General features: G+C 33.9%; 6 protein-coding genes and 3 long non-coding RNA genes across 9 annotated transcripts; 4 read left to right on the top strand and 5 right to left on the bottom strand.

The window, feature by feature from the left end:
- Window positions 1–1,554: 1,554 nt before the first annotated feature.
- On the bottom strand, window positions 1,555–2,986 carry LOC133188320 (soma ferritin-like). The gene is made up of 4 exons (XM_061323698.1): window positions 2,761–2,986; window positions 2,375–2,521; window positions 1,976–2,101; window positions 1,555–1,886 (listed from the first exon to the last, which is right to left on the bottom strand). Exons 1-4 carry the CDS (start codon window positions 2,863–2,865, stop codon window positions 1,749–1,751), a joined length of 516 nt encoding a protein of 171 aa, XP_061179682.1. The 5' UTR covers window positions 2,866–2,986; the 3' UTR covers window positions 1,555–1,748.
- A 10,460-nt stretch (window positions 2,987–13,446) lies between these two features.
- LOC133188788 (uncharacterized) lies at window positions 13,447–14,058 on the top strand. The gene is made up of 3 exons (XR_009721314.1): window positions 13,447–13,561; window positions 13,747–13,851; window positions 14,009–14,058. It is a non-coding gene; the product is annotated as an uncharacterized LOC133188788 (long non-coding RNA).
- A 110-nt stretch (window positions 14,059–14,168) lies between these two features.
- LOC133188786 (uncharacterized) lies at window positions 14,169–15,128 on the top strand. The gene is made up of 3 exons (XR_009721313.1): window positions 14,169–14,226; window positions 14,733–14,834; window positions 15,057–15,128. It is a non-coding gene; the product is annotated as an uncharacterized LOC133188786 (long non-coding RNA).
- A 6,047-nt stretch (window positions 15,129–21,175) lies between these two features.
- Window positions 21,176–26,296, top strand: LOC133188658 (sodium/nucleoside cotransporter 2-like). Its single transcript, XM_061324165.1, has 11 exons — window positions 21,176–21,203; window positions 22,261–22,564; window positions 23,166–23,307; window positions 23,553–23,744; window positions 24,029–24,190; window positions 24,297–24,422; window positions 24,633–24,766; window positions 25,161–25,332; window positions 25,526–25,684; window positions 25,925–26,105; window positions 26,181–26,296. Exons 1-11 carry the CDS (start codon window positions 21,176–21,178, stop codon window positions 26,294–26,296), a joined length of 1,716 nt encoding a protein of 571 aa, XP_061180149.1.
- A 1,367-nt stretch (window positions 26,297–27,663) lies between these two features.
- Window positions 27,664–51,713, bottom strand: LOC133188317 (GAS2-like protein 2A). Its single transcript, XM_061323689.1, has 6 exons — window positions 51,381–51,713; window positions 50,286–51,074; window positions 37,179–37,286; window positions 36,869–36,965; window positions 33,470–34,079; window positions 27,664–31,689 (listed from the first exon to the last, which is right to left on the bottom strand). The coding sequence occupies exons 2-6, from the start codon at window positions 50,895–50,897 to the stop codon at window positions 28,344–28,346; spliced, it is 4,773 nt and encodes a 1,590-aa protein (XP_061179673.1). The 5' UTR covers window positions 50,898–51,074; window positions 51,381–51,713; the 3' UTR covers window positions 27,664–28,343.
- A 5,796-nt stretch (window positions 51,714–57,509) lies between these two features.
- LOC133188785 (BTB/POZ domain-containing protein 6-like) lies at window positions 57,510–63,862 on the bottom strand. Its single transcript, XM_061324272.1, has 2 exons — window positions 63,533–63,862; window positions 57,510–58,743 (listed from the first exon to the last, which is right to left on the bottom strand). The coding sequence occupies exons 1-2, from the start codon at window positions 63,844–63,846 to the stop codon at window positions 57,648–57,650; spliced, it is 1,410 nt and encodes a 469-aa protein (XP_061180256.1). The 5' UTR covers window positions 63,847–63,862; the 3' UTR covers window positions 57,510–57,647.
- A 3,547-nt stretch (window positions 63,863–67,409) lies between these two features.
- On the top strand, window positions 67,410–73,554 carry LOC133188323 (uncharacterized). The gene is made up of 2 exons (XR_009721281.1): window positions 67,410–67,502; window positions 72,639–73,554. It is a non-coding gene; the product is annotated as an uncharacterized LOC133188323 (long non-coding RNA).
- A 4,110-nt stretch (window positions 73,555–77,664) lies between these two features.
- Window positions 77,665–83,690, bottom strand: LOC133188319 (glycosyltransferase 1 domain-containing protein 1-like). Its single transcript, XM_061323697.1, has 11 exons — window positions 83,569–83,690; window positions 82,626–82,780; window positions 81,940–82,042; window positions 81,317–81,368; window positions 81,190–81,229; window positions 80,646–80,801; window positions 79,656–79,705; window positions 79,501–79,544; window positions 79,176–79,296; window positions 78,798–78,896; window positions 77,665–78,145 (listed from the first exon to the last, which is right to left on the bottom strand). The coding sequence occupies exons 1-11, from the start codon at window positions 83,640–83,642 to the stop codon at window positions 77,996–77,998; spliced, it is 1,044 nt and encodes a 347-aa protein (XP_061179681.1). The 5' UTR covers window positions 83,643–83,690; the 3' UTR covers window positions 77,665–77,995.
- A 28,568-nt stretch (window positions 83,691–112,258) lies between these two features.
- On the bottom strand, window positions 112,259–116,020 carry LOC133188312 (noelin-3-like). Its single transcript, XM_061323683.1, has 2 exons — window positions 114,904–116,020; window positions 112,259–114,166 (listed from the first exon to the last, which is right to left on the bottom strand). The coding sequence occupies exons 1-2, from the start codon at window positions 115,571–115,573 to the stop codon at window positions 113,373–113,375; spliced, it is 1,464 nt and encodes a 487-aa protein (XP_061179667.1). The 5' UTR covers window positions 115,574–116,020; the 3' UTR covers window positions 112,259–113,372.
- Between the last annotated feature and the right edge of the window lie 6,260 nt (window positions 116,021–122,280).

Genomic DNA, 122,280 nt, shown 5'->3' with positions numbered 1-122,280 from the left:
GAATGCTTTGTACCAGCTTTGGTTAAAATTGGCCCAGTGGTTCTTGAAAAGAAGTTGAAAATGTGAAAAGTCTACAGACGGACGGACAGCTAGACAGACGGATGCCGGATACGGTGTGATCAGAAGAGCTTACTTGAGCTTTCAGCTCAGGTGAGCTTAAAAAGATAAATATAAACTATTAAAGGGGCCTAGTCACAGTTACATTGTTTACATTTTAAAATTCCACTTTTATCCAAAAAATAAAACCAGTTAAATGATTGAACTTACGTGAATATTCTTAGAATTCAGTAACAACGACATTCTTCTTTACATCACGTCAATCATTTGTTTTTGAATCAGGGCACGTGCTCCTTTATTGTTAATGTCTACGTTTTACCTTGTGTGTTTAATTTGTTAAACTCTGCACACATCACTGAGCACGGACTGGCTATAATTGTGAATTTGTTTTGCTTTCTCACATTTCTACTATGAATTTCGCGATTATAGTTTTAAAAAATTTCATTAATACACAACACAATTTTTACTTATCTTAAGTATTAAGGATAAAATCCAATTTATGACAGTGCAAGGATTTGTATCAATCAAACACGTCCCAAAATTCGTATAGTTTTGATTATATCCAGAAAAAAGAAGTTCCTGAATACGTTTTTATTATATTTCCGTGTGAGTTGCTCTAGCAACATACAAGTCATGATATTATATAGAAAATTTGAGAAAATATTAACATTAACTTCAAATTTGTGTCTAAGCCCCTTTAAGTCTATAATAAGAACCAGGGGCCTAGAAACGTTCCTCAGGTAAATTGTAGAACAAGCAAAAAATCAGAAGTACCCTTGTACTACATTACATTCAAAGGTGCAAGTTATGTATCAAAGTTAGTATGTATCAAAGACATCTATCTAAAAAAAAATGAAAAAGTAAAATTCCAGATATTCAACACAATTACAACAACATTTAAAGCCAATTTAACCATAGAAATATCAGCTTTTCCAGTTCAAAATCGGTGAGAGTTTTAATTTCAGCGTATATAACAAATATCATTATATACACTCAATTTCGTATTATTATTTTAATTATAATAGCTCTGATACGCTATATATGGCTTTAAAAAGTTTGATAATTCTAGGCTTCATATATAAATATCGCTGCAGATTTACAAAAGTATATCGCAATGGCCTATTTTTGGAATTGTTTGCACCCTTAGGCCGCAGATGCAGTAACTTTCAAGATTTGATGATCCTAGTCCTCCTGTCTAATGGGCAAAACATCGAAGTTTAAACAAAGTATTATATTTAGTCAGTTTTAAAGTGCAAGTGAAATCGATTTTTTAAAAAATATTTGCACTTGTCATATAAAAGGTATTAGTGTGCAAGGCCCTGAAGCTGGAACATACGACGTAAAACACCTGCTGCAATCTATTTATCAAGTTTCAATAATTATATAGGTAACCGCAACTGTATGAGAGTGTTGATGTGTATTTTTGCTTTAAGTATTGACTATTTAGAACAGAACATCACATTTTCTGTGCTATATATAAAATAATGAAGCACAAAGTAAATTTTTACAATTTTTATTTGTTTTTTTTTTCAAACATTTTTTACACCCATATTCTTATATTTTCTTTTTTCCACTAATCTATTAAAAAATAACAAAATTGTTTACATTTTCCAGCTTTCAATGTCCCCAAAAAGTTTTTTTTTTTAAATTTTCAAGGGTGTATAACTGAGTGTCCTTTTGAACTTTGACCTTTAAGAGTCAAGACGGCGGTCGTATTCATACTCTCCCAATCCACTTCCGACTCTCTTCAGCTGCGTGATGTGGTCTGAAATCTCTTTGATGGCGTCCACTTGCTCCTCCAAGTAATGCGTTTCGATGAAGTCAGTCATCTGTAATTCATCGGATTTATGTTTAAAAGCAATGTAAACTTTTAAAAGCTATTACATTGTCAAGCGTGTAAACTACGTATTTATTTTACCTGTGCATCCTTGTGGGAGTCGGCGACCTTGTGAAGGTCAAGAAGAGACTGGTTCACAGTCTTCTCCAGCTGAAGCGCCACCTGCATGGCATCCAGGCCAGTACCCCACTCATCACGGTCGGGTTTCTATAAAGCATCACAGAAAAAAATTAAAACACTATACTAGTATCAATTTTTGGCTTAGCTGCAGATATGTTGCTCGCTGGTATGAAAAAACTGGATCTGGTCGTCCATCACATTTTTTTTCAGACCACGAGCTAGAAATCTGCAGCTATTTTCGGCTACAATGCCAATCTATATTTTCGTAAATATTCCTTGATTGTATACTGTGATACAATGCACGTTCTGTGTCCCACTTTATAAATTTCATTTGACTTTGAGTATACCCGTACCACTGACCTTGATGTCCTGGAGGACGATGCGTCCCCCTCTCTTATTCTGGTACTTCATCAGCCTCTCGGCGTGTTCTCGCTCCTCGTCAGAAGCTTTCTTGAAGAACTTGCTGAATCCAGGGAGAGCCACATCATCACGATCGAAGTAGAAGGACTACAACAAGCAGACGACAAATTTTTAAATCGTAATTTGGACGGTGATATGAGAGGAGATAAAAAAAAAACCTATATACGTTATCTAAAGTTGTGTTGATTCCTTGAGTGGAATTCCTACATTTTTACAAACTAGATTTCTACGTCAATAGAAAATTCAAAACATTTTCTTGAACTTTCAAGTTAAAAAAAAGCAAAAATGAGTATTTGAAATCAGGTTATTGAAGCAGATAGACTTACCATGGATTGGTAGGTATAGGAGGCATACAGCTCCATGTTGATCTGGCGGTTGATGCCAGCTTCGCTCTCTTGGTGGAAATTTTGACGACACTGTGCCTCTGCCATTGTTGGTGTTAATTTCCTTTTGTTGATGGTAAAATAAAAATATCTTGTATTAAGATGGATTTAAGAATTTTTGGTTTGTCCGTACGTTCACTGACGCAGCAAGACAAGGTATGGCGTGAATATGTCTGTCGTCTGCTTTTATAGCATTCGGAGTCACCTTTCAAGGGCTCAAAGTTCAAAGATTAACCTTCAATTGTCAATGCGTACTTTAAGCAGAGCGCGATCACGTTGCAAAATTATACAATTCGACAGGTATCTGTTGATTTCTTGAATGTTTTGTAAACAATACACACTGGATATCAGCAATAAGTTTGTTCATAAAGATTCAGATGACCTAAATAAGGTGCACAACGATAAATATTATTGTATACTTTTTGATTACAATGGCTTACTATCAAATTCTATGAGATTTAAGTTCAGTCACTGTCTCTGTGAGGTTACAATTTAGATTTAAATTGAGAACATGGTTACGCAAAAATGAAGGCCCTTTAAAAATATAATGGTGGAATCTAAGGTAAAGAAAACAGAGACGCTAATTGCTGTCAAGTGACATTAACATCAATTCTCACTGAATCATCAAGTTAAAAAAAAACAACAACACACACACATAAAATGACTTCCACTCTTTACAATGCTTATGCTTCATAAATATAAGTAAAAATGTGCTGTGACCTCATCGTTCACAAAACCCTCTCTATATACATTTACTTCAATTTTGAGGTATTGTCGTATTGGAATTTCAGTGTCCTCTGTACTTTATAATAAATAACATAAAATCTGAAAAATCGACAATGATAAAAAAAAAATGCGTAGGCATATGTAAGACTCATAAAACTTAATTTCCAAATAATTTAATGTTTAAAATCAAACAATATTAATTCGTCTTGATAGAAAGGGGAAAGGCTTGCAGTTTCAAAATAGAATTATTATCATAATGTTAAATTATTAATTAATTCGGCTAAATAATTAAGGTTCATTGACCCACTGATAAGAAGAGATAACTCTTACGGGGGATAAATAAAATGCGAGTTAGTGAGCATATATTTAAGACGAAACATGGAGATAACCATGTTTAAAAAAACGTAATACACCTATATACATAAATTCTACAATGAGAAGAAAACTGTCACCCACTTCAGCACCTATTTCTGGACTCTCTGGACCCCCCTTCCCCCCCCCCCCCGGTTCCTACGGCCATGTATAATCAAAAGGATTGGACACAAGTTTTACCAACTTAGAATTGTCCTCTCCAACACAAACAAAATGACATATACATATACACGTGATGTACAACAAACAAATTTACAATACAAAAAAAGTGCAGGGAAATAAGAAAAGGGGGGTGCAAAGAAAGAAAGGAAAGGGGTTGTAATAGACACAGAATTGTTACGCTGGTTATTCATAAAAATCTTTTCGATTTTTTTAATATATTTGTGTACCTCTTTAACATTGTTCATATTATTTTGTTGTCCCAAGTTTGGGTCCCCAAATAGAATTGTGTCAAGGTCTATTGTTTCTTTGTTATTTCTTATAGTGTGAAATAGTTCTGCTCTTATTTCAGCATAATTTTTACAATACAAAAAAAAGTGTTCAGTGTGTTCATTGGTATATCCACAAGAACACTGAGTGTTATCTGAAAGCCTAACCTTAAATAAATCTGACTTAAGGATGCTTACATTGTGTCTCATTCTAGTTAAAATTGAGTTTGTTTTTTTATCACCATAAGAAAAATAATTTGGGGGAGATTCACATTTAAGAAGTCTTATTTTTGAAAGCATTTACAGTTTCAAAGTTTCTGATTTCAGAAGGCAAGGCGTTCCATAATGATATTGAAGATGGAAAGAAGGAGTTTTTTTAATAAGTTCGTTCTACGTTTGGGTATAACAATATTATTACAATTTCGTAAATCATACTGGGTTGTTTGTGAGACTTCAGGAGGTAATAGATTCGAAAAATACTCTGAGGCGAGACCATGTTTTATTTTAAAGATTAAACATAACTTTTTCTTTTCTCGTCTATAAGCAAGTGTTTCCCATCCTGTTTCATAATATAAAGAGTTACGGGGAGAGCAGTCTGATTAAACCCCCCCCTTCTCTTTCACTCGTCAGGCGAGTGAAAGGAGAAGGGGGGCTGGTTTTAATCAGACTACGGGGAGAGTAAATAGGAAGTCCAGTTACAATACGTGCAGCTTCTCATTAAATTTTCTCTAGCCTTTCACAGTCAGCTACGGAAATATCATCCCATACTTCTGATGCATATTCAAATAAGGGCTTAATAAATGTAATATACGTCTTTGTTTAAAAAAAATCACGATTTAATGATAATTTCAATTTTCTAAGAACTGCAATTTCTTTTGAAGCCTTTTTAATAATATTATCAATGTGGTTTGTCCATTTCCCAGAATTCGAAAACGCAAGTTCAACATGACAGTGAGTAGAAGATGGAATGATTTCTTGACTGTCAAACTTATAGCTTAGTTTGGATACTTCATCTTCACTACAGCCAAATATTAATATTTTGGGAGTTTTTTTCAGAAATAAATTTTACAAGCCAGTTTTTTGACCATTGATTAATTTTTCCTAGATCATGGTTAGTAAGTTTTTCTAAATCCTTCAAGTTTTTAGAGGTGTTTGACATAGATGATCATGTGTCTTTTGCAGATAGTCTAGAGAGACCTGAGAGTCCACATGGTAGGTCATTTATATATACTAAAAAAAGTAAAGACCCAAGAACAGAACCTTGGGGAACAATACTGTTTAATTTTCACAAAATCGCTGGTGTTTTCTATACTAATAAAAACATCTATAACTGGTGCCTCATCCATGCAGTAATGAATATTCCATGTGCAAGTCTAACTACACCTGTACCTTAGACCTAATAAATATTCTGGGGAAAATTCCTTAATTCTGGGAAATATATTTCCCAACAGGTAATAAACCAGTAAACTTGAGAATCTATTTAAACCAGTATTATACTTGTAAATAGACATAATTCAATCTCTGAATAAAGTTTTCCCCTACACCACTTAATATTATCAAACTTAACCCAAAAGAACTAAATTAAACACACCTTGATACAGTGGTGTAGTCTACTATTCAACTGCTGCAAGTCCGCGTTCTTACTACAGATACTATGAAATGACACAAAATAAGCTAACCAATCAGATACATCGCCCACTGATCATCAACCAATCACAGGCGATACACGATAGAGGTACCCCAAATCCCACGGCAAAAAAAAAAAAAAAAAAAAATTGTGCCAATGTTTCACAAGAAAATATAAACAAGTAAAACAACATAATGAAATAATTAAAGAAATATTGGCATACAATTTAAATAAATCGCCGCTTACAACTTTTCACATCTTAAAAAATTGCATTATGGGAAATCACACTTCCGGAAAAACAACCATGTGGCGAAAAGATGCCAGGCCAGGTAACAATTTAATAGATAAATATTCAGAGTTTTAATTATATGATCATGTATACATGCACCAAAGTAAACTATCGGTAACAGTTAGTTTAACATTATAACAACACTAAAGTCTTAAACAGCGAAGAAAATAACTTGTATACGGCACTAAACATCGTCTTACAACAATCGGGGACCATATCAAAGCACAAATTTATTAAAAAAAAATGTATTAAAGAAACATTGTGATTATACTAGCACTGTCGCTACATTTATCACACTGACTTTAAATGAGACTGTTGATATTCTTGTTTCATAAACTTGTTTGTCAATAGCTTGCCTCATTTTAAAAATTGTTCATACGTAGAGCATGCTCTTGTGTATCGAATCAACTGAGAGACATAAACCCCATATGCAGGTGATTGCTGCGTAAGTAAGGGAAGTTGACGGTTGAAAAGTTGAAGTCATCACCTTGGTTGTTTGGTTACCATTAACGTCTTTTTCTAGTTAAATATCCAAATATGAAACAGATGGGTCAGACTCTGTGGTATTTTTTTTTTATTTCAAGCTAACTGGGATATATCGAATCGACATAATATGACATATTATGAATGGAAGTAAAATGCATTTTCTTGAAAAAAAAATTACGATGGGCTACAAAGAACAAAGATACAAGCAATGTGATAATCCCTCCTCGGACTAAAAAACTCAAGATTTCATTCTGTATACTATCGTCAGAATAAAAACTACACCAGTCTGTGAAAAAGTGTTAATTTTGTTCTATTTGTAAGGCATTCATTTAGATGGACTTGGATTAAATAATCATTTTTGTTTGTTGTTTGTTTTTTTTGTTTTTGTTTTTTTTGTTTTGTTTTGTTTTTTTTTTAAATCATTTTTTAACAAGGCATATGTATATTTTGTATTATCTCATTTTTTTTTATATGATTCGACTTGTCATGTTTTCGACAAGCTGACATTCATATTCGCATGATTGATTATTTTCTGTGAATCTTTAAAAATAACAACTGAACATAAATTAGCATATTCCTTATACAATCTGATACGTAAATGTGAATTTTTTGTCGAAAAAATTTAAAACTTAAATCTTCTCTAAATAAAATACTTCCTTATTTGCTGATCAAGTCTGCTATTTATTTTTTCTTTATCGACAACTACTATTGGAGACAGTCACGTGCACATGTCACATTTTCTGTTGTTGTTGTTGTTTTTTTTTTTTTTTTTTTGTGAAGATGTGTTTGTTATACCTCGTAAGTAGTGAACGTTAGCGTATCTGTCCATCATGTGCTTACTGCTGGTAACCATGACAAAGTCGTAGATCACTGCTGTGTCTTTCACTATTAAACAATTTTCAATTGCCAACGAGTACATGACTAATTAGTCATGTACTCATTGGCAATTGAAAATTGTTAATTAGTGAAAGACAGTTGTATATGATGTCTAGGCAATCTTTTGAGGCCTCCGCAGAAAACTAAACAATTAATGTAATTTTGTTTTCAATTCATTTTGGTATAACACGGAGGCATAAATAACAGAATATAGATATCTCTGGTATAATATCTGGTATAAATTAAGTCCTGGGTTTAACTGGCCTAATATCACAGATTTCATATTTCCGAGCATTGCTTTCAATAAATCTCTCAAAAAATTCCTCTAAAATGGTACAAGTAGATTGTTTTCATTATTGTTTAACGAGTTAATATGTGAAATGAAGTTCAATCTACTTACTATTACATGTGTGTTTATCATTTCATAAAATACTAAGATATTGCATGCATGCATCTTAATTAAAACCGTTTACACCAGGATATAAAGAGGAGGATCTAATTCCAGGTTTCTAAGTTAAGTAGATAATTACAATTTCCGAGGAAAGATACACTGTACTGTTTGTTTTGGTTCATTCATTCGTCATTCAGTTCTCCTCTGTGTTACATATGCCTTACATTTGTAAAAAAAAACAAAAAAAAACAAAAAAAAAAACACTGTTTTATATATCATTACAAAAAAGGGGGGGGGGCAACAACAACAAAATGTTTAACATCTCGCTCTCAGAGAGAGAGAGAGAGAGAGTTTGAATTTCAGTTGTGATTAATTTTCTTCCTAGCCATAGGTATTTAGGAATTTGAAATGAATAACAAATTTATTTATCCATGCAGACTAAAACAGCTTAAAAAGTATCGATAAAGCAGAGTTATATCCATAAAGCATTGACAAACCTTTTGCAACAAACCAAAGAATTCGTATTTATCTTCTTGATCTTGGAAATATTTTCCATATCAATTGTTGCAATATTACATCTCAGATATTACACGGATAGTAATTAATTCGACGCCCAAGTGAAATCTCAGTGGTTTGATCACAGCGATGCCGTGGGCATGTTGGTAAATTTTCATTCTAAAAACTTTTTGATATCTAATGACTATTCATTAATGAGTTTTTTTTCTTCTGGTCTATAAAAAATCTGGTCTCTCAGATACAACAATAATGTTGAGCGCTAAAAGAATTTCATGTATAGAAATTGCTACTTTGTGAGAAAACGATATATTAGAGTGGGAAATTCGAATACTTGAAAAGCAGATCCAGCAATCCCCTGCCACCCTAAATGCATTTTCTTTAATATTAGTTTTTATACAAGTATGTACAGTGTAAATGCGATACTGTACTGTTTAGCGATACATGTTTTGCATTCTACATACGCAAACTTCTAAATTATTCAGATGACATCTTGTAAATATTTATGAAGATTATGGCAAATTTTCAGAACAAACCTTTTCTCGTAATGATTTTCGTGTAGTAGATCCGCATACTACATATACATACCTTAAAGAGTTGAGAGGTTTTCAATTTTTACGAAAACAAAATATTGGAGCTTGAAACCTTTCTTTTTATTGGCTTGCGTTTCTCCATTATGACGTCATCGTGACTTTAGAATCGTGTTTTTGTTGTTGGTAACGGCTCATTTCTAGCGGACAACTAGAAGCGATCGGACGTGTTTCACGATAACTCGAAAACTTCTGCATTAGCTACTAACTGAACTGACTATCAAGTCAAGGAAATGCCTGAAAGTGAAAATAAGATGGTAAATCACACTTTATAGACTTTTTAGGAATTCCGATTAATTCAGTTCTTTCTAAAACAAGAAGTTTGTTCTGATTTAGAACGACTGAAAAGTCAAATGAAATGGTTTAAAGTTGGTGGGTCTGATTAATTTTTTAAATATCTCTAGGTATATTCGGATGAAGGTTATGTAGTAATGGCCTTTCCATACACAAATGAGAAAATATATAAATAAATAAATTAGGGGGGGAAAAAAACGGTGCAGCAAGAGTATAGCCTATTTCTTTTTCCTGTCAATGTCGGAAAAATCCGCCAAAGTATCCACTTTCAATATTCTTATTAAGTCATAATATACACACAAAATAAACATTGATCAACAGTCATTTTTAAAGTGTCAGTAAGTATTCGGACTTCTTTTTCAATAATTTCTCTTTTCCAAATGAACAAACATTCAGTATAGCAACCTATTTTTAGATCTTGATTTTTTATTGGTTGATTGGTTGATGACGTCGCTGTTGCTTAGCTCAATATAGTTACGTTATAATTACGCTTCATTCCTTGTTAGAAAGGCGAAGTAAGCAGATGTGCTTATCTTGCTCCTAACAAATTTTGGAAACAAGTGTTTTCTGAACAACCTAAACAGAAAAAGCGATGCATGAAATCATGGATAAGACGGTAAAGCATCGATTAACAATTTTAAATTTTAGGCAATGTTTGTATGTAGGCGTTCAGAAAGATAAACTGTTCCGTCAATCAAAACCTAAGATGTCTGTAGACATATTATTACGTTTAGCTGTAAACATTATATCAAGAATAAAGAGAATGTAAATTTATTTGAAAACTGGAATATGAGATTCCTATGACTCAAAATAAAATAAAATGAAGGGTGGGTTGGGGGTGTAATGCATATATACTGATTATACTAAAACTACTGAACACACTGTCAAAAATAATTTTGCTTTTAAAGACTTACTTTTTACATGTGCACTAAAAGTCGATGAACATGTTATTTATCAAATTATACACTTATATCGCTTATACGACTTCAACAATCCCTGTCTCCGTATTCATGTCCCAAAAGCTGCAGATCTGTAGCTCACTGATCTACATATGTAAGAAACTGGGATGGACGTCCATCTCATTTGTGTGTGTGTGTGTGTGTTTTGGTAGTATACATGTATTTGGGGAAAACATTTATGATTTAGCTTTGAAATGTAAATCACGTCCTCATGGAGTCAACTAAAAAGTGTATAGTGAGTATCCCATCTACCATCTTCAAATCGTCAGGGTTCCAGAGTCCACACGTCCAAGAGCCTTGATTTGGACTCGGGACCTCAGAAGTTGCGAGGATGTCCGTCCATCCATTTTTGGATCTTATTGTCATTATCTAAAATTTTTAAATACTAGAAATAATAGATTTAGATTTTGATATGCCGTTTTATATGAATGTTTATAAAGTTGCTGATTCTTAAAGTTCATAATTTCAGGATGCAAGCATTTTCACAGATCTTGAGCGCCAGATTTCTTCCTTTCTCAGGACTGAGAAGGAATACGTAAGTAATTCAGTAGGGTATGTGGGAGGTATGGTCAAAATTGACATCTATATTCTAGTCTGAAAACATCCCCCTTCGTCTATTAAATGTTTGTTCAAATTCTTAAAGTTTATTATCAGTTATTATGAAAATTTCTTTACAGTCAATCGTACTAGAATCTTTAGAATCGTTGACTACACAACCCACCGACCCTAAAGCCACCCCCGGGAAGGACTGTCCTCGGCACCCAAAGAAGCAATTCTGTGCTAGGTGGAACGCTGTAGAGGTAATGTGACATTTACTTATTTGTTTTATTAACTTCCCTTATTTAAAGCCTCATTCACATACCCTCATTTATTATTATGGGTGTAAATTTTACATGCTCTTGGTGTGTGTACACGTAATTATTGCGATGCGTTCACATGCATTCTCAAACTGTATGTAAATTAGTATTAAGTTGTCAATTTCAAAATATTTTGTAAATACTTGTTTGGGCTTTCTAGTTGCTCCTCGACTCAATATTTCTCCCATGTACAAAGAAGAACATTGCCATTTCTTGATTAAATGCTACTTAAAATAATAACTGTTCTTAATAATACAATAGAAGGTCAATGTTTACTCTACTGTTACATTAAAAGTTTAAATCTTAAGTTTAAACTTATCTATTACTATCTAGATAGTTTCTATAACTAATAGGTAAGTTTAAACTTTAGATTTAAACTATTATGAAAAAGATGCATTTTTTAACGAAATCGATGATGCTAAATTTTATAGACAATTTCAATATTTCTAGCCTTGTTTTAATTTTGCTATGCGTTGCATGTCTGGAAATACACCAGAAGTAAATTTACTCGTATGTAAAAGATAATTTGCACCTGGTCTGGTTTAATATGTAAATTTTGCATTAGGAGTAAAAATACATCATGTGCAAATCTTGATTACCCCTCGTTCATAGCACTAAAATACACCCAGGTGAAAATTTGCATATGCGTATAAAAATTTGCTCACCGCGTGTAAATAGGCATATGACTTGTTTTTCCGAGCTTACCGGAAAGGCACAAGGAGATGCGATTTTGTTAGATATAGATAAGTTTAAATTAAGATTTAAACTTTAAATAAATGTAATATACTTCTCTCATATGCTAGCACTATTCAAAGCTTAGAAAAAGTGACTAAATGTATTTAAACATAGATATTTTTTAATATTAGGACGTGAACACCAAGGCCGGGTCCAGAAAGGCGAAGTCGTCTGTTCTGGGGGTGAGTATGATAGAGATAGGAAATGTTGCCTCATTGACTCCCCTTTGTAAAGATGACTAGATTTGTGAAATTATTTTTCCTTGTCTTAGGAAAGGCACAGAAGATCTGGACCATACAAGACTTACAGTGTCAGGAATCCATCTGCTTCTACCGACTTGGTGAGCATCAGTTAATTGTAGGTTAATTATACCTTAGTTGAAGTACTAGTTATATTAGTACCCATATAGTTTGCAAGTATTAGGTATATGTAAATATGCCCGTGTTCTTGCGGAACTGAACGTCCATTTCAAGCCCGTAGCAACTGTTCAAAAAGCACAAGCAAAAAAAAAAAAAAACCTAATTACCCCTTCAAATCCTGGAATTCAACCCTTCAGCACCCTCCCCCCTCCAGCGTTCTACGGCCCTGCATTCTTTCCTGGCTGAACTATTTTTGTTCATCCTTGAGAAACTGAAAATATACATTTTAATTAAAAGCACCTAAAAAAGGATTAAATTGAACTTTCCTGATCGATATGTGTTATACAGTATGAGTTTCTTATATTTGAAGCAAGTCCTTAAAAGTTGAAGTTTTAGTTCCTAGTGTTAGATTTTTTATAAGCGAGATTTCCCTATCTCTGAGTCACTTATAAGCTGGTTTTACTGTAGATTTTCTGTAACAGTACCTCTCCTCTAACTTTTCACAGATTCCACAAAATAAATCTTTTCCAAAACTATTTGATTGAACGCAAATTTGAAAGTAGATTTAAGCCATTCAAGTTTATCAAAATCACAACTCCAGAAGTTGGGGGTTGCGGGGGGGGGGGGGGGGTCAAGGTGGTCAAACTTTTAGATAAAAAAAAATGCATAGTAAAAATAAACGTTTAAACTCTTCTCAAACATAAGAAAGCCACAATTACTTTAATAGCACTTTAGGCTAAATATTAAAAGAATGAATACCAGAACGAGGGTTGGGTCGCAATGGGGGAAGTGGGGGGGGGGTCAAGAATAAAACCACTTGGCTACCATGGGAAACACGAACACGCCTCCTTGAGTAGATATGTTCACATCATGGAAATGTGATGATCGAATTAGGTTTTTGATTTTTTATCACGTAATTACATTTAAACATCTTTTTTCTAGAAATATTAATGTTGAAATTGTTTATATGTTATTATCTTTATCTTTCGAATATTCGTTGCCATCCCTACTTTAGGGACATATGGGTCGCACATTAATGGTTTTTATATGTTATTATGGGCCCCACATTAATGGTTAAATCCATAGTTTTCATTTGGGCCAATGACTTATTTCTCATTTCAGACTAGTAATCAAGATTTCTCCAACCGTGAGGGGGTTGCTCCCAATCATGATGCCTCAGTCAAATACCAGAGACACGAGGACACGGATTCTGACCGAGAACCTAAGCCTGTCTGTGTGTCTGTATGTATTGTGCTCGTATTTATTTATTTATTTTTTTTACAATTAATTGAAGATTTGTTTGAAAGAAGGAACTCTAGGGATTTTTTTTTTGCAGAGCGAACTTGAGGGTTACACCCTAAAGTCTTATAATGTTTCTTGTGTTCTTCTTGGGTTTCTTATAGTCAACCTTTCTCGGTTCTTTTCAGTCCTTGACTCCGGCAGAAAGTACCCCTAAAGAAACCTCCGGGAAGGCCTTCCCTCGCCCTCGACACCTGAAGAAGGAGTTATGCCAAAGGTGGAAAGCTGTCGAGGTAGGATTTATATTTAGATTTGTTGTTTGATTAAGGTTCTTTAGAATATTTCACTCATACTGGCCCTCCAACTATTGCAGATGTAGATCAGTGCTATTGACACTTACAGGACATTGGTATATATTTTTAAAAACATAAATATTTTTTTTTATGTTAGGACGTGAACACCAAGAACGGATCAAGGAAAGCAAAGTCGTCTGTTCTGGGGGTGAGTACTAGCACGATAAAGAGAGAGGAAATGTTGCATCAGTGACCCCCTTTTGTGAGGATGTCTACATTTGTGAAATAATTATATTTCCTTAGGATGGTCACAAAAGAAGAGGACCGTATGAAGCCAGCAGTGTCAGAAAGAACCCTTTGGTCACTACTGACTTGGTGAGCATCAGTTAATTGCAGCTTAGTTATGATTAATTTTCAATCCAGTTTGTACTGTGCTTGTATCTTATAATTATTGCTCTAGATCTGAATAAATGATCGAATCAGAAACTCCAAGGAAAAGTGCAGCGGGATAGCAAAGATTTTCTTCATTTCAATTAAAACCAAATTTAAACTACTTCTTTAAAAAGCTCCCATTTGTTAAAATGAATTGTTCTATAATATTTAAACGAATCATGAAATATTTACATGTATTTGATTAGATTATAGTTATCACTGTCCATGTCTAAAACTTTAAAGAAAACATTAAAAATAGCTTTTTTTTTTTTTTTTTTTTTTTTTTTTTTTTTTTTATACAATATCATGGATGTTTCAATAATTGTTTGTAATTAATTTTTAATAAGATGTTTAATACAACTGAGATGATGATTTAAGATTTCTCACACATGAATGTTGACGTTATGGTAAAAAGAAGAAGACTTTTATAATTGATATTTTTTTTAAAGCACTCGACACAGAGAAAAGAAGAAACAAGTGGTTCACTCAACAGCCCCCCAAAACAGAAAGGATCAGAGACGGACGAAAAGACAAAGCCTGTCTGTGTGTCTGTGAGTAATCTCTTCTTTATGTCTTTTGACCGAAGTATGAAGTACTGCCCACTCGGCCTTAAACAATAAACAATCAATTTACCGTATGACTTTAAATTTTTGACTTTTATTTTTAAATAAAATCATACTAGAAAAAGAAATCGAACGACCTTTTCTATAAAGTATGTAATCACAAATTGCTTGTTTATATGTCTATATTGATTTCATTTATTTAATTTTCAGGACTATGATGAGATGAAGGGTACCAAAAGAAGCAGGCCGATTTCTCCATTTAGGCCAAACAAGAAGTGGAAGCCATCAAAGGATGTAAGTGTGGATCATATATTCATCATCTGCTTAAGATTTTTCCTTCTCTCTCTCTCTCTCTCTTGGCTTTTGGTTTAGTCTTTGTGAGGTGTGTTGTTTCGTTCAATTTTTGTTTCTATAAGAAAAGTTCAATTTTCATTTCAGTATTGCCGATATGAGAGGAAAGTGAAAAGATTGATCAGATGTTTTAGGAAATTCAGCATTGATGGGTAACCAGCGCTGCGTGTGATCTTGTGCATTTTTATGCTGTGACTGGGATTTTTGTTGTGTTTTTTTTTTTTTTCATTCTCCTTGGATATTTTCATTTTCTTCCATGTTTGTGGAAGGTGTATATTTCTGGATTAACCGGAAGAATTTCTGCATGTTATTTACTGACCATCTGTTTACATTTTATTTACTGAGATAATAGAGAGGTTAAGCAGATGACCGTGTACGTCTACGTGTACGTGTAGCTAGGGAAATCCCCTAATTTACTGTGATTTACGTCATCAGTTTTGCATAGCGCGTAAATATACAAGTTGTACACAACGTGTAGATTCATATGTACACGTAGGAAAGAACGTGTAGCTTCTTAAACTCAAATTATAGAATGTATATTTTTCAGGCGGTTTTTGTTGTGATGATGAGAGTTTATTACGTACATCTCTGTATCTTTTTTAATCAAAGTCATAGAATTATTTGATACAAATGGATTGTAAAGTGACTTGTTGAATTGAAGTTTTACACGTACCGCTACACGTACAGATTGTTAAACAGAACACGATGTTAATTACGTGTACTTGAAAAAAACACTTCTAAGTTTACACGTACACGTAGACGCACACGGTCAAATGCTTAACCTCTCTATTATTTTTTGTAAGATTTTTTTTGTTGTTTTTGTTAGTTATATATTTTCCTTTATCCATTGGCCTTTACACAAAGACTTTTCAAGCGAAATGATTGGTGCATTTATTTTATGTTGTTTTGTTGAATTAATGAAAATTGTTGCATCCTTTTATTTGAATGGTATTTATTGAAAGTTTTGGTTTATTTTTTTCTCTTGTTGTTTTTATTTTATCTGCTAGTTTATGTAATTTTTTTCGAGGTGATAAAGGCATTTATATTTTTTCCAAATGTGTATTTATATATTTTTTATTTTGGTGAAGTTTTTTTTTTTTTAAATCCTTTTTGGGCAAGTATATTTTTAGATTAGTTATAAGTAGATTTTATTTTTTAATAAAGTGCTTGAGAACTGTAAAGTCTGCGTCTCGTTGTTTGTTATTTTTAATATCAATAGGTTGTATACTTTAGTGGTACATGTACAGATGAATTTGTTAAAGATATTAGTGTATGACCATCATATACTTATTCTAGGACCGTAGGAACCGTAAAAGGGGATAGGCGCACCCCTTCTATATTTCTGCCAGTTTATACTTTACAATAGACAACGAAGATTCATGTAATACGGTTGCGCTGCTCAAAAATAACGTCTGATGGCCTTTTTTCTTCTTTTAGCTCGTCAAGAATTTCTGTATATTTACCCCCCCCCCCCCCCCATGAAATTGCTTCGTAAGGATCTCTAAGAAAAATTGTTATGAAACTGTATATCCATAGCAAATACTATCACCAGTCTTGCGTCACTAGCAAACAGTGCACACACCTATGCTTGCAAGACCAAATAGCCTAGGTCTACATACGTGTGATCAGAAATCTGTGCAGGTGATGTATATTCATAATATTTATGTTGAAAAATACTTTAATGTAATGCAGAGGTGAACAGTTTGGGTTTGGTCATGAAAAGGATACACAAAATACAACACAAATATTGCAGTATCATAAATGCTAGAGAAAATGCAAAATTAGATATTATATATCATTGAGAAAAATGAAAAATGCAAATGCAGCCGGAAGAATTAGGTTGTGTGGTGTAATGGCGTCTACAAGATAAGATTTCTGCCTGTGTAATGTGAAGATAAAGATCAGAGAACATACTCAAATATCCAGTGAAAATTTTCTATACAAATTATGAGCAGCGCCAACAGAGGTGGGATCAGCTGCCATGGAGGAGTAAGCATCTCCTGTCGACCGGTCACACCCGCCGTGTGTTTCTTGTCATGATCGGGTAAACAGGCAAATCCGTTCTGTGTGAAAATAATGGCCTTACAATTTGTATGAAAAAATCATGATCCCAGAGGTTAGGTTGGGGTCACCATGGGCAAACAAAGTTTTACACAGGAATATATTGGAAAAATCTTTAAAAGTCTTCTTTACAAGAACAACAAAGCCATGATTAATTATATTTATTTGGAAGCATCTTCAGGTAGTGTACATTCAAGTTTGTTCAAATCATGACCCCCCCCCCCCCCCCCCCCGAGATAGGGAGCGGCCACAATGGGTGATCAAAGTTTTATATGGGAATAAAAAGGATAAATCTTTAAAAATTTTCTTCTCAAGAACCACAAAACCATGATTAGTCATATTTATATGGAAACATCCTCAGGTAGTGTTGATTCAGATTTCTTCAAATCATGACCCCTGGGGATAGGGTGGGGCCACGATGAGCAATAAAACTTTTATATAGGAGTTTATAAGGAAATTCTTCTTCTCAAGAACAGTAAAGCCATATTAGTTATATGAAAGCATCCTCAGGTATGGCGTTGATCAAATTTATTCAAATCATGACCCCACGGGGTAGGTGAGGCCACAATGGGCAAAGTTTGACATTGGGATATATAGGAAAATCTTTAAAAAAAAACTTCTTCCCAAGAACAGTAAATCCGTGATTAGTCATATTAATCCAGAAGCATCCCAAGGTAGTGTAGGTCAAGTCTGTTCAAATCATGTTCCCCGGGGGAAGGGCGGAGCCACAATTAAAAAAAATCAATCATTTAGAAAAAAAAATCTTGAAAAATCTTCTAAAGCCATGATTAGTCAAAAAAAAATGTGAAAGCATACCCAGTTAGTGTAGATTCAAGTGTGAACAAATCATGCCCCGCTTTCCACTCGGGAGGGGGGGGGGGGGACTTGCAATCACATACATTTAATCTTTTCAATACTGAACTGAATTTTACTTTTTCCTATAGCCAATCTGCTCAGGTGAGCGATGTGGTCCATGAGCCTCTTGTTTTACAGATTTTTCCTACATGTACATATATATCCCCAGGTAAAACTTTGATACCCTACTTTGAACCCATCCTACCCTCGGGGTCTATGACTTTAAAAAAATGAATAAACTTGAATCTACACTACCCGAGGATACATGTTCATGTATATATTTAAGAAATGAATTGAATTTTTGAAGATTCATGAGGACATGAACTACGACGCTTCACGCCGGCATATTTCATGAAGCGCGTTAGCGCTTCATGATAAATATGCCGGCGTGAAGCGTTGTAGTTCATGTACCTCATGAATTTTCAAAAATTCAATTCATTTCTTATATTTACATTATTTTTCTGATGAGTTGCCACAATTTAACTGCCATTTTTAAAGCAAAACAGATTGCACTATAGTTTTGACGTCAAGTACGGTATTATGACGTAACAATAGAGATATTCATGCTCATCAATGGTAGTTCATGAGAAAATGAACATTTTTCTAATTTGCAAAGAATCTTAAGGAAAATATTTGGAAATGTAAATATATATTAAATAAATCATATCCCTGCTATTAAAAAGATGATTTTTAAACGATTTTTTCAATACATAATCACAAGTGAAAATTTGATTCTGTAAAGGAGAAAGGCCGAAAACTGTCCATTCTGTGAGAGAAAGAACTAATCGAGGGCCGTAGGCCCGAGATTAGTTCTTTCTCTCACAGAATGGACAGTTTTCAGCCTTTCTCCTACTTAAAACATGATTTCCTTTGTTCTGAAAATTAAATAAAAAATGTACAAAATGACAGGTAGCACACATACAATGACAAATTCATTGTTTACGGAATGGACAGTCACAGGTAAGCTAGGGATGCAGAGCAATTTGAATAGGCATTGTGTTTCCAGATGCAAATAACAAAAGGTCTTTGTCTTAAGAATGGACAGTTACAGGTGGATTTTGTGGGATACTAGTATTTATACAAGTATGTGATGCTTCAAAATCAGTTTACAGTTTGCGTTATAGAGGCATACATGTTTTCCTGTGATGGAGAAAGTATATGACAGAATCAAAACCTACTAAACCAAAATATGCACAAAATTAGTGATATTTGGATCTGGAAACAGAAAAGTAAGAGTAAAAGAAACATTAGCCAAATTTTGACCCCAAAATGAAGTTCGACAACAGATACAGATGATCAAATTCAAATCAAACCTGGAAATGTTTTATTTGAATTCTATTTTTGAGGATATATTAACTGCAGCAGTGTAATGGTGAGATGCAAATTGTGTTCAGTGTTGGATTAGCCATGAACCAATCTTCGACCTGAAATGTTTTTCAAATCACATCTGGAAATGTTTCATTTTTATTTATTTTCTACCGAAATATTAACTGCAGCAGTGTAGTGTTCATGGTGCAAACTGTTTTCTGGGTGGAGGATTTAATATTAGACGTACTTCTATCTGAAAATGAATTCTCCTCAAGGGAATGATTTTTCCGAAATTTAAATCAAATGTGAATTTGTGTCAATTGAATTCAAGTTTTTTGAAAATTAAGTTTTGAGTATTGAAATAATGTGCAACATTTGTGGATTTAAAAGAGTAAAATCGAGTGGATGCTGTGCAGACATTGTGTTCTGGATTAACTTTGATCTCCCCGTTCTTTTTGTTATTTAGATGTAAATTAAAAAGTATTTAATGTATTTGTTTTTGTTTCCCTCTTGAACACATTCCAAAGTTTACCTGTAACTCTCCATTCTGTTTGTTTTAACTGTCCATTCTTTTTGAAAAAACTGTCCATTCTTAAAAGAATGGACAGTTTTCCAAAAAGAATGGACACTTACAGGTAACTTAATGGATTGTTTGGGGAGTTAGCTCAACAATAAGCTATAGAATTGACAACATGAACAAAAGGTTTACGTCACAATCATGTTTTAACTGTTGTGGGCCATCCTATCCCCGGAGCAATGATTTAAACACACTTGGATCTACACTACCTGAAGATGCCTAAGTATATTATTATGTTCCTATTGTTCTTGTGAAGAAGATTTTTAAAGTTTTTCCCCTTTACATTATCGTATAAAACTCTGATCAACAATTGTCGCCACATCCTACCCCCAGGGGCCTTGATTTGAAGAAACTTGAATTTAATTACTCTATCTTAGAATGCTTGCATATTAATATGAATGATCACGTACCTGCTGTTCTTTTAAAGAAGCTTTTTAAAAAAGATTTTCCCCCAATATAAAGATTTTTTAAAGGATTAAGATAGGTAATTAAGGACCCTCTATACACAAGAGGAAAATACTTTTTGTACATTGAGAAAATTATAGTGTGTAAAGGTGTAAGTATTGAGCTTATCTATCACATTTTCAACATGGGGTGCCTTGCATTTACCCCCAGGAAAAATGTTCAAAGACAATGAAGTACTGATGAACATAAATCACTGCTGTTTACTTAAGTGGGCAAAATACCTGCAAATGAAGTGTTCTATCTATTCATCTTGGCCTATTAAAGTGTTATGAATGCTTGATTTGAACACAAATTAAGTAATAAACTGTACATTTCAATTTATTTTATTCTTGATCAAAGGGGCAGATCACTCTATCTGCATAAAAATACCACAAAATCCGAACTCTCTAGTGTGCAGTGTATAGAGGGCTCTTAATGTCAAGTTTTATCTAAGTTTTTAGAATGTAGAAACGATACGTTAGTGCGAGGTGGAGCCAGCCGAGGAGTGGGGTGAGGGGTAGATTGATCCCAAATCTTCATGAAAAAAATGATATATGGAAAAGTTTATAAGCGCTTCTTAGTAGATCTCCATTTCCTCGTATTTGTGTTATATTCTCTCAAATATGACCTTGTTTCACGTCTTGTTGAAGTGTCGTAAATCTACACTTGACCTTCGCAACACATGTAGATAGCTACCTAGACATTTGAAAGCATTCTAATCAAGAATCTAATAATGGCCTCTAAGGACGACCTCTCCACTGGTAAGACATGAAAATTAGTTTAATTTTCCTTATTATAAATATATAACCAATCGTAAAGCAAAAGTGTGGAATTGCTGAAGTTGATGTCTTTCATAGTTCACTTTGAATGAAGATTCAGGTCAGGGCAAAGGCATATACTCAGGAATACTAAGATTATCAATTACATAATTTGATCACCATATATATATATAAAGGATAGTGAACTTGTATATAAATCAGCATGTTTATTTTTTTTTAAATGAAACAATTCTATTTTGTGCGCAAATTCAAAATGCGTGCAGGTGTGCAGTCCTGAGAACACGGGGAATTAGGAATTTAGATTACTTTAAAAGGACTATTACGTACCTTAAAAAGCATCAATTTCCTCAGTTTTTGATCTCAAGGAAACCAACTGGACAGAGGTTATAAGGTGAACAGAGCAATACAACATGCCGACGGTCATTGAGAATTTAGTTAATCAGAAAATTATCGTTATAAGATGCATCAAAATCTACATTTTGACTTCACTTAAAAGATGACTTGATAAGTAGTATTCCTATGTATGAATGGAATTCAAAAGATTTTAATGTAAATTCTAAAGGAAACATTTTTGTGAATTTATTCTGATGCGTAATCTTGTTCCATTGTTCACCCGACAGGTGAACAAGCAAAGAAAGCTTCCAACAAACGTCACATTTTTTATCAAACAATCACAATTTATAAAAAATCATAAAAACTAATAGTTTTTATTCTACATGTACTTACACTGACTTAAGATCAAATTACTTAATGTGAAAAAAATATTCATACGTAGAGCTACTTTAAAGATGACAAAATGATACCCAAATGTTACTGGAATTTGAAAAATACTGTTCACGGAAAACATCACTCAAGCATTTCACAGTACTAAAAGTATATCTGCTAACATTTATCCTTTATAACCATTTTCCGGAATTTAATGGCCAGGAAGCTTACCGGTCGACTCTTGAATTTGAAAGGAAATCTGATTGATATATGTGTAATTACATATTTATAGAAAATTAATACTCATATGTTCCTAATTTGAATATCTGTTTAGAGGAGAAAGATGAAATTCCTCCCATTTTGCCAGAATCGGAAGAAAGAGTATGGTCGTCAGAGATAAAGATAATGGCAAAGAAAGGTGTTTTCTGTCTACTGTTGGTGGCCTATATTGTTTACTTCGCCTTTGCCATGGTGATGAACTTTGAGAAAGCCATTCCTCTCCTATGTATTACTGTGCTTGTATGTTTCTATGTGAGCTGTATATTTGTGAAAAGAAAATTCGGAGATCGAGTGGCTGAAATCTTACGATGCAGGAAACTGAACGATATTTCCATGTTTAAGTCGAGAAAATTCAGTATGTATGTATATTTAAGTACATATATTTATTATATACCTAACTGTTTTCACCCAGTTTTACTGTTGAACTTATGCAATCACGTGACGGTGTGATCCGACGTTCCGGATCACCACACTGTGGTTTTCTGAGTCCATATCATCCCTCTCTGAAACTGATGACGTAGTACACAGATAAATGACGTTTTTATTCTCGCGCATCAAAATGTTCCTTGACAAAATGGTTTGTTTAATGGATAAAAGTTATGTTATTGATCCAAAAAGTTTTCTTTTATTATATTTTGCTAGTTGTAAAGGGGTATATAATAAATTTATCATTATAACAGTAACTTGATCCGAAGAGCCGTATCATGTCAAGTTGACAGGCGCGGATCATCAGATCAAACTCGACGCGATTCAACAGTAAAACTGAGTGACAAACAGTTGGGTATATAATAAACAGAATTATCATTACATGAGCGATGGAATGCTCTATATTCTACATGTATTTTCAAAATCGATATACATGACAGTTGGTTGAATTCATTATTAAATTTACGGTATTCTTTAAACGAATTTTCTACTTTAGGTGTTGCAAACCTTTATATATTGACGTTTTTCCCGCAGAATCATGTATGGTGGGACATCGTTGATACTAACTGTATCCATGATCTTCATCAATCTGTCCAGTCCCACAAACCTCATTTCCCTTGGTGGAATATTTACCTTATTGCTGTTTAGTTGGTTAATCTCCTATCACAAAACCAAGGTACAGATTTCATTTCTTATTTGTGAAATCAGGGGTTATTGGCCTTTGTCCGAAAACGAAAATGAAACGTTTTAAAATTCTTTTGGTTGAAATGAAATATGGCTAGAAATGTATGAATACGAAAAGTTTTATGAGTAAAGCAGGAGACCCCCCTTTTTCTCATTACAATACAACCAATCGAAACTAACTTGGAAAATTGACCAGATGTAACTAGCACGAAATTCTCTTGCATCCACTACCTGTAGGTTGACCCCCGGCCTGTCGTGTGGGGCCTCACACTGCAGGTTCTGCTTGGGCTCTTCGTACTAAGAACCAGCATCGGACAAGAAACATTTTCTTTTCTTGGAAAACAAGTGGAGAATTTCCTTAGTCACGTGATCGCTGGGGTGGAATTCGTCTTTGGCGAAAACTACAAGGACTTTGAATTTGCTTTCAAGGTACATTGCTAATTGACAAACAGTACGTGTAAATTCAGTAGGAGACATAGGTTCCAGATACACTGCAATAAGTTAGCAGTTTCTCTTTCAGAGTTTTAAGAAGTCAAAGTAACATTTTAGTAAAAATTAAGACAAAACTTTGAATTGGGTTTTTTTTTCAAAGTAGTTTTTTTTTGTATAGAAAAATGAAACCATTCAAAATATCGTGAATATTTCAAGCTTTCTCTGATCAAAAAGACTTTAAATCACCATCTTAAGAGGACTTTTTAAAATTTTGTTCGAAGCTGATGCCCACGGTGATATATGTTAATTCTGTGGTGTCCATTTTGTATCATTTTGGAATAATGCAGTCTGTTATTAAGAAGATGGCGGTCGTGATGCACTACACAATGGGCACCTCCGCGGCCGAAACCTTGTGTACCACATCCAGTATCTTCCTCGGGCAGGTAATCTCCAGTTTAAAATTGGTAAATTCACAATTCAAAGCTTTGAATTGCTTAGTTAATTCTAAACTGCAATATTATCCATTTTATATCCTTACATTTTACACAGCCTGAGGCATCTTTTACAATACGTCCATATCTGGAAAAGATGACGCATTCTGAACTCCACGCGATCATGACGGCAGGATTTGCCAGTGTTACGGCTGACGTGTTTGGTTTATTTGTTGTGTATGGAGTAAGTTGTAAAGGACTTTTTAAAAAATGAAGCCTGATTTTATGCCATTTTCCAGCATTTTAAATTAAAGTTATACAAGTATCCGGTAAAACATACGATTGTTTTCGAAATTATCATTTGTTCTACGTATAAACATAAGTGCCAACATATTCAGAATTTATTTTGAATGGTTAATGTTATACATGATGTAATTTAATTATCGTTCAGTAGATATCCTCGGCACACATCCTCACTGCAGTTCTAATGTCGGCTCCTGCCGGACTGGCGGTATCCAAAATAATATATCCGGAAGTTGATGAGCCGGAAACAAGAAACCTTACAAAGTTAGAAGACGATAGAAGCGGGTATTGTCGCGTTCAACGTTTTTTTTCCCTACAAAAAAAGGAGATAATCACCATGCAATAAACTTATGACAAAAATCTTTATCTAATACCTAACAGGCCAAAGTTTATAGATGTATGTTGAAAATTGTCGTTACTTGGCCTAAATTAAAATTTCGTTGATTTTCTTCTCAATTTTGACCTTTAGATATATTTTAGAGATATAGAAGCCATTTTATTTTACTGACAAAACGAATTATTTTTAAAAGATTTTAAGAAAATTTATTTTACTTAGAAAAACAGCAATGATATACATGTATAAATAGAGACATGCGCAAAGATTTTTTTTTACTTTAAGTCGAATTTAGTGACATTAATAAAAATTGAGACTTACAAAATTTAATATATTATTGTTCAGCGCAGAAACAGCCAACGTGATCGATGCGGCAGCCAAGGGGTCAGCAGAAGCAATCTATGTAGTGTTTGCTGTAGTAGCCAGTCTAATCGCCTTCCTCAGTATACTACACTTCATCAATGCCGTCATTTCTTATCTCGGAAGTCTAGTGGACATCGAAGGACTCACTCTTGACGTGAGAATACTAACCCAGGCATTTTTTTTAAATAAAGAACTTCTTCAGATTTTGGAAAACTGTATCTAGTCAAAAAATTCTTATTATACCAGAGAAACGAGAAAAATAGAATTGTCGATGTTTATTAATGGGTCAGACATTGTTTCTAGTTCTCAAATTTTGCAAGTGTAAATTGACGACTCTCCTGTTTCAGGTACTTCTGTCCTATATCCTGATTCCTGTTGCCTTCCTGATGGGAGTACCTTGGTCAGACTGTCGTGTAGTCGGAGAAGTGGTGGGACTAAAAACCATTATCAATGAATTTGTAGGCTATGAGAGACTCGGAACATACATCAAGGCCAATAGAATATCGGTAATATTTGTTTAACTTGTGTACAGAGATCTTTTTAAAGAGTATTAATACATTTCATTGCAAATAATTACAGATGTACATATGTATCAACGAGAGTCAAAATAAGCTGACTTAAGAATTAATGATCAACATACATTTATGAATAGGGTCACTGAATAAAAATCCCTTATTGTTGTGGAGTACTCCAGACACACGCTCATGTTTAAAATATTCAATTTTTCACAATATTTTTCTTATTAGAGAAGGGCAGAAACAATAGCTACATACGCACTGTGTGGTTTTTCTAATCCCACAACAATCGGAATAACTTTATCCGGACTTGGCGCTCTCATTCCTTCGCGAAGGAAAGACTTAGCAAAATTAGTCATGACGTCATGGATTGCCGGAAGCATCGCCTGCCTGCTTACTGCTTGTTTTGCAGGTAAAATTGCGGCAACAATTTCTTTAAAAGTTTTATCTTTTGTCACGTTAATTACATTTTTTTCTATTTTTTTAGGACTGATGTACATGGACGAAGTAGAAAACATACGATATACCTTTGAATCCAATGTTACCTTAACTACACTGTCTATTGTGACTTTAAATGTGACGACAATTTTACCTGTTACTTGATGATCCATTGTCGAAATTAGATTTTTACTATTAGCTGTATAGTTTATCAATTCTATTTTTGCGAACTCTCTCGTGCGCTGGCATTTTTGTACTAGAATACACATACTCGAGTTCATGGTAGGACATTTTCGGAGGATACCATGTCAGTTTCGTATTATCATCTGAAAATACATGTTATCTGAGGTTTTGTGTTTCATCGTCTAACTGTTCAATGAAGTACAAGTAATTTAGGCCCGATTACGCCAAGACTGAAGAGCCCAGTTATTTCTAGAATTGCTACAAAAATTTAGCTTTTCTTAACTACCTTTTCGGGCCTTTCCGGTAAGCTTGGAAAAACACCCCAAATATGTTACGCAAGCGTCCATGACAACCCGCTTTTCATTAACATTGAAATTCTCTTATCTATAGAGTCTGAAGCTAAATTTCATTGAATGCAACGTACAACATATAGTCAATCAACTCTCTCTAGCCAATACTTTAATTGATGGGAACCGACTCCATTTTGAACTCTGCGATATTGAAATCATAGTGAACGACAAATTGCTTGATACACAGTGATGCCATTGCCAAGGAGTGTTACCATCAATCGGAAAGGAGACCCCTAACCTCCACACCCCGAGTGCAACACTGTCTTCCTATTTATAATAAATTGATTCAGCAAAAATAAACTTATGGTTCAGATATCTAGTTCTATGTTTGACAATAGTAATAATATTGACTACAGCGCTAGCTCACTATTTTTTAAGGATAAGCTTGTATCACCGATATTGTTTTGAGATTGACATCGATTGGAATAAATAAATCATTTTTGAAAACAACGAAGTATATTGTCGAATATTCTCTGTACCGATTGCATGTTTATTTGATGACATGCGAATATTTTCCATTTTGGAACATGACGTTAATTTTTACACAACATACTTAACATTTGTACTGGAACAACTGAACAATTGTTGATACAAAGATATGGTGTAATAATGCTCCTTTCTTTCCTTTTTAATAACAGTACAGTTCATTAGATATTAAGCAGGTACAATACAGTCTGAGTAAACATGTACAAGCTCCTAATACCTTCTTAAACAACAATGATCGATAGGAACCACAATGAATAATGTGTTTAAAACCCAGGACAAGAATTTTTTCTGAATAATCTTTGATTACCATAATTAGGTGAAAGGGTGCTAATGGAGGCAGATCCTTATTTTCAAAACATTTCCTCGCAAGTCGGCAAGACGCACACCAGTTTGTACTGTAACAGTAGTACAATGTACATGTACCTCTGCTGCAATAATATAACTATACATCTGTACACTAATAATTTCACAGGAAATATTTACAAAATATCATTAAAAAAATCAATAAACCGCTTAAAATTTTCTGATTTTTTATTGCATTATATAATATTTCCAATTTCAAATAAATAAGACATAAATAAGCATAATGATCACAGACAATTTTTTTTCAACATGGACGACTTCCGGTGCTACAGCTAGATGCACTCGTGACGTTTGCTCTCTCACGCGACAATGTCAAATTTGTAAAAATGCTGATTGGACAAAATAGAGGATGTATTTGGCACAAAACACACATGAAACATAGGCCCTTATACCATTCGAAGCCATTAAGTATAGCTACAAAGGGATTTATTTTGGAATTTCATAAAATACTGTGTTGAATGTAGATTAAGTTACAACATAAAGCTTTAGAGGGGTGGGGACAAAAAAGAAACTTATTGAGCCTTTGGATAATGGTCTTGTCTGACGTCATGGAATGATTACTGGAATGTGCTAACTAAAAAAAAATATAAAAACGCAAGATAAATGGCCGTAAATTATTTTGTCAGTATCTCTCATCAATATTGCAAGTCAAATCCCAAAACATTCCTCCAGACAAAATACAAAAAAGCAACATAATGACCCTCCATGCTAAAGTAATGGATATTTATAACCTAGATAAAAGGCGACAGAGAAATGGACCCTTGCATAAGACACACAGAAACGTCCAAAATATCACAGATAATTTTTCATGCAAAAAAGGCAGACGAGATTTATACGAATTCTTCCTCCTCTCCATAAGTGCACGACAATGTATTTGAAGAACTAGATAAACTTGAAATCGACACTGCACGAACCAGTTTATTGGATTTTTCCGTGCTCAACTCTCGGTTAAGGACAGCTGTTCGGCCTGTTGTTAAAGGAGTGGCTAGTTTTGGAACTGGAGTCTTGGTTCCGGATTGACTGCGAACGTTTCCTGTTTGATCGCTAGATTCAGCTCGTGCAGTGATTCCGGAAATTTCATCCATTTCATCGTCATAATATTCCCCATTCATAGTACCATTAATATTGTTGTGCACAGGACCAGAATCTTTTTTAAATGAAGTCTCTTGAGTGCTCATATTGAACAAATTTGAAAAGGATCTCGATTTTCCACTAGAACTAAGTGACTTTGGGGCTGGAATTCTAGACTTTGGTCCCTGTATATTGTCCTTGCGTGGATTTGTTTTTAGGATTTCTTTTATTTTGGATACAATTACCACAGCATGATCAACATCAGCAGTGATTGGAGATTCTGGAACAGATCCATTGCTAGATTTCATGCTAGATCGCCTTGAGGAATTTACAGATGAACGAGTTGGAGTACTTGGTCGAGGAGGAGTGGAAACAGGTCTGTTGATTGGTTGAGATTTAGATGATGGAAACGACGGCGTCTTAGATCTTGGGGTAGACGGAATTGATCCTTTTGTACTGGATCCAGAGGATTTGTGTGAGCTTGGTTTTCCTGCAGGAGAGTTTCTTCTCCTTTTTATGTTTTCATTACTATCTAACGATAATTCGTCACTGCCCAAAGTATCTTCATTTTCCATGCAGTTAACATCAATAACCCCCATGAAACCTCCCCCCGGAGTCTCGTTAACGGAAGCTTTAAGCTCCCTTTCACGCATTTTTTGAAAAAGCTTCTCCATGGTTTCATACATTTCGGGATCCTCTGGTGGCGCTTCTAGTTCCTCTGTTGATATGTCTCGAAGACCATTAACTGGAAGAGTCAAGGCAGCTTTGATTTCCTCAAGTGGACGCGACTCCATATCGTACTGATCAAAATCACATGGATTAGGAGTTTTTGATCTTCGTAAAATCCCAGCCTGATTCTTGCTTCTGGTGGATGTTTTACCCACTGACATTGTCTTTGCGGCCGATTCTACCCACGCCTCTGTTCTGTTAACAACGTGTGAACCAGACTCTTTCCTCTGTACTTGCAAAACTTGCTCATCTTTGTTCACTTTACGATTCCAGTTCTCTGGATCTACACTTCTAGGTCTTGGACGGTAACGAGGAGTTTCTGTAGCAGGTTTTACATTTCGAGATCTATCCAGACTTTCAGTGGATGCTCGCTGGTTAGTAGGCGTTGGAGCGCGAGCTATGATTCGGCCAGTGCTTGTTTTTGTTGTTCTGTATTTTGTTTCTTCTCCGTCCTTTACATTGATTTTATGTCGCCCACTGTCCCGATTTACAGTCACCATAATAGTTTCCTCGGTAGAGTCTTGCTTAACTGTAGTTTTTGATTTTAAGCCTGTTGCACTGGACCTTCTCGGTGTTGCTGGACTAGCTGACACACTTCTCCGTTCTCTTTGGTTGTTGTAATCTGACTCTGGAATTTCTCGGGCTGTGAGAGTTGATGTTTGCTGTTGGTTTTGGGTAAGTCTTCGTATGGGACTTACATATGACTTGGGCTGCTCATTACTAGGCTTACTTCCTGGCCCAGGTGTCTTGGACCGAGGGATTTCAGTACTTTCTTCTTTCTCTGTTTGTGAAAAATCGTTTGGACCAGGAGTTGTTGATCGTCGCTGCATATACATACTAGTGTAAGATGTGTTCTTTTTTGGAGTGTTCGCGACAGCCTTGTTGGCGGAAGGCGATTTAGCAAGAATCGTTGCTTTCTTGGGTGTCGGTGGTCTCTCTTGACGAACAGTTTCTGGTTGTACTGGCTCAATCGTCTGCGTCAAACTTAAAGATTTGGAAGCACTTCCTACTGGTGTCATTGGTCTCGGAATCAGAGATGGAGTGGATGGTCTCCCACTAGGTGTTGATGGACGTTTTACTGTGACGATTTCGTTTGATGTATTGCTTGTACTTGATGCTACATTAATATTTTTGGTTGTATCTTCCCTGTTACTGACTTCTGCTGGCTTTGATTCCGTCTTTTTATTATTTTCCACAGCTATACATGCTTGTTGTGCCCGATTTCGAAGCTCCTGAATAGACTTTTGTAATGCAGTAAAACTTGCAATGAGGGAGTCATTACTTTGACTTTTTGATCCCTCTTTTTCGGGTGAGTTCTCCTTTTCAGGTCCCGGGTCAGTGATACTGCGGGTCATTCTCGTTGAGGAAATATCATTGGAATCACACAACGAATCTACGTTATCACTAGATATAGTATAAGTTTCAGTTCCTTTGAAACTAGCAGAAGAAATGTCTGTTTCCGTGTCCTCTGAAGAAATGCACAAGTAACTGACATTGGGTTTTACATTCTGAACAGGTCGTTCTCGTTCACTAAGCACAGAATCCGACTTAGATTCATGAAGTTTTTTATGAGGTTTCGGACTATTGGATACATTACTTTGCATTGTTCTTGTAGTATTAGAGTTTGGACGAGGCACTGTGTGTGAAGACGTTGGTGTCTTTGGTCTCGAAACATTTTGAACAGAGGTTGGTTGGACAGTGCTAACGGGCGTTTTTGGTCGAGATACACTGCTTAGTGGCGTCTTAGGTCGTTGAGCAGTGCTCACTGGAGTTCTTGGTCTTTGAATATTACTTGTACTGACTGGTGTTTTAGGTCTCTGAACCGAACTTACTGGTGTTTTAGGTCTTTGCACACTTGAACTAACAGGAGTTTTGGGTCTTGATACAGAACTAGACACTGGTGTTTTGGGTCTTGAAATAGTAGAAGAAGCCAGTATTGTCCGTTTTGGTTTCTCCATTTCGAAATATCCATTACTTGCATTCTGTCCATTGAAAGACTTGGTATCCAAACTGCGACTTACATTTCCAGTATACTTGTACCTGGATGGTTTTTCACTAATCGGCGGCTTTTTTACAGATCGATTCGCACTATATGATGATATGTTTCGTGAACTATCAGTGCTACTCTGTGATCTTGGAGATTCGAGACTTCCTTCAGAGGCATTTCCATTTGGAACTGAAAGTGCACTATTCAGTAAGTTTTTAAACTCATCCAAAGTCATTGTACTGATTTGGTTGATATCAACATTTGGTTGCATGGAGTTGGAGCCTGATGTGTCGTCTGTTCCCACACTGTCATTACCCTCGGAATCCATACTTGGGCGCTGAGGAAGCTGGCGACGATCTGCACGTGGAGTATTTGGAATCGATTTTGATCTGTAAACAAAACAATTCATATTGAAATCAATTAATTCAGTGTGTTGTGAATTTTTAAAAGCAAAAACCGTCGCTAAAATGGCACAGTAACTTGAAGATACATAAACAACTCCACTGCAGTACATCTAGGACTGAATAATACAAAGTCCTTAAAATTTCAAACTGAAAAGAAACCACTTACTCACAAACAGAAATAAAAAAGAAAACAAAAAGACAATTTTTAATATCCTCAAGCACAAAACCACAACGCGATCTGGATACTGTCCAATATCAGAGAACTTTAATTTTGTATCATGTTTAAAGTATTCAATTAGTCTGCTTTTTCATGATGACCAACAATTCAAGACCAATTTATGGAAATGCTGGAATGCTGACGCATTTTAAAAATGCAATCCCTATTAAGGGAATGCCCACACGATTACTATTTGCAATTCTAATCTATCTCCTTTAAAAATCTGATCGAAAACAATTGAAACGTAAACACATCAAATAAAATTTCATTTAAATGTATTGCTATTTCTACCTGCCGCTTTTATCGTCTATTCCACTTTTAAAATTGAAATGATTTTTTTCTCAATACACTTGATGAAATTCTCCTTATCAAGAGAAATAGTTAATCCCAGTATGGCAGGCCTTTGTAGCGAGGAGATAGGGTTCCTCACAACTTAAACAAGACGCCAGAAGGAACGAAAATCGATACACACAGTTTGTAACAGATCACGAAGAAAACGGGTGAAATTCCAACCACATTAAGGATCTCTGCCAAATTGTTCCGATAGAGCCTTGTCGTCAGTTGCCGATAATTACCCGTCTTTGGCGGGTTGTATCTGTTTTTATGTCACCATACGCAGGTCGTAAAATAATAAAATACACACTTCAAGTCCAAACGATTACCTATATATATATTCTTTCTCTACATTGCGACTACTGTCTCCAGACAAAAGAAATATATTGCGGATTTGGTTATCTCCATTACAGATCGAATATAAGTACACTCTGTTGAAGGGTTGAATATTCGAACAATGTCTTTAAAATTTCAAGTTTAAAGGTAAATTTATGAAAACAATATTTAAATGTCAAAAGAAACGGAGCACAAGGCAGTGTTATTCTTGAGACATAAACTTTAAGATGCGTTCGTGCATGTTTGGAAAAGTATGATTAAATATCTACCGCGGTATATACAAACATTCCGTTTAGGTGTGTGTGAAAATCTTTAGAAAATTAGCGAAGGTTTTTGTCGATTGATTTGATATCTGGTGGTTATGTCAAAAGGAAAGGATTTGTTGTCGATAGTCTTACACGAAAATGAATAATGAAGAGCTCTTAAGCTTATTTCGAGACAAAGAAATTTAAATGGTAGTACCTAATTTGACAAAACCAGATCTGTGAACCTGCATGTTTCAGACATTTGATACTGGTTAATTGTCAATTAATGTAATTACAGACAACAATGTGTGCAGATTATTTGAAAAGGTCCTTCTTGTGGTTAAACTAAAGAGAACATAACACTGCTTTTCAATGTGATTTTACCTTAATCCTGAAAATCTAACACCCTATTTTTCATTTCAATAACAAGGATGAATTGAATGAAATTTTAGGAATGAGAAAAATCGAAGTTCGCCATTGAACATTTTTTTGTTTTCATCTTTACAAAATCGTTGTGAGATCAATAGGTGAGCAAAGTGACACTCTCTATTCATATCTGCATACAATGAAGTGTTCAATATACCTTTCATTTATTGAAGAGAGAGAGGTGGAAATTGATTTTTTTTTCTCTTACCTTGAATAATTTGAGACAAGAGTTGCCTGGCTGTTCTTCCTACTTGGCGCCGGAGACATTGAAACAGCTCTCTGAAATGACGGTGAGGTACATCGTTTGGGGGCCGGGGAAGCACTCCTTGCACTGGGGGATGGGGACTGGCATCGTTTAGTTGGGGATGCTGGACGCGATACTTTGGTCGTCTGCTCACGTGGTTGCAGTGCCTTATTGATTCCTGATACGGGTGAAGGCGATCGCAGGCGACTAACAGGGGCCGGAGACTGGCTTCTCCTAGAATTGGCGATCACTGTACTAGTCCTCTGACCACTAAAATTGACATTATTTACATTGCCCGTCGGAGATAGCGGAGAGACGGGAGGTTTTGTTCCATAGTTCTGAGTGACACTTTGAGTGTTTAGCTTTCCTGGAGAAGGGCCAGGCGACGCGCTACGCATGCGTGCCGGCGAATGAGTCCTTTCAGAAGTTTCCGAAATGGAATGCGACACTGGACCAACTGAGATTTTTCTGGGAGACTTCAGTGGCAAGGTCTGGGACAATGAGGGGGTACTTGCCCGGCGGGTGGGGGTTCCTTGAGGCCTTTGAGATTGTGGAACTGGTGTGTTTCGGTGACCTGTAGATATAATAAAAACGTGTCAGCGAGTTAAGAATGACGAACTTTGAAGGAACTTTAAATATTTTTTTTGTATATAAAAATAAATATAACGACGCGGATATTGATTTGAAAAGATTTCTTTCAGTTTTGATCTTTGTTTACGGGTTTCTAATGTTTAGTCACCCCAAACAGGTGTGGAAATGTCAATAATTACGAAAACCTAAAAAAAAACTTATTTAAAAGCTTCGCTAAGTTTTAGACTTCCAAAGGGGTCTAGACCTTTATACACATATTCTATTGAAATACTGATTTTATGAAAGCACGTGTATATATCTAATCATATCACGACCGGTTTAAACTTATAAGAGTTTAAAAATGATTTAATCAAGATAATATTCTATTTAAAAATCCTTTGATCTTGGACTATGACGATCGTCGTTATACTTCAATAAAACACAATAACATTTTCGAAATTATTATTATTTAAAATGTAACATGCCTCATCAACTATCACAGGTGAAATAGTAACAGGTGTTTACATAGGAAATGCAACTGAAATGCAAAATCATTTAAGTGAGCATGACTCTGCACACAGAAATGGATTAAAGTTTGTATTTTTTATCCTTTGCATGTACACATGGGAAATAAAATTCTACATGGGATTTAACATTTTAAAGAGAAGAATTCAAAATATGCTTATACAAAGCTGCATAAATTATAAAACTTTATTTCAAACATACCATGATTCAGAAATGTAAAATTCGGTCTTTAGGATTAGATCTTGAGAACTTGATTTCATTCAGTGCAAATCCTTATATTATACGACTCAGAGTGCGATTTTCATAAATAATCACATTAATAAAGTCATAAGTAGCTATTTTCCTGATTTGTTACGCAAACTCTCCTTCTACGCTGGGCCCGAGGTAAATCGGGATTTATTAGCTTTATCCTTATAATTGCAAAGCAATAAAAATAGGAGTGGGTCTAAGATTTAAGATTGTTTTCAAGGGAAAGGGCCGATTTACGTTTCTCTGCGACAAAAATGTTACTATATTTTTATACGTTTTGAAATAATTTTTAATTTTCGGAAGAATTTATGCTTCCTGACCCATTATTTCAATTTAGATTACTTAATGTAAAACATTTTTTTACTTAAACAAACATACCGCACGACACAGACTTACACTGTACGTTATAAAATGAAGGGTTTAGCAAATCAATATTCGATTGAAAGATACCATTTATTTACATAATTTCTAGGTAATTTGAAACTATTGGTCACAATGATAACCCACTGAAAGTTTTATCGCACCCTGAATTTGACTTATTTATGTAAGTTCCTGAAATATCTTAATTAAAATTTGTTTAAACTCGGGGAAATTTACTTAGAGTCCACCAATTGAATAATTGTGTTCTTATACACGGCCTTTCATTGTATGCCTACCACTGGCAAAAGAAAGCAATCTCCGGGGTAGTTATGAATAAATTCAAGTAAAAAGCTATTCAAAGTATCTTTTAATAATATTCATGGGTCTAATAAATCACATGGAAGTGGTCTGAAAATCTCGTTAAGTGTATTTATTCACCACTCAATACTTGGTATGGATATGTCATTTGCATACACTATATACAGGCTTATAAACTTATACCTGCAATAATGTCTCTTGCATAGGGAGGGTTTAGTTAAGCTACACCACAGTCGCGCAAAAATAAACAGAAAGCTACAAAATCGCGGTATTTTTATCTTTTATGTTTACTTGAACTTCCTATATCACCAATGGCTTTTCTCTTTTACTTCAAAATATTCTATAAATCGTGTTGATTTATAGATGTTTATTTCCTATTCCGAATAAATTGCATAGAATCAGTCTATTTTTTTCTGACGTCACATGGCTTAAATGGGCCAGTATATTGAGTATATTTTCACTTAGAATTAGGATAGGATTACAGATATAAAGGAATTTATAATTATTAAAACTCTCAATTAAAATCCATCCATGGATGTTTTGGTAGATAGGAAATTGTTACCTTATTAGGACAGAGTAATTTTATTTATATATAAGCATTACGGGTTTTCGACTGGAAAACCCTTGTTAATGTCAGACTGAAAAAAAAAGTCATGTCTTCAAAATGTGTCTGGCAGGTAAACTTTTAGAAAATCATTTCAGAAGAAAAGATGTTCAAAAACAGTGAATACTAAATAAGTTTTATCTACTTATAAATAAATCATCACATGAAAAGAATGATTTTAAAAAATCTTTTTATAACTGCCCACTTCTACTTAGTCAAATGTAACTAGCTGGCCTAAACTAATATTAATTTGGTACGTAAACAGAATGAATTGGTCCTGGACATTTAATTTTATTAATCATACTGTTTTATTATGGACAAATACATGTACCTATAAAAGTTTATAAAGCACAGCTAATGTATATCAATAGTAATTCTATTGATCAGTGGTTTTGATCTTAAGCTGTTCAAACTTTTTATGACTTTCAAAAGTTTATCGATTCTGCTGAAGGTACCTGGTCCTGGTAGTGAATATCCTTAAATAACAGGATAAATCGCACTTAAGCGACTGTCATTTTATTAACGAGAAACGGTCAAATCATCAGATCTTAGAAATATCATACAACAACGTTTTCTTATTTTCAGTCTTTAAAATATAAAGAAGATAAATTTAAAGATTCATGATAGACAAAAACAAAAAGGCTAATACCAAAATCAAGTAAATTTGTATGAGAGTTATTTTGAACACCAAGTCGTTGTTTAAGGGATTGGGAGGGGGAAGGGGGGCTAAATCTTACCAGAAAATCCACAGCGACAAGGGTCATGTTTATCTAAATAATGTTCTAGAGTGTCCCAGCCGCCGCCAACCCTGATCATCACATGCTTACGTAATATCTAAAAAAAAAAAAAAGAAGAGGTAAAAGTTGAATGCTCATTGATTTTACCATTAAAAATTCACAAAAAAGTACAATTCATAATGAGAGTCAATTAAACATTCACCACTGGTTTTGTAGATATTTTAGGGAAATCAATTCAAGTTAATTAACGGCTGCTTATTTTTATACTGAATTATCTAGAAAAAAAACCCACTTAAAAATACTGACTTACCCTCACAAAAACTAATGTCTGAGAATCCCCTATTTTGTATTTTCCCTCCCCGACTTTGATGATGGGGAATTGTACAGGACAAGTACATCGTCCGGCCAACCACTTCACCTAGAAAAAAAATTGAATTCCTAGTATAAAAATCAAAAATAAAATACATGGAATATATTTAAAAAGAAATTAATAAAAACTAAGAAAGAAATTTTAAAACATTTCAAGGGTTTGTTTGCAGCAAACTGTAATTAGAGTTATCTTTCTTACACAGTATTGAACACTGCGCGCAATAACAACCCGCAGACACAGATTCTCAGATCATTACGATGTCAAAAGCTTAAATCATACTTATATTGTAGTATCATTACACCTTCGTGAAATTACAAACTTTCAGGTCGGAGATGAATCGATTTTTAATGATAGTACGTTGCATGATTCAATCACAATAAACAAAAATTCGTAATCTTTTGAACTATGGAACTTTAAAAAATAAATAAATAATGGAGACCTTAGATAATTAAAGCGTCCTATTTCAATCTGATGTTTAAAACGTGTGTTGGCCAGTATTACATCTTGACGAAAATGGATATATTGCAGACTCGACAGAATTTTCTAAAATCAGGTAATTTGATCTACTGGATATTGTTCAAGAAATAATTAAATGCGGGACACGACAAAAACAATTCTACAATGACAGCAACTTAACCCTCTTCAACCAAACGTCAAAAGGTTCCATCCGAGATGTACGTTCTTACTATAAAAGATCCACAAATCAAGACACGCCATGGTCTTAGGAAAATATCTATCTGGTTTCACAATCTTTTAACAGAACAAGAAATGGACCGGCTTCTGTCTTTTCTTTTACGCGATAAAATGAGTATTTTCAGTCAGTAATTCACACAAAAGAAAGAACGTAAGGTATTTATAAGTAGTAACAGTTAAAGAATCTATAGGGTGGAAACCATCTTAAAAACTTTCGACATAGAACGAATATTTTTTCTGACGTTAAACTTACTTTATCATCTATATCGGGATGAACAGGAATTTTCTCTAATCGGGCATCATCCAGTTTTTGAAGAACTCTTATTATATCATCAACAGATGACAAATGAATCACTTCGTTATTACGAGCGGTATTTTCCGGAGCTTGCACTTTTTCAATTTTTTCAGTTAAAATATTTTCCTCTATTGATACCGTGACACCCATCATTTCTTATTTCCACAATTTTTCCCCAAACCCATCAAGCTTGCTGTACAACTACGTAATTAGTGCGTAAATCCAATTTTTCAAAACCTCGAAACCATGCATTAAATTTGAATTCCTTAAAGATTCATGACTGTAAGTTAGTTGCATATATAAAACGCTTTATGCAGATCATGCAAAATTTTCACAAAAAGACGCGATTAGCAAATCGCAACTTAAAAGACGCACAAATATCTAGAGAATAATAATCCACAAAGAATGTAGAGCAAGTTCTGCGAAAAGGAAAAGATTCTGTAGAAGTAAGTCAGGATGGAGAAATGAAGATTGACAGAACATGGCTACTGATGTTAAACTGTCATAACTGCGACCCGCGTGTCGGTGGAATCAATGAAGCTAAATTGTCAGCCGTGGGTGCCTACAATATTCATAATGGACGTAATATTTACCAGAACCTTTCACTCTAATTGATTGTGATCGATTTGGTTAAGAACATGTTACGACAAATTCCTTACCTAAGACAAATGTTCATTGTTTAATTTTACACGGTGCGCTACCCTCTTTCCCTTTTTTTACTTAAGTAAATGTATATTCTGTGATGTTAAATGGAAACGCACAAAGCATTTATGTTATTATCGATACTTTAAATATTGATTTGAATTGTGTATGGAACAACAAATATAATGTATGTAAAGGGATTTTTAAAATCCTTTATATTTCATTGAACTTCTGTTAAAGATTTTCCCAGACACAACTGAAACATTGCTAGTACACGAGAAAGTGGCTAGTACACTAAATACGTTTCGAGGGCATTACTTTATGAAGGAAAGTTCGATATGAAAATTGGACGTCGGCCCCTTGTTGACATTTTCTTTAGGAATGTCGAGTTCGATTGAATCTCTCATTGATTTCTCTTGAATACAGACAAGATAAGAATAATCCACGTTAAGTCAGTGCTACATTCCAAACCAAACCTTTGTTTGGGCATAAGGCCCTCTAAGTACTACGACTTGGAATATCAGAAAGATCAAGAGGGTCACAAACCTAGACCTAAGACAAGAGGGATTAATTTTTGATTGCAAATTTTGTTACGTTACACTAAGACATAAGACCGCATCTCATACTGTTTAGTTAAATGGAAATCATTAAGCCATACCCAATAATGCCCCGCGCTACATGTATGTCCAGTTCAATATTTTCATTCATACAGATAGGTAATGCTCTTGAAACCTCATTTGACAAGAAGATTATATCTTGAAATTTTTGAAAGAGATTCTTTTTAATCTTTTGAAGTTTCGCACTGGCATTCATGCTGTGTTCGACGTTGTTCATTCCATATTTCACACAGAAATGATATTTAAGGTTTGGAAAAATTTGTGTTTACAGATAATAAATCATGATTCTTGCCAAGGAAAACTCCGATCAGTTTTTGGTCGGTGCCAAAACGTGAAGAAAGATACTTAACAATGCGTTCAAAGATGTTGAATCGTCTTGTTAAAAAGATAAGAAAAACGATTTACAATATGTTATAAATTCTACAGTTTTTCGTGTAGTTCTGTATGAATTCATGTAAAAACTACAAGAAACAAAAAGAGCTAAGAATGGTGTTCCTAATGTCTTTTTTCTTGTCTCTGTATACGCAAAACTCCTCGCACAATCTGTTTTATAACGCTGTTCTATAATGTACTACGACCAACAGCTGTTTTCACATCTTAAATGCAAAGAGGTAGGATACACGATCGAAGATTGTCTTGGTGTTAGTATTAGTCCAGCAAGAAAGAAACATAATTCGCTTTGATCATAGCATCTTAGGTACATTACGCGTTCGTGACAAAATAGTATCAACCAAACTTCCCGGAGTTTCTTATTCGCATTCTCATCCACTAGAATTGTTAACAAACACACCCATCTCTTTCAATTCTAATCGAACGCGACGACAACAATTTTCAACAAATATAAACAGGACATAACCATTATCTGCGATACATTCCGAAAAGAACATTACATCGGGAATAACTCATTTAAAAAAAATGGAATTCTTGCTTATCGAAAACATTAAAAAAAAATTAAAACCACTTAACACTCTTTGCTCTTGTATTTATAAGGCAAGCGCACGTCATCAGTTACAGACATCAAAACAAATTCATAGAATACTTTGATCAAATCTGCACTCTATATATCGTGTATTTGATCCAAGGTGTATGAATTTATGTATCAATATAGACATATCATCTCTATAAGAATGACAAAACCCGTTTGACTCCCATTTGTGATCTAGATGTAGTAATCTTTTCGGGACAATTTACGAGTATTCATTCATTTGCCAAGTAGGCCCTGTGATCGTTTTGTTACGGTTATTAACTTTTCTAACACGTATTACTAAAACTATGCCAACACTTGTCCTCAATCATAAACGTCTGCTAATGATAATCTCTCCGGAGATCGGACCTTTCATGGCACAAATTTGTCGTTATCGGAAGAAAATTTGGCAAGATGTCACCTGTCAGATCTTGGGGTCACTGCATGGAATCCACGATTAAAAGAACCCTTCCTCAACCTCAAAACCGTGCTCAAAAGTCCCAGAAAGCAAAAATTTTCTTAAAGGGCAAGACCTACCTCTTCTTCGCAATCAGCGAAATCCCAACGATGCCTCAAATCTCTAGAATAAACCTCTTCATCCTGCATAATCTCATGGGAATGAATGTCTTTGCAACCCAAAACAACAGGCATTGTTAGAGCAAACTTAGTAATTTTGGTGATATTTGGAGATTTTCAACCTTTTTGTTTGCAACTTTTCTTGCAAAGATTGCATCTATGGAATTCCTTAACAACCAAACATAGAACTGCACCGGAAGATTGATGTTTGTTTCTTCATATCTGCAGTTCAGAATCAGAACCTTTTAATTTGGAGAATACAATAAGACTACAATACCTGCCAGGCAATACACAGACCAGCACAGTTATCAATCATAAGGCAGTGCTATAATCTAAATCAAAATCTTAACTCGGGTATATTTGGGTACAAACAATGGCGGTATTGCCAGTAATTATTAACAATCTTCAAATCATGCTTCTTGGAGAATACTCTATGTTTTGTGGGGGCACACTTAAGGAGGTTGGATCCTGCCATCAAAAGTAATGAGAATTTTTTATCAAGTATATTTTCTGAATTTATACACATAGCTTAATTAAAAATCAAAACAAAAAATGGGGGTCAATGCGCTTCTTTTGGCGCTACAGAGCATTTAGTTTGACCTTTTTGCACTGTAAATACGTCTTACACATAAATCAATTTTTGAAGTTTTTCCTCCAATATTTTTTATTCAAGTAAATTATGGGAACAAACACAGACTTATGTCATCTTGAATAGACACCTAAAAATTTGTGACAACGAAAAAATTTTCAAATTACTCCGCATGTTCAATTATTTGACCTTTTTGCACTCAAAAAATTTTCATTTTTCTGGCATTAAAAATTTAACAAGCAAAAATATCATTTGAAAGTAATGACATTTTACTGAATTTAAGAAGAAATGTTAAAAGTATCTTATATATTCAGAAAAGAAAATAAAAAGTGGGGGTCTGTGATGTTAATTTTTAGATATTACTAAAATGGTGCTAATTTTAAGCTTAAAATAGGGATATTTTTTTCTTGACTTTCAAAATATATTTGCTATATTTATTAAATATGATGATAAAATTCATGACAGTTTATTTAATATATAATTTAGGACCAGTATAAAACAGTTCACTTCACAAAATAACTCTGTGTGCAGACTGCATGGAGAAATAGGAATTCAAACTTAACATACTTTAAATACTTCGAAAGAGAAAAAATGATCATTTTCTTCTAAAAAACCTTCCGCCACAAAATATAGTTCCTCACTTAATGCTTTTGGTATGGAATTAAGTCATGGAGTTTTAACTGAATATAGTTTAATTGGCATTGTAGAATCCAAAATTATTGTAAGAATTCAAACTTTACGCAGAATTTTTGAAATATAGGGTAAGATTTAAATCTGCTCAAAAGCTCGGGAGCGAACCTCGTTAACGCATCATTACGGGTTGTTTAAAACAGTTTCGGGCTAAGACAAAACTAATATCGGAAGGTCTGCAATCTATGGTAGGTTTAATGTAACGACAAGCGAAAACATATAATTGGGTATAATATAGTCATCAGTCTAAAGCGTCTTAGCAATGATAAATATCGCATAAAGTGCATAGCTAATCCGTGACAGTTTAAAGAGATGTAACAAAAAACTTTCCTTGTTATAATCAATGCATGTGATTTAAATCGATCGTACCAATCATATGAATTGACAAATTTCGTCACAAGAATTAAAACGGAAGTTTAAAACTGGGCAAAAGTTTTACTCACTACTTTCTCTATTGTAACTGATGACACTTTGTCAATATCAAACTTGGCTAACTATTGTAAATATATGAAAGGTTTTGTAATTGAATTAAGGAAAGTGCTAAATTTGAATGGCGCGGTAATTGCTTATCTATAATGAATTGATAGGATGTTTGCGTGGAAATATACAATTCCCTACAAAACTGACCAATATTGCTTAAAGAAAGACTACTAGAAAAAAAAAAACCCAAGGCAAAATTTAATGAAGCAGAAAATAGGTACAAGAAAATCGTTAACAGGAAATGAGTGAAATATATCGTCTTGGGAGATAAGATAGTTTGAACGTCCAAAATATTTATTTCTTGTTGCATAACATGGTCATAGTTCGCATATCCATGCAACAAATATTGTTTGATGTGTTTGTTTTCCGCGCAGGAACATATAATAATGCAAGTCTTTGAACCTAGCTTTAATTTTCGTAGTACATATCCAATTTCACGGTTCAAGCTGACATTAATTAAATCTGATATCCTTTCTGCACCGAAATATTACACGGTGTCAAGATGGAGTCATCACTTTTGTTTGGGCGTCAGAAGATTTCAGAATAGCAGACGACAATGATGCATCAAAGATGACAGTGTCTCGGATAAAATAACGTGTCCACTTTATCTTCAAAATGACAGACAACGCTTAGGGAACCCTAAAGGAACGTTATGGAACCAAATTCAGTAGAATGCCGTATTTCTATGACTGCAATCAAAACAATTATCTCAATGACCCCTCCAAGACAAAGCATTACCAGATGGTGAAATCGTCATTGGTCCCGAAGCTGTAGAACAAAAGAACAACTCATTCAGGCATTTGCTAAAGTCGTCTGGCATTGCTGTAAATTGTCTCGTTTTATGCTAATTGCATGCTTTATGTTTTGTTTTGGGTCGGCTGTAACAATGACATGCGATTCTTGACTCGCAACAATTTAGTTCATTTAATGATTTAAAGATGAGTAACGTTTTTTACAAGGTTGACTGAATAGGCCCGGATGCTTGTTGATAAAAAGCATTCCTTCCATACTGTTTTGTCGACATACAATCTGAACCCTTTGTGCACTTTGCACAGATGTTTTTACTACTGCCAAAATGTGTATCGAACGGAGACATAAAGCTTATTTTACAACCATTTTTACGGGTGACTGATCAATTAGGCACTATACCTGTGCAGTTTTTGCAGAATTAACGTCTGTAAAGAAATAGTTGTATCCACAAATTAAGAGAAGAAATAAATCCATGGCTAAATTGCCATCAAGCCTGCAAGAAATATCAATCTTGCACAATCATCTAAGTTTTTTTGTTAAGATTTTTGAGCGTTTAAAAGCAATGATCACATTTCTTTAATAAAGGGCAACTTTGATCGACAATAAAGAAACGATAATTTAGAACTCCAAAAGGTTTTTGTAAAACCCCGAAATAAGTCTTAATAGGATTTTAATGACATTAAAGCAGTTTTTGCTTCTAATTTCTGAAAATTGTATTGCACCTGTTTATCTAACTAAATTCAATAATTTATTTTCCTAAAATCTTTTTATTTACATGTAAATACATGTCAACAAACAAATACATATGCATTTCTAAAATGAATAAAATAACTTTATTCATTTATGCAAGTTTGCTTTTTAGTTCTAATTCTATCATTTATTTGTTCCATGGAAACACTGACCAAAGCTTCGAAAGATTTTGATGAGATTGTCTCGATAATTAAGGCTCAAGCAAGACTTGAGACACAGAACTGCTCTTATTCGGCGTTTTTTGTTTGTTTGTTTGTTTGTTTGTTTTTTTTTTGTTTTTTTTTGTTTTTTTTTGGTTGGTCCGTTATTTTTTCTTCAATATTTTCAACAAATGATTTTCAATTATCTTCAGTATACTTATATAACCCCATTAAAAAACACATTCCCAGGACACTTCTTTATTTCCTTAGTGGCCATTTCCGGACATTTCCCCTTGTCATTCATTTTAACAATTATACTTCTTTGTTGTCGGAAAACCCTCTATAGACTCTTGTTTTTCTTCCAAAAATTGATCACAATGACAAATCCCTTTGTAAACTTTATCTACCAACTACAGTATACACTGGAATCCCTTTTAAGAAAAGTAGTTAACACGTTAAGTCGTTTTTAAATCTTAGCGAGAACAAAAGTAAATACTCAAACCAAAGGAACACCATCACAAGAACAAATGATCGAGAGACGACTTACTTCAAAATTGTTTGTTGCTCTTTGTTCTTTGTGCTTTTAGAAGGACACAATTTCCGAAGAAAGCTTAAACAAGCAATGATATTACATAAACTACTTTAGAAAACCAATTTAAAATGGAAATTAAATCGATTTTTATTTAACGTTTTATGTAGATCGTGTCTCTGATATTAGATTTATCTCGTTGTAATCTAAAAAAAATCCAACTTCTGTTCAAAGTACATTCTGTAGTTAATCAATGTTACTATCAGCGACCAAAATATTCAAACCATGTGTTCTTTTTCAATTTTCAAGAAGTATTATTTTAGCAAGGGTTTATTTGCATTCAAATTCAAAATTATAAAGCTTGATTTACAAACTGAATATAAATATTGCTATTAACATTAGGGAGCATTTGAAGGTCTGCCAAAGTTCGCTCGATACAGTCGATATGATAACGGCAAAATATTTCAGGACCTAGTGGCAGGCAAATACCACTTGTATATAAAAATATCACAATATAAACATATGTGTTGATAAAAATGAATCATATTTTGTAAGCTTTGAAATCGTTCTTGCGAGAATTGCGATAAAGCGTATTAGGATTGCTGATTAATAATAGGTGTAATAGATTTTCACTGCAATCATTTGCAAGAAATCTGTACATAGATTTGTATACATTCCTTGACATGAAGAACACGACTTTAACAAGAAATTTACAAGTAAGGAAATTCTGCTGAATGCAACGAAAACATGCATCTATTTCACATGAAAACAAAGAAATGGCGTATTGCCAAAGTCTACGATGTGTTTGGGGTCACCTCGAGATTTTACAGTTAATGAAAGATGATAGATCAATGTCTGGCCAAGGCATTCTACCAACCCCAGAGTCTACTGAAAGGATGAATTCCAATGATATCCGAAAGGAAATAACAATTGCAATATAAATATCTAGGATGCATCCTTGAGACCCAAATGAGGTGTTAAACCGTCTGAGTTAATCAGAGATGGCAAAAATCAATAGATTATGTCAATATGTAACGTACATATATCACGATGTCATTCACACCTGCTGATATAAGTATTTGTAATACACTAACAACATATGGTTATCTTCACACATATCCTTGAAGCTCAGGTACAGTGACATAGGAACGCGGACATAAGAATGATTTACGCATTCATTAAATATGACACATATGACTACTGACTGTCAAACGTTATGTTTTAACTGTTTTTATTTATGTTTTTATTCATTGTTTTATTTATCACATGGGATTGTTAGCAAGTCTGCATACTTTTCTCTCGTCTTCCAGTTTGCATCTGATTTGTTCGCAACGGGAGCAATCGATCATTATTAAATACATTCTCGATAGAACACCTACGTTGCTTAAAAAAGATAACCAAGCAATGTCTATGTTGAAGATATTCAATATTCAGAATTGAAAACAACTACACGAAAAAAGAAAGCCACTTACAAGTTACTCAACAAAGACCAAACAAGATCGTCCGACCTGATAAAAACATACGTACATTAATAGTTATCGTATTTCATATTTGTGTAGCAGGGCGTTAATATTTGTAATTTTCTGTATCGTGTTTAATCAAATGTCATCTCAAAAACCAAAGTGCCGTGCAACCGTGAATCCAGGCACTTCGGTAGAAATGAGTTCATGTACTTAAGTGTCAAAACAATAACACTACACTATTTAGTTCAGTGTCTCGCCTTACTTATATATCAAAACTCCTCCTTTCTGCAGACAAAGGTCCCAGCGAACATTTAACATGTAGCAGCAGGGGGATTCGTGACAAGAAATATCCTCAAACTTCAAAGCCATTTTTGTAATGTAATAGTTGGTGTAAGTTTGCAAAGTCTAGTACATTGTAGCTTATAATTAATAAGAATGTTCCTACAGAAGTTAATTGTAGGTCGAGACAGGTGACTCACAAACTTCAACAATATCTGCATGTGATAACGATTTCATAGAAAGATAGTGAGGGCAATGGATCTTATGGATGGGACCAACAATCTTAATACTGCATCATTTTAATTAATCCGGCTGCTCTAAATGCACAGTCTGTCTATAGTATAGGGAATCATTCCTAAATTCAATAAAAATGCAATGTTTCCGGAAGCAATGGTAAAGAATCAACCAGCAACTAAACATAATTTTTCACAAAGCTACACCTTTCTCTGACATGAAAAATGGAGACAGTTTCAAGACGATAGCTCATCACAAGTAAAATCATAAGGATCAAGGTCGAAGGTTCTTAATGGATTTACATCCTCCGCTCTTTGATGAACCCCCCGTCTGCCTTAACCGTCTACGAAAACCTCGGCCAGATGTTTCGCAACATGCCGATTTTCGTTAATTTGCTGCTGTAACAGCACCAATTTAATTTTCTGCATTACTCATAATTTGCCAATCGAATGAATTCGATAAAAACTAGGGTTCTCTCTGTTTTGCATTACTTGCGGGATAATAGGGAACATTATACTCTCTGTTTTAGAAATAATGGAGTCACAATCGAAGTGTTGGTTTTGCATGTTGATTTTGCACGACAAAAATCTGCAAGTCACCGACGAATGTGGCTGTGTAAAACAAGAAATATGTGTTAGAGTCCATCTTTAATGCGGTGTTCGTCTGCGCTGCAAAAATAGCTATCCTTTCGGACTCAAAAGTGTTAGGGAATGCTTGAAAATAGTCAACTGACTTAAATCTCTCAGCATATAAAACAGACAAAAGAATTTCAAAGGCATCAATTCAAACTCTTTGGGTTCTTGAATAGACATTAACTAAATGTACATAATGTTTTTTTAAGAAAGGGGAAAATGAATCGACTTTGCAAATATGAACTTCTAAAATGAGCAAATTTTGCCTTGGTTTCTAACAATAACGATGACGCAAGGAATATAGAGATTTTCTTAAAATCAAATAGAAAACTCAAATAAGGGTGCAAATGAGTGTTTGAGCGATCTCAAAATGGGGCAGTGATATCCATTCACTGGAACAATACACAAACATGTGCACAGCCTGTAGATAATAAAAGTTTTATTAACTTCAAGTTATTTCGCCTTTTGTTATCAAGAGAAAATGAATGCATAAAGATTATTCGCTAAATTGGTTTTTTATTATGAGCTTTAAGCCTAAAATATGTCAAAAAATAATAGCTTGTTTTGTTTTCTAACAAGCTGATCCGATTATATGGCTTTTTGTGACAAAAGATTAGAAGAGAACTGTGTATTTCTTTCAATGGCTAACAGAAAAGCCAGACAAAGGGACAGGTAATTTCAAATAATGTATTATCTACCTGGAGAAAGGGGAAATACACAAAACATGTCAGAAAAGAATATACCGCCAATGACCCCGGCTTTAAGTAGAGAATAAATCTAGAACAGAAAACGTAATTAAAATCTTTCTACAAATATTGGGCAAAATCCGTTTGTTAGTTCCAATTAAGAGAAACACACAACTGCCTCAAAAATATTTATATGTCATCTCACTATTTGAATTTTGAAAGTGCTTGTTTCCTCTTAATTGTTTAAACTTGATATGGACGGGTAAAGGGTGACACCCGGGGAAGGTCCTGTCCTTTATCAATGTAGAATAATATTAACACAGAGATTTACCGAGGATAACGGTACCGCAACCTTATACGCACACAGGTTAATGGAACAAAATGCAATCTTATCACACATCCGGAAACAACAAAGGCCATGCAGGTGACAGCAAAAATCAAAGACCATTTCAAAGAATCTGTGGCGGATCAAAAGATCTCATGAACAGGTGTCTGTGTGTAATTACTTGCATATGATGTTGTGAATCCAGCCTCATTATTTTTCTACATTAAATGTCCTTCATGCAAAGTTTTACGCAGAAAATGACCCGGTATCTATACATAGAAAGGTGACAGTAATTACTGAATAAAGACGTCACGGTTATTATACTAATTAAAGAGAGTGTTAAAATAAGACCGTTTTTGATTAATTAGTAAATTTCACGTTAAACTGGAATTAATGTTTTATTAAAAGTGGAAGACGTATATTCTCAAACTTTTCTAAATCTGACAGTTTAAATATCTGTGTTTAAGCCATATACAAACTTGTCTAATTCTTTTTTGGCAATTACTGCCTGAAGTTAATTGAATATTAACAGAGATTATCCAAACTTTTAGGTCAGCATGAGGCTTAATTTAAATAATACCCTAATTAATTTTATTCTGAAAGAATAGAAAATTGTTCTCTTGAACGTACTAACTTGTCTGTGCATATACATACACGCATAACAGAATATATCTTTCCAGCAGGGGATGAAACGCGCTTCCATACATGTACATAATTTTCAGTTTCTGGCATGACATCAAACGCTACATAGGGATTGAAAAGTCGTTTGGCATTGTAAATTATATAGAGCAATAAAAACTTTGAAAGAGGGTATCACAAGTATTGATTAAACAGGGTAATGAATAGGTTTAACCCTTCCAAATATGCTGAAAAACACCGGGTGCGCGATCGTCTGCTATTTGTTCAACACAGTTCAGGTATGAAATAGATTTATTGCCTGTAATGATAACTTGTGTTTTGCATACAAAACAATAGAAACATTACACGCATCATTTTAACATGTATATTTTGCATCGTGATGCGTGTAATTGTCAGTCCTGGCTGTCAAAATGCCCATCTCCACGCCTCGGCTACCAGTAAGACACAAATTGAGTTCTTTCTAGACTGGCCACTTAAAATTACATAACCACGTCAGATTCTGAGGCACCCAATATACATCTTGTTTTCTAATCGTCAAAGCTTCAAACTTTTGTTTCATCGATTGTGTTGTCTTTTTATTAATGATAATGCAAACACAGAGTTTAGAATTCAATTCAGCAATCAGCTTTACAGGAAATAACATAAGAGGTTCGCAACGAACAGAAGCTATAAAACGTATTCCACATGAAACATGTTTAAGAGAGAAAAAAAGAAATAAAACGCGTTTTTAAGTCTTATTTCAAGTACCACATGTACTTCAGCTGTGTTTAGCGGGTTCATTTTATACAGGCATTGCTGTTGTCAAAAGTTTAGAGACAGCGAACATCAACATTTAATCTGATCGAAACCACCTTTAACTTTATCAGATTTTATGTACATCAAAATGAAATTTTCCAGTAAATTAAGCAATGTTCCGGTTTTAGCGTGGGCATTTTTAACGGACTATTGCCATGAGCTGCCCTTGGGGGACACATATTTGTATGTATTTTATACAGTGTGTACGGTGTCTACCAAAACGGCAACTGTGTGACCTAAATATTCAAAACAAAAATAAACCATAATCATTTGACTTACCATTTCATCAAGAGATTTGATGTCGCAGGTTATTATTTGAGGCGGGGGTTCTCCAGATTCTATCTCGGCATCAATCTCCTCCTCCATCTGTACCAAGGTCGGAGCCAACATGCCAAGTTTGGCCCCGATCCTGGCAATTTCCAGCAGACACAATACAACACTCTTCTCATTCTTCCGCAGCACCAGGTCGTCAGTTTCAAACGACAACACATCCGGAATCCCCAAATCTTTAGTCCATGTGATGAAGTTGGAGATGTTGTCTCGAGCATGGAACGTCTGCGGCTTCACTTCCTTTCGATATGGAACCTCGTACTGGGGAATCTCCAAACGACGGACGAAGTTGGACTGAATGACAGCTAGTCTTCCCAGTTGTCTTTGTTCGTCTGCATACCCTTTCACCTTGTTGGCATGTTCACAGAGAATTACACCCGTTTCTAATACCTCGAAAAAATTATCCACTGTGATATTCATCTGGTACAGACACATGAACCATTCTGCCAAATCCTCTTTCATGGCATACAGGTACTCGTCATTAGACTTGTACGCCACGAGGGACTTGAGTTGGAGGACCAGCAGAGTGTTACTAGGTCCTGAAGTTCCCGGAGACTCCATCGTGATCCACACTTTTAACCACAACAATAATCACATTTTGACACTTCCAAAGAAAAAATACCACGGAAAAAATAAAAAAAAATATATCCCCTCCGTGGGGTCCTCAAGTGGAAAACTTTCCTCGTTACATTATTCCAACAGCACTCCGATTAAAACCTTCTGTCAGCCTGCTTGTCACTAGCAAAATAAAAGCCTGTAATAATCTAAAGCTTTAGCGATCATGCATGAGTTATCATGAGTAATAATTTTCTAACCGCCATATCAGTTTAAACCTACGGTCAAAGATTATTATACTTTAACATATATGCGTCAAATAACCAATATCGAACTAATAGATTCCCCTATCTACGTTAGTACTAAAGGCTGTCCCCCTAACGTGCCCAAACGTCCACTCTCTGGCGGATCAAGGCGCGTTATGAGACCGCCACTAAAGGTATCTTAAGACATTTAAAAAGTGACAGTGTTAGAAATTCAAATACGTACCTCCATAATAATTAAATGGTAGTAAATTCACGGCACACATTTCCGTTTACAAAATCCATTTAGAAACCGTACGTGTGAATGAAAAATCCCAACCACTGAACGTCATAGCAGACATGCTATCAGTCGATATTCCCATGTTCCGTATAAAGCTTATTTATCTTATGCAAGTCGAAAAAAAGATCGATAATATCATTATGTACGCCAATGTAAATAGTCGAAAATCTGAAATGTGTCCCTAGTTCTTGTAAGTTCCTCTTTAGAAATACCAACATATGTTTTCTCGCTCTGCAATCGGTCTTCTGCTGTTCGTCGCCATCTGCCAACCCGTTCAGTAACTTCGTCTGCGTGAAGTGCAAAAAGCAATTTTAGTTTTTCCCTACTCACCTCCTCAGCTAAAAATAGATTTAAAATAAAGCAAGAACTTCCGTGCATCCACATGTATATTTTTTGGCATATTAATTATTGATCTATGTGGATAAAATCTAACAAGAAAATACCAACAGTCGATTTGCTTAAAAAAGATGCACTTTGTCTGAAAGGGGTTTGTGTGGCATTTTGACAAAACGTAACGATTTTCAAAAAAAAATTTACGCTTTGTATTATAAATATTCGGGCTGTGAACCTTATCTAAATTGCTAGCCAGTTTAGCCGAGAATTCTACGCACTGAGTCGAAAATAAAGGATTTAAGACACACTTCATCAAATAACTTTATTTGCTGGTTAACCATGGATTTGTACAATTAAGATACATGTACATCTTTCTTTACTTTTTTTTTAGAATACGAGGTTACATTATCGGGAAAAAATCCGAATTTTTCTGAAAATCTAATTGCATAATTTAACTGTCTTCTAAAAAAAATATTATAATAATTATTATTATTATTATTATTTTTCAAATTACCTAATATAGATTATAGAATTTATTTCCTGGACTTCGATGGACAAGGCACGACATTTGTTCCTCAATAATTATTACAGAAAAATTCTTCAGATCAAAACTCCCAGAAGAGAATTTCCCAAAATTTACACAGAATCTTTTAGTACAGTCAGAGTTACTGCTCCTGCCATTTTATTAAATGACCCCCCTTTTGTATAATTATATATTGTATGGCCGATGGTAGATGGAGGTATTACTGTACCGAAACTTCTATGAATTTCCAAAGAAAAATATATTTGGATAAATATGCCTTTTACGGAAACAACATCAGTGAAAGTTTATTTTCAAATAAGTAAATGGTTTTAAACTGTTAATTATACAGGTGAAGAGCGGAAAATAAAAAAAAGGCCTTTGACAGATACCAGAGTATCTTCGAGTTTCTCAACTTATGACCTCGTTGGTCCTACTGGAACTGGTCTGAATTTCAATAACAAAAATTTTACAGATTAACGAGGATAATAAAATCATATTGATGCAGCTTTTCTTCTGAAAGCTCAGGAGTAAAGATACATACATGTATACACTGTATAATAAATTTCAATATACAAAGGGTTATTAAAAAGTTCGTGGACTGATGCGATAAAAATTGAATCAAGAATGAAGAAAATGTCTTATATTTTATTCTGTATACAGAAAAGATGACACTGAATAAAAATGTAAAAATTCATTAATGTACCAGTTATGGTACATCAATGAATTTTTACACATTTATAAGCGGTTTTAATTTTATGGCGCCAGTCTGCGAACTTTTTGATAACCCCTAGCATGACCAACATAACCTTATCCCAGGACCAATTCATTTTCAATTTTTGTAGAAGGATAGCTACTTATCATAATCATGCAAACAATTTGCCTACATGTCATAATGACAAAATGTGGACAGTAATAAAGAAACATTTTCGAAGATTTTATATGGCCAATTTAGCTCCATTCTGGGGCCTGGACCATGGGCCAGATGACCATGAATTTCACAATTTTGGAGATAAAGGGCTTAGTGTTTATTATAAAATTGCAAGTTTCTCGTACATATATCAATGGGTAAAGAAAATACATGTATTTCAAAAGTGTAATTTGTTTTCTATACATGAGCAACTTAGCCCCACCCTACGGACTGAACGCTGTATCCAGATGTGTACTGTTTTGGTAACGGGTCATGGACTTAACTGGTACCTGTATTGTAATCAAATAATCAGTTAACCAACTAGATTTACTTCAGAGAAGCAGCTCTCAGACAATTTTCAAAATATGACTAACTCAGCTCCACCCTTGGGCCTGAACCATGGGCAGAGCTGGGGGGGGGGGGGGGTGTTACAATTTCGGTAGAGGGCTGGGTGTTTATTATATTCCTAAAAATATTTTGCTTATTAAATGTCTATAAGAAATGCCATTCAAACAAGTCATATATTTTCAATATATGACCAAGTGAGCCCCACCCTAGGGTCTGAACTATGGACCAAGGGGATATGAATTTCACTAAGGGTTTCCCTGCTACATGTCCATGAGTAAAGAAGATTTTATAAGATATAGTGTATTTTTATTATGTGACCAACTTGGCCTGAACTAAATGAATGTGAATTCAACCTTTCTGAAAGATGGCCCATTGTTAATCATAAATATGCCAACAGCTGATTCTTCAATGTCCATAAGGTAAGATTTTGAATATTGCATTAATTCTAATGGTTTGGACTACACCCATCAGGCCCCTGGGAGGCAGAAACCATGAAATTCACAATATTGGTTCCTCTTAAGGGGAAGACATTATATTCTGGGCTACATAATTACTACATTGTATATAAAAGGGGCATAACTCATCATATTTTGAAATGGTCATGGTTCTGCATTTTTCTACTTACAGAAAAAGGAAGTGAATAAAACTGTGTACAATGGTATTTAAAGACACATTCAAGTTTTTTACACCCAGCAAAAGAATTATTACCAATATTTAGGCCCATTTCAGATCGTGCATTTCCTCACCTCATTATAATAAAATGTTGGGGTAAAGTTTATCAAAATAGGTCAAATTGTCTCTTAACCTTTTTCCCATTATATTTTATATCTATGCACTATATGAAATGATCAATGGAATGAAAAGTAAACAAGAGATGTTTGTGAAACACTTATGCCCCCCCCCCCCCCCCCCCCGACATACATTATAGGGTGCACATGCCTTTATTATGGGCAGTATACATTATGGGCAGTGTACATGGAAATGAAATTGACCTTTTGAACTTAAAATCGAGTCATCTACCAGTACTATCTTAGATGCATCAACCAGAAATAATCTTCTACATCTTTGGCAAAAACACCTTTTTCATGATATATCAGTAATTAATTTGTTTAACCGTTGCAGAGATAATGAACGGAAGCAAAAAAATGGCATTTTTCTAAATCCAAGGGGCATAATTTCCTGTCAAAAAATTGCTTGATCGTACCTAAAACACAACCTGACCTAGATATTCTTATGATAAATCTGTATATCAAATTTCATTTCAGTATGTGCAACCTCTGCGAAGAAAATGAACAGAAACTGTTGGTGGACAGACAGACAGAATGACCAACAGGCAGACAGCAGCAAAGCAATATGCCCTCCTATCTTCAAAGAGGGGCATTATTATAACATTTTAAAGGAAATTTAATATGTATTTTATTCTTTTCTAACTAAGTATACACTATCTAATACAACATTTTAAAGGAAATTTATGTATTTTATTCCTTTCTAAACTTTGTATTGACTATCTAATTAAAAACTGCTAACTTATACCTGCAAACACATTTTAACTAAAAAATAATGATTTAGAAAAATAAAGGTCTTGCTGACAAAACACTTCAGAATCTGAAGCAACTTCCACTTGAGCTTATATACAGCCTACATTTTAATAGCACAAAAGAAAAAAAAAGAAATTTAATGATTAGAAACTATTCTATTTTTAAAAATATATTTCTATCATTATAACTTGATTATCATTTTTTAATTCCAAAATGCATGCAACTATTTCAACGTATAAAACAAAATTACAAACTGCATACTTAACTTGCAACAACATTGTTTGATTGTACAACAAAATAATAGTAACAACGCAATCATTTTTAATATCTATATCAAACTAGTACGTACAGTTAACAATTATGGTACTAGTAATCTTTACTATTACAATTATCTTTAACATACTTACATTTGCTGCACTATATGTGATCAGTATTGACATTATAATACAACTCAATATTAATCAAATTGATAGTTCTTTTACTGACTCGTGGGCCTTAATTGACTCTCAGTTCAAAAACAGAATATAGTTTTAACTTATTCAGCTTTATTCCTGGCCCCAGGGCCATAAAACTTAGACGGGCTCACTTTTGATCTCAGTCTCACTTTTCCACTATTAATTCCTTTGATAAAAGTGAGACTGAGATCAAAAGTGAGCTCGTCTAAGTTTTATGGTCCCAGGGCCTATACCCTAGCTTTTATTACTTGTTTTCATAATTTTGGTAAAATCATAAACCTTGTTGTCCATCAGTAATTAACAAGAGGCCCATGGGCCACAACGCTCACCTGAGTTACTTTGGCCCTGCTGTTCTTCACCAGACACCCCTCCCTTGTAATACTTACTGCTTTCCCGCTATACCCCCGGGGCCATGATTTGAACAATTTAGAATCTACACTACCCAAGGATGCTTCCACATAAGTTTCAACTTTTCTGGCCCCTTGGTTCTTGAGAAGAAGATTTTTAAAGATTTTGCATATATATTTCAATGTAAAATTGATTCCCTATTGTGGCCCCGCCCTACCCCCGGGGGTCAAGATTTGAACAATTTAGAATCTACACTATCCAAGGATGCTTCCACTCAAGTTTCAGCTTTTCTGGCTCTGGGTTCTTGAGAAGAAGATTTTTAAATGACCCAACCCCTTTTTTGTCTTTTCTTGATTATCACCCTTTGTAAAAGGAGTTGGCCCTTCATTTTAACAATTTAAACTCTTCTTCACCTAAAGATGCTCTGTACTAATTTGGTTAAAATTGGCTCAGTGGTTCTTGAAAAGAAGTTGAAAATGTGAAAAGTTTACAGACGGATGGACAGACAGACAGACGGAAGACGGACAACATGTGATCAGAAGAGCTCACTTGAGCTTTCAGCTCAGGTGAGCTAAAAAAGTTTAATTACATTTAATCAACTTAGTACTGCATATAGCTTGAATCCCTGTCACAGCATAACACAAATTCTACTTGTGTAACAGGGCACTAATTATTATCATTATAAATTAATATACTGGTATGCATGAGGAGATTCCCTCATTCATGTACATGTCAGTAAAAAGGATTGCCTCTAGTAAAAAAATTAAAAATCACTTACTGTTCCACACTTGCCCTTAAAGTTATTGCCTGATCCATTTACACAGAAAAGTGCCAAGGAAGATAACTCCAAGTAATCACACACAAATCTGCTATTACTGTTCCTGTGACTCCAGAGAATTTACACAGAATGGCATTTCCAAACCATTTTATTACAATTTAAGTGTTTAAATAAAATTTGAAATCAAATTTTGATTATTTAAAAGTTCTGCTTTTTATCTGATATGACCAGTTAATCTCTTCCTTTTCTTCATAAACTACATGTACAAATTCTTTGAACTTTTAAACATGATACAAAACTTTAAAAATCTTTGTTGTGGCAAAAATATACATCTGAGCTTGAGTACAATGAATGCGAAAGACTATCATAGAATAGCATAATTAAAAAAACATGCATATATTAAAAAAATACAACTAAAAGTACATGTATTACATATACCAGGAACTATAGTCAAATATAAATTCAACAAAGCTGAGCACTAATTAAAACAACAGTAATGAAAAATTATCAATCAGTCTCAAAAAAAAAAAATGCATTCACATTACACTAAATATACACCTCTTCTGCCTTTGAAATGAACTTAAATATTTTCTTCATGCATCCAAAAAAAAAAAAAAAAAAAAAAAAAAAAAACAACACTTCAAAATTGTTTGATATTAGCAGTCTTACATGTAGGTCAATCATAACATTGTTTAGTTGCCTTGAAATTTGAGAACCTTATCTGAGCTGCCTTTCCATTGTATTTCAAAGCAGGTTGCTATATGAGAAAATGGTACTCTTTCCAAGAATTAAGATATCTGATTCTTTTCTTTCATCTCGATTTTAAGTTGAAAGTTGTTTGTCCTCAAACCCTTGAAAACATCCTGTGCATGGATTCCATGCTGTCTCAACCAGTTTTACACCAGAAAAACAGGCTGTTAAGGTTTGTTAGAAATGTGTTGATCCTATTGGAGAACTTCACTTTCAGGGGGTGGTTAACTTTCTTATAACCAACTGGAGAAGATGATTCCTGGGATCTGCCCTGTGGATTGGGTGGTTTCTTGAACATTTACAGGTTGTCCCAAAGTGGATAACAAAGGAACCTTCTCTGTGCAACTGTCCCGAAATTCGAATCTAAATGGGCCGCATGACACGTAACGTTTACCACCCTCTCCATGATAGCTCTTTGGACCCATGCTTTTGACTGATATCGTATAGAATTTCAGTGGCTGAATCTTTAGCCTTTCCCCAAAGAAAAGGTTATACATCTTTCCTCCTGCAAATTCTCTTCTTGTGTTTCTTTTTTCATCTGAGTTATACATTACTTCTCCTAGTTCATTTCTCACTATGACAGAATTTTCACAGGCATCCAGTGAAGATGATTCGTACATCATTATACCATGCATCCAAATTGCTCGAGTGCAGGAAAATGCTATGGAGTTCTTGCGCCCTGCATTTTCCCAATCACAAATTGCAGACAAGTGGTTAAATCGCTTGCAAACAAGAAAACTCTTATTTTTTCTGTATTCCATATTGAATGGAATCTCTAATTTTGCATCTGAAGTATCAGACCTGCACAGATATTCATACAAAGCAATTTTCTCTTTTTGTATCAGAATGTTACTAGAAGCCACCTTGTCTGCAAAGAATGACAACTGCATTATGGGAAAACGAATCTCAAACAAAATATCACCCAGTGCTTTTCTAATATTCCTGTCTATTGGGGTTAAACATTTTCGGCAGCAAACTGCTCCGGCCCATTTTACAGCAGCCTTAAACACAACAGCCTCGTCTGCTTCCAGATCGTTGCTTGAAATGATCGTCTTCACACATTTCCTACAGAGGTCAGAGAAAGACGGTGACTGCAAAACCCTGTCACCATTTCTTAATATATGCTGCAAACATTTCTCTTCCATAATACCATTCCCAAAAGTATGAGAACTTTCTAGAATGACACAAACATTCTCAGTGTTGAGGTGTTGAACAAGAAATTCTCTACATTTGGATTCCAGACCTTTCATGGAATATTTCTTAGCTGCATACAATACATGCAAGACGTTATCACCATCCAAAATCTTGACATCTTCAAAGTAAACGTACCTAAGGGTAAAATACTGCATCATTACATATATAATATTAAGATTGAAATTTCTAAAATCTAACTCTTTTATATATACAGTTAAACTTTGGTATCTCGAACACTGATATCTCGAATACCATTGATACTGATCTGGAGGTCCCAATCACTTATTCTATACCTATTTTACCCTCAATATCTCAAATCCTTGGATATCTCGAAGTTTTTTCTCGGTCGCATCGAGTTAGAGATAACAACATTTGACTGTAGTCTATTGGGTTATTGTCATAAAAATCATCATCTATATCTAAATACCAGTGCTGTTTTTTTCAATTTTTACAAAAATGAATTTCAAATTATCAAAATTATTCATCAGTCAGGGGTGAGACTGAAATCCGTCATTTTTAAAACGACGATTTTTAGTCATAAAATAAAATTTTAATTATGACTTAAACTCATCATTTTTAAGAAAATGACGAAAAACAGTCATATAAATTTAGAGTGTTTCTAGAATACCGAGTTACCTCTCTTTGAAAAATGTTAGATCCACCAACCGAAAAAAGGACAAAAAACATCGTAAATAAACTTCATTTCTCTAATACAGTTGACTACAATACTGGTTATGTTGACAGTACAAATTTACCAAGCAAAAATAAGAGTGGAAGAGTTATTTGTCAATTTATTTGCATTAAATAGGAAAGAAGACGAAAAATGATATTCTGTCTTTTTTCAAAATGGAGGGTCTGGGTGCACTGAAATATCTCGCTTGTTTTACGGGGTGCACTACTTTTTTATGGCTTTAACTTTTTGTCGAGACTTTTCTCTACAAGTACGTATTCTACCAGAAGGTGTACAATATGTTTTTATAGGGCTAAAAGCCATGTAAAAATGGCGAATTAGTTCTACCAAAATTCGACATTTTACCGCTAAATAATAACTTTCACCTTCCATGTTGATGTTCTAACGCACGTGGTCGGCAGTAATTAGTAACCCGGATGAAATGAAACTTGCGTAAAAACTCTTCTTTCAGCGGTAAATTCAACTCTCACTTTTACGTAACCAGGAAAGAAGAATTAAGTTGAAAAAGAAAATATGACGATAGTAAGTCATATTGACAAAAATGACGAAAATATGTAGTTAGTAAATATGACGATTATCCATCATTTTTCAGAAATGACGGATTTCAGTCTCACCCCTGACTGTTCATAAGCTATAATTTAAAATTAGCTTCTGTTAAAAACATAAATGTCTTACAATGTAAAAATATTGTAGTCTGAAAACACTGTGCAGGTACCTGACGCATGGATGATGTAACCCCCCCTCCCCTTCCCCCCTCCAAGGATGTCCTGCTAAGGTACATATACATGTATATGAAAAACAAATTTATATACCATAGATCGGCAATCTCTAGAACTATATATAGCAATTAACAGAAAATAATATCAGATATTGAAACACAGGTATGACAAACTAAGAATTCATGTATTTTTGATAAGTTATTGTGTCTGGTGTGGTTATGGGTACGGGGTGGAATACATGCATACACCATATGTACAGCAGGGTTGCAAATAACATTTTAAACCTTAGGGGCTATGTGGGCCCCAACTTCACAAGTTTTACTAGCCCACATTGATATTTTGGGGTCCACAATTTTCTGTTCACTTAGTAAACAAGAGGTCCAAGGGCCTTAATGGTCACCTGAGTATAATACAACAATTTAGAGGATCCATAGAGTATAAAATGAACTGAAAGGTGAAGCTTTGTTGCCCAAAAGCAAGAAAAATAGGGTGATCAGGATCAACAAAATAATTAATCTAGTATTCATTGATAGTTTATAAATTAGGTTCTAATCTGTTCCCCATTTATCACTATCACTATAAAGCATATTAAAAAACCTATCAATGCTTCTGTACTATTTTAATTTCTTGTTGAAATCTCTTACATTGGCCTCTCTTGGTCTTTGATGAACATTTAAGAAGACAAGTTATTTTTGTTCCATTTTTATTTATCTATTACTTACAAGTCTACCTGATCATTAAAACTATGAAAATACTTTTTGTATTATACAATAAAAATTCTTGCATAATTCTCTTATTCTATTAACCTTTCAAGTACATTGTTTACAGTGATCAAAAGTAAACGGCAACGGGGAATAACTCCTCTCAGTAGAATACAAATTAATAGAGCCCTGGCCAGGACCAGAACAAATGGTCCATCCAGATGTTAAAAAATCTGGTAAAAATACCCTTCCTTATTAAACCTTTTAATCTTTTTGCCTCTGATATGCCCAAGTGCAGAGAAAATTTTTAAAGAAATAATGCATTTTTACTTCAGATTCACTATATTATCAATAGAGCCCCCCCCCCCCCCCCCTCCCCACCAAGAAACACTAGAGTCTCTCACCCTGGGACCAGAAGTTTGCTCATCATAAGTAATCACTTTGTTTATCTGCTTAACACTAAGGAGCAGACAGGATTATTTAATAGATATAATGCATTTTCACTATATTATCAAGAGCCCCACCCTTACACCAGCACATCTGACCCGGGTCATGCAGTTCACTACTCTGGAAGAAGCACTCTTGCTCAGCATAACTATATACTTAGCTTCTTTGCTTTTAACCAGAAGCAGAAAAGAATATTTTCAAAGAAATTTTGATTTTTCACTATATAATCAATAAAGCCCCCCCCCCCAAAAAAAAACCCTTTTCACTAGAACCCTTGACCTTAGGGCCATGAAATTCACAATTTTGGAAGAGGCATCCTTGTGTATCATAACAATGTATTTAGTGTGTTTAAATAGTACCCAGGGGCAGAGAAGAAGATTTTCAAAGAAAAAATTCACCTTCACTATAGGATCTATAATAGTCCCACCCTAGAAACAGAACCCCTGTCCCTGGGGCAATGAATTTCACAATTTTGGAAGAGGCATCATTGCTTATCATAACAATGTACTTAGTTTGTTTAAAAAATACCCAGGAGAAGAGAAGAAGATTTTTAAAGCATTAATGCATTTTCACTATATGATAAATAGAGCCCAGCCCAAACATCAGAACCCCTGATCCAAGGGTCATGAAAATCACTATTTTGGAAGAGTCACCCTTGCTAATATCATAACTATGTATTTAATTTGTTTCAATAATGCCCAGGAGTAGAAAAGAAGATTTTCAAAGAAATAACGCACATTCACTATATGATCTATATAGCACCACCATAACACCAGAACCCCTAACCCTGGGGCCATGAATTTCACAATTTTGGTAGAGTCACCCTTGCTTATCATAACTATGTATTTGATTTGTTTCAATAATACCCAGGAGTAGAGAAGAAGATTTTCAAAGAAATAATGCACTTTCACTATATGATCTATATAGCGCCCCTCCCCCTCCCCCTAGCACCAGAACCCCTGACCCTGGGGCTATGAATTTCCCAATTTTGGTAGAGTCACTCTTGCTTAACATAACTATGTAATTAATTTGTTTCAATAATACCCAGGAGTAGAGAAGAAGATTTTCAAAGAAATAATGCACTTTCACTATATGATCTATATAGCCCCGTCCTAACACCAGAACCCCTGACCCTGGGGCCATGAATTTCACAATTTTGGTAGAGGGTTCAATGCTTATTACAATCATGCCAACAGTTTGACTGCTTGATGTCCAGGAGTAAAGAAGAAGATTTTTAAAGATTGCATTAATTTTGGTGGTTTTAGCCCCACCCCTCAGGCTCCAGGGGGGCAGGGACCATGATATTCAGGCAGGGACCATGATATTCACAAATGTTGTTCCCCTTCACACATAGATGCCATATGCTAAAATTGGCTGAAATTGGTTCAGTGGTTTCAGAGAAGAAGCTGAAAATGTTCAAATGTTAACACACGATGCACGACGACGGACGAAAACAGATAGCAATAGGTCACCTGAGTGACTCAGGTGACTTAAAAAAAAAACCTTTTTTATTATAATCTCAAAGAAAAATACTTTACTGAGTATTTCTTTTCAATTTTTCCTGGAGATTTCAACACGGCTTGTATTAAAATCCAGTTTTCATTCACTTCAAGGCATGAATTTTGAGTTATATGTTAATTTCTATCATAAAATTACAGAAAGCGTACTTTACCAATGTCCAAAGTTCAAAATGTGAAATATTTTAACCAACGGGGAGCAGCAAAAAATCAGAAAAAGTCTTCAACATTCTTCTTTCAGGTGGAAAATTAATGAATACAAAGCTGTTTATTGTGAATAATACACAGTGTGCATCTTAATAGGATATGGACAAAAACCCGCTACTGTTGATTTTAAGGAAGCGCATCATTGACAGGATTCTGGGTCTTCAAAAATGTTTCATAGGAAGAAAACAGTGAAAACGAAAGTCCATTTAATAGTAGAAGCAAACTACGATCTGGTTCCAGAAAAGATCCCATAAAATTCTTACTCGCCATATGGGCGATAACATCCTCAAGAATTAGTCGCCCACAGGCAAAATTACTTGCATTTGCAAGTAGGCAAGTGATTATTTGTAACCCTGCGTACACAATTCATATGTGGTGCCTAGTATGTTTGAAAACTATACTTAATCAACTGCTTTTTTTTTTCAAATACATTAAAGGGGCAATCATAACAAAGTTAAAATTTTCTTATGTTTTCAAAAAGATTAGAAATGGGCAGTACTTTTACAAAAATAGGAGGTACCACGTGGAAGCAATTTTAATTAAAAATGTTACCAAATTTTTCTCCATCAATTATTTTGGCTGGTACAATCATGATTTAAGTCAAATAAAAGTATCATTCTCAGTTTTCTAGGTAGAACTCACCTTAAAAACTTCTCAAATACAAGATCTTCAATATCAGGTACTATGATTTCATCAGAAGACTCCTTTGCTGGTCCTAGAAACATGGCAAAAAATACAGGGCTCCTGCTTGCCAGCACATACTTGTGGGCTTTAATGGGTGTGCTATTCGCACCCACAAGGAAAGTGACATCACATCCCTCTTTATTCAGCAACATGTACTTATTACACTGCAGCACAGATTTTCTCTCTGCCCATGTGTCTTGAAAACCTCCAGATGATGAATTGGAAGACATGGGACTATCTTGTGAACATCTGGATTCCACAAACTGATCCATGGATTTTTCACAGTTGTCTTGGCTGCTCATTTTTATCTGAAAAAATAACAGAGATGGAAGAGTTATCTTCCTTTGCATGTGAATCCTCACTTTTTTTTATCTTTTGCTACATGTATCAGTCTAAAGGACTATATATATGTGAGGCCAAAAATAAAATTAGCTTTGTTTGGCATTGCCGGCCAACTCACATAAATCAGTGCGGTCCGAAGAAATTTTTTCAACCGATAGGATTCATATTTTTTTCTTGTTATATTCATCTGGATTAAGGATATGTAGGTTTGAGTAATACATGTATATGGGATGAGAAAGAATCATGTAAACCCTTGACTGATTGAACAGTTTTCATTTATAAGCACCATGCAATGTGATGTTGAATAAAATGTGCATCACGAATCCAAGCAATGGCTGCCAACTTGGTATAACAGAATTTGATGGCATAACTCTATGTTAATGTGTTTCTAAAAAGCAAAGGTACACTGAAGGACAGATATACCAGTTCAACATAGAAATTTCATGGTACAATGTCCTGTCTGATTTGCTAGATGAAACTAGCAGCCATGCTTGGAATCGTGCATACATGTATGATCATAAGGTCTTTGTGCCAATTTAATGTTGGAGTTTTTTAAAATCATGTATAAGGTTAAAAACTAAAAGGGTTTTTAAATCACTGACAAAAATGGGAATAAATTCGGACGGCGGTTGTTTTCGCGGGGAAACTCATGACTCTTGGAAACTGGTACTTGTGCCATTTCCGAAATTGAAACAGTTTTATCTGCTCCACTGTCATAAAATCTAGTCAAATTTGATATACAAATAGAATCTTCTTTACTGAATCTTACATTTCTATTGAATTTTCTTTTGTATATTTTCTAGAATGTTGTTTGATTTGTTTTGTATACATTTGTATTTTTTTGTTTTAACGTCAAATATATGGCAAATTTACCGAGTTATGTTTTGAAATAATTTTATAAAAATGGTAACTTAAAGTTTTTGTGAATATCAGTCATGTCAGATTAAATGTAATGCCATTTCCTGCATGCTCAGAAAGCAGGAATCAAGTCTCAGTTCTTCTTGCTTCATTCTTGTCAAGACATAAAACTGTATTAGATGTCTGTATGATATCGTGTGAAATTTCCTCTCTGTTTTGACATAGTTGTTTGTTAACTTAAATTACAAAATACAATGATATAACACATTTAATTTAACAGCATTAGTTTCTGTATATAAGTATCATTTGAATGGCCCTGGCCCCAGTCCCAAGAGAATGAATGAAATCAGGTAGAAAAATGTAAACAGTCATTAATCTAAACAAAATACTTGTTTTCCACAAAATAATTTTATATTCATATGTCAATCACTTGTCTTAGTGCAGAATATTGTTAATATATTTCACCTGAAAAACTGTGTAAACCTATATATAAAGTAAAATTAAAAGATGCCTCAGTGCAGAAAGTAGTGATGGGAAATCAGAATTCTTTTCATAATCGATTATTAAAATGATCAAATGCACTATAATCGATTGATTTCAAGAATTTAATTTATTCATTTTTGAATGAAGAATAAATGGGTAAAAAATTCAGGAATGATTTCTAAAATGCACTTTTGATGTATTTTGTATCATTGGACTCATTTATTAAATTATTACTTAGGACTTAGTGATATTCATAGAAGAATGAATTATGAATTCATAAGAATAATTTGCTTTTTACTAATATTTTGATTAATCGATTATCAAAATTATAATCGATTATCTATAATCGGGGACCATTTCGATTAGAAAATTGATTTAATCAATTAATCGGTACATCACTAGCAGAAAGGTCAATATTTATGACACAACAGTATGAAAATTAATGAAAACTACATATTTCTTGTTTATTTTCTCATAAAATTATACTTTTTTCTTTATCTAAATAAAAAGATAATTCATTCTTTAAAAAAAATATTAACCACATTTTCACACACAGACTCTTTAAGATATTACCTATAATGCACGACATAATTGTAAAAAACACTGCAAAAAATGGGGGATACTACATGTACGTTGTGCTCTATTATAGTTTTTCATGCAAGATGAATTATGATGAATTTGCCCTCATTTGAAAGATACAAGTCAAATAGTTTAAGTTAATGTTGATTTTAAATGTGATTTCGCACTTTGTCTCTTTTTTAGCGCATTTTTTGTAGAATCCAAGCTGTCTTGAAATAACCTTTTTTTAGCATTTCACACAGGTTTTGCACACACTGTTGTGTGCAAATTAGCACATAACCGTATTATTTTTATTGCCTAAAATTTATAGGTAAGTTGCAAGGAAAAAAATGTCTCAGTTTCAAAAATTTCACACAAAGGTGGTAGTATTTTCAAAGAGGTTATGATTATTTCAGATTATATATGAATATATTCCATATTATTTTGCTGTAGGGCCTGGCTATTTGGGGTCCACTCACAAACTCTATATGACATCAACTGTGTAGTTTTTTAAATTACTTTGTATAGCTGTCAATTCAGTAATATTATGTTTACATGTATGCAACAATAGGAATTGTTGTTAATGACTTTTTGGCATAAATCATCCATTTATATTTTTTTTTCCTATCCCCTTGATAATGTCAATGATATGTAAAGAACTTTTTCCCTACACATCATATTTCCCTCCCTGTTTCATTAAGAAAATCTAAATACATGCTTATTTTTATGTAAGGGCAATGTTCAAATGTGTCAAGGACTGGTTCTACATCTGGTCACATTTGCCATGCCGCATAACTATAACAGTAGAAAATGAGAAACATGGGGTTACCTGCATCTAAGTTTTGACATTTCAATTCTAATAAAACTCTAGGTAGGATTTTTTCAGGATGATTTTTATTATTTTGATTGAGAAACAGAATGTATTTGTGAAACACTGATGCTTCTGCATGACAGCTCAAGGTTGAGATGAAGTTTTTCAAAAGTAGGGTCAAACTCCAAGGCCATTAAGTCAAAAATGTTCAATTGGTACCCAAATAAACGCCTTGTCAACAATTATTGGGGGGATAAAATTTTTTTGAATGGTGCCATTAATATCTGTATGGTGTTTCCATTTTTTAAACCTAAAAGTCAAAAGATTGACTGACAATTTCATTCACAGACACCAGATAATTTAGAAGTGCTCTGGGCTTTAAAACTCCTCAGCAATTTCAATCTGACATTTAAAGCCTACATCCTTTTTTGTGGTGGCTCACAGAGCAAGTAGAATATATGGGTCAAACAGTAAAATTTCTGCAAGAAAAAAACTTACCTTACGAACCAAACCAAAGACCCATAAACCTTCAAGGCCAAACATATGTTTTTGTTAAAAACAAATATAATTATGAAGTTGTACTTGGTGAAAAAGGAGGGGGGAAAATTGCATTTTTTTTTAAAAATTCCTATCGGGCTCGAGAGTGGACCTCATAATTTATGATGGCGGGAAAAACATTGGCATTCATTGCGCACAGTACTGGCGGTGTTATCTTCCCCTAAATATAGGGGGCGCACGATTCGTTGCGGTCCTACTATTCACAAATATGGCGGCCGACAAGATTAATTATGGTATGTGGGATCTCCCAAAGCTTAAACAAGCCTTAAGAGACAGAGGAGCAAGAGTTTCCGGGAGGAAGAGGGAGCTGGTAGAAAGGTAAGGGCTATATCTATTTCAGTATTTTATGCATTTTCTCGATAAAGTAATTTCACTGACATTACTTATCCTGTCGTCGTGCTGGTTGCTGGACCCCTTTGTATACGATATTGTATATCTTATGAACAATCGCTACTTATTTTTTTTTACGGTGATGCGATCAAAAATGATTAAATCTGTTGAACTTTTGAGCGTTTGGATTGTATTCAGTTAAAATATAAGTTGGAGCCAATGCAATGCAATGGTGTCGTCTGCTCAGTGCTGATAAAGTTAGAATATGAAAATATATATATAGCTAAGTTTACCATCGATAGAACATGTAGAACAGCGATCCTTCAAAACTTAAACAGTTACATTTTCCAAATCAATGCTAATACAAAGTCCTTGGAACACTCTTGTTATTGATACACATATTTTTATATGAATAGTTGCCTTAGTTGGTATACGCCTATAAATGGGTATAATTCAGATATTTGCACATGATGCATACATCAAAATAATTATCTCCTCCATGTCTCTGATCATAATTTATTATCACAGGCCAGATTGATCAACTTAGACTGACGTACTGACTGAGATATGATAGGGTTGCCCAAGTTTTGTGTAAAAATTAATAGGTCAGATTTGCACATTGATCTGTTGATTTCAGCATATCTCGGAAAGTAAATGGAATTTTTGAATGAACTTTAGCAATAGGCCTAATGTAGATTGTTTTTATGTGTCAGAGTAGATATAAAAAAAGCAAAAAAGTGTTTTAAATTATTTAGTTTGTTAGTATTTCATATAGTAAAATTGGGTACCCTTTCTGATAAGTTTAATAATATCTTTATTTTTTTTAATACACCCACTTTGTAATTTTGATTAACCCTGTATTGTGTCTGACTGATTTAACAAACAAACATCAATCTAAGAAGTAAGTATCCTCTGTCGACCGGTCACACCCACCCAGAGTCTGCTGTGTAGATTAAGTAAAATGTAAATCATGCTAAAAATGAGATTCTAATGCTATATCGTAAGTAATTTGTAAATTTCAAAAATACTATTATAACATAATATGTTTCAGACTTGAAGCGTATGATAGAAATAAAGATTTTGGTAGAGAGAAGTTAGAGAGTGAAGAATATGTCATGAGTGTGCCTGATCATGTTGTGTACAAAGATCTGAATAAAGATAGTGTGTGTGTGGCTGTGAAAATGTCTGCCGTGGAATTTTTTCTTGGTCAAGAGAACAAAAGTATTGACGTCATTTCAGAAAATCTATACACTAACAGATTTCTCAAGTACATTCGCTTGGCTTGCTCAGATAACTTTTACTTCTTCAAAAGCGAGTGTCATGCCCAAATGAAAAAGTCTGTGACATACAAAATTGATGTTTGTATTGATCAAGATGGTTGTGTTGTTGAAACTCAATGTGAGTGTGCTGCGGGCATGGGACCTAAAGCACATTGTAAGCATGTTTGTGCTTTATTGTTAGCAGTTTGCAAGTTTTCTTCTTCCAAAGAACTTTTAACTGAAGAAACCTGTACCCAAAAAATCCAAACCTTTCACAAATGTAAACCATTTTCTGGTAGCCCCATCAAAGCTCAAGATTTGCCGCTTGCTAGAAAGGACATCAATGCTCTTAACTTTGATCCCAGACCAGCTAAATTTAGAAAAAGTACAGGGTACAATGATTTTTTTAGAAACACTTGTATTAATTATGCTTCTGTCAATTGTCTTCCTATTTCCCAGCTGTTTTCTCCAGCAAATACATATGCAGTTGACCTTGACCATGACTATTTAAATGCAAAACTTTCTGACATTTGGCTTGAAGAACAAAACATTACAAAAATAAGCAGTGAAGAAATTTGTCTCTTAGAACAAAACACACTTGGTCAATGTAAAAACAAATTTTGGCTTTCAGAAAGATGTAAAAGAATGCATTCATCAAAATTTGGCCGCATTTGCAAATGTACAGATAGGACAGATAAGAATAACTTAGCTAAATCTTTTACTTTTGTACATGATATTAAGGCAGCTCCAATTGTTCATGGTAAAAAATATGAATCTGTGGCCCTCCAAAAGTATTTTGAAGTAACTGGAGAGGTCACCAAATGTTGTGGAACTTTCGTTAGTAAAACTTTTCCTTTTTTGGCAGCCAGTCCAGATGCTATTGTTGTAGAACAAGATAAACTTGTAGAGGTTAAGTGTCCTTTTTCATCAAAAAATCAGTTCATTACAACTCAAACAGTTCCTTATCTGAAAGTTATCGATGGTCGAACTACATTAGACCCTACCCATGATTATTATTATCAGGTTCAGGGACAGTTGTTTTGTTGTGAAAAAAATTCTTGTGATTTTGTGGTTTATACCTTCAAAGATATTAAGATCTTTCAAATTGAGAGGGATGATGCATTTATTGAACAGATGTTAGAAAAGCTTAAGCAGTTTTTTCAATTACATTTCAAGAATGCTGTACTAGAAAAGTTTTATTTCAAGCAGTATAACAATTTTTCATTTTGATAAGGAAGGAATTAGCAGAAAACCATTTTTTAAAAACAAAGTTGGTCTACAATGTATAGCAATATGCACAGGTAGATGGTATTATCATTGGTTGGTTTTCATCACATTGTTTACCATTGTGGACAATTTTTCTCTCATAAATCAGTCTCTTCATGCATTTTCACATCTTCTTGTCTGTAACTTGTGCATATATGTGTATATGATTTAGTAGATTCTATATACCCTTGTAGTCAATTTAATAAATCTAGGAGATTCTTTCTCTAATATCAGACTGTTTCATTTGTATTCAGTGTAATTCTTTATCATTCATTGTTTTTTTTTTTTTTATCACATTGCTTACTCCTTTGGTCAGTTATTCTCTCATGAATCTTTTTTTTTCTTTATGCATTATTAACTTGTCTGTAACATTGTGCATGTATTCTGTGACACTGTAGGTTCTGGATATCCTTGTGATCAATTTATAATGGGAGTGATTAATCATTTAGAGATAGTTTCTCCATTTGTAGTATCAAGTTGCATTTGTATTTTGTTGCATGTGAACTGAGTATCATGATGGGTTGATATTGGTTGTTTATGATTAGACTATTTCTGTATTTCTTCCTTTATGAATTCCTGTTTTCTCTACATGTTTGGTGTATGAATGTTTTCAAGTTTCTTATTTCATAACTTGTACTGAAAATATATATATTCTAACTAAAGATCTACACTTTTTTCTTATTTATTAAAAGTTAATATCGGGGCAAATAGTCAGTATCAAAGTGTTTCTTGTGGTTTTCTAAATATTCTTTTGGATACACACCACATATTCATGTGTACTAACAATACATATACAGTCAAACCTCACTATCTCGAACTCATGGTATTCGAGATATCAGTTTTCGAGATACCGAAGTTCAACTGTATATACAGTGTACTAGTATTTAAAGAGCAGGAGTTTCTTCATCATTCAAAAAAAAATTGGATGCTTATATGTAGGTGCATGTGGACAAATCCTTTTTATTAATTCATTCTTTGGGTATGAGCAATCAAAACCTCAAATGGCATGCACACATTCAATTATCTATAAGCGATATACATACATTATTCTTAAGATGATGGCACACAACCATATTTCTAGCTGACCATGTGAATGAGACATTGAAAACTAAGATGCTGTGTCATAACAAATTTTCAATACATGATTAATGCCCTGAGTGCATAGCAAATTCAGATTTTACATATCATGTACCCCATATATACATCTACAATCATTAATCTGCAGAAACAAATGTAAACAAAAGACCCATTGGTCATAATGCTCATCTGAATCAATAGCCCTGCTGTTCTTCAGCAACAGATTTTTACCCTATATATTCCCATGTGAAACTTTGATTACATATTGTGGCCATGGCCAGCACTTCAAGGTCATATTTTAAACAAACTTGAATCTACATTATGTAATGAATCTTTCACATAAGTTTCATCCTTGCTAGCCAAGTTGTTCTTCTTCAAAAGATTTTTAAAAGGTAATTAACATTATCTCCTATTGAAAGGGGGCATGGCCTCTTATTTGAATACAGCTCAGTGGTTCTTGAGAAGAAGTTTAAAAATGTGAAATGGTTAAGATCATTGATGTCAAACTACAAAGACAGTTAACTTTTTCTTGGCAGAATGTTCTTTAATAATATGACTTATCATGACTTTGCTGTTCTCGAGAAGATTTTTAAAGACATTTCTTATATATTCCTATTTTAAATTTTGACCCCCTCTTGTGTCCCTGCCCTACTCCTAGGGGTTATGATGTGAACAAACATGAATCTTAGAATAAGTAATAAAGCTTTCACACAAGTGTCATCCTTTCTTGCCCAGTGGTTATTGAGAAGAGTTTTAAAGGATGCCACCATATTTTTATGAATTTTAATTATCTATCCTTGAAAAAGATCATTGCACTTCCTGTGAACAAACTGAAATCCCCTTACCCAAGGATGATTTGTGGCAAGTTTGTTTGAAATAGGCCTGGTGATTCTTGAGGAGAAGTCAAAAATGTGAAAAAATTACAGACGACAGGTGGATTGGGTACTCTATGATTAAAAAGAACTCACTTGAGCCTTCTGCTCAGATGAGCTAAAAAGAGGAACACTTCTCCAAAATGAAAACTGGACCGACTGACTGACAGACACTTTACTCAAGGGCATTCACTCGCTGGTATTTTCAAGCATTCTTTGGAATGATGCACTGTCTGAAATTGCAAAGCATAAAACAAGTAAATATAATTTCAGATGCAAGTTTGGTTTCAGTCGTGTTAAGTGGCTGAGTAAGAATTTTAAATGTTTTTGCCAGGCCAATAATTCGTTCGATGTGAACTCTCTTACTTGAAATTTTTCTATCTCTTTGAATTGTTTTGCCAGACATTCTATTTCTGTTTTTAAAAAAGGTTGGTATATTAACAGTGACATCATAGGGTGCAAAAAGGTCCTGTACATTGAACCCTTTGTCAGCCATGATGCTGTCCCCCTTGTCACATAATGTTGTTAGTCTAGATCTTTCCACGATCTGACGATCGGATGTGGAACCTCCATATGCAGGGGACAGGTAAGAAATTAGACCACCAGGTGTTGCTCCAGCTAAAACTTTAACTGTGTTCCTGTTTTTGTAGGTGGAGAAGGTGCTCTGCTGTGCAATGGGTGGTGTAGGCTTCATCACAGGACACTCCGTTCCATCAATGATCACCCTCGTGGTAGGAAACTGTCTGTTGAAGTCTGTCGGGGAAAAAAACTTTACAAGATCTCTCTCCGGCCACAGGTCAACTTCTCTCCATTGGCGTGACATAAAATTCACCCATGTGATCCAGATATTAGATACTGAAAACTCTGAAATGCTAAAAAGCCTACTCAGTTCAAAATTTGTCTTATGCTGACGAAGCTTGATCAAAGTTAAAAAAAACTGATCTGGGACACTGACATTGTCTACTTGAGAATACAAATAATTCAGATTGTAAGCAGCTTCACCAAGTGTTTGCAAAACAAATAAAAAGTCCTGATAGGAAGACAGACCCGTATAAAACATAATACCAGCATTGTCATTAGCAAAGTTTTCAATACTGAAAATGGGTCTTGGAGGTGTCTGTGTAGACGAGTCCACTGGAAAGGAAGAAGAAAGGAAATCCATGCTCTGGGTAGAGGAGAGTGGTACGTCATGGTCATCTTCAGTAGCCTCGATGGTCACCTCGCTCTGGACTTCGTCACACATTGACACTGAATCCTCGCATACCAGGGAAGATGTGCCATCACTGCAGTTCTCGTCTGGTGTGACCGTGCTGATGTACTCTTTTCCCGACCTCAGTGTGCCACATTCAGAGTCAACTATCTGGATTCGTCGCCAAGGAAAAATGCTTGGGACAGCGTTGTCTTTTAACTGTTTTCTCAGTGGTGTAGTACCTATTTTTGGAAATTAAATTATAAGTGTTTGCATGTATTTTTTTTTTTTGACATTGGTAAATTACTTAATTTTAAAGATGCATGTTGTTTATTTTAATATCCTGAATTTTAAAATAAAACTTAAATTAAATCTTGGATGATTTTGAAAAAAAATATGAATTGACACTTTGGTGGAGGCTCAGGGCAACATATCCTCCTTTAGCACCAGCATCAGCAAACTAAATTATCACAGAATTTCCATACATGTTTGATGTATAATTTAAAAGTACTTAGCAGGATAAATGGAAAATTATTTAAAAAACAAAAACAAGAAATAGTTATAAAGAAATGTTGAAAAATATAAACTAAATTATAAATTAGTTCATGCAAATCAAAGTAAAATTTGGAGACAAGGCATGAATTTGATTTTGTATTTACATGTATGAAATGATTCAGATAATGTAATTTGCAATGTTAAGCCCTGGGTGGGAATCGAACCCACATACCAAAGTTTTACAGTATTTGTCTAATAAAATGGGACTTGAGAAAACAAAATGTTTTAACATTTTCCTTGGTGACATGATACTTGAGATTGATTTGGTAAATATATTCAGAATATGATTTAAAAAAAAAAAAAAAGCAGTATAATATAAATTGATCAGATGTGTAAAAAATTAGTAACTCCCTGTTGTAACTGTTGAAGGGTGTTGAAATGTTAGCACCATCTTTGCTCATCGGTTGTAGACTGTATCTTGAAGTCGCTGTAAAAATCTTGTAAACGGTATGACTAAACAAGTGTAAAACAGAGGTGTAACGAAACAGCAATACATTGATCGAATTGATCACAAGGGTGCAGCAAACGCATATTTATCGCCATGTATGTATCATGATACAGTACATTATAATTTTCATTGTTTTGTTTGAAACTTCTACATACAACCTAACAAATTTCAATGTTTTAAAATGACTGAAAACAAATACAATGTCAAGATTCAAGACCATAAATGCACCTATAATAAACTTTGTTAAGGGGTTTCAAGATATTATATATTTTTATATTTTCTTTTTATAACTGTGGATGTTAGCAAAGAATAATACGTAAAGATAACGGTCAATTCAATTGTTGACAGCTGTATAATGATACATGTATTGTATCACCATATTGTGATGTATAGGCTATCTATCGTTAGGTAGCTTGCGATACTCAAGCCAAGTGTAAAATATGTAATATTTAATTTTATTCTATTCACTGAGATTTGTAAATCAGTTCAAGAAGCCTTCCTTAGCTATGATATATAAACACGGTTATACACTCAGATACGATTGTATGATGAGATGTTGAACTCGTTAATTCAATTAAGAAATTTGTAAACAAAAAAAAAGAAATATGAATAAACAATTTAACAAACTTTTTTGAGACAACTGTACCGTGGATGGTTTCCTGAATGTAGTCATCCTGTCTGAAATGTTGGCTACAGACGACGCTAGATGATGAAGGTCGCCACAACCTTCCCGGCTTCTGGTCACGCTTGATAGCAATAATCCACTGTCTACGGAGGGCATCATCTCTTGGAAAACGATGTCCTCCCCTATTGGCACACCCTGGCACACAACAACACGACGAGGGCATAATAAAAATCTCGAATCACTTCTAAAATGTGGGGAAAATATTACTTGCTATGTTTACAGTTGTAATGGAGGACCGCAACGATGAATACGCCCCCTACATCCGGGGAAAGGGGAATAACTGTAAAAATGTATGCCATAAAGAGCTAAGATGCATAAATTCTGAAAAGATTTGATTTATTTCTTAATTCAATAAATTACTAAATTTCTGATCATCAAACAGTAAAAATACATGTATAACTTTAAGAGAATCTAAAAACTAGGTCACCAAGTGACACATCCATCACATTGGAATGCAACATTAGACCCATGCTGCGTTTATGGTCATTCTCCATGTGTTTTATCATTATATTTTAAATTCATTAAAAGTAAAAACAACTAAAGATAAATCCTAAAACTAATTATACCTTCTTTTTGAAGTCTCCCTTACTTCGTGTTGCTATCTTGTAAAGGTGTTTGTCAGCTTCTCGCTCTCGATCTGCATCACATGGGTAAACCGCGCCAAATTACGCAATCTGCTTTGCGATGGGAAATAATGATTGAACAGTAACAGAGGAAATTACGATTGTTTAAAATATTCCGGATTACAGCAAAGGTATACGTTACAATCCGCTACATGTACATTATTATCTTGTTTATGTATATACGACTGAGAGTTATTATACCTATAGTTATTTAAAATATGCACAATTCAGTGGCGTAGCTAGGCAAAAATAATGTGGATGCTTTTCTAATCGCAAGGGGTCTGAACTCCATTACCCCCCATCCCCCCACCCCAACCCAGTGGGTCAAAGTGAGAGGAGCATCTGAAAGTTCCAATATTCAGGAGTGTTAGATTGATTCTCATTATTATGTGGAGATAATGCATTAACAAATTATCTCCGAATAATGAAACAAATATTGAAACTGATATACGATTATGTTATTTCTCTAATTTATATATTTATATTTTTGGTGAAACAATAATGTGGATGCTATGGCATATTATAAGCATACATGGTAGCCATGGGTGTATGCATGTACATGTACATACAGTGTACGTATTTGCAAACCGTTTTATATAATATGCTGGAAACCAGTGTAAAGACGGGTCATTATTCGTCTTTACACCTGCCAGGGAAATCGTCCCAACAAGCTGTTTTATTATATGATTGAATAATTCCTTATCTCTGATTGGCAGAGATCCAACAATATAAGGATTTATTTATTCTACATTGGACCAAAAATAGGTAGGGAAATTCCAAATTGATGAAACTAGTTTTGGAAAGTTATTTCACTTGCACATGACATCCACTCATATGAACATAACATTAAGGCACACAGATTCTTGGGTGAGGGGTCGGGGTGGGGGTGGGGGGTTTGCTAGAGGCCTGCCCCTCTCCCAACCTTTTGACAAAGTAAAGTTTTGACTTAAATTTTAAGGATAAAAAATTTCAATGAAAGCCCCCCTCCCCTCGAAAAGTTTATGGACATTTACATCCTACCAAATAAATTTTGATTTTGGAGAATTCTTTTCCTTTTATAAAGGGGTGGGGGGGGGGTGGAGAGTTGGTCAATGATTTGTTTTCAGGTAAGTTGTCATTTTTTTCCCTTTTAATGCCCCCTTTATCAAAATCAATCCTATATATGTGCCTGATATTTATCTTCTCTACATTGCACCTAAACTAGAATTAAAAATTCCAAAATAATACAACTGTTTTTTTAAGCCCGTTTCTCTCATAATGTTCGGCTAGTACTTCAGTAGATGTGACAAGTAAGATGGCACGGATTGCTTAATGAGTGTGTGTCATTTAATTATTGAATCATATAATAAAACAATTATTGCTGTTTTTTCGGTCAATACGATGATTTAGCCACCTTCGAAGTACAATATTCACCTCGCCCTTCGGGCTCGGTGAATATTGTACTCCTCAGGTGTCTAAATCATCGTATTGACCTCAAAAACCAGCAATAATTGTATATTATTAATGCCTGAAAGAATTTAACTTATTTAATGTCAGTCTTCAATTTTACAAATACGTTTTTTCCCTTCTGAATTTCTTTTTTTTAAAAAGTCTACAGTTACACAAGCCAGATAAATGGTGTGTCCAGTCTCCAACGGCCTTTTAACGTGGCTAAGCTGCAATTCTCTAAATTTGGACAAATACATAATGTGCCTGTTTCGCCAATTAAAAAAAAATGCAGTACCATTTGGATACACTTATCTTTAAACAATCACCAGAAATTACTGTATACATGTGTAGAATTACATGTGTAATATCCATGCACAAGTGCAAGATCCCCCAATACGTTTTCCACAATATACGTACACACTGTATTGATCAAATATTTATCAAAGACTTCTGCCAAGTAACTAAGTAATTGATTTAAGTGTCACATGCCAAATACAATAACTACAAATAAATAATCACAATTACGATATTGCATAATTATAGAATATCGGAATTCCGTCTATGAGCCAGAAACTGAAAAAAATTACAAATTATTATCTTTTCCCATAATTTTGAAATATTTCTAGGATACATCTTTTACATATATCTGTATGATTCCTTTTGTCAACGATTTTTAAAAAAAAAATTAAATTCATCTATAGGTTTGAAAATTCTTTGGTGAAAGAATAACAAAGTCCATGTGCATGAATTCATTTTATTTATTTGGCACATTTAACAATATTGCATTTTTTTTATATCAATGAATTATAAGTAAATAAGCGATTATAATTTAAAAAACAGTATAAAAACTCCTTTTCTCCATCTTGAGCCCATTTTTATATTACCCTGTGTCAAAAGTAAAGTATATAATTATTAATTATAACATTGAATTACTATAAAAGTTTTAAGTATAAATCGCAACGGACAGAACACAATTCCATGTACATAAATGAGCACAGCTCCAATTCAGTAGTGAGTCAAACATGTAAATGTGATTCTTTATATTTTTGCAACTTGTTTCTTTGCTTCACAGTGTAATATCAGTGTTTCAAGTCATTAATCAGTTTATGATAAGCATTTCTTTCGATTTCTGGCGAATGGCCCCGTAGTATCTGCGCTTTGGCTGTTTGAGTTACCTCGCTTCTAACCGCTGCATCTTTGATGAAAGCATTAGCAGTATCTTTAAATTCCTGAAATTCATGAAAAGGTTGAGGAAGTATTTACACTGTACATCCTCTTAACGACAGGGGTCCTGAGCTCACTCGTGATCGTGGGACCAACGGCTACAAGTGGACTAAGGAACCCTGTCGCTGTGAGGATGGAATTTTAATGCTGTCTCTTTTTTTTTTGAAACATACATGTATATACTTTAGATGGGTACTTGATGTCATTATACTAAATTATGTAATATATAGGCGTCGTAACCCGGGGGAGGGTGCTTAGCCCCCCAACCCCACCCCCGTTTTCTGCAAAGATAGACATAATATAGGCATTAAAATTAGAGCTTAGTTCCCAAACGTTTTTATTTTTGGTTTAGCGCCCCCCCCCCCTTTCAACTATCATTAAGCGGCGTTTTATCATTAGCCATTGCTATATTGCCCCAACCTTTTAATTGCTTCCGACGCCTAGGTAATATTACTGCATGTATGGGTCTTATAGGCACAAACAAGCAATGGTCATTTACCAGATCGTGTTTACATGTATAGTATATGTACCTATTTTGAAAAGAGTTTTGTTTTAATTGTTAGAAAATAAAAATGTATAGAGTCTTGAAAGATGCACATTATGTTTTTTTTTTTGAATCATGATTATTGAGCAATTTTGAAATATCCATTGACACACCTCTGGAGAAGAGAACAGGAAACCCGTGACATTATTTTGGATCAGAGCTTCGTTTCCACCGTTACACCTCGCCATTACTGGTGTACCCAAGTCCATGGACTTAAATGATAGATAAAAATTCTGATGAAACAAAATCCTTCACGATATAAAATTACATGCAGTCCATATATTAAAAAATAAAATGGCATATAACAAAGTTATCTTAAGTTAGTTGTTTTAAGCTGTTATGTCACATTGACTCTGTTGACTTTTGGCCAAGTCATGACTGATTTCAGAGGAAACCAGCCTCAGCTTTGTAACGTCGACACTTTTATGGAAGACAGCGATAAAAACAAAATTCAATTAAATTTAGTATACCATACATGCTAGTACATGTACCTCTAAAATGACAGCGGCCATGCCTTCACTCTCAGATGTGTTAACCAGTGCGCTACAGTCCCTCATGCATGCATGTGTATCTTCAATGTCCATTTCTCCTAAGTATATTATGCCGTCCTTTCTAGGATAAAATGGAATTTTTTCAAATTTTTTACCTTTGTTTATAAATATAAAAGTAGTTCAATGTGAAATTCATTATTTGTGTTTATTTGAAGAACCACTTCAATTAAATTTTTGTTTTCAATATGCAATGGTTTATATTTCAATGTACAAGCCCACCCTTTCCGCCCTTTACATACTTAAGTATTTTATCAGTTTTTCAGACCTGCCAATTGCTTCCTGAAATTTAGCAAAATAATCCTCTTCATGCTGTGAAAGTAAGTTGAAACGATTTAGTAACTAAGCAGATGAATTTGATAAGTATAATTACATGTCCATGTGCAGTTCAAAATTTCTTTTTTATATTTTCAAATCCCTCACCTTTGGTCCAATTATAACGTAGAGTACATCTGCCCTCTCTCGATGCCACTCTTCAAAGATATAAAATTAAGTTAAATTTGCAGTTACGTCTGAATAACTTTGTTAAGCAGGAACCAGCAAGCATACTATACTCGTAAATCGAAGTAGCTTATCTAACTAATTACATTCAGCCGAATTTCTAGTGCTCACCATTATTCTTGATTCTTTGATACATGTACGTATGAAAAAAGAACAATTTAAGGTCAAGATCTAGTTAAGGACTTTATACTAACCTTTTGGTGCTAGATCCATTATGACGTCATAATCAATTTTAACTTTCTTTTTCCCGTATTTTACGGCTCTAATAGAATTATGTAGAAAATAAAGTATTTTCATGGAATTCAATTTGAAATCATGTGAAAAGTAATCCCGATACCTATATTCAATTTAATATTATTTCAAAGAAGAGGCCAAGGACATACAAATTATCGTTTTCTGAGAGACCATAGGCAATCTGGATACATTTCCTTTGTCTGATATGGTAAAAACTCCCGTATTCATGACTGGTTTTCTTAATTTTTCATTGATAATGAAAGTTTAAAATATGATTTTTCGTCTTGTTCATCTACAAATTATGCCCCGCAACACCTTATTTAACCAAGCTAAAGTTATAAAGCATCATTAAAGGAATTTATTTCTCAAATTTGAGAAATCTGTAGGCACCTTTCATTTACTAGATCTTGACCTTAAACCATTTTCAATTTTTATATATAAGTTTCCAGAAAAGAATTCTAAAATATTTAATAGAAAAACTGATTAACAATCGTTCAAATCTGTTTCATTTCAAACTCCACTCAGTAAGAATTCCCAGTAGTATCTTAGATCAATTAAAATACGATATCTCCTGTTATAAACGTGGTCGCATAATACTGGCTTGACTGTATTTTACTCTATAAACACAGATTTATTAGAGTACTTTTTTCCAATTAACAGCAGAAGGTATACATGTACCTGCCATTGTATTGACGAGATACAGCGGGTCTTTGACGGGTCGGATGCTTCCAACGAAGAGAAAAATGTATGCCTCCGCCACCAAAGATGAGGACACGTGACCTTGGTTCACTAAATAGTCCCTCAGCCTCAAAGACGACGCTCTTGTTTGTATACCTAGAGAGGCAGCCATTAATCAACAATCGATATTACATACTGATCAACCCAATGTGTATTACATCAAGATGGATGTTCAGTTTATATTATCAAACTGCAGATTAAAACAGATTCGAATTTTTGCGTCATGCTTGCTTTTAGATGCCAGAAAATTAATTAACCTACACATTTTTTGTACTTTAAAAACACTTATTTTTTAAGGAGGATATGAACTGCACAACGTAATAAAGCCTGTTTTAAGTGCTGTATTCTTCATCTTTAAAACGAGACACGCATTTCCCTAATAGTTGTGTAGATTACCATGGCTTATGTGCAGAAGTTCCATACTTATTGAGAATTAATTCAATTTCGAAATTCACGACGTTAATTTCTAGGAACATCAAATTACCTTGCTTTATAATGGCCGTCCTTGACTTGTCTAGATGAGGCTGAAAAACACAGTGAGTTTCTGATATAAAATATTCAATAGCCAGATGCACTGCATTAACAATTTCCTGTATGTCACAAATTTTTACCCAGATTCTGAGAGCCTTATCCATCATTTCTTGGCTAAAAGCTACGATATGTCTAAAAAAAAAAATAAAATGATAAATTAAAATCAATATAATAAGGAGAAGAAAGATAATACTTACATATAGGAAATACAGCTTGTTTACAGGCATATATGTCTGTTTTAATACACAGTAATACTGAATAATATCGTAAATGAAGCTCTGATTATTAACTATTTATGGATATGATTCATAATGATCAATATTTTGGAAAGACGGTTGCAGGCGCGGATCCCCAGGAATTGAAGTTCGGGGGCGCAAAAATTAGGCAGAGGGTCTGGGAGCCGCCTTGAAGCCCCCCAGTCGGTTCAGGACGAAGCCCTGGTGGGGACCCAGGAGGCGAATCCCCCAGAAGCTTCTGGATTCTAGAGATTTTGTAAGGTAGAAATGAGGTCTACTGAGTAGATATTTTAACTTTGTCTCAACGAAACTATGATTTACGCTAACTTTGACAATTTAGGGGGGGGGGTGCGCCCCCCCCCCCCCCCTTAAATCCGACACTGAGTTGTCAAGACAAGGATTCCAAACTAATAATAAAAAAATAAGTTATCCATAAATCAAAACTGAAAAAGTGAGTCAATGCTAACCTAGCCGCCCCCACAGCTCGCGACATTTTGAGTAGTTTGTCGTCATCTGTGTAAAACTGGTTAATGTCTGTACCACCAAATATTACGATGTAAGGAATGGGCACTGTAAATAGATAAATACTGTATATTATTTATAGGCACGTTAAATAACTTTATTTAAAATAATTTGAGAACAGCAACAAAATCCCAAGAGTAGTTAAATCATACGGTTTGAATAAATACGAAATGAGCTATAAAGTCTTCATGTTTTCTTGTTACAAATTCTGCTTAACAAGAAAAAAAATAACAAAATGACGAAAACAAAATGACAGCATATTATACTGGTGTAGGTAGAAAGAATTTTATTTTTGCATAAAGAGTTTTCGCAACCATGCAGTCAGGTTTGTATGAATCCAAACTGTTTAAAGGTAATTATACAGGGAAAAAACACATTTGGTCCTTACTGAAACTTTGTTCAATAGCAGATTGAAAAGTTAGGCAAAAGAGACAGCAGCAATACAAACGCTTGTACGCTACAAGTACTTAACTTTTCAGACTTCTGTTAAAAAAAATGAAGTGCTTGCGTAAACTATGCACTTTAATATCATGATGCCGCATGTTTAGTGTGGCACAAAATCGTTATACACGGAGTAAAACTTATAATTAATCCTTTTTTTCCGGCATGAGATACAGGCATTGATTTATACCTTTATCCGACAGAAACTTCCCAGCTTTGTATGCATGTAATGCGATGATGAAATCCACTTCGTTATCCGTCAACTTTTTAAGAAATTCCTCTTCATTATCAAAATCTGCCGGGTCCCATTCTTTACAAACCAAATTTCCGGACTCTAAATGTGACCTGAAATTTCGTGGTTTTAAACTTGATCAATTGACCAGTTACGTATAATTCAAGTACATGTAGTTGGCATAATATCTGATTTTGATTAGTTTAAAAAGATGTGTGTTAATATATAATTGTATATCTTGGGAACCATTTATTACACCAAGTGAAAAAAAATAATAAACGTAATACTAGCATTTACTTTCAAAGCTTAAGTAAAGCCAACTTTAGCAAATACATTATACATGTATGTGTGAAATCAGAATTGAATTTAAAGTAAGCGGCTTAAAATATATTTTGAAATTTCGCAAGCCATGTGCATGAGGTGTACAACAAAATACATGTAAATTTCTTTCTCTCCCGTCTCTTTCTATACCAAAACCTTTTCTACAAATTCTTTTATTCTATTGTCTGTCCTTCTCCTCTCCCATCTTACTGTCTCTCTCCCGTCCTACCCCCTTGTCTTCCATAATTTTACCCAGACCCATTTCCCAACTAATATGTATACGTACACAGTGCATGGGGTGGGGTGGGGGGTTAAAACCCGCTTTATACAATGACGATTTGATAAATTAAATTCAGGAACCAATGATTAAATCATTAATGAGGGAGCCTTTGGTCTGTTTCTATTTTGTAAGCATTCTAACTTAAATTATGACAGTGCAGGACCAACATAGAGCTTAATTACAATGTAATTGACTTTTCTTTGATAGCATGATATTTTCATACGCAAAATGAGCAAAGGGATGTACCTATATTGATCAGTGGGCGTGTCTTTTATGATTTACGTCGACTTTTCTCGTTACCTGATTCTTTGTACTGTTGAGTGGTTTCCACTAGGTTTTCGAAGTGGCGACAACAGCAAAACATTTGATGGCATTCTAGGTCACCATCACCCCTGCTAGATAGCGGAAGTATGTCACCTACATGTACATTGTGTAATCTACAAAATAGGTGACACTATGCTTACAAGTCCCACGAAATGTATGTCACTGCATTGTAAATCACATCTGGTATCTTACTTGGTAGTTCAAATTAGAAACAATGTATTCAATGTAGAGGATGTATTCAGACGAAAGCAGAAATTGAACTTAAAAGTCTTAATATGAATTAACCATTACTTGAAGGATGTGACTTATTTCAGTCTATTCAGCTTAATAACAGTAATTATCTGTGCCTTCGACAGCGTGTACAGAAAACTTTCAGTTAAATATAGCTTGCTTCCTCAAGGTCCTTGAACAGCTGTAGAAAGTTAATGTTGCGTGAACGCCACTACCACAGTGAGCTTTCAAGCAACACACCTACTGGACTGTTTTTCCAAGTCGTAAGAACTTTACTTAAAGCAGTAAGTGTATGTTGCTAGCTAACGCACATATGTACTTACACAGTTTGATGTATTTACTCAATACTGTATAGCTGGACTGTCGCTAGTAGGATGTTTACATAGGGAAATTGAAAGACAAACCGTAAACGATCCATTCCGGTAAAGTACGAGTACATGCTACATGTAGATGATTCCTCGCAAGTTAATAATATATATAGACCACTAAAAGCAGGCAGAAAACACCATTTTTTGCCATTATCTTTGACGATCATACCCTTTCTTCCAATTCTGGCAAAATGGGAGGAATTTCGTCTCTCTCCTCTAAATAGATTGTTTTTATTTAAATTTATTAGGAACATGTGAGCATATTTTTTTTAATAAATTCACACGTATTTGATTTTTTATCAGATCTTTTTCAAATTAGGAAGTTGGTGGGTAAGCTTTCTGGCTATAAATAATAGAAAAATTAATGGTTGTCATGGATAAATGTCCTAGTACTGTGAAACACTCGTCGGTATTGAATTCCGTGAACCTCTAGTTTTGAATTGTGTAAATTTCAGTAACTTTTCTAGTTATGAAGTATATACCTATTGTGTTTATCTCAAAAGTAGCTTTACGAAAGTTGACCTTAAGTCAAGATCTAATTTACATGTAAAAAAAAAAAAAAAAAAAAAAAAAAAAAAAAAAAAAAAAAAACTTCTTGGGTAAAGTTTTCATGATTTTTGATTTAATTTGATTGTTTGATAAAAATTGTGTTATAAAATCGACTTGGAGATAGGCGGCAGAACAATACTATCTTTCGCAGTTCTTCACATTTATAATATTCCTTTGCTTCAGAAGAAGTTTAAAAAGTTGTCCCACATCTCTACGTTAATTTAAACACATTTTCTGTTCTATATTTGGTATAAAGAATAATAGCACAGACGCAAACGAAGCTATTTCGGGGGAGGGGGGTAACACTTTACAGATATGAGAGGCACAACCTTCTTGCTCTGCTTTCTTTCTAAAATTTATCTATACTGTGTAAAGTGTACAATATATTGATAATAAAAATATAACAAACAACAACACACAAACTAAACATTTTTCAAGCACTTTATTGAAAAATAAATTCTACTTACATGTATAACTCATCTTCAAATATACTTGCCCATCAAATTATTCGTTGTTATCGTTGAGAGGTAAAAATATTCCCTGAAAAAAAGATTCTAACCAGGGAAAATCAATCATGATTAAAAGTAATGACGAAAATAATCAATTTAACCTGAGAGTCAAAAATAACTAAACAAAAAAATATTATATACCAAAATACTAGACTAAGTATAAGCATTTTTAAATGAGAGAATAGTTAATTCTGAAAATTTAAGGGATTTAAAAAAAATACCTTTGGATAAAATAAAATAAATGCACTACATGTATCACCTCGGAAAAAAAAAAACATCACATGCACTAGCATATACAAGTACATACAAGAGGCCCAAGGGCCTTAATGGTCACCTGAGTATAATACAACACTGTAAAGGATCCATAGAAGTATAAAACAAGATTAACTGATAGACAATTTCACAAAGCAATGTTGCCCATGAATTTCATAAATCTGGTAAAACTACCCTTGCTTATTATTGTAACGTGCTAGAACCGAGTGATCCTTGGGATCATACTTGGTTTTCCCAAGTCTTATAGGGATAATAATGAAAGCAAAGTATACAAATACATAGAGAATATTCAATGTTTTGTAGTTGGATATGGAATTTATTTCACGAGTGGGACAGGATTTTTTGATATTTTCACGAGTGCGAAGCACGAGTGAAAATATCAAAAAATCCTGTCTCACGAGTGAAATAAATTCCATATCCAACTACAAAACATTGAATTTTCTATTTATTACATTTTGTTTGATTTTCCCTTTGCCTCTGTCTTTTCTTAACACCATGTAATTGTGTGACGTCATAGTTGAGCAGTTGAGACGTCATGGCTTAGCAGTTGTAAGATGACAAGACATTGTAACATGGATTTTAGCAACATATTTGGGAAGAAATTGGCAGTTTTAGTCTCTGTCAAGATGGTTTAGTCACTATTTCAATCTTATTACATACCAGAAATTATATTTTACTTACTTTGATATCCTTTCATACTGTGAGAGAATACCACTTATGTATCCTTTCACGCTGTGAGAGAATATCACTTTTATTCAATGAATAAATCACAGTATTTCACTGTTGAAAATGTAATAAAATGGACACTTGCCTATTGTGTAAGGTATTCAATTTATGTCACATGCCTAGTGCTACAATTCAGTACACAGAGACTTGGCTATATAACGTTGCTATTTGCCACTAATTACAACAAGTCACACTGGCTCTCTGTGATTCTTTGTTCACTTTGATAAAGTGTAAAATAACTTTATCCTGACTGTCTTCTGTCAACCATGACTCTCTCAGTGACAATAACTCACCTAATGTCAAACAGATCACCACAGTATAATCATACCGTGCACGATAACAACTTTTGCTAAATACATAAATGATCTTTATGCCAATCTTTTATGTTGCTTTCCAGGCAAGATTCTGACTTTGAGCATGCTTTGCTCATTTAAATTAAACATTCCTCATTATTTTGTTTCTATATACATAACATTCTTTCTTGTATACTCATTCAATCAAATAATCTATCAATTAGAATATATACAAGGATTTTTTGATTAACAACATCTAGCAAAGGGAAGTAACTCTCACTTGTGTGCTCTGTTTGCCTCCTAGATACCCAGGAGCAAAGAGAAGTCACATTTACTTATAATTATATTTAATACATTTACATTGATATTATTGCATTTAGTTTGTTTGCTTGGTAATCAGGGGCAGAGAAGATTTTCAAGGCATTAAATGCATTTTTGCTAATAAATTAATAGAGCCCATCCCAAGCACAAGAACCCCTAACCCAAGGGGCCATGAAATTCACAATTTTGGAAGAGGCACCCTTTCTCATCATAATTATGTGTTTAGTTTGTCTGCTTAATATCAATGGACAGAGGAGAAGATTTTCAAAAAATCAATGCATTTTTATTATATAATCATTAGAGCAACCCCCACGGAACCCCTGACCCAGGGGTCATGAAATTCAAAATTTTGGAAGAGGCACTCTTCCTTATCATAACTATGTATTTAGTTTATCGGCTTAATACTAAGGAGCAGAGGAAAAGATTTTCAAAGAATTAATGCATTTTCACTATATAATCACCAGAGCCCCGCATTATTACTAGAACCCCTGACCCAGGGGCAATGAAATTCATAAATTTGGAAGAGGCACTCTTCCTCATCATAACTATGTACTTAGTTCATCGGCTTAATACCAAGGAGCAGAGAAAAAGATTTTCAAAGAATTAATGCATTTTCACTATATAATCAATAGAACCCTGCCCTAACACCAGGACCCCTGACCCAGGTGCCATGAAATTCATTTTTTTTTAGAAGAGGCACTCTTCTTCATCATAACTGTGTACATAGTTCATCGGTTTAATACCCAGGAGCAGAGGAGATGATTTTTAAAGAATTAATGTATTTTCTTCATATAATCATTAGAGCCCTGCCCAAACACAAGAACCCCAGACCCAGGCCTAGGGCCATAAAAATCACAATTTTGGAAGAGGCACTCTTCCTCATCATAACTATGTACTTTGTTCATTGGCTAAATACCCAAGAGCAGAAGAGTAGATTTTTAAGGAATTAATGCATTTTCACTATATAATCATTAGAGCCCCACCCCTGACCCTGGGGCCATGAATTTCACAATTTCGATAGAAGGCTCTATGCTTATTACAATCATGTCAACAGTTCGCTTGATGTCTAGGAGTAAAGAAAAAGATTTTTAAGGATTGCATTAATTTTGATGGTTTTAGCCCCAACCCTCAGGCCCCAGAGGGGCAGGGGCCGTGATTTTCACAATTTTTACTCCCCTTCACCCATAGATGCTATATGCCAAAATTGGTTGAAATTGGTTCAGTGGTTCCATAGAAGAAGCTAAAAATGCTCAAAAGTTTACGACCGTTGGACGACGCACGACGACGGACTAAAACAGATAGCGGTGACTCAGGTGACCTAAAAAATAGACAAAAACACCAACAAAAAGAAATAAACTAACATTTTAATAAATAACATTCAAATAAAGTATCACAGCAAAAAGATGCAAGGATTTCAATAAATTAAGTCGATCAATTTAACAAAATAAAATAAATGTACCAACCATTTCGATTGATAAGTACTTTGTAAAAAGATCAATGGAAAAAGCAACAAAAACGTGTAACTAACAACAACAACAAAACATACAACAAGTATCTCATTAAATGAAATACATGTAAATCAATCAGTAAATAACATGTACCAAATTTTTCTGTGAATCCACAAATAGGTTAAAAACAGGACAACAAAAATTTAAAAAAAAAATGTAAATGCACCAAAAATTTTCAAATAACAAAAAAGTACAAAATCATAAAAAAGTAATAATAACAAATATTCTTTGCTGCATGAAATGGGCGATGTGTTGCCTATATGGCCTCTGCTGCCCAACAATAAAACGCTTGCAATCGCGCCCGCGCTGCTGGCGGTTATGTAGATTGCTGAAGGGTGACGCTCATGGGCCACAACGATCACCTGAGTCAATATACCTCTGCCGTTCATCATCAGTAGATATTTTTTTCCTCCTATATATTCATGTGTAAGACTTTGATCCACCATTGTGGCCCACCCAACCCCCGAGGGTCATGATTTGAACAAACTTGAATCTACACTTCCTAAGGATGCTTCCATAACAATATGACTAATCATGACTTTGTTGTTCTTGAGAAGAAGATTTTTTTTTAAAAAAATTCCCCTATATATTCCTATGTAAAACTTTGAATTCCCATTATGGCCCCACCTTAATCGCCAGGTAAATGATTTGAACAAACATGAGCCTACATCATGTAATGTTGGTTACATAAGTTTCAACATTTTTGGTACAATGGTTCTTGAGAAGATTTTCAAAAGATCACACCAAATATTCACCAATTCTTTAACATCTCCCCTTAAAAAAGGTTGTGTCCCTTCATTTGAACAAACATGAATCCCATACACTTATGAATGCTTTCTGATAAGTTTGGTTGAAATTGGCCCAGTGGTTCTGGAGAAGAAGTCGAAAATGTGAAAAGTTTATAGACGGACAGACCGTACGCCCGACAAAATGTGATCAGAAAAACTCGCTTGAGTTTTCAGCTCAGGTGAGCTAAAAATGGTGAAAAAAATATTTAAAAACCTTTAACATTATAGATAAAAACACGAGTTTAACTATCAACCCTTAGTTTCTTAAAAAGCCTAGTCAGTCTTTTAACTTTCTTCTCTTGTCTTGAAAACTGAAATGAAAATTGAATGTTTCTTTTGAAAAAAAATAGGAATATCTATTATCTAGTAAACGAAGACAAAAACAAAAAATAACAAATCAGGAAAACACACACACACAAAAAAAACTCTTACATCTTTGGATGGCTTCCACTTTTTATTTGGCGCGAAAGGAGAACTCGGTCTGGGTCTTTTATTAGACTGTTTCTGAAATTTAATGTATATTGCCATATAAACAAGCAATTGTGATTCCTTTCTTTCTAAAAAGACCCTTCAATTTCTTATTCTTGTTTAATTTTTTTTTTTTAAATACTTCAGAACTAGGTCATAAGGTATATTGAGTAGTGTTCATTGCTTAACGCCGAGTTGGAATTATTTCGGCCTTATTTTGGCAGGTCATAAGGTTCATAAGAAGAGAGTACTCACAGGCTTTGGCTTTTCATCTTGGCTTGATTTCTCCAGTTTCTGGGGGGTTTTAAGGGGGGTGCATTTATCCTCTCTGCATTGTTCATAAGAAATTTGCTTCTCTCTAATCTAGAATGGGTTTTGAAAAATATATCAAAAAGTCAATAAATGAAACATCCAGTATGAGAAAAGTAAGCAATTGAGAAAATCATATATCATCATCTCAGTTCTATTTAACATCTTAGAAAAAAAATCTAAACAACTATTTAAACATATCCATGATATTGTAAAAATATGTGTCAATGTTGAAACGATTGAGTGAGTTTTAGACATGGACATTTATTATACCCATAAACAATCAAATGCATGTAAATATTTTATGAATCTGTTCAAACAGATACCAAGTTGATTGTTGCCTTTTTTCGCGATTCGGGCGCCTTCGGCTGTTTAAAACAGACAAAGCATAAAGCTCTAAATTTTATTACTGATTGTAATGCTCATTAAACAGGAGCTTTTTAAATAAACAAGTTTTAATTGAATTGATTTTAATTAAAATTAAGAAGAAAACAATTGCTATCTCTCTTCAGCTGGTAACAATATTATTTTTCTCGGAGTTTCCGATTCATTTATTCAGAGCACAAATTGTTAATTATTATACAGGAACACAGTACAATGTATCTTGGTAGTAAGATTGAGAGTTACTTTAACTTAGCTGTAATTAAATGATTCTCACCAAGTCAGAACTGATCAGAGAATTTCCGCCGATACAACTGGTCGTATACGGCCCTTTTCGTTTTAGCACATCCTGTGACGAGGAAAAAATCGTTTGACAAATGCAGACATCCTTACAGAAAGGGTCAATGATGCAACATGTCCTCCCTCTATTATACTCACCTTCTGAATAGAAGACCTCGCCTTCAACGATCCTATTTTAGTTTTCACCTCCTAACAAAAAGAATATTCATGTTACATACATGTATATACTATGGTCCTGTAAGTACCGGGCGCAGTCTTACATCGGCAATCATCAGCTTAACATTATTGGTGGAAGAGTCTTAGAAACGTTAATCAAAGAAACAAAAGAGATAAAAATTACCTCAACAGCTTTCCATCTGGAGAAAAACTCCTTTTTAGGGTTCCGAATACAGGGTTTGCCGGGTGTGGCTTCGGAGATGCTTTCCAAGGATTCCCGAGAATCGAGAGAGGTTGACTGTAAAGATTTTTTTTAATATAATAAACTGATAATAAGATTGAAGAGTTTTAGCAAACTTCTGATTATCTATGATATTAAATGAAAGTGAATATTTTCATAAGTTGCAGATGTCAGTTTTATCACCCCCACCCCACCCATATACCCGACTGCATCACTTACGTATTCCTTTTCGGCTTTTTGAAGTAAAGAGGTCTGGCGCTCCTGAAATGATGAGACTTACATGTGAGCAACTTTATATGTATAGTATGAAAAGTTAAAGCCTATATTTCAAAGTATTTATCCTCTGACACATACCAAGTCGGTTGTGGTTATTTGTGGAACCAGAGGATCTTGTTTTTGTAGTTCGAGCTGTATAACACATATCTCATATATACTGTATAACACATATCTCATACATACTGTATAACACGTCTCATACATACTGTATAACACATATCTCGTATATACTGCATAACACATATCTCATACATACTGTGTAACACATGTTTCATAAACACTGTATAACACATATCTCATATACACTGTGTAACACATGTTTCATAAACACTGTATAACACACATCTCATATATACTGTATAACACATATCTCATACATTCTGTATAACACACATCTCATATATACTGTATAACACATATCTCATTACTGTATAACACATATCTCATACATACTGTATAACACATATCTCATATATACTGTATAACACATATCTCATACATACTGTATAACACTTATTTCATATATACTGTATAACACATATCTCATACATACTGTATATCACATATCTCATACATACTGTATAACACATGTTTCATACACACTGTATAACACATGTTTCATACACTGTATAACACATATCTCATAAATACTGTATAACACATAGCTCATACATACTGTATAATGCATATCTCATACATACTGTATAACAGATATCTCATACATACTGTATTACACACATCTCACATATACTGTATAACACATATCTCATACAATCTGTATAACACACATCTCATATATACTGTATAACACATATCTCATTACTGTATAACACATATCTCATACATACTGTATAACACATATCTCATACATACTGTATAACACATATCTCATACATACTGTATAACACATGTTTCATACACACTGTATAACACATGTTTCATACACTGTATAACACATATCTCATAAATACTGTATAACACATAGCTCAAACATACTGTATAATGCATATCTCATACATACTGTATAACAGATATCTCATACATACTGTATAACACACATCTCACATATACTGTATAACACATATCTCATACAATCTGTATAACACACATCTCATATATACTGTATAACACATATCTCATTACTGTATAACACATATCTCATACATACTGTATAACAGATATCTCATATATACTGTATAACACATATCTCATACATACTGTATAACACATGTCTCATACATACTGTATAACACATGTTTCATACACACTGTATAACACATATCACATACATACTGTATAACACATATCTCATATAAACTGCATAACACATATCTCATACATACTGTATAACACATGTCTCATACATACTGTATAACACATATCTCGTATATACTGCATAACACATATCTAATACATACTGTATAACACATATCTCATACATACTGTATAACACATATCACATACATACTGTATAACATATATCTCATATATACTGTATAACACATATCACATACATACTGTATAACACATATCACATACATACTGTATAACACATTTCTCATATATACTGCATAACACATATCTCATACATACTGTATATCACATATCTCATACATACTGTATAACACATATCACATACATACTGTATAACACATATCTCATATACACTGTATAACACATATCTCATATACACTGTATAACACATATCACATACATTCTGTATAACACATATCTCATATATACTGCATAACACATATCTCATACATACTGTATAACACATATCTCATACTTACTGTATAACACATATCACATACATACTGTATAACACATTTCTCATACATACTGTATAACACATATCTCATACATACTGTATAACATATATATCATTCATACTGTAAAACACATATCTCGTATATACTGTATAACACTTATCTCATACATACTGTAAAACACATATATCATACATACTGTGTAACACATATCTCATATATACTGTATAACAAATATATCATACATACTGTATAACACATATATCATACATACTGTATATCACATACATGTATTTTATATATACATGTATACTGTATAACACATATATATATACTGTATAACACATATATCATATATACTGTATAACACATATATCATACATACTGTATAACACATATTGAACAGGAAAGATCACTTGAACCGTGTTCAGGTGATATCAAAATTTAATTTTAATTATCAGTTTCTCATGGATGAACTAGACAAAGTATATTCATGAAGTAATAGTTCAGCAGTTTACGCTTTATAAACCGCGAAGCAGTTAAGTGTAGAAAATAGGACAATTTCTCTTTCAAAAATGCCCCCTGATTGTACATATTTCAAATGTAACATCAAGCGGATTCATAAGGTTTTGACGTAAGGCATTGTGACGTACATGTAGGCAACACGTTATGCGATATAATTTTTTTTTTTATCCAGTCAAATGACGCGTTACAACCAAAATTAAATTATCTCACAATAACCAATGCTCACCAATTCAGTTGCAGCAGAATGATTCCTTTTGGTACTGTTGGTCTGGTACGGACCATGTCTCTTGTTCACATCCTAAGACGAGGGAAAAATTATTTCATAAATGTAGACATCTTAACAGAAAGATTCAATGATGCAGCTTTTCCTCTCTCAAACATACTTACCCCTAGCAGTGAAGACTTTGCCTTGTAGTTTCCACTTTTAGTCTTAAGGTCCTAGTATTTAAAAAAATATTTATGTTACCAAAATATAAATTATTTAGTTAATTTTTCTCATCTTTGAAAAGTTCCAGTATGAGTGAAATACCGGGATGTTTACATTATAAGAATTTAAATCTTAATTTAAACTTATATATAAGTAAGACAGTTATAGATAAATTTGAAGGAAGATTTAAAATTTTAATGCAACAAATATTCTTTGGAACGTAATTCAAACAAAGAAATATAAATTACCCTTACCTCAACAGCTTCCCACCTCGCACACAGCTCTTTCTTGGGGTTCCGATGGTATACCTTCTTGGGGGTGACTTTGGAAGTGCTTTGCGTGGTCAAACTTTCTAAAGATTCAAGGGCGATCGACTGAAAAAAAAGCTTTATTATAAACTGACAAAAATATAACAATTTAGATCAACATTCGAGATGATAATAAATGAAGTTGGAGGTTTTCAAACTAGGATGTAGATCTCCGGACTGAATTACTTACGAATTCCTTTTCGGTCCTTAAAAATATGGAAATTTGGCGCTCAGAATCTAGTAAACGGATTGGATCCTAAAATGATGAAACATATATGATCAGCAACTTTATCCTACATAGAAATAGAAGGCATATCCAACTCTATATTCCTTATGCAAATAGTTAGAATTTAAAAATACGAGAAACATGTAGTTAAAATGGGGGTGGGGTGGGGGGGATATCCTCTGAACATCAGAGGTCTTGAGTACTCGTGGCCATGGGACTCAGAAGTTGTGAAGGTTGTGGAAAAGATACTCAATATACACTTTATTGTTGATTCTATGGATGTTTCAAAGTTAATTTTTTTCAGATATACTATAAAACAAAACATGAGCCTATTCTCATTATTATTTAATATCTTATACTGTAAACCAACTTTTATTCGCGTGCGAAAATATTCGTGAGTTTCGCGACCTACATTTACTAGCGCATTTTAATCGCCGCGAACCATTTATTTTGCTTTGTATTTGTAGAGAATGTTTCCTGAGTCGCGGAAATTAATCGTTGCGGATTGATTTTAAACTAACGAATCGCGAATAAAAGATGACGCGAATAATGGTTGGTTTACAGTAAATTTTGAATTTTCAGGTGGCAGTGAATACGAGCCAGAAAATATATAACCACCCGGTAAATTCAAAATTAAAAAAAATCATAGAATGCCTTTTTATTCGAGTAGCTGCTACCCAACCCTAATTCCTGTAGGCCTCTTTGTAATTAAAAACCAAATTGAAAAAAAAAACAAAAAAAAAAAAAACCTTGGTTAATTATAATCAGTGTTTGGAATGTTGCGTTGCGACAATGCAAATGAAACTCATTTACAAATATTTCAATCATTTGTCAGTTTAATCGGTCTCAATCCATTTGCAAAAATAAACTCTTGGCTGCAGACCTGTAGCTCACTGGTCTAAAAAAAAAATGAGATACAGATCTGCAGCTTTTGGAACATGAGAGCACAGGTAAAATGTAAATTTTAAAAGAAAATCATTTTCGACAATGTGTTCAATAGTTTTAGCATAGTTATTAGTATACGTATATAACGTAATTATTGAGTTAAGCAACGGAGACGTCATCAACCAATGGGGAAAAGTTCTAAAAATATAGGCTGCTATAATAATACCGAATCTTTGTTTATAAAGAAAAAAGACAAAAAAAGTCCATATACTTACCGATACTAAGAAGACTTTTGATCAGTGTTTATTTATTTTTTTTTTTTTTTGAGAATGAAATGAAATAACAAGAATAATTATGGAAAATGGATACTAAGGCGGATATTTCAATTAATGCAACATTTCGCACTTATATAAGTAATGCTACAGTTACTGTTTTGTAATCTGCAATTTGATTGGTTAATGCACTGGCCCAGGGGTCAAAGAACATACCCTATCTGAACTGATCTCAGTCTCACTTTTCCACTATAAAGTCTCTATGTAGGCTAAAAGCAAATGTGATTGTGATTGTGACGTCATAATAGAACGACGCAAAAGCACAACGTTTCATGAAGTATATATTTATAATTATAATAGTAAAACTCAACAAAATTATGCATAAATATAAAACAAAATGCATAACTTGCATTAAAATGGAAATACACGTAACTATCTTCTCATTTGTTATTTCCGACCGTTAATTTGATCTAACGGTCGCAAACCGAGTTTACCGGCGATCCGTCAAAGATTTCATAAACAGCCTTTAACCTGGAAGAAGACTACCTTCTCCCTTTACTAACACATTTAAAAAAAATTATTTTAATTTCCTTTTGTGCTATGTATTGAACATTTCATAAACTTCCCCAATGTATCTGGAAAAATTAGTAATCAATCATATCCATCGACTTAATCAAAATGCCTAAAAAGTCTGTAAAAGTGATTTACCATCTTATTTCCACTTTCAGCAATTTCTTTGACTTGATTTTAGTTCTGTTAGCAGATAATTTAGAAGTTTTCGGGAGACCGTGAAACACGTCCGATTGCTTCTTGTCGTCCGCTAGAAATGAGCCGTTACTAACAACGCAAACACAATTCTAAAGTCCCGATGACGTCATAATAGCAACGCAAGCCAATGAAAAAAGAGAGGTTTCTAATTTGCCATAATCTTCAAAAAGATTTACAAGATATCCTCTGAAACTCTTATCAAGTTTGCTTACTTGAATTTAATGCAACACATGAATCGCTAAATATGCATTTACATTGCATGTATAATATAAATATATATGTATAGCAGTACCAACCAGACCCAACCTGACACCTAAGCAGTCCCAGAGGGACTGCTGTGGGACTGCTCTAGAAGGCAGACCCAGCAGTCCCTGGGACTGCTTTCTGGGACTGCTTTGTTCACTCATGCGTGAAAAAGGTTCTGAGTGACAAGATAACTTCGCTCCTTGTGAATTCTGAATTTGCAGGCTCTCTATTGTTGTTTTGTTTACTTTCTGCAGAGAGGTATTTAAGATAAAAAATTTAAAAAAAAAAAAAAAAAGGATTTCTTACAAAATTTAAATAAGAAGAGATAGTTATGCATGTAATTACTAAATGTCTTCAGGGGCTGTAAATTTACACAATTGTAGTCTAGAATTAATTTAAAAAAAAAAATGAAAGTTGTTAAAAAGGGAAGTCAGGGGATGATTTTTATCCCTTGAATTAAACTTCAATACAGGCATTTAAAAAAAAATATATAGGCCTATTTAAAAAATTAATGCTATTAAATTATGTACTCAAAGTTTGCATTAGCACTATTAAAAAAAACAAACAAACAAAAACAAACTTGTCATTTCAATAAGATATTTAGATTGACGTAGTGTACTGGATTTTTTTTTTCTTAATTGAAAAAGCTTATACCGTGCTTAAAAAGAGTACTCCATGCTATTTTTACCGCCCTCAAATAAAACCTAATAATTTATAAATGACCATGAAAAAAAATTATTCTACCATTTTTCTGTCACATAAACAATGTGAACAATTATTGGGGGATTTATTTAATATGAATTAGTTTTTAATTATAAAAAAAGTTACCAAAAAAGTACATTTATTTAGAAAATAAACATTAGAAAATATCGGGAATTGGGACTTATTTCTTATTTGTTTTGTTTGTGTTTACCTGGCCGATTAATAATTAGTTTATTCAGGATATAACTTTGGGCAATACAGCCCAAAAATACACAAAAATACACAAAAATTACAAAAATAACATATAATAAGATATATTACAAAATTTAAGACTCTCAGTGAGCCTAAATAGGGGGGTGAAACCCCTGGTCAAGTGTTCCTCAGTCCCACAGTTCCACTCATTTATAGTATACAATAGTATATATTGAACAAATTAAGTACAATACAATAAGCAGCACAATACATAATTCAAAGTTATAATACAATGTATAGCAATGATGTTTTAATGTACAGACATCTGAAAATATAAACCTTACATATATAGAAATTAGGTTAACCTGATTGATCTTCGTTGCGTAATATTAGAGCATAATGAATATATTTCCCTAAACCAACTAAAGTAGATATGCGGTTGGTACCCAACAATTGGATTAATTTAAAAGTACTTGGCGATTTGTAATAATATTCATTTATATATTTTTTTTCTTAAATTTAGATATCTAGGGCATTGAAGAATGAAATGGAATTCGTCTTCTATTTCACGTGTATTACAAACATCGCATAATCTATCCTCTCTACTTTTGCCTTGGTACCTTCCGCATTCTATGTTAAGATAGTGAGACGAAAGTCTAATGCGGGAAATATGTTTTTTTAAATTACTCTGAAAAGGTTTTGTTAAATAGGATTGCATTTTACAGAAGTCAGATTGGACAATATGTTTATATTGAAAGCATTTTGACGAATTATCCATAAATGCAGTGCACTCTTGGAGGTATATATCTAGGATTCTATTTTTATACACGTGCATAAAATGAGCAAAGTTTATTGCTTGCTGTTTTATCCAAAATTCTCCCAGACCCAATCTAAATAGTTCCAATTTTACATCACGCGCCCAGTTTATACTTGTTCCCGACCCATTCTCTGCATCATATCGCAGGAATTCATAAGATTTTAAAATGCAGTTTTCTGTTTTTAATAATTTACACCAGAATTTCATAATTTTCAATTTCCTTTGTATAATAAGTGGATATCGTCCCAATTCTCTATAAATCATATAATTGCATACATTGCGCCTAACACCGAGGGTAATTTTACAAAAGGATAAATGCAGTCTTTCAATTTCCGGAGATTTATGAAAACCCCAGATTTCGCTTCCATACGAGATAACACTTCCAACATATGTATCAAAGAGTTGACATCGGGTTTCGACGTTGAATTCAAATTTCTGTATATTACGGTTTAAACCAAATAATGCTTTTTGACCTTGTTCAGCTAATTTCTTTTGCGTAACATTGAATTTACCGTTATAATTTAAACAAAATCCTAGGTAATTAAAAGAGTCGACAATTTCCAAAATTTCATTGTTATATGTCCATGAAAAATTTACGCATCCTCCTTTTCTGAATACTAAAATTTTGGTTTTTTCAGTGTTAACAGTCAAATTCCACGAGGTAACATATCCGTGTAACGCGTCAAGCATATACTGTAATTCTTCGGGTGAGTTAGCGAATATTACGGTGTCATCTGCGAACATTAAAACAAAAAGATTTAGCTCCCTTAATTCTACGGATGGGCATTTGTCATTTATGAAGTGATTTTCCAAGTCGTTAACATACATATTGAATAGTATTGGTGATAACACTTCCCCCTGGAGCAACCCGGTGTTTACTGAAAATTCTACGGATATCTCTCCAGCATTCTTGACACAAGCGCGCACGTCGACATAAAGCGATCGGATGATTCGAAGGAATTTTCCGGTAATCCCCAATTTAATCAACTTATACCATAATTTTTCTCTGTTAATTGTATCAAATGCCTTTTTATAGTCAATAAAACAGCAATGTAAACGTTGTTTGTTATTCAACTTTTGTGATATTAAACTTTGAAGCGCGAATATCGCATCAGTAGTTGATCGGCCAGTCTGAAATCCAAATTGCGCATCAGTGATAATATTTTCTGAATTGTTCCATTTCATTATTCTTTCGTTAAGAATTGATGTAAAAAGTTTTCCTAGACTGCTTGTGATGCTGATACCTCTGTAGTTTCCGGGATCGTCAGTTTTTCCTTTTTTATAAATTGGAATAATAATTGCTTTAGACCACGATGTAGGAAATATACCGGAATTGAAAATTTTGTTGAAAAGGGTCAGTAGAATAGGGAGAATTATGTCACTAAACTCGGAAAAATATTCATTGATCAAATAATCGTTTCCCGCGCTTTTGTTCGTTTTCAATCTGCGTATGCAGGTTTCAATTTCCTTTGGAGTAATTTCAGTGTCTAAGAGCTCGAATACTGGGCTATTTAAAATATCAGTATCCATATAATTAGCAATCGAAATATAGCAAGGTTACGAAAGTGCTCAAAAAATTCTGAAAGTGTAACTTTTGAGGTTGATGTATTTCGTTTGCTAAAATGTTTAAAGAATTCCTTAGGGTTGTTTTTCTTCAACTGCTGCACCATATCACCTTGTTGTCTCTTGTATTGATTTTTTAGTTTCTTCTGAAGTTTTTTGTATTCACTTTTTGTTTTGGTAAGTCTATTATAATTTATTTTACTATGAAATTTATTATATTCTTCTAAAGCAGATAAATATTGGTTGTATAAAACTTTACATTTGTGATTGAACCATGGTTTATCCTCTGTATTTCTTTCTTTTGGACGCGTGTGTTTGCTATTCTGTATGCAATACTTCCCTAAAACACTGCTTAAGTTTTCGCTAAAGTTATTTACCATTTGATTGATATCAATATCATCAACACAAGAATATAAAGCGTCTAAATTGTTTATAAGATCTCTTCTCATTTGAATTTGGGATTGTTCTTGCCATTTAACTTTAATGGAATTTTGGGCAGTTGACCGGTTCGAAATACTAGAATGGTTTGTATGTTTGTGATCCCCGAAGGTACATGGAACTGAAAAGTCGATTGGTGTATGATCTGAGAATTCAGTTAAGTTACAGACCTTGAAATTCGCTATATGGTTGAATGAATTTGTTAAAACTAGATCAACGACAGATCGCCCATTTGGACCACAATAGGTGTAGTTTCCATTAGGATCGGACAGATATCGTCCGTTAACTATGCGGATATTTGATGATTTACATAAGCTTATAAGCCTTCTACCAAATGTGTTTATTTTATTATCCATTGTTGATCTTGGACTAAGTTCAATGTCGGGTATATAACTCATAACTTCTGAAATATGATCGTTAATTTCGGAGTATAGGGTATCGCTTTCAATATAATCTAATAGTGAACCGGTTCTTGCATTGAAATCGCCAGTAATTAAAATATTGCCCATTTCTGTATATTTTGTAATACATTCGTTAAGCGTCGTAAACAAATCACAATTGTAAATATCATGAAATTTTGAATCTATAGGTGGTATATAAACTGCTCCAATATACATATCTTTGTTTTCCAAAAAAGGACTTTATCTATTTTTATCCAAACAATGGTGTCATACAAAATTTCATTTATTTTTACATATTGATCAAGTGTGTCCTTAACTAGAATAACTATTCCTTCGCCCTGTGTGCGATTTCTGACGCGTTTTTTCCTATGGTATGCATGAACACAATAACCACTGAGAGATATATTGGAGTGTTCCGTTATCCAGCATTCTAGAAGTATACATATATCATAATCATATAAACAAGATTGGAATTTTTTGTCACAGAGTTTGGTTTCCAGTCCACCATTTACATTCCATGTTCGACATTTGATAACACCCCCCTGTGACCCCTATTCGTCGTCATCAACGCCGATATCACACGGTGCTACTAATTTTCCATCAACAAATAATTTGTCTCTTACAAAATGTGCTCTCCGATTGTTTTCTTTGGCCTGCTTGTACTGTGGGAGAAGAAGTTTACGACGATCGCGATACTCCAAAACCACAATTTCAATAATTTTTGTACCTGTCCGAACACTTGACCACTATGTCCACTTCCGGTCATGCTCATCGTAATAAAAAGCAATGCAATATGGTATAAAATGATGGGCATAATTAGTAGAAAGTCAATGCATGTTACTTGGATATCAGTGTTACACATCACTGAACACGCTGGTCAACAATGACAATTATTTCAATCTATGTACTGCAAAAAATCTTTGTTTCAATACTTGTGTATAAATTTATTTTGAGATTAATTAATTTTGAATATAATCTGAGGGTTCCGTTTACAGATGTACACTTGAACATTTATTTAATAAAACACTTAAAACTGAGAATCTAACGATAATTAAATTGGCAAGTCATTGAAAATAATCATGACTGAAATATAATACTCGGCAAAATTTATCAAAGAATTTTTCAAAAGCTTCAATACTTAGTAAAATGCATTCAGAGTATAATATGGGAACTGGCCTTTCTCTATAATTATAAGATCTATTTAAAGCTAATTCTGGTAGAAAATAAGCAATTCGAATTCAATTTTCTATTAAAAAAATTAATAAATACAAAAACCAATATCAATCACAGAAAATTAAAAACATTGATTTAATTTGGTGAAAAACTAATATACCAAATAATTGTGTTTAAATATTCATGTTATGAATGGGTGTGAATGTCTTCTTCGTTCGATAATTATTATTTATTTCTATACGAGTACTGTAATTTTCTTAACAGTTCAGAAATGACTGTCGTAGAAGAATTGTAAATATTTATTGATACTACTCAGGAAGAAATGATCATCAATTTCAACTGCCTTTTATAGTTACATTGTTTATTGGTAATCTCATTTCTGAGTAAGCTCCGCCCATTAAATTAATTAACCCCGCCCACTGGGACTGCTGGGACTGCTTTCTGGGACTGCTGGGACCGATATGGAACTGCTGTGGGACTTCTCTGGGACCGCTGTGGGACTGCTCTGGGACCGCTGTGGGACTATATATATATATATATAGCCTTTTTGTGACAATTTCAGGAAAATTTTCTTTGAAAAAGTTCAGCTGAGCACAGTGAAAATTCAAGTAAATTAAAAGTCATATATCTTGCATATCTATTGTTGTTTACAACAGTATGTAGTTTGGGACATTTGTATACAGTGTAAAAAAAAATGCGATAAACTTAAGCACAGCGTCTGGTGCTTGGTAGTCCACCTAATGAACAGCATGTATTATAGTAAAATCATGTCGCTCGAAAATATTCGAATAGATATAAAATTAAAAAAAAGATTCAATGACTATGTCCAACCCCTGTGACAAGCATTCTGATTAGCAGAGCAAGTCTTAAAACCCTTTGAAACTTGATATTATTTTAAGATCACAATTTTTCAAATATTGAGCCAAATATTATTATTGCCAAATGAGAATCACTGCTCTTGCCCTTGACATCCTTGTATCAAGTAGTTATGAGACTAGTCGGACATGTGTATGACCTTGACCTTTCATCTAAACTAAGTTAACCCTTCCTTTCTTTTATTTAATTGTATCAATGTAGCAGTATATATGAGATTGAAAGGTAAAGCATTACTGTTCAAATTGCCTGCATTTATACTTCTGTACGTTTTTCACTCTCTACCATCGGTTCATACGAGGGTCGTTCAATAAATAATGCAAAAGGTCATCTAAAAATAGGAAAAGCATGTAAAGCAGATTCTTAATACTTTCAATCCCTCAAAGCATTCCGTATTAACATTTACACATGTCTAAATTCTTTGTAACCATGACCAGAAAACCTCAGCATACTCATCTTCATACTCATGCCCTGATGACACCGATGAATAGGGTGGCACAGAAAGTCACATACTGAAGGCAGCATGTTTCCTTTCTTTATGGCTTTTTTGTGCACCACCTTTTTGCTTCTTAAGTGTTTTTTACCATTTATACTATTGGCTGGGCTATTTTTGTCATGTGATTAGCAAGAATTATGTCATGTGACTAGTCAGCATGTTTAACTAGTCAATTTGTCACGTGACTAGTCAGCATGTAGTATATATTTTATTTTAAGCCCAGCCAATTAATTGTGTTATAAGTCTATGTAATAGTTAAATTTAGTTTTTAGTCATTTGTTAGTTTCAATAAATGACATTTTCACTCAATGTTTCTTTCTTAATACTATATATAAGAGGTTAAGCAAAAACAAGCTGCGAATAGCCAGATTTGTCTCCTCTCGCTACAGGGAAAATTTGTGGATATAAATAGCACTTTCCATAATATACCTGAAATTAAATTGTAAAATCTTCCTTTGATTGCTTTCATATGTTTTTGGAAGGAAAAGATCCCACAATGACTGAGATCTAGCGAATATGGGGGATGCCCAAACTCTGTAAACTTTCCTTTCTTCAAAATTTTATTTATTTCTCTATTCTTATTTGCAGGAGCGTTTTCAGGTGCAGAAAAAAATACTCTGGGGACCGGTATTTGGGCTTGCTTTGCAGGAAATCTGCTCAACTTCCCTGAGTGAAATTTTAACATAAAAGTTACCATTGATATTCCTTCCTCTGGCTGTATGTACATGTTATACTGGACCTCTTGAATAAAAAGAAAATTAATAAAACATATTTGGAGCCCTTGCTTCTCTTTGCAATAATAGGAAGACAGCTTTCTCTTTGATTCCACAATTTATTCTTGATCTTCCTTTTCGGCTATAAAAACTACACCCATGTTTCGTCATCCATCACTCAAGTTTAATCTTCTTTTTTGTAAAAATGTTTATTTTTAAATAGACCATTATCACATTTAACGTATGTTTTCTCTTTGTAAAGAAATAAGGCACCCATCTGATAGAATTATTGTTAGATTTATTTCATTTATCAGAAATCTATAAACTGTTATGACGATGAAATGTTTCGTATATTAGCAAAGTCTGTCAATGGAAATTTGGCATTTTCAGATATCATGTTGCTCACAGCATCGATATGTTTGGTGCCTCTAAAGATTTCGATCTACCAGTTTGACTGCGATCTTTTAATTGTACTTTTTTACTTTTGAATTTCCGAATCCATCTGAAAACCATACAGTGTGAAAGACTGGTCTTTCTACATATCAAAATTATATCTTTGGTATGGATTATTCAGCTATTTATGTAATGAAGCAGTTTTCACATACGCCCTCATTTTCATCTTCTTGGCAGAGGTAATTTTAAAACAGTTTTCAGCTCAGTGTAGTGACCATGCTTACTTTAAAAGTGATTTCCTTTGCGAGAACAATAGGAAAAAAAAGCACGGGGTTTTCTGTGATTAGGAGTTCTTTAATAGAACTTTTCAACTGTTAAAAAATAAAATTAAATACTTCTACATTTATTATGATAAACTGTATGTTGCATTACTTTTTGAATGACCCCCGTACATACATGAAAGAGGAACGAACGACAATCCTGCGTAAATTCCTAAATCTCCAATTCTTCGTCGGTCACGTAGCATCGTCGGAGCAAGGTTGAATAATACTCGCAATGTTTTCAGAACATGGAAGGTATGGACACAAGAGTAAACGCCAGGACTTACGGGCAGATTGTACTATGTCCCCTTACAATTAACTCTAATGAAGAGAAATAAGGGTGAGGGAAATTTATTTAGGATTTATCAAGTATACAGATAAACGGAGACCTCAGTGCGTTGTACAGGCATCTTTGGACTCCCCCCTCCCCAGGATCTCTTGATAGAATATTTACATCTAACTGAATTAAATGTTATATCTCAATCCAGCAAAATGAAATTTATTCAAAGACATGCAATTGAAAATTCTGTTAATAGATTAAGGTTACTAATTATGCTGTAACATGATAGGTCGTATAACTGACAGAATTGTGGAACATCGTGCTTAGGAACTTTAAACAAAGACACTGTGTTAAGCATATGGGATATCATATTTAGCACACTGCACAGTTGGTATATTGTTCAAAAGATGATAGCATTTTATTGTGTGTATTACATCGTGTTATTTTTATACATTCATTAAATACTAACGTCGAACAATTCACTTACATTCATAGTGAAATAATTTTTCAAGGAAGTTCATTTGCAAAACCAAAATGACTCTGCCGATAGAAAGATTTATGGTTGTGACAGAGAGCAATGTAAGTCTAATAATAATTAATGTTTAATTCTAAAATTAAAGAAAAAAATAGTTGTAAAGCAGAAATATAAAGAGCGAATTATTTATTAATGATGTGCTCATATGCATCTTTTTTTCTCATGCTGAAAATTCAAATGTTTTGTGTAAAAAATATTTTCTTGCTGACACGACTCATGATGTCGATATCGTGGCTTATATCATTTGCATGACTTATCCTGAACTTTAATTTTAAAAATTGCAATGATATTAAATCAAACTATACAGTGGTAAAGTACACGTACTTGCAAAAATAGTTTTTTATTAATATATCTGGAAATAATATGTCGTCTCACTTACTAGTTTATCTCGTTCGCAAGACTTATTAGGTCGTTCGAGCGACAAAATATTCTGAATAATTTCTTTACTATGTGATTAATTGGAATTAATTAGAAATCGGTGCTGTGTCTCTCATATCAAAGGACAAGGTATGGTGTGGGAACCACCATTTAATTCTGAAAGCAGTTTGGAGGTGACGAATTTTTTCAAGTCAGATTATTATTACAGATTACATATTTCAAAGGAATGGGACAAGTTACTATGTATTTATATTCTTACCTGGAGAAGTTGACAAGCAAATAATAAAATAAAATGTTGTCTCCTAATGACCAAATATGGCCTCCTAATTTGATATAAAAAATCAAAACAGGTTAAAATTGTGATAAATTTGTGGTTTGCAATTAAGAACTTTAAATGATGCTTGTTTTAAAACCGACATTAAATTAGATTAAAAACGTACATTGAGGCCACAAGAGAGTCCCAAAGTAGCAAAATAAATCAAATCTCATTGATTCTAATGGGATTTCGTCTTAAAAGATGGTTGTCACTACGTGAATCATATAGCGCAAGCTTGCCTATCTGAGATTTTTGAAATACACAAGAAGTGTCTGACACAAGTACTTGAATATATAAATTTGGTAGATATAGGCAAGCTTGCACTCTGTTTTCTGAAACAAAAAACGCTCTAAAATTAATGAAAATTTGAATAAAAATGAGAAAATTCGGAAATTGACAGTTTTTTTTTTTTACCTTTCTGTGACCTCTGCATTTTACAACAGGTTTCTGATTGTGAATACATGTAACTGCATCGTTCTAAGAGACATCCCAAACTGGCCAAAAAGGGGTCTGAGCCTATCTTGTCATATCTTGTTGGAAATATAAATGTGCTAGCAATGGGGGAAAAATGAAGACTTTTTTCTCTTTCCTTTGTTATGCAAATATTTAAAGCTAACGACTTGAAACTTTCTTTAACGGTATTTTAGGACGCATTCAAGATGTGTATATCAATTATGCAGTATGCTTCGTGCTTGCGGAAAGAACTTGCACATTTGTACATTTGTCTGTTGTTTAATATAAGAACGTACCGTACAGTGATTTTGAAAGACGCAATGATCAATTTGGGGGAGGGTTGAACCATAAATTAAAAAAAAAAGAGAAGGAATTCTAGCAGGTAGTCCAGTTTCCATCTCAAAAAAGCAACTTTGTCAGATCCTTTTCCTGTAGGGAGGAGGAGGGAGTTTGCTGCTAATCGATGTTTTAAACACGTATGGCATGAATTTGGCAAAACTCTCAGTGGGTGGACATGCCACCGTGCCCCAATATTTGTATGTGAAGAGTGAAAGTTATTTTAAGCTCATTGAATTATCACGGTACATTATCCTTTCAAAAATTACCACAATGTCTAATTCCGCCCGAAAGTGTGTGTGTGGGGGGGGGGGGGAGCGATCACAACCTCTTTTATAAAGAACACTCAAACAGATCATTTTAAAGACAAAATTCCTGGGCTAAACCTGCACATATTTTTTATATAGTGCATGGGTCTCCCCCCAAACGCGTTGCCATCTTGGTGGGAGGTTTTTTTAGTTGAGGGTGGAATATTTTTTTTACGATAAAACTTCGGACTCCTTTTCTATGAATTGTAAAATTCATTAGCGAACTTTGACTTCACAGAAATGTAATTACAAAACATTGTCTTGTTTCCCTCTTATATGCAGGTTCGTGAAAGCTATAAAGAACCGAAATACAAAGTACCATAGTAATCTTTTCTGTTCTTAATTGCTCTCTGAAAAAAAAATGAGAATAGTTAAGTTTGGTGATATATGAAATTATTTACTTTATTTACAAAAGAAAAATGCCATAATTATCGTTCAATTTAAAATATCAGTTGCAATCTATAATATATTGAATTTAAGACTCATGATAAAAAAAGTAATAGTCAATTCATCTAGCATATAGTGCATCTCCCGATTGTTATGCACAATCCTAATGCATTCTAACAACATATAAATAGTTGCCAGATGTTTCAATCTAAATCTTCTCGCATCGCATACTTATTGATAGTTCTTTAAATCCTTTGTACAGAATGTAGTTGTTTTGTACAATTTGCAAAACGCTTTTCCCACATTTTTTTTTTATTTTGAATTTTATTGAATACATTGTTAGCATAAATGCACAGAATTGTGTCAAAACTTAAAACCGATTACAAAAGGGGGGGGGGGGGCGTGCCCCCAATAATTTTGCCGATATATGGAATAGCCACATTATGCTTGTCAGTTGTGTCCCCTCAATAATAATATCTGATGACCTATTTTATTTTTGCTTGTCAAGGAAATTCTGAATCTTTGGTAGTGCCCCCCCCCCCCTCCAAACTGAAGTACTAATTCGTTAATTCATGTATGCAGATTAAATATTGACTACTAGTACGTTTTGTATTTAGTAAAACCTACTTAAGAATTTTATGTCCACGTCGGCACGTGTCCCATATGTCCATACATATATGCATTCTATTTCGCTCCTAGATATGAATTCAACTTTCATTGAATTTCAATGTTGTTTATTGAATTCTATTTTTTTTTTAATTAAAGGTGTATGTTCAACTCTCATGTGATGTAAATGGAATATAGTTTCTTAAATATTCCAAACAAGAGAGCGTGTGGGGGTTTTCCCCTGATATTGGATGCATTATTCGTTGCTCCTAAATATAAAATGGAAATTTCGTATTCGTCAATATTAACTTTAATGTATCAAACTTTAAATTCTTTATCTATTTTAAAGTTATTCATGAAACGTTTTGTATTGATTCAAGGAAATGCGAACCGACATTGTTGATATTGACAGAAGGTCGGACAGTTGGCTGCAATGAGATAATCATGAATTCAGATAATGTCAGTAAACAATTCTTTTTCACTTTCGATACTTACTTTGTATATATTTATTAATAGTTTTCAGTTCTCCAGTTCATCAGGTTTGACTTAATGTATCTTTATATTCGATCGTGAAAAAATAATAATTGTTCGGAAAACAGGAGGAATAATTCAACTGAAGGGAGGGAAAACAACATCTCCCATATTTTTAGAGTTGTTTTTCTTTGATGAGTGAGCTTCTGAGAACGGTATCGATAATCGAATTGTATTTAATTTATTTTTTATTTTTTTATTATTTTTTTTTTTTGCTTGCTTGATAGTTTATTTGTTTCTCTTTTATAAACAAAAGAACAAAAAAATTCTTTTATAATTTCTTTTTTACACCAGGATCGCTTTATTATTAACGTCAAATTTGACGTCACGTTAAACGTTTAATTGAAATTGCAAGAGTTATCTCTCCCACTGTGTTGTACGTTTTTTAACGTCATTTCATATGCCAAATTGTGATTTGATATATTGCTTCCTTGAAGGGAAATCAATTTCAGAAGAGGTATTCCTCATAGGGAAAAAAGACGTCAGATTTTTTTATTTAATTTTTTTTTTGAGTGGTAGACTATGTGTCGTATGATGGATGGCCTGCGAGGAAACTGATTATCAGTAAACTCAAGTCAAAGAATTAGTATGGCAAGTTGGTGTTATCAGAGTTACGCGGTAAAAAAAATTGTAAACACTGATGAAGAAACTTATACATGTACTACTCGAACAATTGTTAACAGACTAATTTTCAAATGGTATAGAAATATTTTTTAATGGTTGAGATTGGCGCCACAGACTGTGTGAAATGTTGAGGGGCGTTTATCAGAGTGTTCCTGATAACATGTTGATTTTTTAGTAACATGAGTTCCATTTGATCAAAATGAATGGAACTACACAAAGGGAGAAAATAAAAAGTATGTATAATAATGTGTTGGTCTTAATTAAACTTCTTAAAAATAATATGACGTAGTGTGACATTGTCTTCATATTATTTGAATGAACCTCGTACATTAAAAAAAATTGAAAAATAAAAGAGTTCATTTTCATTCTGGGCATTGTAGTTGTATCACGTGTACGTACCAGAATGGACGCCCATAAGCCTTTTTGGCACTTTTCATGACGTAGCAACATTTATAGAACCTTTTCCATCGGTATGTAGACTAATACTTACTTTACTTAATCGTTGTTTGAAATAATTCATTTATCAAATAATAATTTATCAAAATAATAAAATTCATTTGTCTGTGTGAGTACGAGTTCAAAGAGTATTTTAATTTTATGCCTAAAGCACTGAGTTGAATAATGCTGAACGTATACATCATATCGTTGAAAACTACGACAAAGTAATGTTATTTACCATTTTGTACATGTTGAATTAAATTAATTATGATATGTTTATATATTATATATTGCTTTCAGGGAGACAAAAAAGACAAGGCTAATGAGAAAAAAACGTTAGGCAAACAAAAGCTCGTTAACCTTATGAAGTCTGTGTTACAGAGGATGATGGTAAATTCTGATCTTTTTATTTAAATAAAAATTTAATATCTAAAGAAATTTAGTCATAAAATTAAAAACATACTTATTTTATAAGGATATAAAATCAACAAAGCAATGTATTTTTGTGGAAAAAATAGCCATTGAGAGGATATTTAATAGGCTTTGTCCGTTACTGTCATCAATTAACATGCATAAACATTGTTTGTCATATTTACCCTCCCAATTTTATAATGCAACAATTTTTCTTACAGTGTGGAATTTCAATAAAGAGGAATTCAAAGTGATTGATTCAAATTCCGGCGATCCCTAATTAAAAATGGGGGAAAAAATCGATCCAAAGTTGTCAGTTGTAGCTGAAATTAATAATGTCCAGAATAATGCTCGATCAAAATCGATAATAGAAAGATCCGTGTAGTCAAACCATTGTATATATAGAGGATATTCAATGTTTTGCAGTGGGATATGGAATTTATTTCACGAGTGTGACATGATTTTTTGATATTTTCACGAGTGCGAAGCACGAGTAAAAATATAAAAAAAGATCCTGTCTCACGAGTGAAATAATTTCCATATCCAACTAGAAAACATTGAATTTTCTGTTTATTACATTTTCTTTGATTGTCCCTTTGCCTCTGTCTTTTCGTAACACTGTGTCATAGGCTGTGACGTCATAGTTGAGCAGTTGAGACATCATATCTTAGCAGTTGTGAGATTGAAGACAATTGTAACATGGATTTTAGCAACATATTTGGGAAGAAATTGGCAGTTATAGTCTCTATCAAGATGTTTTAGTTACCATCTCTACCTTATTATAGGCCAGAAATTATTTTTTACTTACTTTGATATCCTTTCACACTGTGACAGAATATCACTTTGGTATCTTTTCACTGTGAAAGAATGTCACTTTATTCAATAAATAAATCACATTATTTCACTGTTGAAAATGTAATAAAAGCAACTTTTTCGACGGAATCAAGGGTACTCAGTGTATATCAATGTTTTGTGTTGTTTCCTCATTTTGTTTTGTTTCTATCCGATCTTTTTTTTTTAATGTGAACATTTAATTTATTAGGAGAATGTGAAGAAATGAAAACAGTGTCAATATTTAGCTACTATGTGTAAAAAATTATATTCATTAAGTATCATTGATGTTATTAATTAATTAAGCCTGTAGGACCAGTTTGTTGCGAGGGGTCATATTGCAGAGTTGATTTGATTAAAAAAAAAATGGTCAAAAAGGACAACACAATAAAATTGAAATTCAATACTTATAAAAAGAAAAAAAAGAGAAATGCAGAGTTTCTAACAGTTTTATGTAAACTTTACTTTCTACAGCAAAATTGATTTAATATTAAAGAAGAAAGTGATTTATTCCCGTTGCTTCTTACTACAGTGTATATATTTACACTGTACATAAAAAATATCACGTTCATCCAATTGTTTGCCATTTCAGAGGATGTTTTAAATTGTGCGGAACATATATCTATATATAATATCAGTAGATAAGAATTTCAAGAACTCATTGAACAAGTATAGCTTTTTTCAAACAGCTTTAACGTCTTTAGCAATAACCTTAAAGAGTAAACTGACATACACCTACATATGTATCAGGCCGTATTATTTTTGAGCAGTAACGATGAGTTCTTCTTTGTATTTCTCCATTAGCCATTTGGAGACATAAGCTCTACCATCGATCGCAACTTCTCAGAATTTTCAACCAAGCGGAAAAAGTAGTGTTTTTTTTTTTTCGAGCTTGCCGGAAAGGCCCGAGAAAATGCATTTTATGCCCTCCATTTATCTTATGCCAGACAAATGCCTGTACAGTAAACAATGAGAAAATGCATTTGTTTCTACATGTACCATGTGAAAGACAGACAAAACAAAGTAAAAAGAATAACACATATTTTAATGTTTGCATGCAAAAAAGATTCCTGTTTACCATAAAAATATAGAAATACTTTTTAATAATTGCTATGAAAATTTTAGAAGTGTCATTTTTATTTATTGGAATTTTCTTTTGATCGTTTTGTCGATTTTTTAAAGAATGAAAATCATGAAAAATTTAAGTCGTACGAAAACTAAATCACCAGAAAATTATCTCCCTTGCCATGAACAGCATTTCAACCAATGAAATAATTGAAATTTTCACATCATGCATTTTCTACCAATCACAAAAAAGAGGAAGTGTATATCCGAAGACTGTACAAAAAAAACTTCAACTCTGTCTACATTACTGTCTTCCATGGAAGACAGTAATAATCTTCTTTTCGCTTCATCATCATGAACTTTATATTCAAAGCGATTATAAATGAAATGTAACGTAACTTTTGTGTATTCACAATTGTTTTAGTTTCTAACATGCATTATTTGGCGGCAACTTAACTGTTTATAAAAGATCCCGAAAGCTGTCAGGTTATTATAGTTACATGCATCTTAAATTTTGATAATATTCAGATGCTCTAGCTGTTTCAGTCCTATCCACTTTATGTCAATAATTCACAAAAATAATTATATTTTTTGCAATTAAATGTAATTTCGTCAATTTATCGCAATTTTTGTATTATTGCGATTCAAGGATATTTTCATAGCCAAATTGTAGCAACCTAAAATGTATTCAGGGTAATTCAATCACAAAAATTATTCAAATGGATAATAAACGCCAAATAAGAGAACATAATTATAACAAAAGTAACAGATATAGTGAACTAAAACGTGAAATCGTTCACTATGTAGGACTGACTACCATGGATTTTATAATATATGTATATGAGAACCTTTTTCTGCAAGCATGTAATTTGTAGTTAATTTTAGCTAGTGCACTTGACGCCACTACCAACATTAATCACCACTTGTCACACGTCCATATAGAGGTACTGATGAGTGATACACACAATTTATAATAGATACTGGTGGGGGCAATAAATTATCAACAATGTTTTAATCAATATTTTTTCAGGTCACAGTTGTGTTAATTTGTTACTCACTGCATACTACTATTTTTCGTTATTTATCGATTGTTGAGGACATCGTTGAATATATTTCAACTCTCCCATGATTCCAAGTATACAACTTCCTGTCCAAGGGGTTATAGTCAAGCATATAGTTTGAAACAAATTCATTTCTTATAGTGTTTGTGAACGTTATTTCCGTGCTTTTTAGTTCTTTATTGCCCCCGTTATGGGTATTATAAATGTATTTAATGTACGTTGGCGAATTAGTGTAAGAATCCGTTGCATATAATATTCCACAGATCATAAACGTATTTCCAACAGTGCGTTTGGGGATTAAAGTCGTCCATGTTTCTGAAATCGTGAAATTGTCCTCATTAATCTTGCTGATAACTACGTTTCCACTAGACGCTGAGGACGCATAAATAACCCACAATCCGTATTCATCCGTTGCAAAGTCGATGTCACTGAACCGGTCCGACTGGTATGGATAAGCGTTGTGCGCACCTGCACCCGGAAGTTCCAGTTCTCCCAACCAACGAGATTCCATAAGATTGTACCGTACAATTTTATTTGTCATCATCTTTTGGCAGTAAAAGTAGTTTTTGTACACTGTGTGCCCTGTGCCCTCACAGAAAAACGGAAGTTTGCGTTTTTCTTGGGAAATATCCAACTCAAAGTCCTCTAAAGTCTTATAAGCAACCACCTCATTGATGTCACTAAAATCATACGTCACCCAGTAGAGACCGGATGGAACCGGATCTTTCATGATAGTACCCACTGCGATACCCACCTTGACCACTCTGTCCTTTGAAGGGTAAATAGACGTCAAGATCCGAGGACAGTAGTCTGTAATTTAAAAAATAAAAGAAATTCAAACTACTAGTCCATGTATAATGATGTGAAAATAGTTGTTATAACGTTAAAATTGTACATGGCAGAAATTTAAATGGTAGGAGGCTTTTGAAAGACTTTAAAAAACACAGAGTGAAAAATTGGTCAAACATAGTTTCTTACTTCTATAATATATATATTTTGCATGGCTACAATATTTATACATATAATTTACATTTAACATATACGTGAAAGCTGACTGAACAAGTGAATTTATTAAAGTCGGTCCATTTACAACTGTAAATAATAAAATACAATTTTTTATGTTTTCATGTATAAAACTTTTACCAGATTATCCATCAGTTTGTACCAGAAGAAGAAAATTCAATCAATGTTTTGACAAGGATGGATAGCTATGGATAGAGAAATGGGGCGCAAGGTCTACAAACAACATTTTACAACAAGTGGGATCTTTTGATCAAAGCTACCAAAACATCTAATTAACCATGGTCTTATCTGTATACGTCACTTCGAAGGTCCAAGATGTTTCATTATTTATTCCATTTCATCAACTGATTTGTCTCTACTATACATTGCCCTTATGGTATATCAAATTTGCTTGAATTTTATTTCTTAAGGTGAGAAAATTATGACGGAAAAATTCGGTTTAAGTTGGGAGAGAGTCAGCTTTCCTTAATATTGACAATTTCTTATGTATGACCTTTATGTCAAAATAGCCATCGATCACAAACCTTTTTGTTTGTTGATAATCGTCATATTACATCGAACAAGAGCTGTGTTCAGCAGAACCAGTTGTTCTTGTAACTCGTCACCCATCGCCATAACACTTCGAATGGATTTCTGGGTAGCAGAAACCAATGACGTCATTGACTTAACAAGTTGCTTCATTTCGTTGTTTTGGGTAAGCATGGCCATTTGGAGATACTTGTACTGATTTTTAATGGCTGCAACAATAGATTGGTGTGCAAATATGGAACCTGGAGGATATCTCTGTAAAATTTCAACATCGTTTTTAAGTTTGACATCCCCGTCTTCTAAATCACTTGATGTAACATTGAGGGCAGCCAATCTCTTTCCGAGAATCTTTTTTGTTTTCCGTAAAATCCTATTTGCACCTTTTAATTTGTGCATGGCTTTTGTATTAAAATCCCCAGAACGAGTTGTTTTATTGTTATGGGCGTTTAAATTGGCTTCAAACCAGTATTTCATGGCTTCATCATTTCCGGTCAGTAATTTTGTATTTCCTTTCCCACGAATGGTCACAGTCACATTTTTAGAACACGTTACTTTGATAGAATTTCTTTCCATATCAAACAGATATGTACAATTATCGTTCTTCACGGGTACTGAACAAAATACACAAGGCACAAAAACAAAAACCACAAAAATAAACCAAACCATCGTTCTGCTGCAATGTTACAACCCAAATGATGAAAGGATATTTTTCTGTCCGTTTAATAAATAGCATCAATCGAAAACGCAAAAAGCTAAGAGATTCTGGAGTAGTTATTTCCTTTCAGTCGAGTAAATATTCAATTATAACCCTCATTTGCTGAACACATTCAAGTCAATTTGAAATCCATGTCTTAATTTCATTGTCTAATTTTGTGAAGCGAGAGAATGCGGGTCCATGGGGATTTCATTTGTCACCATCTGCGTGCAAGCAATGGTCAATACACAGAACACAAGTCGGATTCTCCAAGGAAAACACTCTCTCCGAAGAAAATTCCCGAAATTATTCAAGAGAACATTTCCTGGCAAAAATAATTGCTTGTAATGAATTAAGATAGAATTAACACTCGGAATACTCAAGTGGAAACTAACCAGTGGTGTCTGTTTTCGGGTCAATACGATGACTGGAAATCACATCACGCAAAGTGCTTATTTTCCATTTGATCTGAAGTGTATGTATGATATCAATAATTCATTACGTCTGCAATCATTGTAGATGAGACCATTTTTAGCTACCTTGCAAAGGGGTGCTTCAAATATGATTTGTACGAAATATTGCATTCTAGAAGACTTTTACCAAACAACATCGAATAAACAGAGTATACTCCCGACTCTTCAAAGATTCACAAAGGGGTTCTCACAGATTGGTATGGTAAAAAATTAAATTTTTGCAGCACAATGGTTTGAAATCATCTTTATCAATAAAAAGCACTTGGAAGGTAAATGTAAACACGATATAGGATAAAATCAAATGTTCAAAATGGATTTTAAATGGGTTTACAAACACACGATAAAAGTTTAATAAATCGTTTGAAATGTACATGATTGAGGAAAAAATAAATGAAAAACTACCTTCTTAATCCAAACAGTGGAGAGCCTTTGATGTAGTTTAAATTCTTAAGAAAGGCATGTTTACAAGATTAAAATTTGCATGATAATGCAAAACTCTTTTAAAGATAATTTGATGATCTTCCAAAGAATCTTTGCGAAATTTTTTTTTATTAAAAAGCATTTACAATTGTACAAGTTGAGCACTAAACTGCATGAAAGAACCCATCTTAAAAGTGTTTAAACTAAAGAATGTAATAACTTTTTAGTAACTTCAGATAGAGCATATATATATATATATATATATATATATATATATATATATATATATATATATATATATATATATATATATATATATATATATAACGGCATACATTGAGTATCAACAAATTTTACGATACACTGGACATCCCCGCCGCCATGCTTTCAACTCTTACAAAAACAATATTTTTAAAGGAAGATTGACCTCGCTGAACTGTTTTTGGCCGACATCTACATAAAAAAGACAAATACTAAGTAATTCTTTAAGTACCAAAGATATGAGAGTGACGTCTGGAATCAAAAACATGAATCGATACAAGTATATACAATTTCTTTCATATTCAGCAAACACATAAATCTTAAGGTGTACATAAGTGTGTAAAGTATTATAACCATTCATGCTTACAGAACGACCTCGTAAAAAGTGGCTTCAGCAATTCGGTGAAGACAATTATATTTGCTCCATTTTGACAGTCTGTGCCCCCTGTTTCAGGCTATAGTTGGTTCTTTATTACTTTTCGATCCATTATCTCTGGTCTACTCTATGAGGGAAATTTCCAATCATATATGAAAAAGTCAATCTATGGTCCAGGCTCCTTACTTATTGGAAGAAGGGGGTAATTTGCTTCTCCAGGAATTACAAGACACAAACACTGGTCGATCGTAAATAGATGATTTATTGTTTTATGGAGGTCAATTTTTGATCGATTTATTCCATTTTTGATAAACAGTTGTTATTCTTATATAAACTATTATATAGTGAATTTCCTTGTACAACTACTCATCCTTTCAAATCTGAAGATTCAAAAGAATTTTTTTTCAAATTCTTGTCAGTTATAAAGATGAGAAGACACAGTTACATGACTGTACTTATCTATATGTAGTCTACTTAACAAATGTTTTCCGGATACTTTCTTTCCCTGTTTGGGTCGACAAAACTGCTGATTCATCACAAAAGGACTTCCGGTCTTCTTGGGGATGATTTATTCATGATATTATGAATGGTTAGCGAAGAGCATATTCTCATAACAGCACAAGAAACAAAGTACATCAACTTCAGACCAAATATGTTTATACGTTACTTAAAGTAGAGACAGTCCGTGTTTCGTCCTTCAGACCGGAAGCGGTGTATGAAAAAAGAGGCGCCTATATTGCAGATGAGATCTTAATTACTGAATAAATTCATAGAGTGCTATTATTTTTACATTTATTTTGCTTAGGAGATTTTGTTCTCAGTTAAGTTTGTTTTTTGCTTTCTTGCAAACATTTGTACATAATTATGTAAAGCTGTAAAGGGAACCATGCGAGATTCGTATGAGCGTATCTGTAGTGGCGAGTTTTGAGGGGAGGGAGTGTTACGGGGTTGTAACCCACTCTTTAAATTTGCTAGCCTATAGGAAAAAAATCCCTTTTAGCCGTGTACGTCTTTCCTAAAACAAATTAAGCATTCTTCCTGTCTGATACGAGGTTAAAAATATAAAAGGGCTTTTAGGAAAATATGAAAAGAAATCTTTTTTCCTTTCACCGAAAATCCTTTCATAAGGATTTTATCTGCATAATGCATATGTGCATTGTAATGCAGATCATACATTTATCTATAATGATCAAGGAAGGGGAGTATATTGCCAGTATTTCTTTCACAATTGTAGGGCACTATTAGTATTTTGTATGCCACACAGTTCGAAGATCGGGGAAATAACTTAACTTTTGTCCGTTTTATGGCCATTATAATGTAAACCACTATACTCCCTTTCCTTCTGAGCGGGGTTATTAATAATCACGTAATAAAGGGGGAATGAACCTAAAAGAGGGGAAAAGGATATAGCATGGGTTTAAAAATGAAGTAGTAATTACATGATAGCATCTCCATGTGGTTGTTTATTACGTCGTGCTTGCTCTGATTTTTTTCTTTTGTTGAAAAGTTTTAATGCAATACTTTTATGATTCAATGCATTGATGTATCCAGAAACTGACAAAAGGTGGGGATAGGTTGATAGCGGGTACAAATTTAAAGGTAGAAGTATTGGGCTCTATATATATTTAAATGAATGGCTCTATTATTTTGCACATTGAGCGCAGGATTGATAATTTATTATAAATAAGACTGACTTGTCTCCAAATCATGCACTACAGTATGGTTCTCCCACAGGCACCTGATGTTCCTTTTTTTTCTTTTAATGAAAAAAATATACCCCTACCTAATAATTCACAAGGTACACATCGCCGCCATCTTGATTTTTGAATTATTAGGTAGGGGATATATTTTTTTTATTAAAAGAAAAATAAGTAACATCAGGTGCCTGTGGTTCCCTATTTTTGTTCCTGTCGTATAAAGTCTGTGGGCATTATTATTATTATTTTTTTTTTTTTTTGGCTTCTCAAGGAATTTCGAATTTTTAACATGTTCATAACTTAAATTCTTCCTTCAGACTAAGAAACGAATGCTCGTTTCAAATGTTTTACGATTTACAAATTCATCTCTATGATGTTGCATGGCTTGAGGAGGGCGCTATGCGCGACAGAGGCAACCTTGTAGCAGTTTTTAAGCACACATTTTTTTTACTCTCTTTTTTATTGAATGACTCTACTGCTTAATTGAATGGTTGTAATTTTCCCAGAAGCATGACTAAGGCCTGTTATAAGGTGAACATTAACTCAAATTACAATGATGGCTTAATGGTTATTCATTTAACACTATCCATTCAAAAACGTTAAGTGGAAATCTATGGTTAGTAGAATAGAACCATGCAACTAGTAAAGGTTACATGTAGGTTTATTTACAGTACGCATTTGAATAAAGCACCAAAGGAACATTTATGTGCAACGAGAAAATATGACATACCAGGTAATGCGTAGAACAACGAGGGAGTCATGATGCAAATGCATTTTAGCTAACATTCAATTACGCAACGACACGATGTCTGAACAGGACAAAAATTATAAAAATACATAAAATTTAAGTAAACTGAATGCATAACAAGGAAAAGGGATAGTGAATGTCAAACCCTAATTACATACTTGGTCAAATAGAGAATATTTTATGGACCTCCTCTCAGCGTGTAGATAATTTAGGACATCAGCTGCATATCTACTTTTCATAACACTACAACAAATAATATCCAAATGAGATTTCAAGCTGACGTATGTTAGTAAACATACATGTATTGTTCTACAAGCATATAAAATTCTTCATTAAATACGCAAACAGACCACGCAATGATCTAATTGTGAACTGGGATGCACTATTTTCTGTTGTGTGACGTTATCGCCCTTATTATTTTAAATTACATTCATTCTTTGCATAAATAAAAAATTCTGATAAATCCATTTTAGAGTAAAAAGATCAAGAATAGACATTCTATAATTTCCTTTAAAATAACGTTAAGAATTTTCTCTTTTTTGTAGAATAAGTATTTTTCCAATTAATTTTTATTGTAAAGAAACTATGAAACATCTATGTATTATGCATATATATAGTTTATTTCACAAGGCCTAACAGTAATTGAGTCAGACGGACAAGAAAAAAATAAAGAGAGAGGGAGAAAGTGGGAAGAAAGAATGGTGGATGGAGAGGCAGAGCGTGCGGGGGGGAGAGTGTGGGGTGGAGAGAATGTGGGTGGGGGAGAGTGTGGGTGGGGAGAGAGTGCGGGTGGGGTAGAGAGAGTGCGGAGAGAGAGAGAGAGAGAGAGAGAGAGAGAGAGAGAGAGAGAGAGAGAGAGAGAGAGAGGAGTGTAGGGGATAGAGTGAGTGAGTGGGGAGAGAGTAAGTGAGTGGGGGCGGTGAGTGGGGGGGGGGATGTGTGTAGGGAGTGAGTGGAGAGGGAGATAGAAAGAGAGTGTGTGAAGAGGGGAGAGAAAATGTGTTGGTAGGGAATGGGAGGGAGCGTATGGGGAGAGACAGTGTGTGGAGAGAGAGAGAAAGAATGGGGGAGAGAGAATGAGAGAGAGAGAATGGGGAGAGAATATTGAGAGGGGAAATAGTGGGGCTGTAGAGATTTGAAGTGGAGAGAGAGAAGAGAGGAAGATTAGCGAGATATGTGGGAAGAAAAGGGAGGGATGAATTGGAGAGTAGAGACAGTGTGTGGAGAGAGAGAGAAAAAATGAGGGAGAAAATGGGCGAGAGAGAGAGAGAGAGAATGGGGAGGTAATATCGGGGAGGGGGAGAAATAGTGGGGCTGGAGACATTTGAAGTGGAGAGAGAAGAGAGGAAGATTAGCGGGATATGTGGGGAGAAAAGGGAGGGAGGAATTGGAGAGGGAAAGAGAGCGATGTGGGGAGAGAAAAATTATTGAATAGATACTAATAAATCATGATAAACAAGTTCAAGGACATGTAGAGTTCAAAACTTTATTGTTGGAGTATTCAACAGGGTAGATTTTTAATGTGTAAAGGTCATCAGCAATTAGAAAAAAGATCGAAGCTGTTGAAAATGATACTGGGTATACGTTGAAAAAAAATGAACCCGGGTCAATTTTTTATCCGGGTCAATATTCTACGTTACATTGTGACGTATTTGTTGAATAGGGCTGCGCAATCATACTGATATACATGTACCGGTATATTGCAATTCGTTGACAAACTAGAGTGTTCCGAGGAATACTTGTGTCGACTGCTTTGTAGTTTCCCTAAAGATGTAAATAAATCAAAGAGTGGTCAGCTTTTTTTACTAGCATGATAGTTCATGCATTTGCCTGCAAAGAAAAAATAACATCCATGGATAGCATAAGACTGCAATAGTATCTGATAATCAAAGAAAATATGGTTCCATAACCCTTAGCTGCAGAACTGTAGCTCCCTGCTTGAGAAAATTCGGACAGACAAAGCAGAGAGCTACAGATCCAAGCGTTGTAAAAACCTTCGATTTACGCCGCCGCTTTTTGTCGCTCGCTTCGGGTATTATCTCTTGTATATTATGCTTTCCCCCGCTTTAAAAATAGTATCCGATAATTAACCATATATATTACTCCTATTCTCGATACCTTATATACCTCTCAATGGTCCCAATCAGCCCCTAATGGTTTTGGAATGTCGGTTTAAAAAAATCCCATTCCGACGTCCATGTTGGTGGTCGTGCGAAGAAAATGTCTTTCAAAAACATATAATTGACGAGAAAATGTAAATATAAAATTCAGGAGGTTCAGGTATCATGTATAATGTCTACAAAGAATACAATTCGTTTGTAAAAAAGAAATGAAATAAATAAAACTCGGGCATGTTATTTAAGGATGACACAAACGTCGACGTCGGAATGCATTTTTTTTACTGATATTCAAAAACCACATACGACCGTCTGGAACCGTTGAAAGGTAAATAAGGTATCAGGAATAGGAGTAAAATATGTGGTTAATTATCGGCGTAAATCGAAGGTTTTTACAACGCTTGGATCTGTAGCTCTCTGCTTTGTCTGTCCGAATTTTCTCAAGCAGAGAGCTACAGTTCTGCATCTACCTAACCCTCAAATGAATTAAATTGAAATTATTAGAAATAACTACTAGTATTTATCATTTATTAGTCCCCTACCGGTGAAACCGGAGGGGACTATAGGTTTCCTCTGAGTCTGTCCGT

This window comes from Saccostrea echinata, unplaced genomic scaffold, assembly GCF_033153115.1.
Source record: "Saccostrea echinata isolate AGI-Se365-2 ecotype Australia unplaced genomic scaffold, CSIRO_AGI_Sech_v1 ptg000016l, whole genome shotgun sequence".
Classification (NCBI taxonomy): Eukaryota; Metazoa; Mollusca; class Bivalvia; order Ostreida; family Ostreidae; genus Saccostrea; species Saccostrea echinata.
Note: the sequence above shows the minus strand (reverse complement) of the source record. Positions and strands in the feature narration are given on the sequence as shown.

Bases quoted from the DNA above. Each gene is read 5' to 3' on its own strand.
- LOC133188312 (XM_061323683.1), bottom strand. From the start codon at position 115,573: ATGGTTTGGTTTATTTTTGTGGTTTTTGTTTTTGTGCCTTGTGTATTT. The intron at 114,167-114,903 runs GTTTGTGATCGA...TTTAAATTACAG, and splicing joins GATTATCAACAAACAAAAAG to ACTACTGTCCTCGGATCTTG.
- LOC133188320 (XM_061323698.1), bottom strand. From the start codon at position 2,865: ATGGCAGAGGCACAGTGTCGTCAAAATTTCCACCAAGAGAGCGAAGCT. The intron at 2,522-2,760 runs GTAAGTCTATCT...TGCTTGTTGTAG, and splicing joins CCTATACCTACCAATCCATG to TCCTTCTACTTCGATCGTGA. The intron at 1,887-1,975 runs GTAAAATAAATA...GATGAATTACAG, and splicing joins ACTCCCACAAGGATGCACAG to ATGACTGACTTCATCGAAAC.
- LOC133188317 (XM_061323689.1), bottom strand. From the start codon at position 50,897: ATGGAGTCTCCGGGAACTTCAGGACCTAGTAACACTCTGCTGGTCCTC. The intron at 37,287-50,285 runs GTAAGTCAAATG...TTTTTTTTCTAG, and splicing joins TCAAATCTCTTGATGAAATG to GTGAAGTGGTTGGCCGGACG. The intron at 34,080-36,868 runs GTAAGATTTAGC...TTATATCTACAG, and splicing joins TTGTCGCTGTGGATTTTCTG to GTCACCGAAACACACCAGTT.
- LOC133188658 (XM_061324165.1), top strand. From the start codon at position 21,176: ATGGCCTCTAAGGACGACCTCTCCACTG. The intron at 24,767-25,160 runs GTATTGTCGCGT...ATTATTGTTCAG, and splicing joins TTAGAAGACGATAGAAGCGG to CGCAGAAACAGCCAACGTGA. The intron at 25,333-25,525 runs GTGAGAATACTA...CTCCTGTTTCAG, and splicing joins TCGAAGGACTCACTCTTGAC to GTACTTCTGTCCTATATCCT.
- LOC133188319 (XM_061323697.1), bottom strand. From the start codon at position 83,642: ATGCCATCAAATGTTTTGCTGTTGTCGCCACTTCGAAAACCTAGTGGA. The intron at 80,802-81,189 runs GTAATTTGATGT...CTGCCTCTCTAG, and splicing joins GACGGCCATTATAAAGCAAG to GTATACAAACAAGAGCGTCG. The intron at 78,897-79,175 runs GTACATGTACTA...CTATCATTTAAG, and splicing joins TGGCCGCTGTCATTTTAGAG to TCCATGGACTTGGGTACACC.
- LOC133188785 (XM_061324272.1), bottom strand. From the start codon at position 63,846: ATGGATCAGTTTGTGGAATCCAGATGTTCACAAGATAGTCCCATGTCT. The intron at 58,744-63,532 runs GTGAGTTCTACC...TTTTACCCTTAG, and splicing joins GTATTTGAGAAGTTTTTAAG to GTACGTTTACTTTGAAGATG.